The following is a 144,179-nucleotide window of genomic DNA, read 5'->3' on the forward strand; positions in this document are numbered from 1 at the left end:
TGGCACCATCGTGCCGAATGACAACAAATCTGGAAGTCGTGACATCCAAAATCATGACCAACACACTACTACAGTAACAGAAGATCCTAAGTATGCTTTGAACAAACAACTCTCTGATACCAAATTGACACGCCCGACCTTGATATTCTCTAAACACCAGGATAGGCACGTGCTGGCCGACACCCGAAGGTGACGAAGCCATATTAGGATGCATAAGAACTAGAAACAATCAACCAACATAACCAAAACTTGTAAATTTAATTATAATGAATAAGCAATTAAGGAACATGTTCAGAGCATATAACTAATCCGAGACACTAAAAAGGAATAATATAAAATCGAATGAACAAAGAGATGGGTCCTACACTGAGAGGACTTGAAGATGCTGATGCGGGAGTGCCTTGACGATGGGATTGTACGCCTCGAATCTAAGTCCTGAGGGGGCACAAAACAAAACATGAGTGGACCAACTTGATCTATATAAGTAATACTAAAACAGTTAATCTTTAATGTACTAACCCCTAGGTTTAGAAAACTTGTATAGCATAATAAGTAATAGATTTTTCCAAAAACGCTAACATGCCGTAAAACCTTTCATAAAACATATATCATATATAGGTTGCTTAGTAGTAGTAGCACATGGCATATATATATATATATAAACATATATCTTCATTCGCTTGAAGGCACAACATCTCCCGACAGTAGCCAATATAAATATCTTCTGGCCGAAGCCATCTACAAACGCCCCGCCGAAGCCAATATAAATATCTTCTGCTTGTAGGCACCAACCAAATGCCCGACTGAATCTTCCGCCTGCAGGCACCAACCAAACTCTCGACCGAAGCCAATCTTATATTTCCCTCCCATAGGCACCAAACAAACCCCTGACCAAAGCCAATATAAATATCAATAGACCTATAGGCCCATACATCACCCGACCAAAGCCATATAAAGATATCATTCGACCCTTAGGCCCCGACATCACCTGACCGAAGCCATATAAAGATATCATTCTTCCGTAGGCAGTATTGTTCGAATAACTACTAAATAAGTACATAAACATAAACATAATATTTCTAATATATATATGTCTCAATCCTAGCTTAGTAACTAAAACGTCATATCATAAAACCACGTTCATAATAGTCATCAATCATATATACCACGAAGAACGTTCGATAAGCATGATAATTCATAAACCGTGAAACTAATTTACTCATAAACATTTCATAAAACTGTGGCCATTAAATCATGCATTTCATGTATGCATTTCTAATAGTAAAATATGCATTTTAGAAGTGGTCCACTCACCTTACACCGTTGGCGAAGAGGCAAACAATGGTGGATGGAAATGTCATTAACAAATGCACCTAAGCACATAAAGGGCCCATTTAATCAAACTCTAACATAACGATCCAGTGGAGGTGCATGTGCTCCATGAGCCGGCCAGGTAAACGCCCACGCGTAGGTCCACGCTCAAACCCACGCGCCGACTCGGTTCTAGGTTTGGGCGGGTTCTGTCTAGGTTTTGGGCCTGAGGTAGTTGGGCTAGGTTCTAGGTTGTGTTAGGCAGTTGCAGGGATGAGGAGGAGGATATGTTTTCTTTCAAATTTTCTTTTTTGAAATAGAAAGATGAACGGTTTTGATTGTTGATATCACGTTTCGACATTTACGATTAACTGAAATATGAGTATATGTTATATAGTTTCTAGAGACTTTATAAACTCCGAGAAATATTTTCACTAACCATCAAAATATGAATGTGATATCAACAATCCGAACCATTCATTTTTCTGCATCTGATATAGATCATGTTTTCAAAAAGGAAAATCTGAAGAAAAAAAAAGAAGAAAGAAATATGGTGAGAAGAATGGAGCGTAAATGTGAACGACAATCATAGTCAAATATTAATCTAGGATTTATGGATTATGGTATTGAATTTCTTAGTTGACCCCTTCATGAAAGTTGTAGAGCTTGTGACACACCCTGATCGATCGAGGCATGTTGGCTGACACCCGAAGGTGACATAGGCTAAAGAAAAGTGATATATAAAAATATGGATAAATTTAAACCAAAGCTAGAATTTATTTAAGCTAATAAAAAGAATGCGCAGTAGTTGGAAGAACCCATAAAATATAAGTAGTCACAGCATAGATGACATTATGACATAATTAGAATAGTCGAATCTAGTTAAGTTACTTATTACACCAGAAATAAGCTCATACATTTGTTTGGGAGAATGTTAGAATTGCCAAAGTTCCCTCGTACGCCACAGAGGATTCAACTAACTAAGTCCTGGAAGGGCAAAAAATAGAAGGTGTGAGTGGGCAAAAACAAAGGTTTATGAAAAACATTTATTTTCTGAACATACTAACCCTTCGCTGTAAAACATGTATAGTTTCCAGAAAATCATACTACGTATAATTATGAAATCAAAGGTAATTCAACAATAATCCAAGAAACACACAAATGATAATATCTCAACCGTGGCATCAGAAAATCAGGTGCTCATCATTCTATGCTAACACACAAGTTCATGTAGAGAGGTTCTGACACCAACAGGACTGGGTGTAATCATAATATATGCTCTAGTACTACAATCACGTGAAAATTGGCGCTAGGCACATCACATACGAGTCCTAGTTTCCTATTGCAGCCTAGAACATGACTGGCACCTACAATGGATCCAAGGTAAGTGTGCAATGCAATGTGAACATACACGTAAGCCTGGCCCTGGCCCGTACTACATCGGTGCAAGCATGCATGACAAGCAGATAAAATGTATATGAACATGCCATGACAATTTATAAATCTCAATAATATAATATCACTTTTAAAATGAAATAAAACATCGCATGATAAGTAGACCTGGCATTTTGGACCCGACCCGTTAACCCAACCTGACCCGACCCGACCCATTAATATTAGTATTTGGGTGGATGCTTAACGGGTTGGCTCGTTAACATGTGAACTCGTTAACAACCTGTTAAATAACGGGTCACTTTGGGTCAACCCGTTAGGCCTGTTAGCACCCATTATAAATTATATTGGAATGCTTCCTCGAGCCTCTTTGGGTCATCCGCTCATTCCACCATCTCTCCTAAGAAATCTCATCCCTAGAGCCGTTCAAGTTCTTTATGTGCCGCACCTCCCGCTTCGTGATCCGCATGTGTTTCTCTTCTTCATCGTCGTCTTGTCCCACTCTGCCATCCTCTACTTCCAGGAGCTCTACATCTTGCTCTAGAGGATCTAGACCCTTCTCGAAGACTCCTCCAACGACAACCGGATGTGGCTTTTCCTCCAAACCGAGTCTCTAGCGAACAGCTTCCATGAGCTCACCCTCGACCTCTCCACCTTACTCGACATCTTCCCTGTCAAGGAGCTATAATTAAACGATGACATAAAAGAACTCGTCTCATTTCTCCGCACCCAGTGCTCCTGCAGCACCACGAAGTCGTTGATCCAAGAGACGACGGTTTTTGCCTAGAGGTATGCTCCATACTCGACTGCCTCATGAGTGAGATCGTCCCCGACCACTCCAAGCTCTCTGATATTTTCACGCAAATAGGGATTCGCGATGCTTCAAATTGCAGAGATGAGCTCGAGAGCCTCCACGAAGAGTTCCAAAACCAGACAGAGGGAAATGCAAGTCGCAGTTCCTTGTCTGTTTACTATATACCCAATTAAATTGGAATGCAAAAAAACAAAAAAAAAAAAATGTTAACGGGTGAAATGGGTGACCTATTAAATTAATGGGTTGAGTTTGGGTGACCCATTAGCTTAATGAGTCGGGTTCGAGTGACCCGTTAGCTTAACAGGTCGGATTGAACCTGACCTATTTACAGATCTAATGATAAGCATAGTATTAATTAAAAGCATTTGTGGAAACTATAAAACTTGATATATATATATATATATATATATAAACAAAAGCCCATTCATTGATATGTAGTTTGATCGTAGCCTCCTAGCCTTGCTTGACCTCGTATCTCCTCAGGATAATTATCTCTTATATGTGAAACAACTATAGTAATTAATTAATTAGGACATACATGAAAAGGCTAGGAAAATCCCCCACAGTTTCCTCAAACGGAGGGTTTCAATATACGAAAACATTCTACGCAATGTCATGGACCTGTACACGTCAACCACACGCCGCCATGAAGCAACACGTGCCTTCACGCACCCCTACGCGCCACCAGCTTGAGACCACATATGCGGCCACGCGCAGGTCACGCGCCTCCATGCACTGGCAAATCCCAGTGGAATATTTCGTTAGATTTGACGGGTACAAAATATTCCATTAAGTCTAACAAAGTTACCTTAACGGCGTCAATAATGGTGTCAAAATATTTTGTCAACTTTTGCGGAATATTATCCTTCTTCTCCAATTTTCAGGTCACCGTCGCCGTGGTTCCCCGCCGTCGTCTAGTTCGTCGAAATTTGGAAAAGTTGGCCAGATTTTTGTAAAAACTTTAAAACTTTACATCTTCCTCATTTCTCAACCATTTTCGACATACTTTATTTGGAAATGAAGCTTGGAAAAAGAAGAGCGAGTTTGTACCTTTTAAAAGTCCAAAAAGTGAACGGAAATGGACTGAAAATGCCTCAAAGATCTCAACCCTAATTCTAATGTCCCATGTCTACACTGTGACTTGACTTCAAACTTAGGCTAGGGACTCTGAGGAGTTGTGTAGTTACTTCTAAACCTTCCAAAACCTTGCAACTCGAACGAAAAGTCGACGGAGAATCTACACCCAAGTCGGAGGTCCGAGTTGGAAGCTTAAAACTAGGTCATTTTAGAATCAGCTCGTATGGATGGACTTGTGAGGATGAGAGGAGTACGATGATGGTGATTTAAAGTTCGATCTATGCTGTTTGATGATGGTTCTTAGTTGTTGCAGAGAAAAAAGATTCACGACATGAGAGAGAAAATGAGAAGAAGAAAGAGAGAGGGGGAGAGTTTCTGATTGGACAAAAGAGATAAGGTTTCTAATTGGGTGAGAAAGTAAGTGAAGAAAACTGATTGTTGGTGAGAAAAGGTCACGGGACTGGTCTTTAAAGTGGGAAGAATTTAGATTTTGTACAATTTAAAAGTACACAAATTTTGGCTCACATTATCAAAAACAGTGTTCCCAACACTAAATAATTAGCACACACGTGTACAATTTTACCCGTTGTTAACGTACTTTAACTAATCGTAACTTCTTCGTTACAAATCCGATTCGGGTCTAACTCGAACTCACGCATTCATCACAACGAGTACTATTTAATTACTATAATAAGAAGAATACATTAAAAGACGAATAACAACATCCACGTTAGGTTCCACTTTGCCAACAAGGGCATAAACATCATTTTACACATTCGGGAAGGAAATTACATGGAAAATTAGGAACGGGTAGTCACAGCTTGTCCTTATGAGCGTTTGTATATTCTTTTACATTTTTTCACACTTGTACATAAATTTTTATTAAGTATATTAATTTGTACTAAAATAAAAAAGATTATCCATGAAGGTATAAAGGGTTTTAAAAATCCAAACGATGATATAACAATCTCCAAGCGTAAAGGATGCAACTACAAGTGTTTGTATTTTTTTTTGTTTCCACATTTTTCACACTTGTACATTAACTATTATGTATTTTTATTTATTTTGAATCCCTTAGACATTGTTCACAAGGGTTTCGTGGGTTTTAAAAATTCAAAAGGAGGATGTACTTGTCATCAAAGTGTAGAGTAGCTGTCATGAGCATTTGCATATCTTTTCATATTTTTCACTCTTGTAAATTAATTATTATGAATTTTTAATGTGCTTTGATATTTTGTAGCAAAATGTGTTTTGAGGTGGAGTTGAGAATGTGTAATAATTCATAATAATTAATTTACAAGTAAAAAAATGTGAAAAAATTATGTCAGCATTCATGATAACATTCTCTAAACTTTGATGATGGTTACATCGTCGTTTGGATTTTTAGGGTTTAGTGTTTAGGGTTAAAGTTTAGGGTATGTAGATACTAATTTAGTGACAACATGGTATGTAGATACTAATTTAGTATGACTTTTTTCATTTGATTATTTATTGAAGTTAAATTTCTTTTCATTAACGGGTAACAGGTCGGGTCATAGTACCCGTTAATTTTAACAGGTTGAGTTCGGGCTGAGTCATATTACTCGTTCATTTTAATGGGTTTGACACGATGTGATCCATTAAGATATAGGGTATGTTAGAAAAACGATACAAAAACTACACGATCGCCAGGTCTAACCATCGTAGATGGTTGAGTTGTGCGAGATCAACCACCTACAAACAAGAGCAAATAAATATAGTTAATGTAAGGTACCGGTATGATATCGGCCAAATGCTCTCCGGCAATCAAGTCAATATAAATATTATAAGTCAAGTGGTGGGCAAGGGAGCAAAGTATGCGTTATCATAGATGAGCCCTAGAATGGTGTATTTGTACTAGTCGAGATAGAATCCTTTTAGGGTATGAAATTCGTATTTAAACTGGTAAAATCCTAGAGGATATATAATATAAGATATTGCTTCCTTTTAGAATTGTGATTACTTACAATGCACGCCAATCCTCATATCAATTGTAAAAATCTCCAAGAATATAAAAGGTCAATATGACCCCATTCGGATCAAGTTTCCATGTCTTGCGGAGCAAACATGGTCAATTTCTGCAAGGCTTGAGAGTGTTGCCTACCATTCTAGAGTCCAACATGGATTGGTGGCACAGTTAGTCCATTTAGGTGGCTTAGTCCAATTCGAAGCTGTTAAGTCAACGACCGGACTCCTACAAATGCCTTTTACTATGCTTTGGAAATGGCATTCCCTTTGAGGATGGATAGTTGCCATAAGATCATGTCTTTTGAAGTTTCCAAAAAAAAAAAAAAGATCATGTCTTTCGAAGTAGATCGGAATAGTTTGCCACTCAAATTCTTTGACACATGTCAATCCGGTTTCGCTATCAATGTTAGATAATGAAGACATTCTGGATTTAGTCCTGTGACCTTGAAAGTTGTGCCATTAAGGCACCAATGATATTAGGCCATCACATTACGTGTGCATGAAGCCCGAGTGGCAGAAGATTTCGAGAGGTTTCGACTGTCGAATTCGTAAAGCTTAAGGCGATCGAGTTATTTCGAGTTCAACGGCTGCACGATTTTGAAGAATTTTCTAAAAATATCCCCTTTATTCCTTCTCATTTTCTTCATTGCCTTCAAATCTTCCAAGTTTTCTTATGCAAAATTTTGAAAGCCTTCAACCCCTCCTTAAAACTCTATGACTTACTTTTTTTCATCTTTGCCGACGAGAAAAAATGGCTTCTTCATGTGTGCAACCAGTCTAGCTGCAAATTACCATACATTTATCAAGCTGCTGATGATCAGAGTTCGCTGTCAGGAGGACTGTGGCACCTTTATTGAGCAACTTTGGGAATTGCTATGACAGACCCCAGATCTCAAACCCTAACTCAACCTTAACCATTGCACATAGAAGAAAGGAAATGAGGCATCATCCCCTGGATTTGTGGTGGCAATTTTAATGAATTTTTGTGGGACCATGAGGAAGTTGGTTGAGCTGATGTCAAATACAACCGACCATGTTACCTGGAGGATTTTATGAGTAAGTTGGAGCTTATGGACTTGGATTTCAATGGTCCTGCATATACATGGAGAAGATCGAGGAATGGTCAGTTGATGGATGCCCGACTAGATAATGTACTTGTTAATGATAAATGGCAGGTGCTATGGCCTAACTTGATGGTCACACATGGTGCAGTCCTAGGGTTAGACCATTGTCCACTCTTATTGTAAGGGGAGCCGAAACTGGTGAAAGGGAAAAAATTATTTAGGTTTGAGGCCTACTGGGTAAAGAAGCCAGTTGCAGAGATTTAGTGAATAAAGTGTGGGCAACTCCTAGGGTTGGCAATCATATGGAGTGTTGGAATCTAAAAATAAATGACTGGCGTAATAAATTGAGGAAGTGGAGTAAAGAGAAGTTTCAGGAACGTGGTTGGCAAATTCAAAATATGTTGAGTGAACTACAAGATTTTTAAGGGATTGCCGGGTCAACTGTCAGAAAATTGACGAGCTCTAAAAGAAATGGATCAGTTGTGGTGACAAGAGGAAAGTTATTGGCACCAGCGTTCCAGGGTAAGGTGGCTCATCGAGGGGGTTGCAAATACTAAATTCTTCCACCAAACGACTCTACAACGACGAAGGCGGAATCAAGTAGTATCATTAAAGAATAACTATGGATAATGGGTGGACAACCCAAGACAGGTTCGGCAGATGATAGATGCTCATTTTGTTGATCTTTTTACATTACAGGGGAATCATGATTGGAGAGATATCCTAAATTGTGTCATTCCAAAAGTCATGGAGGAAATGAATGCAGCACTCACTATTGAGGTTTCCGTGGAAGAAGTTAAACATGTTGCAACATAAATAGGGCGCCTTAAAGCTCCAGGTTCGGATGGCTTTTAAGGTATTTTTTACCACTCTTATTGGGATATTATTGCGAATGATGTGAATCAGCTGGTTTGGGATATCATGAAACAGTTTCATAGTTCAGACCCATTAGTTTATGCAATTACTCATACAAGGTGTTCTCCATGGTGCTGGCAAACTAGCTTAGAGTGCTCTTGCCGGACTTGATCTCCTCGACACATAATGTGTTTGTAGCTGGTCGACAAATACAAGAAAACAAAGGTATTGCTCACGAGCTATTCCATTTTCTCAAACTTAGAAAGGCTAGACATAAGTTCGAGCTTGGGATTAAATTGGATATGCATAAGGCGTACGATAGGGTGGAATATGATTTCTTATTGGTAGTGATGGAAAAGATGGGATTTAATTTACGTTGGAGAAATTTGATTTTGAGATGTCTCACTTCAGTTAGCTTTGGAATTCTCCTTAATGGGCAACCAAGATCAAAATTTGCTCCCTCCAGAGGACTGCATCAGGGAGATCCCTTATCGCCATATTTATTTCTTTTACTTAGTGAAGTCTTTTCCCTTATGCTTCAACATGCCAATGATTGACAGTGGTTACAAGGAGTGCAAATGAATGTTGCTGGACCGGTTATATCCCACATATTCTTAGCTGATATACTCTTATTTTGTTAATGGCAACTAAAGAAAATTGCCGACGTCTAATTCAATTAATCGATCACTATTGTTTCGTTTCTAGACAACATGTAAACAAACAGAAATCAAGTGTTTTCTTTGGCAGAAATGTTTCGGACGGAGTCTCGAATGAATTGACCGACATTTTGGGTGTTGTGAAAGTTGGAAAGCCAAGGTCCTATTTGGGGGTACTAGCTATATGGGGTAGGTCAAAGAAATGTAGCTTGGCCTATGTCAAAGGACGAATTTTAGGGAAACTGTAAGGTTGGAAACAATCAACTCTATCACAAGCGGGGCGGAAGGTCTTGATCAAGGTCGTTGCATAAGCAATCCCAGCATACCCGATGAACTTGTTTGAATTCCCTAAGACATTATGTAATGAATTTGATGCCATGATTTCTAAATTTTGGTGAGGGCAATGGAGTGGAGAAAACCGCATCCATTGGGTCTCCAAGGTGATGTGAAAATTATGTTGACACACAAATTAAACCCTATTTGTGACAATTGTAGTAATGATGTAAGTAGGGATCGTTCTAACCGGGGATTAACTAGGGGTGCTAATCTAATATAAATTGATTTAAAAACACAAAAAACTAAACTTAAAGACTCTAACAAGACTACTATACTCAAAACAGATTTGAAACACTCAAAACTGCCTAAAACAATCAAATTGACTCAAAAAGAAACTAGAACTTGATTTGGACGAATTTGAAAGTGTTTATGACTCCAAATGCTTAAAAACACAAAATAAAACAGATTTGAATGACTAAGACTCAACAAAATATGGGGGGATTGTGTTTGGACGAAATTAAATTAAATGGGCAGATTGTAAAGAAAACAGATTGTAAGACAAAATTGTGATGAATCAATGGATGATGGAATAGCTAAGGGGTTCTTCTTCACACATGAAATATATGCAACGTAAATCAATTTCCAGTTATCAATTTAATAAGTTATGAACCTCGACACTCCAAGTTAATTAGGTCCGCTTAAATTAACCTTCAGATTTCCCTAGAATCATTGAATTGGATGAATATGCATTGCAACCAAATTATTCCTAACAAGTTCTCTATATGAATAACATGATAAAGACACAAGTTAGAATCATTACGTTCTTTGGAAATCATAAGCATCGACAAGGCATTTGTAACTATGAAAAGCATGATACTCTTGCCAGGAATCTACTTAACACGATCATGACTAGCGACCTTCACTACTTGCGACTATAAATTCATAATGATTAGGTGAAACAAACTTATATCCTAGCACCAAATTCAAGCATGCAAATTAAGCGTGCACTCTCAATCAACATACAAGAATAAGTTCTAAATCAAACGGTTAAGCAAATTGTATTCACGACTTATGCAACGATAACTGGAAGTAATCAACTTATTTCACATATATAATCATGGTTTTGAATACACCCTTAGCCAAAACGAATTTAGCCAATCATACTTAAAGCAAAACAAAGATTACATGAATTAGACATTGAAATATAAGATAGAATACACCTAAAATTGTTCAACAACTCATAATGAAGAGCCAAACAATTGAGTGAATCTGTCCCTTTTCCTTGCTTGCGGCAGATTGGGTGTTGATGGTTTCTGGGCTGTTTTGATGATGTAGACTGGATTTTGGGTGTAGAGGCATGGCAAGGGGTGTAGGGTGAGTGTGGAAGAGTGTTTGATGGTTGGAAGATGGTGGAGAACTCGGCAAAGAGGGTGGAAGAAGGTGGAGCGGTTGCTTGTATTTTCTGGGCGCTAAAATGGTGTTTTTGGGGTGTTTTGCTGCCTAGGGTGTGTATGGACGAATTTCTATGATGAATGATGAATGGCTGCTTAGGTTATGTGTCAGTGGGGTGCGGCAACTTAAGATCCATATATATATAGCATGGTTAAAACCCTAGGAATCAGAATTATGGTTAAACCTAGCAGATACAAGTGATTAGGGCCCTTAGGGCTTGCGTCAAAGGTTGGGAACTTAAGTCCTAGCCCAATTGGTTTTAGATATGGACTTAAACAATCCAAATCCAAGAGAAAAAGGGCCAAATAAAATCAGAACCCAATTAGAAATAGGTTTAAGAATTTTCGTCCAAAATTGGGCCTTCTAGAAACTAAGTGTCTTATGGCTGATTTTGGGTATTCTAGAAGGCATAAAAGGGGGGGAAGGTGTGGCACCCTTTTAGGGTCAGATAGGGCCTCTAGAAATTAGGTTTTTAGGTCCACTTATAGCTAGGATTAAGGTGGAACAAGATTAGGTTAGGATAAGATAGGATAATGTTTGGATAAGATAAGGTTGGATAAGGTTTTGGATAATGTTTCCTCTTTTCTTGCACTTTCCTTATCTTCTTTGTCATGAACTTTCCTTTTCTGATTTGTAGCATGTTTCTAACCTCTTTTGACTCCAAATTCGTCCATCCACCTTGCTCCATATACAAGCTATCCATAATAAGCCCAAAACTGCTCTAAAAGGCTCCAAAATGCATCATTTCGCCAAATACGTCTTATGAACCTGAAAACACACAAAAGAAGCTTAAAGAACTAAAATAACTAAGAACTAATAACATAAAAGCATAAAAACAAGCAACTAAGTCGCATAAATATGCTCCTATCACAAGGCAAGGTTATGTAGCACTAAGGCTAAAAGTGGACTTGGTTTTCTGAATTTTGAATCTTTTAATGACGCTCTACTGGCAAAAAAATGTTGGAGACTGATATAGGAGCCACATACGTTGTGGGCACAAGTTCTTAAAGCTCGATATTTTCCCAATTGTTCTTTCCCTGAAGCTAAGCAGGGAGGACAAGCTTCCTGGGCTTGGTTTAGTTTATTGGCGGGACGAGATATATTGTTGAGGGGCGCTCATTGGAAAATTATGAATGGTCGAAAGGTTCAGGTTTGGAAAGATCGATGGCTCTCACACATCCCACTGGGTAGACCGGAACCAATGAGTATGGTGCCTGTCACCAGAACATTGATGGTGAGCTATTTGATTAATTCGGCCACTAGGCGATGGGATATTGAATTCTTGAAATCTTTTGTGTTGCAGCAAGACTATGAGGCGATCTTGGACACACCCATTGGTGACCCGTTGTGTCATGATCGATTAGTGTAGCCTTTTGAGAAACATGGCACCTGTACAGTTTGCTCAGGTTACCATTGGGCTCTTGCCCGCTAGGGACCACCAAGGATTATGAATGCATCGACTTCGGCTACTATTCCAAAGTCTATTTGGAAATGGGTGTGGAGTATGGAGGCTTTACCCAAAATCAAGTGCTTTTTGTGGAAGACTCTTAATACGGCTATTCCTACTATGGCAAATTATTTCTTAAATGATCTTCTTCATGTCCTATGTGTCCTATTTGCAATGCTCAGGAAGAATCAATTGTGCATCTTCTCTTACTTTGTCCGTGGGTGGAATTGGTGTGGTTTGGGGGAGATTTGGTTATAAGGATATAGCGGTGTGAAGTCACAACATGGCCAACTTGGCTAATTTCTTGCCTTGAGACAATTCTTAGGTAGAAGTTTGATAAGCAACGGGTTTTTTCTTATATTGGTTTTACATGTTGGTACATTTGGAAGACACAGTGCAACTTTCTTTTCAACCATCAACCAATTAATCCTAGGCGGGTACTCCTAACAATTTCCACTTCCACAGGGGCTTTCTTGGTAGCTACCTAGTCATTCAACACTCGTATAATACCTGGTTCTCGAGCACCGGTGACTCTTGTGACTTGGATTCCTCCAAACCTGGAGGTCATCAAGATTAATGTGGATACTAGTTGGGATGCAAATTTGGGCTCGGGATTTGCTGGGGTGGTTGCACGGGACCATGTGGGGCATTTTTTGGGTGTAGGTAGGTATCCCATGAAGGCTGGGAGTGTGGTTATGGCAGATGCGTTGGCTATTAAGTATGGCTGTGAGTTGGGTCAATAGTTGGGTTGCAATTCGGTGATAATTGAATTTGATTCCTCTGATGCAATCTCATGTTTGCGAGATTTGCTGTCAAATGGCAGGTGGGACGCTTTCCCTATACTTTCACAGTGTGCTAGATTGGGAAAGACTTTCCATTACTGTCCCTGGTCTTGGATTCCAAGATCAGCCAACAAAGCTGCGCATCTCTTGGCATCGCGGCGAAGTAGGGAAATGTGCAGTGTGGTTTGGATGGACAGACCTCCATCTTCCCTAGTTCATGTTCTCTGTAATGATGGACTTCCTTGTCCACACTAGGTTTGTTTGTGGGTAGTGTGAAGAGTGACGTTTTGCATTAGGTGCGGTGTTAGTCTCCATGTAACTTCTTCCTCTACCTATTTTCTGTTGCTATGTTTGGTTGTTTACCTCTCTGTATGCCTTCTTGTTTACCTTTGGCATCTTTGCCCGGATTAATATAATCTTGTGTTACAAAAAAAAAATAAAAGAAAAAAAAAAGAAAAGGAAGGAGGAAGATAGAAGGAATAGAGCTCCAATATTTTTGTATTGATTTCTTTTTTAAAATTCTGATCTGATTTGTTTTCTAGGAGTTGGGCTCTTTTATACGGAAAAGGATCCTTTCCGCTTAATCCACCTAGTCCGAGATCTGGACCGTTGAAATTTGATCCAACAGCTACAAACATGACCCCTTTAAAAGTGATAACAACTGTAGCCATTAGATCAAATTTCTATGGCCCGGATCCTGAATTAGTTGGATTAGGTAGAAAGGGATCCTTTTATACAGACTCCACCCCTTAAAATGCCAATTGGCATATTTAACAGTCCTTAATAATAAAAATTAAAGCATAAAACCTTCAATTAACTCTCTAAATCACCGATTAAGACAATCACAATTGAGACCTATTTTGGGTTCATAACATGCTAATTAAACCGCTGCAATGCTAATTAAACTATTTTGCTAACAATATTTGAATAATCCTCAGGCTCGGGGAACTTGATAACCGTCCTCACGAAGTTCTTGAGTGCTAGATTAGAAGAGTTATCTTATTGGAACATTTAAATTGTTTCATTTCATATCACTCATTCATCATGTGTGCGAAGATTCATGTTTTAATTAGAGCAAATTATCTTTCGTATTTTGTATTATTTGTCCTGATGTCATTGACATAAATGTGCTTCAAGCAAACCCATAAACATATAGAAGATTCATCTCAACACCTGATAAGAATATCACAGTTTGTGTGTATATATATATATATATATATCGGCTAAATAGCCAAAATGGTCCCTGAGATTTGCATAATCAATAGAAATGGTCCCTAAGATTGAAAATCAATATAAATAGTCCTTGAAATTATCTACCATCCATGATTTTGGTCCTTGCATTAAAAACTCTTTGGGTATTTTTCAAAGCTTCGTAACGCAATTGTTTCCTAACCAAATTCGACCCATAATATATCAAAATGAAGATTGAAAAGTGTATAACAAGATTATACCTATTTGGAAGCCCAATGGTTGCCAAAGATGGCCGGAAAATAGCCTGAAAGGTGATTGGTCCATGGGAAAATTGGAAAACTTGCCGGAAACTGAGTAAACTTTAAACGTTCATAACTTATTCAATACTCTACGAAATTGAGTGATTCAAAAATGAAAATCATACTTCTCGATGAGACAAAGATAATGGTACCTTTCTCGATGGGTAACTTGCTGTGGTTTGGCTGGAAAACGGCTCGAAAGTGGCTAACCATTTTCGAGTTAGCTACTTTCAAGCCGTTTTTCGGCCAAACCATGGAGAGTTAGCCGTCAATAAAGGTACCATTCTCTTCGTATCCTCAAGAAGTATGATTTTCATTTTTCAATTACTCGATTTCATTAAGTATTGAAGAAGTTATGAACATTTAAAGTTTACCCAGTTTTCCCTCGGACCAGTCACTTTCAGGCTATTTTTTGGCCATCTCTAACAACCACTGGGCTTCTAAATAGGTATAATCTTGTTCTACACTTTCCTATCTTCATTTTGATATATTATGGGTCGAATTTGGTTAAGAATCGATTGAGTTACGACACTTTGAAAATTGCCCAAAGAGTTTTTAACGGAAGGACCAAAATCATGGATGGTGGACAATCTCTGGGACCATTTCTATTGATTATGCAAATCTCAGGGATCATTTTGGCTATTTAGCCATATATATATATATATATATATATATATATATATATATATATATATATATATAGGGATAGGATCAAGGGACAAATATTTTAACAAACATTTTTACACTTCTTTGTAGCCTTTAGATTTTATAACATCCAAGGGTTCTTATTTATTCATTAAGGGCACGTTTGTTTGACAGGATTAGCAAGGCTTGGACTGGACAGGACTATAGTCCTGTGTTTGGTGTGCAACCGGATTAGCTTTAATGAGCTTAAGCCGGACTCGGTCGGACTAAAGACCTCCTTAGGTGGTCTTCGCGAGCAACCCCAAAACCCAGCGGATTCGTAAGCCAGAGCAAACCGAGAGAGTTTCTGCCTTCCCTTCGTCCCTTCGTCCCTTCCTCCTGTCTTCCCTCGTCCTCATCTCTACGTTCCCTCTCATTTTCGTTGCCGTGCTCTCTCATCTTCTTCCTCCTCACCCTCCTCTGAGCGCCTTCCTGTCTCTGCATCTGCTCGCCTCATCTGAGTTGTACGGTAAACTTCGATTCTTCTATTAATTGCATGTATTTGTGTTGTAGAAGGTAATTTTACTGAGTTTTATGTGATTTGATTGTTTTGGGTTTGATAATTTTTGAATCATAGAGATCTGCACTTGAATAAATTAGGGTTTTGATATTTAGGTGAAATTGAAATTAGGATTTGGGCTTTTCATAAGATGAGATGGAACTTGGGAATTTAGGATGTCAATGTTGTAAAACTTGGAAGTCCTACCCACATGTTGTTTTCGATTTTTAAAAATTGGGGTTTCAACAATGGGAGTACTTTGTGCTTGTGTGTGTGTGTCTGCGTGTGTGTGTGTCTCTGTGTGTGTGTAGTGTATGTAGTGTGTGTATGTATGTACTGTGTTTGCAGTGTGTATATATGCAAGGTGTATGCAGTGTGTGTGTACTTGCAGGGTGTGTGTGTAGTGTATACAGTGTGTGTGTGTAGTGTATGTAGTGTAGTGTGTGTGTGTATGTATGTACTGTGTGTATATGTGTAGTGTTTGCAGTGTGTATGTATGCAGTGTGTGTGTGTAGTGTGTTTGCAGTGTGTATGTATGCAGTGTGTGTGTGTAGTGTGTTTGCAGTGTGTATGTATGCAGGGTGTATGCAGTGTGTGTGTACTTGCAGGGTGTGTGTGTAGTGTATGCAGTGTGTGTGTGTAGTGTATGTAGTGTGTGTGTGTAGTGTATGTAGTGTGTGTATGTATGTACTGTGTTTGCAGTGTGTATGTATGCAGTGTGTGTGTGTAGTGTATGTAGTGTGTGTATATGTGTAGTGTTTGCAGTGTGTATGTATGCATAATGTGTGTGTAGTGTGTTTGCAGTGTGTATGTATGCAGGGTGTATGCAGTGTGTGTGTACTTGCAGGGTGTGTGTGTAGTGTATGCAGTGTGTGTGTGTAGTGTATGTAGTGTGTGTATGTATGTACTGTGTTTGCAGTGTGTATGTATGCAGTGTGTGTGTGTAGTGTATGTAGTGTGTGTATGTATGTACTGTGTTTGCAGTGTGTATGTATGCAGTGTGTGTGTGTAGTGTATGTAGTGTGTGTGTAGTGTATGTAGTGTGTGTATATGTGTAGTGTTTGCAGTGTGTATGTATGCAGTGTGTGTGTGTAGTGTGTTTGCAGTGTGTATGTATGCAGGGTGTATGCAGTGTGTGTGTACTTGCAGGGTGTGTGTGTAGTGTATGCAGTGTGTGTGTGTAGTGTATGTAGTGTGTGTGTGTAGTGTATGTAGTGTGTGTATGTATGTACTGTGTTTGCAGTGTGTATGTATGCAGTGTGTGTATGTGTAGTGTATGTAGTGTGTGTGTAGTGTATGTAGTGTGTGTATATGTGTAGTGTTTGCAGTGTGTATGTATGCAGTGTGTGTGTGTAGTGTGTTTGTAGTGTGTATGTATGCAGGGTGTATGCAGTGTGTGTGTACTTGCAAGGTGTGTGTGTAGTGTATGCAGTGTGTGTGTGTAGTGTATGTAGTGTGTGTATGTATGTACTGTGTTTGCAGTGTGTATGTATGCAGTGTGTGTGTGTAGTGTATGTAGTGTGTGTATGTATGTACTGTGTTTGCAGTGTGTATGTATATGCAGTGTGTGTGTGTATGCACTGTGTGTGTGCAGTGTGTGTGTGTATGCAGTGTGTGTGTATGTGCAGTGTGTGTGTGTGTATGTATGCAGTATGTATGCAGTGTGTGTATGTATGCAGTGTGCAGTGTGTGTGCAGTGTGTGTGTGAGTGTGTATGCAGTGTGTGTGTGTGTATGTATGCGGTATGTATGCAGTGTGTGTGTGTGTGCAGTGTGTGTGTGTGTGCAGTGTGTGTATGAGTATGTATGTAGTGTATGTATGCAGTGTGTGTGTGTGTGCAGTGTGTGTATAGGTATGAGTATGTATGTATGCAGTGTGTGCAGTGTGTGTATGAGTATGAGTATGTATGCAGTGTGTGTGTGAGTGTGTATGCAGTGTGTGTGTGTGTATGTATGCGGTATGTATGCAGTGTGTGTGTGTGTGCAGTGTGTGTATGAGTATGTATGCAGTGTGTGTGTGTAGTGTATGTATGCAGTGTGTGTGTGTGTGCAGTGTGTGTATGAGTATGAGTATGTATGTATGCAGTGTGTGCAGTGTGTGTATGAGTATGAGTATGTATGCAGTGTGTGTGTGTATGCAGTGTGTGTGTATGTATGTATGCAGTGTGTGTGTGTGTGCAGTGTGTGTGTGTGTGTGTGTGTATGTATGCAGTATGTATGCAGTGTGCAGTGTGTGTGCAGTGTGTGTGTATGCAGTGTGTGTGTGTGTGTGTGTGTGTGCGTGTGTGTGTGTGAGTATAAAAACAGAGTGTGTGTGTGAGGGTAAGAGTGTGTTGCACTCTGTCCCCGTGTGTGTGTGTGTGTGACTGTGCAGTGTGTGAGTGTGAGTGTAAGTGTGAGTGTGAGTGTGAGTGTGTGTGAGTGTGAGTGTAAGTGTGAGTGTGAGTGTGTGTGCAGTGTGTGTGTGTATGCAGTGTGTGTGTGTGCAGTGTGTGTGTATGTATGTATGCAGTGTGTGTGTGTGTGCAGTATGTGTGTGTGTGTATGTATGCAGTATGTATGCAGTGTGCAGTGTGTGTGCAATGTGTGTGTATGTCCGTGTGTGTGTGTTAGTGTGAGTGTGAGTGTGAGTATGTATGTGTATTTTGCACATTTGTCCATGAGTGTGTGTGTATGTACTTGGTTTATAACCATGATAATTTTGTGTCTTCAATGAACCAACAAAGCCAACAAAGCACCCCATCTGAAAATAGCCAAAGAAAGAGGAAAAGAGCTGTGGGAAGTTCAAGTGATGGAACCGAGGCAATTATCAGTGGACTGAAAGATTTTTATGTTGAAAGTGGGAAGAGGATGCAAATGGTAACTGAAGCTTTAGTTCAAGGTACTGCAGATCATACTGACATAGCTAATGAACTTGAAGCAATGGGTCTCTCTCCTATGGATCAAATTGATGCATTGTCTCTTATTTTGGATAAACCAAAAAATGTGGGAGTGTTCAGGGCAATCAAACCGGAACTCAAGAAAGTGTTCGTCCAAAGGCTTTTAAGCGACAACGCAAGCGGATGAGGATTTTGGCTAATGTTAACATGGATGTATTTTATTAACGTGAACATGGATGTATTTTATTAATCATACAATCTTATGTTATGACTTATAACTTAGCTTTGCACTAGTATTTTGGCTTATGTTAACTAGCCATTTTGTAAATTATGGAGATCTATTTTGGCTAATGTTAACTAATGTTAACTAGGATTTTCTAAATTATGGAGATCTTATGTACTTGTATTTGTTGAAGTTGCATGTATTGGCCACTATTATTTTTCTTCTGTTGGGTGATAGAGTTTAAATCAAGCTACATTTGCAAATTAAACCCAATTCTATTAGCAGGTAATAGAAACAAAACAATTGTCAATTTTTTTTAAGATTCATAATATACATGGTAAAAATATTCTCCAATTAACCCATATCATGAGATTTGTAGCTTTACTCTATTACACAATGGCAAAAATTTGTAGTCCTAGTCTAAGCAAACACAAATCTGGTGAACAGTACTGTTTTTCTTATCCTGCTTCTTAGTCCGAGACTGCACCAAACGCTTCACTAAGTTAGTCCAGCTTAGTCCAGTCTAAGCCAGTCCAGCTTAGTCCAGTCTAAGCCAGTCCAGCTTAGTCCCGGCAGCTAGTCCAGTCCGAGACAGTCTGGCGCAACAAACGCACCCTAAATGACTTGGAAATTTATTAGATTTTATAAGGAAAAAACTGTCAATGGACTTTGGTTTTCTCTCCTTAGTGATAGCTTTTCTGAGCTAGTCTTAGCCTTCTTCTCTATCACTTCCTTATTATCGATCCGTCCTCTCGCCGCCTTAGCCCTCCCCAGGTTTTTCTATCCTCCCCATGTCATTTATCTCCAGAAACAAACCTGTTATACCAACCCAAATTAACTCCCATAGGATTCTCCAAATCTATAGCTTTCAAGTGATCTATACTTTGTAAAGATCCTTTTTATCTATTTCTAGTTCAGAACCGTCGGTCAAACATCAATCTAGGAAGCAACCAAAACCTATCAAGCATTTACTTACCATATCCATCAATCCCACTAGAGACTTGATAGCTAGAGATCTTGCTCTCGAATCCTGTATCTGGTACTATACCAGCAAGCACTTCTTAAAGCTATATAACCATCCAATCTTAGAACCATTATGTCTCTTTTTATCCCACTACTTCAACCCACCACCAATCTGGAAAATCCATCAGATCTTTTGGTCCTGGACTTATTTCCCAGCTTCGATTATGGAAATCGATACCCTAGATCCGAATAATATTCTCCTTAAGCTCCAAAATAACATTGACCTTGTTGATGCTAATGGAGGTGTTTGTATGGTAGCCTTCATATTTGCAGATAAGCCACCGAATCGTGGAGCCTCTGTCGGTCTCCTAAAGAAGGCGTGGGCACATTTGGGAGAAGTCCGAATCTCAACAAAATCAGATACTGCATTTGCCATTACCGCACCGGATCAAGTTACCGCTAACAAGATCTTACAAGGGGGCCCATGGAATGTGGCGGGTTTTTGCTGTACTGCCTAGTTATGGTCGAATGATCTAGCTTTTGAAGAGATCCCTTCACATCGTGTAATGTACTGGGTTCAGCTTCAAGGAGTACCTCTGGGACAATATTCTTGCATTGGGGAGGCTTATGAGGAGGTGTTGCAGGTGAAAGATCCATTTAAATGCCCCGATGGTGTTCGGGGATTCCTCCGCATCCGTCTGTAACTAGACGCCAGGAAGGCCATCCCATCAGGATGTTGGCTGGCCAGAGAAGAAAGGAAGCCGTCCAGGGTTGAGTTCTACTATGAAACCCAAAGATTTCATATCCTCTGTTTTAATTGTGGAAGGCTAGGGCATATTAATTATGGATGTAAGTTCGCCCCTAATCCTCATCCAGAGACGGGAAACCGATACGGTGGTTGGACCTTCCTACATCCCATTCGTCAGCCCCATGCTCTGATAACGAATGAACCCCGGTCGTCGATCAACATTGATGAGGGATACAGAAAATGGACAACTGGAGCTAGGGGAGTCACTATCTTTGACACCTTTTTCAAGTAGACCAGATAGGACTTTTGGAACCACTCAAAGTGGCGGTGAGAAAGTCACATCAATTCAAACCAAGACTACCATTCTGACAGAATGTGCATCTTCCTCCAACCTATCTGCTTTGGAGGCCAGAAATGTCCCCTCCTCCATGGTTAATGCAGCTATTGAGACACCAAACACCGAGTTGACCCTCCAAATGTCCCTTTCCCACTCTCTGCAACAAAACTTTCTCTTTCTAAGCCATCATACACATTATTTCCTATGTGAGAATCCTTTCAACACCACCAGTCACCCATGGCCCACCAATTAACCAAAAAACACCCCAATATCTATCTTGTTAGACCCACTCATCGAGCCCACCTTTGAAAGCCCAGCATCTAACACCAGTACTGTTTCTAAAACCAAAGATGGGATGTTTTTCCCTGGGAGAAAACCTCTCAAACTACAGTATAGCCGAGTGGGGGGAATAATGCTAAATCCTCAGGATCTTGATTTATCTAATACTACTCTGGGGAAACAAAAAAGGGTAACTTTAACTGATTCTGAGGTATCAATGCAACCACAAAAAAAATCAAAGACTACTTGTGCACCATCCTAAGTTACAGAAGGGGGAATTCAAGGTTCGGGAGATAAAGCTTCCAATAGTACTCAGCCCAAGGCTAGTGGGCACAGGCAAAGAAACACAGGAAACTATGACAGCTATGCAGCTCGTCGAATGGTCACACACTCCCAGCAGGGAGATCAACGGGTGGAAGTGCAAATTAACATGGCGGAAGAGATCACCTTTGGCAAGGAAACTTCAGAGAATATTGTCCTTGAAGATGAAATTGGGGATCCTACCCCAATTGAAGTGGAGGAAATTAAGGACAATGATGCGGAGGATTCTGATAATCTTCCAGGCGGTGGTGGCTGGCCTATAATAGTCACAGGTCATCTATGATCTTCCTAGCTTGGAACTATCGAGGAATTGGGCAGGACTTGACAGTTGACACTCTGCGGGAACAAATCCGCTTAAAAAAGCCCTCCATTGTCTTCATTTCGAAAACGAAAGCGAGAGGTAATGGAATCGAAACTATCCAGAGAACAATGGGATATCAACATGTGTTTTTTGTGGAAGCCATCGGCCAATCTGGGGGCCTCTGCCTCTGATGGAAAGATACCTTAGAGGTTCAGATACTCTTCTCCTCAGTTAATGCCATTGACACTTGTGTTCAAGATTTTGTTTCAGAATCTGTGGTTCATATTACCTGGATGTATGGACCTCCCCAAGCGGAAAATAAAGGAACCTTTTTGGAAAAGCGCACTAGATCGTTTGCAGTTGATGGTCTTCATTGGTTATGTGTGGGGGACTTCAATGAATTAGTTTGGCCCCATGAAAAATGAGGAGGCAGATCGTGAGAGGTGGGATGTAAGAGATTCCTAAGAGAATTTATGCAACGGAAGGAGCTGATTGACCTGGGGTTTTTGGGTCCTCCTTTCACTTAGGAACGCGATTGGGAGGATTGGGGTTTTATCGAAGAAAGACTTGACAGGGCCCTGGTTAACAACCTCTGGATGGAGCACTGGCCGAATACCTGTGTTTCCCACGGGCCCCTTTTAAGTTCCGATCATCGACCCTTTATCATCAATACTTGCCCTCAATTTGTATCATCCCCAAAACCTTTCAAATTTGAAGCCTATTGGACTACTGATTCTGAATGTGCTTCTGTAATTTCAAATGCTTGGAATGAAAATTGTCATGGTTCTTTTTCTTCGCGGTGGTTGTTTAAACTTACTTGTTGTAGAAGTGCACTAACTAAGTGGAGCGAATCCAAGTTTAAAAATAACCGTAAAGAAATAAACAAGCATCTGGCAGCTCTTGAAAAGATCAATGATATCCAGGATCAGGCCTATCGAATTTCAAAAAAAAGAAAAGAATAGAGAGTCAGCTGGGTGAACTCTGGAAGAAGGATGAGAGTTATTGGTTGCAACGATCCAGAATTACGTGGCTAAAAGACGGGGATTCAAATACATCTTTTTTTCATCGTACTACAATTCAAAGAAGATAGTATAATAAAGTTATTAAGATTAAGAGGGATGATGATACTTGGATTGAGAATGAGGTGGATATCCGAAATCAGTTTGAAAGACATTTTATATCTCTTTTCACTTCGGATGGTCCTAAGGATTCGTGGGAGGCTTGGAATGGCATCCAAAAGGTAGTAACGGCAGAAATGAACTCCTCTCTTTCCAAACCCATTTCCATGGATGAAGTCAAAGATGCTTGTATGCAGATGGGGGGATTAAAAGCTCCGGGGCCGGACGGGTTTCAAGGGATGTTCTATCATAATTACTGGCAATCAATCAATGAAGTTATCAATAAAGCTGCTTCGGAATTCTTTCAACATGGTCTCCTCTCCCCTGTGATGAACCACACAAACATTATGCTTATCCCAAAAATCCCCAACCCAGAGTCTGTATCCTAGTTCCGTCCTATTAGCCTATGTACTATTCTTATAAGATCCTTTCCAAAATCCTAGCCAATCGTATAAAACCTATTCTCTCATCTATTATATCTCACCATCAGGGTGGTTTTGTGCTGAACCGACAAATCCAGGATAATATTCTTATAGCCCATGAAACTTGTCATTATCTGAAGAACAAGAAATCAAAGAGGAATTATGAGGTGGGGCTTAAGGTTGACATGAATAAGGCTTATGATAGAGTTGAGTAGGATTTCCTAGAAGAAGTGATGATCAGGATGGGTTTCCATAGTCGGTTGATTTTCCTCATCATGTCCTGTGTTTGGTCAGTATCGTTCTCGATTTCTCTCAACGGGAGGGTTGGTGATAGATTCAAGCCTTCTAGGGGCATCAGACAAGGGGATCCCCTTTCCCCCTATCTTTTCCTCTTTGTTACTGAGGCTTTGTCTACCCGGATATCAGCAGCTTGCAATGAGAATATCATCCAGAGTGTAACTTTATCCAGATAATGGCCTATTATTTCCCACCTATTATTTGTTGATGACTCCCTATTTTTCCTGAAGGCAACTTCTCAAAATTGCAGTGTTTTTATCCACATCCTCAATACCTATTGTGAAGCTTCTGGACAAAAGATCAACTATGATAAATCCACCATGTTCTTCTCTGCAAACACTCCTTAATCTACTAGAGAGGAGATTGGCACAATTTTAAATATGTCGGACTCCCTGAACCCCAGGAAATATCTTGGTTTGCCTAAAATATTGGGTAAGTCGAAGACCGAAGCTCTGGCCTATGTCAAAAGCCGGATTCAACAAAAAATTCAATCGTGGAAGATAAATTCTCTATCTCAAGCAGGTCGTGAAGTTCTCATTAAAGCAGTGGTATATGCGGTTCCTACGTACCTAATGAACTGTTTTTTATTTCCACTAACATTATGCAGGGAACTGGATGCTTTCATCGCGAACTTCTGGTGGGGTAAAAAAGAGGATGAAAGTCGGATCCATTGGAAGAGCTGGGAAACCATTTGCCTCCCAAAAACAGTTGGTGGACTTGGTTTTAGTAGCTTTTCTGATTTCAATAAGGCTCTGCTTGCAAAACAGTTTTGGCGTCTTATCCAGGAACCGGAATCGTTTTGGGCTAAAGTTTTAAAGGGTGGATATTTTCCGAATGTGGATGCTTTATCTGCAACAAATGGATCCCGTGCTTCATAGGCTTGGAGTAGCCTTCTTGAGGGTCAAGCTATCATTATTCAGGGTGCTCGATGGCAGATTGGGAATGGAGATGCTGTAAGTATTTGGAAAGATAAATGGATCATAGATGTGGATGATGGATTGCTTCACCCCACTTCCTTGGTCCCTGAGTCTACCCCTTTATTGGTGAAAGATATCATACACCCAGTTTCTCGTACGTGGGATACTAGCCAAATCAACCGTTTTCTTCCTCCTAAGGATATCCGGAGCATTGTAGTAACCTGTATTGGGGATGGGAATGATCCTAATCGACTAATCTGGCCTCATACGAGAAATGGTGATTATTCGGTGAAATCTGGTTATAACTTTTTTCACATTCCCAAGGCGAGGGAGCTAGTTTTATGTAGGGGCAAATCTCAGAGTTCTCACCAACCTGGGGATGATTACTGGAAGATGATGTGGAGAATTAAAACCTTGCCCAAGATTAAATTATTTCTTTGGCGTTTGTCTACTAACTGTTTACCTACAATGCTAGCCCTATTCAATTGAAGGGCTGCCCAAAATCCTTTGTGCCCTTTGTGTAAAGAATTCCCTGAGTCGACAGAGCATGTCCTTTTTCTCTGCCCATGGACGATTGGTGTTTGGTTTGTTAGCTCCCTTAATTACCGATTAGACCGGTCTAGCATCACTACTTTTGATACGTGGTTTTCAGCCCTTAAGAGGGTTGTGGGCATTATTACTGATTCACAATCTTGGGTTTATACCATGGCAACCTTCATTTGTTGGGAGAATTGGAAAGCTAGGTGCAATTGTACTTTCATGGTTCAGTTCCTTCTCCAGAGTACACGGCCGAGAAAGCTTCTCGGGCTGCAGCAGAGTTTATCAAGGTAAATGCATATCAAGAGGGAGCCAGAACTCCTTTGCCGAGTTTGGTAGTATCTCATCCCCAACTTTGGGAGCCCCCTATTGGAATTATCAAGGTAAATTTTGATGGTGCTTGGTCAAGCAATACTCTTCAGTCTGGATTGGGAGTTGTCTTTCGCTCAGCCAATGGGGCTATTCTTAATGGAGTTTCCACCCCTTGCCTTTCTTCCTCTGCTCTGCAAATTGAGGCTAAGGCAGCCTTTCTTGCCGTCCGTTCAGAGAAGGACAACTACTTTCGTGATATGGTTTTTGAATCCGACTCGTTGGAGCTTATTAGAAGCTTCAAAAGTGATTTCAAGAAAGCCAATTGGACCATTTTTCCTTTGCTTATCCAAATTCGGAACCTATCTTCTCAGTTTCACTCGATCGGCTGGAGGTGGGTTCCTCGTCAAGCGAATAGTGCAGCCGATTGGGTTGCGTCGCATTGTAAAAGAAGGATGTGTTCTGATGTTTAGGTCATACGACCCCCATCCTCTCTAGTTCATATTTTATCCAAAGATGGTCTCCCCTGCCCCCCTTAATTCTTATGGAGTTGAGACTGCGGAGAAGTACAGATTGGACCTTAGCCCCGCTTTTGTGTCGTGCTCTGTCTCATTCTAGTCTTAACTCTAGGGTGAGTCCTTTGTTGACTCTCTTCTCTTTTTCGTTGTTTGGTTCCTGTTGTATTTTTTTCTTCTCCCTGTATTGTGGTTTGGCTGCTGTGCTTTGCCTTTATGAATGGTTCCTCTTTGTCAAAAAAAAAAAAACAACATCCAAGGGTTCTTATTTACTCATTAAATGTCATGAATGTTTATGTAGATTTTAACTAATATTAAAAATAAAAATAAAACTTAAAAAAACATAAAATTTGGAAAAAAAAAATAAAAAGGAAGAAACCCTTAAGGGGGTCTGCAACCTCCATCCCCCGGTCTGCAACCTCGTATCTCCCCAGGTATGCAACCTCCATGCTTGAATCTCATTAGGTAAGTAAACAAAAACCTAAATTCGATATTATTGTTCGTATATGTATGATGATTAAATTCGGATTTGGAAAAAAAAAAAATTAGTTTTGTCTGTTTATGTCTTTGAAGATTTTTCTACTCTTTTAGTTTTTCACATCAAACAAACAACTATCTCAATGCGCTGTCTTATGTTTCAAATCTCGATTGAACTGGAAAGGGTGACTAATGTAACGTTCCTGTAGGGTTTTTGATGTCGGTACCTATGAGAATGTATGCTTTTGGTTCTAAATTGTAACTTAGCTATTGAGTTTCTTGCCTCGCTTCGTTTCCATGTTTCAACAATTTTTCAATCGAAACACATGGACCGCATATATATTGAGATAGTTGTTTGTTAGTTTTGAAAAAACTCGTCAAATACATGAATTGACTAAACTAAAAAAAAAAAAATCCAAAACCTAATTAAATCATCCTACTTATATGAACAATAATATAGAATTTAGGGTTTTGTTTTGCTTACATAATGAATATTCGAGTATGGAAGTTGTAGACCTGGGGGACAGGGAGGTTGCAAGCCACATTCCTCATTTTCACGATTACTACAAAGATTTCTTATTTTATTTTATTTTATTTTTTATTTTGAGCTTTAATATTAGTTAAAATCCACGTAAGCATTCATAACATTTAATGAATTAATAAGAACCCTTAGATGTTAGAAAATCTAAAGGCTTAGAAGTGTAAAAATATTTGTCCCTTGATCCTATCCCATATATATATTAGGATTTCTTCTCAACGCATGACAGGAATATTTTGGATAATATCACTTTAACTAACTTTTGAATTTTGTGGTGGATAAAATTTCTGAAAACATGTGAGTGTGATTATGATGAGAATGAAAGATTGCTCAAGGCGCGTATAAATGTTACCATTCAAACTTTATTTGCCCCCACATCGAGAGTGCAAAAGAGATGTGCGAATATGTCATGTAAATTTAATGAAGTTTGACCTTACGCATATTGTTTTACAAAGTTTTGCACACTCCTAAAGCAAATCCCGAACACACAAAAAATAATAAGAAACACTCAAGTTTATACTAAGAAGAGAATTTACAGAAAATTGGTCTTTACTGCTTTGGTTTCTCAATAAAAAAAGGTAGAGGTAATAAGTATGTTTTGTATACAGCATTTGTAAGTATTTGTAGGAATGTTAATCGTGTTTCCTTCCAAATTCATCTCTATCTATAGAGGTTTAAGTGTTCCATTCTAGAATGGTTAAACAACCATTCAAAACCTCACATCTCTTGATTTGCACCATTTGATTAAGAGGCACGACTTCAAGAAAGATATATCTACCCATTTGAATTCAATCTCAAACTTCCAAAACATGTTTTCGGTGTGATTTTGACACTATATATGGACTATCAAGCTTTAGACCGAATAGACATGACTCCACCTCCAAAGAAATGCGAGAGAGCTTTTGTAGACTAGCCCGACCGGTATGATCTTGGCAGAAAGTACTACTACGTGCTTTAAAGCCCAACCGGCGGGTTGGCTGTGTCAGCTTCCTAAGCATATGGGGACTAGGCCTTAATAAGAGAAAAAAAAAACTTGACATTTATTACTGATGCTCAAATGTATGTGTGCATATAATTAAAACATGCTAGAGTACTAACCTGGATCTTCGAGTTTCAAGGACATCTTCTATTTGTTGTTTAGTTTTTCCATGAATACTAGCAATAGTTCTTCTATTGGTTTCTACTCATTTTGTGCATTGTACCTACCACCAGCATAGAACCTCACATAGAATATATAACCCTAATAGAAACGCTCATCATAAACCTATTACAAAATCCTATGCATTTACGTTTCCGTAAATTAAGTCCAAATAAAATAAAATAGAGACCTCTTTAGTCCATATTCATTTTCTCACTAAAACTGATCTAGTGTGGACACATGATATGTTAAGTTATGCATGGAGTTGTCATTGGTAAGGAGACAAGTTTTGACAAACCATGATGATGTGGTGTGTGTGAGCCTGCTACTTTAAAGTCTTTCTTTTGTTTCTTGATGATACTTTGTTCTCTAGTATTTGTTCTAGTGATGAGCAAAATTATTTAGATAACATTGTATACGTGCGGTGATCCGACCAATAAAACTGCCAGCCTAAGACACAGCTCTCTTTGTTCTGGCAATCAAGTAGAATCTCACAACATAATTCTGAAAATCCTCGAATTATACAAACTGATCGAGAAGAAATCTCCAAACCTCAACCACTTAAACTACATGTTTAAAGGGATCGGAAATACCCATAACGTCTGAGGTTAGAGAGCCCAAACAATCTTTGTTGAGCTAAACTCTAAACCCTAAACACTAACACTCAACAACTCCTTGTAGAAGCTTCAATTTTTTGCAGCTTTAACTACACCTTTGGATGCTGAACTTGACATCAACTCCAATAGTTTGAAAAACTTGCAGCATCTACTTGGCATCAAGTTTCCAAAGGTAATTAATTTTTCCGACACTAGCTCATCCCATATGATTATACTTACTTTCGATTCTTTGCTCACTTCAACTTTATCAAAATAAAATTTGGATTTTTCATTTTTCTTTTTCCCCAAGGATCTAATTTTAACCAAACTTTTCTATCATACCTTATATTTCAAATCAGGTCATACGATAAACAGCTAGCTTTTGATCTAGTAGTATTTTTTTTTGGTCTCAAGTCTTGAACCTTCTCCTATCATATATAATTTGTGGTTAATTTTTCTTCTTATTTACATATCTTAGGTAACTCCGCCGTGTAAGTTTATCTTACATTGCCGGTCCCAAGCCCGGATAAAGGAGGAGGGGGAGGGCGTCAGGTAGTCGACAGCCGGCACTCCATGATCACGTCGAATCCTTATGAAAATGAATCCAGAACGAAATCGCGCTAAAGCTAGGGCGTCACCCGTAAGTGGCGCGCTGTGTGGCCTGAGCACAGTGATAAGTGAGCAAGGGTCGCTGTATCTCCATCGGCACCCGGATGCAGTGTTAAATGAGCAAGGGGGCTATAGAAACTTCTTTTCGAACGACTCCACTCAAAGTTGTTTGGGAGCATATGCTCCTATCAACTTTACACGGGACACACAAAAGAAGTACTTTGATCCTATTAGACGGGGAAGGGTGAAGAAGCTAGGACAGAAGGGTAGAGTTCAAGAGAGTAAAATGCGTTTAGGAACGTGGAATATAGGAACCTTGACGGGAAAATCTATGGAAGTAGTAGAAGTTATGGTGAGGATGTACATATCAAAAGAGTGAGAAAAAAGAACAAGACTTGGAAGTGCCCAAGGACTAGATGGTGGAATCTAAAAGAAGAAAAACAAGCCATTTTCAAAGAGAAAGTAATCACCCAGTGTGTGTGGGATAGAGAGGGGGAAGCTAACCAAATGTGGGATTCCATGGCTAGTTGTATCCGAAAAGTAGCAAAAGAGGTATTAGGAGAGTCCAAGGGCTTTGCCCCACACCAAAAGGAATCTTGGTGGTGGAATGAGGAGGTACAAGCAAAGGTGAAGGCTAAGAAGGAATGTTGTAAAGCCTTATACAAGGATAGGACCGATGAAAATGGTGAAAGGTATAGAAAAGCGAAGTTAGCGGCTTATGACGATATGTATAAGCGACTAGATACCAAAGAAGGAGAGTTGGATATCTATAAACTAGCTAGAGCAAGGGACAAGAAGACAAGGGACCTAAACCAAGTGAGGTGCATCAAGGATGAGGATGGAAATGTTCTTGCTACAGAGAACGCGGTTAAAGACAGATGGAAAGGTTATTTTCATAATCTTTTCAATGAAGGACATGAAAGGAGTGCTTCTTTAGGGGAGTTGAGTAACTCAGAAGAGTGTAGAAACTACTCTTTTTATCGTAGAATCCGGAAGGAAGAAGTGTGTGTAGCTTTGAAGAAGATGAAGCATAGAAAAGCAGTAGGCCCAGACGATATACCAATCGAAGTGTGGAAAGTTTTGGGAGAGACAGGTATAACATGGCTCACTAACCTTTTCAATAGGATTTTGAAAACGAAGAAGATGCCGAATGAGTGGCGAATGAGCACTTTGGTGCCTATCTACAAGAATAAGGGCGATGTACAAAATTGCATGAACTATAGGGGTATTAAGCTAATGAGTCATACAATGAAGCTCTGGGAGAGAGTCATTGAGCATAGATTGAGGCAAGATACACGGGTTTCGGACAACCAATTCGGGTTCATGCCAGGGCGCTCAACCATGGAGTCAATCTATCTCTTACGAAGATTGATGGAAAGATATAGAGATGGGAAAAAGGATTTACACATGGTCTTTATAGATTTGGAAAAAGCGTATGATAGGGTCCCAAGAGACATTCTTTGGAGGATTTTAGAGAAGAAAGGAGTACGAGTAGCATATATCCAAGCTATACAGGATATGTATGAAGGAGCAAAGACTGCCGTAAGAACTCATGAAGGACAAACCGAAAGCTTTCCCATAACTGTAAGATTACATCAAGGCTCATCCTTAAGTCCTTACCTTTTTGCGTTGGTAATGGATGAGTTAACAGGACATATTCAAGGTGATATTCCTTGGTGTATGCTTTTCGCAGACGATATAGTGTTGATAGATGAAACTCAGGAAGGGGTAAATGCAAAGCTTAACCTTTGGAGAGAAGTGTTGGAATCTAAAGGTCTTCGCCTAAGCCGATCAAAGACAGAATATATGGAGTGCAAGTTCAGTGCAAATGGAGGCCAAAACGAGTTAGGGGTGAGGATCGGAGATCAAGAAATACCAAAGAGCGACCGTTTTCGTTACCTAGGATCTATCTTGCAAAAGAACGGAGAATTAGATGGAGATCTCAACCATAGAATACAAGCTGGATGGATGAAGTGGAAGAGTGCATCCGGCGTGTTGTGTGACCGCCGTATGCCACTGAAGCTCAAGGGAAAATTTTATAGGACGGCAATAAGGCCGGCGATGCTGTATGGCACAGAATGTTGGGCGGTGAAGCATCAACACGTACACAAATGGGTGTAGCGGAGATGAGGATGCTTCGTTGGATGTGTGGGCACACGAGAAAGGATAAGATTAGGAATGAGGATATCCGGGGTAAAGTAGGAGTAGCCGAAATTGAAGGAAATATGAGAGAAAATCGGTTACGGTGGTTTGGACATGTGCAAAGAAGGCCTACTGATGCTCCGATTAGAAGATGCGACTATGGGACAGAGGTTCAGGGCCGAAGGGGCAGAGGAAGACCTAGGAAAACTTTGGAAGAGACCCTAAGAAAAGACTTAGAGTACTTGGATCTAACGGAGGACATGACACAGGACATAACACAATGGCGTTCTAAGATTCATATAGCCGATCCCACTCAGTGACTTGGATTTTCCAAGTCTCCAACCAAGAAGTTTTCCTCACTCGGGAAATTAAGGGAACACTACCTCAACCTATATGCTCCACTCACAAAGCTTCAACATACAAACTTCAACAAAAGAAAATTCAAAGAACTTAGCGAAGAAGGCTTTGGTGTATTTAACACAATACGTTGAAATGAAGGAAAGCTTATTTATTGATATCCCCGATAAGTTACAAATATGTACATATACTTGAGTCAAAATAAACAAACAAGAGGGAGCCTTCACAAAGGTTGCTTAGGAGAAGTCTCAGCAGGCGGTAGAGCCCCAGAAAGAGAAGGCACCGGAGGAGGATCATTCGGAGCCTCAGTACTGGACAAAACCCTAGAAGGAGGAGGCATCAGAGGTTGATCATTTGGAGCTTCATTACGCGGTACAGCCCCAGAAGACGAAGGCAATAAATGCCTTTGGAACAAACCCACAAATCTCTGATGATCAAGTAAAACCTGACCATCAGATTCCTTCATCTGGTCAAGCTTCCTCTTCATGTTTGTAGCATAGTCATGTGCGAGCCGGTGCAACTGTTTATTCTCATGCTTGAGCCCTCTAATCTCCTGTTTGAGACTCATCACTTCAGCCGCCAATGATTCAACTTGGCGGGTTCGAGCAAATAGGCGTTCGGCCATATTAGACACAGAACCTGCACACTGAACATTGAGAGCCAGAGAATCCTTAACAGCCAACTCATTAGACCGTTTGGAAAGTAGTCTGTTATCTTTGGGAGTGAGAAGGTTCCTGGCCACTACCGCAGCGGTCATATCATTCTTCATCACGGAATCCCCAACGGTAAGAGGATCAGTAGGAGAGACGAAGGATGGGCGCCATATGTTGTCTGGAGAAAGCGGGGCTGCCTCTTCAACAAGGTTCAAGTCAAAACGACGGTCGGAGGGGCCAGACATTTTCAAAGGTGTTGAAGAGAGAAGAGGTCGGACAAATCAAGATCTTAGAAGTGCAAGAATGGAGCTTCTACTGGTGGATATTCAAGTGTGCTTTGGAACTTAATGTCAGCCCCTATAAAAATCTGCACTCGACGAAGCTTCAGAAATCGAAGAGGCGCCTGCTCAGAAATCGAAGAGGCGTTTGCTTTCTCAAAAGCTGGGCTGCTCAGAGGCCACGAGGGTCGATCTCAGAAATCGAAGAGGCGTTTGCTTTCTCAAAAGCTGGGCTGCTCAAAGACCACGAAGGCCGATCTCAGAAATCGAAGAGGCACCTACTTTTCCAGCCTTGTCAGCACCTGTCACACGCACACTCAGCTTTGCGGAAATTATGGGCATTCTGTCGAAGATTTCTGACGAAGTAGAAAGCACATGAATCGTACTGTTCAATCACCCACTTCCCACACGCAACAGTAGCTCATGGGTACCACAGATAACTTTGCCAAAGTTCTCTGACAAAGTTGAGAGACGTGAAGCTTGCAGCTCCCACTACATCGCTCTGACCAAGAAAGGTAAAAGAATTGCAAAGAAACAACACTAACAAAGTTTAAACACGTAAATTTTGAAGGTCTAGCTTCCATATTATTACCCACAAGGGTAAAGGAACAGTACCACTGCTGGATAATTGGAAAGTCCCGGTGTGTCAACCTCTGTGCTTCGTGGCAAGGTAGACTAGCAAACATGCCCAACCTGTACTCACATTCGAGAAAACACTCCCAACAAGATTGCTTGCTCCAAAATCGAAGAGACACCGCCTTCCGAATCTCGAGAGCCAGACTCCCAACATGATTACTTTCTCAAAAATCGAAGAGAGGGTAAAGGAACAGTACCACTGCTGGATAATTGGAAAGTCCCTGTGTGTCAACCTCTGTGTTTCGTGGCAAGGTAGACTAACAAACACGTCCAACCTTTACTCACATTCGAGAAAACACTCCCAACAAGATTGCTTGCTCCAAAATCGAAGAGGCACCGCCCTTCGAATCTCGAGAGCCAGACTCCCAACATGATTACTTTCTCAAAAATCGAAGAGACACCGCTCTCCGAATCTCGAGAGCCAGACCCCCAGTAGGATTGCTTTCTCAAAAATCGAAGAGGCATCGTTCTTCGAATCTCGAGAGCCAGATCCCCGACAGGATTGCTTGTTCGAAAATCGAAGAGGCACCATTTTCCCAACTTCAAGAGCTGGATCTCCTTGGATAAAGCTTGTCTGTAATCTTCACACGCAACATCAGCTTTCCAGATACCACAGACCACTTTTTCAAAGTGCTCTGACAGAGTTAAAACATGTGAAGCTGGCAGCTCCCACTACCGTGCTATAACCAAGCAGGGTAAAGGAATAGCATTATTACTTGATGTTAGGGAGACTCCTATATATGTCGACCTCCATCCCTAACGGACAGGCAGACCTGCAAAAATGCTCAACCCTTTCTCTTATCTGAGAGGGCACTCCCAACGAAGCCTTTCGAAATATTCAGCTTTCTTTCCCCCCGATAATACCTCTGTAAACAAGCTATACTAGAGCAAGAATATCTCATATCATCAGGGTTAAAAGCAAGAGTATCCCATATCATGCTTTTTCCCTGTCTTTTCCTTTGGCCTTGTTCTTACCTGCAAGACAAGGAGAAAGAGAGCAATCAGTCAGCACTTGGAATCAAGCTTCCAGCTAGGAACTGACTGCCTGGAACCCCTTACCTGATTACTTACCTGGCATTGCTCTCGAGTACTCATCTTCAACATCTTATGCTTCCAGGGAAGATACCGCATCTGCCTGAGGAACAAATAGGGCAAGTGAGAAGGATACAAGGAAACATGTGGAGACAAGCGTAACAGCACACGTGCTGATACATCCACTACTCTGTCAAAAGCAAAAGTATCCCATATCAGCAGGGTCGAACGTACTCTAGATTTGATGGACTTGTTTTGACCCTCAAATTCTTCAGTCGGCCTTATACTCTGGAGGAAACCAGAAAACCCTCCAGCCCAGTTCAAGAATAAGCCTGTGGAAAGTTACTTCTTCAAAAGCAAAAGTATCCCATATCATCTCTCCTCATTTTTCTTCCCTTTATCCTTCATGCTGCCTGCAAGATAGGGAGAATGTGAACAATCAGCCGGAGCTCTGATTGCTTACCTTGTCTGTCACCTCTTTCAGCAGATCCCCTAGCTCGGCGACTTGGGGGACTCCTACTACATGGTTTGTATCGCGCTTGACCAAGCATGAAACTACAAGTAAGCTTCAAGTGAAATTGATACATTACCTTGTGCATCTCCACCAGTTACAGATACCACCTCTGGATGGAGGAAGAGTACTTCCAGAGAAGATGCCACATCTACCTATGAGACAGATAAGGCAAGTCAAGACGATATCACACTCCGGTACTTAGAAGTTTCGTGGCTACGAGATCATTCTCCCACAATATTTCCTAATGTCATTTGTACTAAATCATTCACTTGTACTCACTAAAGGAGAGCTTGAACCTATGTACTTGTGTAAACCCTTCACAATTAATGAGAACTCCTCTATTCTGTGGACGTAGCCAATCTGGGTGAACCACGTACATCTTGTGTTTGCTTTTGTGTAAACCCTTCACAATTAATGAGAACTCCTCTATTCCGTGGACGTAGCCAATCTGGGTGAACCACGTACATCTTGTGTTTGCTTTCCTATCTCTATCCATTTATATACTTATCCACACTAATGACCGGAGCAATCTAGCGAAGATCACAAAAAGTGACCGTTTTCGCTACCTAGGATCTATCTTGCAAGAGAACGGAGAATTAGATGGAGATCTCAACCATAGAATACAAGCTGGATGGATGAAGTGTAAGAGTGCATCCGGCGTGTTGTGTGACCGTCGTAGGCCACTGAAGTTCAAGGGAAAATTTTATAGGACGGCAATAAGGCCAGCGATGTTGTATGGCACAGAATGTTGGGCAGTGAAGCATCAACGTACACAAAATGGGTGTAGCGGAGATGAGGATGCTTCGTGGGATGTATGGGCACACGAGAAAGGATAAGATTGGGAATGAGGTTATCCGAGGTAAAGTAGGAGTAGCCAAAATTGAAGGAAATATGAGAGAAAATCGGTTCCGGTGGTTTGGACATGTGCAAAGAAGGCCTACTGACGCTCCGGTTCGAAAATGTGACTACGGGACAGAGGTTCAGGGCCGAAGGGGTAGAGGAAGACCTAGGAAAACTTTGGAAGAGACCCTAAGAAAAGACTTGAGTACTTGGATCTAACGGAGGACATGACACAAAACCGAGCGCAATGGCGTTCTAGGATTCATATAGCCGACCCCACTTAGTGGGAAAAGGCTTTGTTGTTGTTGTTGTTGTATTTACATATCTTAGGTATGTGTTGTGCATTACCTTGAGCAAGGAGGGAAATATAATGTCAGAAAAAGAAAAACTGAGTACTACACTTGAAGAGACCTCCTCCTCAACCCAAGAAAATTTAGAAGAGAAATCTGCATCAGAATTGCATGAAACATATGTAAGCTTTGGGGACTACAGTACTGATGAAGCATCAGACATTGATCCCTCAACTCCTCCGTCATTATCACCACGCCTTTTAAAACCACAAATATCAATTAGATTGGGATTGTACACTAAAGTCAAATCCCACACATGGGATCGATACAGTACAATGACTACACTAATTACTAAGGATGAACCCAACTTGCCTCGAAGCTCCAAATCTATTAGTTTCTCACGCTTGAAATCTTTGTTTCACCCTGATAAGGCGGCGTCATCATCCACGTCAACAACCACATCTGATCATGATCACGATCATGATGAGATGTTTGACTTACGCGAGAGGATTGCTGCTGGAGAGACTCTTGTGGAAACGCAGCGACATGAGATTGCAACTCTTCGTGAGGAGGTTGCAGAAACACAAAATATGTTGCAAGAGTTAAAGGCTCAGATGGAGCAATTTGCAGAAACACGAATTATGTTGCAGGAGTTAAGGGCTCAGATGGAGCAATTTGTTGAGTCACAAGCACCGGTTCCACCACACGTCGCGGCTTCTTGCGACCTTGTTGATTTATTGTCATTTTGATTTGGGAATTGTCTGACTAAATGATGTCATTTCTTAGTATAACGATTAATATAATTATATTGCTAATTTGCTCAGATTTGATGAGAAAATTATTCAAACCTACTCATTATACTCAAACTTCACATGCAAGAGATATTTGTTTTTTCGGATAGCTAAGAGTTTAATCCTTACGTAAGATCCATTTTTCATCAAAACCTAATGTAAGATTAAATATTGAATTTGGTCCTTTCACTTTAAATACAACTTAGCAATTTTTCTTATATTGCACAATTTTCCTTGTTTTATAGATAAAACAACCTCTTTTTCCGATCCTTCTCTCTTTCCCTATGGCTTCCTCATCTTCTTCATCCTCTTCCAACCTCCGGCCTATATCTTAAATTGGATCGCTCCAATTACCCCACATGCCTTGCTTAATTACATCCTTAAGGCGTAAGAGGTACAAATTAACCACAGAGGACGTTGGAGAGAAGATAGATGAAACATATGGACTGATGTGGCTTGTGAAAATGATTTTGCACAACCAAAAAATTGGTTGCAGCCGGTGTTCAAAAATAAGGTAATGCTAGGGAAACTAAATTTGTAAACTAAATGAAATAGAAGTTGATGATTGAATTATTACTTAAGTATTGATTAACGTGCTTATTTCTTATTGGTTACCCATCATTTAGTTTGCAAATTTAGTCTCCCTAACATTACCCTCAAAATTATTTAAGGTTTTAGTACAAAATCAGAATAATCTCACAATGCTCGTGTACTTTATTCTTCTTCATAGATAGATATTTGCAGGAGAACAAGATACAACGCTTACTCAAAACAGTAAATCAATAGTACGTAATTGTACAAGCAACCACAGAATTACATGGACAAGAAAACCTAGATCTTATTACAATATCATTTGGATCTTCTTATTACAATATAATTTGGACCTCATTTATTAGCAAATATAATTAACAAGACGTCGATCATTTTATATAGTATGCATACTGTACAGATAATGCTCTTAAGTACTGACAATGGGATACAGTTCAAATCGAACATTACAGCTCCCACCTACAACACGCCCACCTCGTTTTGCATTGCAGCAGTTTGGGAGTTCGCCTATTGCACTATCAAGACACTTCTTACAATCAACGCCAGAGAGGTCCCTTGTGCATTGAACAAGACCATATAATGTTGTGAACGTATCAAGTTGTACCTCACCAGTAGCGTAGAACTTTTGATTATCTTCAGAAGCTTCATTAGATAACCCACTTAACAATTCCTTGACTTTCCCATTGAATACTGTTCCATTCTCTACTTCTTGGACGTTATACAAATAGAACCTGTTGTTCGTATCAATTTGCCCAAAAAAGCCCACATCTGAGTACTTTAAAAGGCAGTGATCATACCAAATTATGGCTCCTTTACGAGAAGGGCAGAGCTCGCGTAAATCTTTGCTCGCATCAACCACGCAAGTATTGCAATCTTTGCTTGAGACGTCACCGCGACAAAGGGCCAAGCCATTCACTTGGTTTTTGGCATGGCCAGTTGAACCAAGGCCAAAGCCCGTAGGAGGAACTTTGGTGTATAAAAGATTGAACAATAAGTTCAAGTTGGCACCATATGGACTACTAGCAGGGTAGTTTTGTTGGCTGAAACAAATATGGTAAAGGGGGGAGGCACCAATTGCAGAATGGTGGAAAAGGCAAAGCACTAAGAGACCCAGAGGGATTGATTTGAAGAAGAACATGTTGAATTTATGAGATATATCCAAGAACACACTCAGTATATATACATATATAAGAAGTTGGTGAAGTCGAAGTTGTGGACATTTTTTATTTCAACGTAGTCAAAAGTCTTACCAGCCCAATATAATAAACCTTGACATTACTTGTGGGATATACCGTTTGGTACGTGGGACGGGACGGGACGGAACGGAACGAGCCGTTCTGTCCCACGTTTGGTGCGCCTAAAAACTGTGGAACGGGTTGTCCCATGGGACGAAATTTGGCTGATTTTTCGTTCCACCTCTTCCCTCTAGAACGACCCGTTCCACATCCGTGGAACACAAATTTATAACATTTTATGACAAAACTTCTCCTTATCTTTTTCAATATTTACATCATCCGTTCCGTCCTGTCCCGTCCCATCCCGTCCCGTCCCGTCCCGTCTGCGTACCAAACGGTACCTAGTGACCTAGTTCCGGAGAAAATGAACTTCCACGAATGATGTTGAAAGACAAATTCAAGCTAGCTACAGGAAAAAGTCAAATGTCAAAAACATTATACATTTTCAAAGCATTCTACTGGTCGCACTTTGAAAATTACCAATGGATTATGAATTTTTAGGTCCTGGTGCTACTTTTCAGTGGAAGATTAGGTCACATTGTGCTCTATAATCTATATGATATAGTCATAAACCTTGGGATCAAGCTCACAATTAGACTTAATGGGACTTAGGAGTTCTAGATTAACTACCTCCATATTCTTACCCCTGTTCTTTTTTGTTTTGGTCAGTGATCTTTATTTAAAGATTATATATAAAGAGTTGACTGTCGATTTGGTTAAATTCATAATTTTTTTTTTAAATATGACTTCTTATATTTTTCGTTGTTTTCCTTTTTTATTTCTAGAATATGAGGATCTTCTACGACATGGGGCTTTATCGTTTATTTTTGCTATAATATAATATGATTTCTACTAAGATCTACTCCAACTTAAATTTTAGGTTCTAAACTTATCTCAACTTTTTTTAACACTTGGGACAAATATGAGTTTTAACCCAAAACTCATTTCTAGGGCCAATTTAGCCTAGAATTCTACCTAGGTTAGTGGAGTTGGCCCACCATATATGTAAAAAAAATTAGTTTTATATTTATAAATTCATTGAATCCAACATCTAAAATCTAATATGATCAAATCTAACAGTAAAAAAAATAAAAAATGTAACGGTCCAAATTTAAATCTAACGGCTGAAGTAATTAAATTCTTTCATAATGTTCCACGAGTTTTATGGTGTCGGTTTAGAGATTTTCCAATATTTATCGGAATCTAAATATTTTTAGGTTAAAAATGTTCATAAAATTAAATTAGGATAGTCTACATAATTTTTTTTTAAAAGTTCCTTTAAGGAAAAAAATTATCCTAAATTCATTTTTTAATATTCTCGAACTAGAAATTTAACCCATACGGGTTGAGGGAGAAAAACTGTTTCTAGATTAAAACCTAAATTTTATGGGTTAAAAATTTTAGTTTTAACCTAAGAGTTGGAACAATTAATGAACCCTACAAATTTAATTTTTTAGGATTCCACTATTCTATATGAAGTCTTTGTGCGATCAATATTGCACATCAAGTTCCTCAAATTATGTTGTGGTATAAATAAATAAATATTGCGACATGAGTAAATTGATAACATGAAAAATGCTACGGAGACACTGTTAAAATGAAACTTTTATGGACTCTGTCATTCCACAATTTAACATTAATTCTCATATCAACATTATAAAATATTGTGTCAAAAATATAAAATGGTAAAGAGTTCCACTTCCAGAGAGTTTCATTAGCATTTAGCTTAATAATGAAACATGCAGCCTTGCAGTATTAGAGTCAAACAGGGCTGAAATAATTATTGTGGGGGGATGTGTATGCTGGAATTAATTATTGTCTCAAATGGAAATATTATCTTAATGCTCCTTGGACAATTGGTTTATATAAATCCTTCATGGTTGACGATAAATTACCACTTGTTCATTTGAAGAGAAGTATCCTTCAAAGACGTAATTGATTTTCCTTGACATCTAACATAATACTCAAAAGGATCTTTGAAGAACATAGGATGGCGGTTGGAAAATCATTAAAGAATACTTCTTCTACTTTTATCGGATATTTTTTAGAAAATAATAAGCACACATCTTTTTTAGCTTCTTGTACATTCTTATTTAATTTTGGTAGTTGGTTCTGTTTGATATATTTAATTCAATGGCTAGAAATAAAGAGGGATGTGTGAAAAACTACAACGGAATGCGAGAATGACTTTCCTTTTTTCCATAGAAATGTATTGGCTCAAAAGAAATACCAAAAGAGTTTAATCGAAAATGCGAAGATTGATTACAAAGAAAAAGTAAAATGGATTTGTACAAGTAGAAGACAACCTTTCATCCTTGATTGCCAATTAAATCTAGTCATTAAGCTAGTGTTATCCAGAAATTGCTAACGCGCATATTTGAGTTTTAGTTAAAATAAATTCACCATTTATATCCAAATATACACTATACATGGATGATGCATCAATAATTTCTGCAAAGTGATTGTACAGAAACAAAAAATTTATTTGAGTTGCCACTATCAACTCAAGAATTTTGCAGAAATTTTATATTTCTTAGGATGAGATGGCAAAACAATAAGGCAACTGAGACAAGGGGTAAATACATATTGAAAAGTTAGCAATTTGATGTACTTCATGTTAGAGTATTTTTAGTATTTTACTAGTAATTGTGCCCATGCGTTGCTGTGAGTTTTAAAAGTGTATAAAATTTGTAAAAAGTTGTACATATATGTATATGTATTCATCATATTTATAACAAGGAACAAACATATAGCCATAACAGATGGTTGGGGAATTCATACATATTGAAAAAACCTTACTCACATCGAGACGGAGATCTTTTGGAAGCCGGACAAAGCAGTCATGTGGAAGATCAAAGCTGTTTTGTAAAGGAAATAACAAAAACTGAAAAAAAAATCAGAACTTTAAATTACAACTAAATTAAGCAATGTCAATTATTAAAGGTTAAAATTTTGATCTAAGGGATCAAAATTTGAAATGGATATGGACGCTTACGTGTAATTGTAGTAGGAACGATAGAAAATTTGGACCATTGGGTTGTATGTAAATTCCTTTGCACAAAGTTTAAAAAATATGGCAGCGTACACTCCTGACTTAGCCCTCGAGTCAGCGTATGTTCACGGTTGTATCCACACTTCGACGAGCATTATAGACATTCCAGGTGAAGTGTCCACTCACGGCTAGGCACGCAAGGAGTTCCTCTTATTAAGCATTGGAGCAGGCAGCATGACATATAAAAGGAAACACGAGAGCAGTCCGGCTCAAGTTCATCTAGCAAACCAAGACACACACGATAGTGAGCAGCATCGCTTACTAGCAAGAAACGTATCACGTGTAACGCCACCGCGACATAGACGAGCAAGACAAGCAGAAGAGCAGTAAAAACCATCAAGTTAATGTCGGGGGCATTCAAAGGTTCTGCTGGCCCAGCAAAGGCAGATCCAGAATGAAGTACAAAGGTTCCTAACTGAGTAGCCATGCAAATTTAGGTGCATCAAAACCACTGATAAAGCACTATGAAAAAGACGCAACTCGTATGAGTAGTTCACCTTTTATTAACAAGATCGAGCAAACAGAACCAACCCGCATACACTAGTGAATGCAAAGATTACTTATGCTCCAACGAACACAGTAACTCAACCTAATGGCCCATAGGGGGCAAACAAGTACCAAAAGAACGCACCAGCCCAACTTGCAAGACAATCTCTCTAACCATCAAGAACCAGGAGTAAGTCTTGTTCTCATCACACCAGACAATTTAAAACTTGGGGAGAACATTGCTAGTGGCAGAGCATCGCGAAGCTAGTGCCTCAACTCATCCCGCTGCTCATAACCTGGCCTAAGCCAGTCCCCCTTTCATAGCTCACAGCTAAGCCTACTTGCTCTGCAGCTGCCGGCTGTCCTTGATCTTGCACCACTATTCCCAATTATGCCGATTTTGCCCCACAGCTCCCAGTCATGCCAACCTATGCTAAGTGACTCTCAGCCCTGCCGATCAGGCCCGCGATACTAAGCTTCAAAAGCATTTAACAATGAAGCAAAACACGAGGCTTTAACCAATAGTTCTTTGCTAACGAAAGATTTATCCGTGAAGAAGCTTGCAATTCATTTAGATTCTCAATTAATCACAAACCAAGCCTCAGGAAAGCACACGGCGAAACATCTAATAAGTGCAGAATACTTGAAGAATGTCTGAGAACAGCTCAATGTGCTCCCTACTTACACCCTTATGCGGGTTCCACAAGTAGTTCGAAGTCTCAAGTAGATTGCCAAACAAGACCTTATAGGCTGAGGATTATTTTAGTTGTCCAACAGTCCAGCTTTCCTCACCTGCACTCATAACGACTTTCATGTTCTCCAGTGTGAAAGGGTAAACCATGTTGGGTTTTTTCCAGCCCATGATTAGTTGTCCTAAGTTTATTGGGAATTAATAGTCTTAGAGGATTAAATTGTTTTCCCAATTGGAGTTATTTTCCCAATTGGAGTTGTTTACCCAATTGGAGTTAGTTTCTCAATTGGAGTAGGATTCATAACTAGATTCCAATTAGGATTAATAATCCCTATTGAAGAAGACCTTTATTATGTCTATATAAAGGAGCTATTGTACTAGTTTTGAGGAGGGAGCAAAACAATAAATTGTTTACCACTCAAGGGATTAGAGTGAGAGAATATTTTAAAGTGTGTGTGAGAGAAAAAGAAAAGAGATAGTGTATTTCTTGTTCTTATTCTTTCAGGTTTTTTGTCAAGTCCTAGTTCTAGAGATTTGGCAAGATTATTGGTTGTACTCATTATTGATATAGTGAAAGATTGTTGTTGCTGTCCCGTGGACGTAGGCACATATTGTTGAACCACGTAAATTCTTGGTGTTATTTATCTTGGTTATTTATTTTTCGATTTCCGGAGTTTGTTCTTGTTTTTCCCATTCTTAAACGCTATATTCTCAACAAGTGGTATCAAAGCCTGGTTCAGCTGATATCCGTTTAGAATGTAGTGTTCAATTATGATAAAACTCACCCGCTCCAACTGGGTTACGTGGAAATCAAGAATGGAGGACATGCTTTATTGTAAAGATCTCCATGAGCCAATTGAAGGTGTTAAGAGCAAGCCAAAAAATATGTCTGATGCCAATTGGACCAAGATGAATCGTAAAACTATTGGTACGATTAGACAATGGGTGGATGAGAGCATTTATCACCATGTGTCTAAAGAAACTGATGCGCAAGCTTTTTGGAAGAAGTTAGAATCCCTCTTTGAGAAAAATATCGCTGCCAAGAAAGCATTCCTTATTAAAGAGCTTGTCAACATGAAGTATGCGAAAGATGTTAGTGTAACCGAGCACTTGAACAACTTTCAGAACATGATCAATCAGGTAGCCACTATGGGTTTGAATATTGAAGAAGAGCTGCTAGCACTTTTATTGCTAGGATCATTGCCAAATAGTTGGGAAACCTTTGTCGTAACTGTAAGCAATTCGGGTTCTAATGGCGTACTATCTATGGATGCTGTTAAGGATCGCATGTTTAATGAAGAAACAAGGAGAAAAGCTTCAGGTGCAGGTGCTAGACAACTCTTTGTCATAGAGAAAAGAAGCAAGAATTCTGGTAAGATGAGATTCAATGGCGACTGCCACTATTGTAGGAAAAATGGTCACATGAAGAAACATTGTTGTAAATGGAAAAAGGAACAAAAGGATGGGAACAATACTGCAAGTGTTGTGACTTACAATGAAGAGCTTCTTTAATGCAAATGATTGATGGTTTTCTGGCAAAGAAGTCTATAATTGCATTTGCCAATGACGATGGATGTTGCGATCAAGGGGAGCCTGGTCAAGAGAAATCTAATCAAGATGGTCTTGGTTAATGAGTAGTTTGATCAAGGGGAGCTTGGGTATGGGTAATTCGATCAGGAGGAGTCTGGTCATGAAAAGTTTGATCAATGGGACTTCGGTTAAGAGGAGTAATTCTATTATGGTATACCTTCCTCATGGCCTGGAGGGGGAGATTGTTGGGTTTTTTCTAGCCCATGATTAGTTGTCCTAAGTCTATTGGGAATTAATAATCTTAGAGGATTAAATTGTTTTCCCAATTGGAGTTGTTTACCCAATTGGAGTTAGTTTCTCAATTGGAATAGGATTCATAACTAGATTCCAATTAGGATTAATAATCCCTATTGAAGAAGACCTTTATTATGTCTATATAAAGGGGCTATTGTACTAGTTTTAAGGAGGGAGCAAAACAATAAATTGTATACCACTCAAGGGATTAAAGTGAAAGAATATTGTAAAGTGTGTGAAAGAGAAAAAAAAATAGATAGTGTATTTCTTGTTCTTGTTCTTTCAGGTTTTTCGTCAAGTCCTAGTTCTAAATATTTGGCAAGATGATTGGTTGTACTCATTATTGATATAGTGAAAGATTGTTGTTGCTGTCCCGTAGACGTAGGCACATATTGCCGAACCACATAAATTCTTGGTGTTATTTATCTTGGTTATTTGTTTTTCGATTTCCAGAGTTTGTTCTTGTTTTTCCCATTCTTAAACGCGATATTCTCAACAAACCAAGCCCCCGATACCTATCTGGTTATGTTATCTAGTGCGAGAGGGTAAACCAATCCCTTAACACCCATCTAGGTTTGCTCTTCAATGCGAGAGTGTAAACTAAGTCCCCGACACCTATCTGGTATGTTCCCAATGCGAGATAATAAACTAATTCCCCGACACCCACTTGGGTCTGCTTTCTAACGCATGAATATAAACTAATTCTCGACATCTATATGGGTCTGCTCTCTAGTGTGAGAGGATAAACTAATTCCCCCACACCCATCTGCGTTTACTCTCCAACGCGAGAAGATAAACTAATTCCCCAACACTTATTTGGGTCTGTTCTCTAGCGCGAGAAGGTAAACTAATTTCTCGACACCCATCTGGTCTACTCTCTAGTGCGAGATGATAAGCTAACCCTCGAACACCCATTTGGGTTTGTTCTTCAGTGTGATAGGGTAAACTAATTCTCTAACACCCATCTGGGTCTGCTTTCCAATGCGAAAGGGTATACTAATTCTCCGACACCTATCTGGGTTTGCCCTCCAGTGCGAGAGTGTAAAATTCCTCGACATCCATGAATATTTACACAGCTAAACACTTTTCATGTGATTAGTTAACGATTTTAATGTCCCACAAATTTTTATCATGTTGTGATGCAGGCCACTCAGCTCAAAGGAACGAAGATTCAAAGACAGATTAAGCAACACGGCAATGGGCAGTAGCTCACGACATGCTCAACAGCTCAACACCCCAAGAAGCCAAAAGTTATAGCCATATTGACTACGTGGAATCGTCTGTTTTTTCAAAGCAGTGTGCCCAACCGATAGCCCTATGGCTAAAAGTTTTGTAAAACGCTTCAAGCAAGCAAAGTTTAAAGAAAAACAGTGATGGAGTAAAACAAAGAAAGCAGTCTATTAAATTTCTAGCAAGTCGATAAACTTGCACAAAGGTCGCCAAAATCTGACATAAGCTACACAAAGCAGATTGCTCATTAACAACTTGGATGATCTTTGGTTTTCCAGTAGCTATCATGCCTTCAGCAGCCACTTTGCACTCAATAGTTTGCTCATCCAACACTTCATATTCAGTAAGTCCAATCTTGGCAGCTTTATCCTCAACTGTTCCACCGTTAGTAGCTAAGAAATCAAACTCAAGCAATTCCATTATTTTTGGCAACCAGCACAAACGTGGCAGCAATAGAAGGAGCGGGCTTTGACGCCTCTTTAACGGCCGAATCCACGTTTCCAAGTGACAAACTTTCTCCCCACTTCTTGTAATGGCTAGCCATTCAAAAGCCGATCCAAACTTAGCTAAAGCTTCTAAATTTGGACGTTGGAAACATCTTGATGTCAAGCTTTCCAGAAGTAGCAAAATCTCACAAATGGCAGAAAAACTTCTTCCTAACTAAAGGTTCAACAAGAAGGCTAACTTGAAAGTGAAGCCCTACACCTTTTTTGCAGCCTTGGCCGCGCCAGCTTAAGCTCCGCGCCCTACCATGCCATTTTCCTAAGCCAAAGCCGAGCCGAGTTCCTGGTCCACGCCAGCCAGCCGCGCCACATAATCTGCAATAGCTCCTTGTGCTGCCTACTTGCACAACAATCCCGTGGCTTCCGCCGACACCATCCTTGGCCCTCTTGAGCCATTTCATCGAGCCTCATGGCTAAAAAAAATCAATAAAGAAGAAAATTTAATTTTTCTTACCTTGGTGCGACACAGAGAATAAAAACAATGACGATGATCAACTTTTCACAGGGACAAGAAAAGAAGAAAACAAGGGGAGATGTTTACTATATCCTCTAACCTTTTCTCTCTTTTTTATAGGGATGCATTTTTCTCTCTTTCTTGTAGGGATAAATAAGTCTTGGTGGCTATTGGCTTCCCTTTTCCATGAAGACTCTGTTTCCAAAACGAAGTGGAAAATCTACATTAAATTGGGAAACAACTTTACGCATGCCTAAGCAGCTTGGAAGCTTTACACCTACTACCCTTTTCTGCTTGTAGTCCAGCAGGTGTGTGTGCATTTGTCGAGCTAGAAATAATTCCAAAAATCTAGAAGACGACACGTGGACTTTTCCTTGAGAAAGACAAGATTGCCTTCACTAAATAGGCATGCTTCTCAGATACTCCCATGCGTAGCTCAGCATCATTGAAGGTCCAAACAGTTGACGGCTCGTGGCATGAAAAAGTCAAAGGTATTAAAGATAAAGTTAATTACTAAATCATATCTTTAATACATTCTCAATTGAAGGTCAATTCAATAAAGTAAGGAATCTCTATCACAATCAATTAAGGATACTCTCACCATTATCCCAAGATATTTTCTCCTAATTAATATCTTGGGGAATATTCTTTACTCATCATCCAACAGATGACACACCTTGACCAATAGGATGCTGTCATGTGTACGATGACACTCTAACCCGATGGCCAGCCACCTCTTCCTACAAATACTGTATCTTCACCAAATTTTGGTAAGGTTTTTGTTACGCATACAAGCTTTAAACACTCACTCTTCTAAGAGAAACTAACTTAGGCATCAGAGATCCATTGGCCAACCCCTTTCTCTCTCCCCCACCCCACTCCTCTTAAGCGTATCAGGCTTTAGGATTTGATCAAAGGTGTTGATTGTTTTGTAGTTACATTTTCGTCAAAATCGAAGACGGTGGAAATTAGCTACCACAACAATCACCATCTCAACGATCAAATGATGATCATGTTTTTTTTTTTGAACAAACGATGTTGATAGGTGCATTATGTATCATATTTTCATGTTAATTATTGCTAATTTTTGTTAAGGAATTGATTATAAAAGAGCCTTATTACTTTCCTTTCCTTAATTTTAGCCAATCTGCACACTTAAAACGTTTTTTGTGATAATTCGACTTTCTGAAGGAGTTTTGGTGCAATGCCAATTGGAGAAGGAAGCTAAAAGGATGAAGCTCATTGTGTCCGAATTTCATAATTTTCCATGAAAACATTCATTCCAATTTTAAAAATCAATCCCGCAGAAGTTGTTTTTTCCGTTAGAAATGCGCAGCTGTAGGAGAATGATGATTTGAAGGCTTTCCCGATTTTTCCTAGTGGAGTGCGATATACACTTGGAAAGATAAGAGACAAAGCTACGTTTCTTATATTTTTTTAAAAAAAATCCAGAAGATAAATTGACTCTAAATTTGGCACGCAAGACAGATGACGTATTCCCAAGCCAAGAAAGATTCTTTCCTAGTTAGTGTCATTAATTGTTTAGGAGTTTGTTTTATTTAGGAGAGTTTCTCCCAGTCGTTTTAGGGTTTTTTTTAGTATAAATAAGGTGTCCTAAGGTCTCTCTAGAACATCCTCTCGACATCACCCCCCATCCATACTACCATTCACCATCTCCGTAATTTGTGAAGAAGAGCTTAGGGACGCGCTTTGTCATGGACTCCTGGTTCTATCTTTCTTTTATTTTTATTTCTATGTGTAACTAAGTTATTTTCTAAGGTTTATGATGAAGCCATGACATGAATAGTTGCGAAGTACTTTGTTAATTATTATCCGATTATATGCCATGTTATATTCTTAATCTTTGTGTGTAATTTATTCTAGATTCGGATTTCTAATGACTGATCATCTTTAGGAATTTTGCATCTAGATATTTAGATAAATCTATGTGGATGACCAATCAATTAGGTTTATTGGAATTAAGATTAAGACGAGTAGACAAACTAGTGAGGATGACCAGTATCAAGCTAGTCCTACTTGGTTGACATGATTCTTCTATGCGTAATGGGTTTTTATGTGTTTAATTGTATGCTTAACCAATAGGATATGATTATCAGGTAGAGATACACAAGTTGTTGTCTGGCCACGGATTGATTCATACCTTAAAAAGAACAACCTTTAAGATTGACATGGTAATTGGATGGTTTTCTTATTCTTGTTAAGTATAGTCTTGCTCAATTATTCAATTCAATTTATCATTTGTTTGTTTAATAAAGTCTAGCGTGATAAATCGGTTAAATTGGTATTAAAGCAGTCCTTTGGGATCGACCTCGTATATGCATTTATTATTACAATTGATTTGTGTGCTTGCGAGTTTAATTTGGTTTAAATTAATCTATTATTTAGGTCAGTTTAAATACACATCATATGTTATCTACATTTAGGGAGCTAGCAATAATGTGATTCAAATTCGCCTTTAGCGAGAATCAAATCTAAATTCTCTTACTTACAAACAAAGAGAATTACTATCATACCCAGTCCTAAAGGGCAAAATGGCAAATGATGATCATGTTAATTACATATATTTTATTTAAATTCTAAAAAGTTAATTCATTCCTATTTTTGTCATTTGGATTCCATCTATGTAAACAAAACATTCAAATTATTAAAAGGGAATTGTTATTAGCATTCCAAAATTCTCATACTAAACTCCTCATAAGTGTATTTTTCTTTCTAATTATAAAATGTTTGAAGTGTCCAAATAAAATTTTTGAAATGCTAATTACAATTTCCTATTGAAAAACTAAAATATAAAACAAATCTGAGTTCAAATAGGTGAAATGTCTGCACGCACACGACCAAAAGCTCAAACAGCTCCATCAAAGCAAAAGTCCCTACCATTTTATTTGGAACCCAAGCCTGCCTGCTTTCATCTCTCTCTCTTACAAATTCTGTTGGTGGAGACCCTAAACACTCGGCAGATTTGGCCCTTAGTTTTGAATGGAAGCTATCAGAAAGCAAGCCACCCGGCTTCGCGAACAGGTCGCCAGGCAGCAACAGGTACCCTCAACCCACAATCCTAATTCCCACCAGATCCAATTTTATTTCAATCTCTAACTCTCTGTCCTGAATCCATATTTGATGTTTCATTTGTTACCAAATTTTAATTCCCCGCTGAGTTAGCCCGATTTTTCATTTTTTCCAAGTCTTTTCTTTTGTCTTTTTCTTTTTTTCTTGGTGAAATTTGCAATCTTGTTCTGCTGGCAATGCTTTTATCTCAGTTGGGTTTGAGATTCTTGATTCACTTCGCATGGTGTGATGCAACGCAATGCATTTGCTTTTCAAAGTCTTAATCTTTTATGAATTTTGTTGATTGAGATTCGATAGGCAACCGAAATTTAGTGTAATGTGTAATGAGGATACGCGATGCATTGCTCCGATGACCTTCTTGGAATCTGATGGTTTATTTTGGGATTTTCATTTGGTGAATTAAGAAATGATGTGAGGCGGATTGCAAAAAGAAGATATGGCTAGAACAATTTGCTGCAGTTCTTGGTCCATACCCCTTACAAAATTATAGCCTAGAGTTTGTGTTATGGGATGCAGGTCAAGCTTGTTCATCCAATGAAACGTAATGTTGTATGTTTTACGCCTCAATGTATTGCTCCAATAACATCTTTGGAATCTGATGGTTGATCTTGGAAGCTTCATTGGTGAACTGAGAAATGTGTCTGTGAAGGATTGCAAGCAGAAGATTTCGGTAGAACGTTTTAATACGTTTATTGTTCCATATCTTGGATAATTGTAGCCTAGAAGTGTGTTTTATGGGATGCAGGTCATGATAAGTAAATGTGTTCCTCTTATGTTTTACATGGCAATGTGCCCTTAAAGAAATTGGGTGGCAATGTGTTTTGATCATGGGCACATTACAGATGGTCATGGCTGCACACTGATTACCTTGGTGTCTAAAGTGCAGCTGAAACACTATTAACCATTTAAGAAAGTTGTGCTAACAATGTGTTAAGGGATTTCCGTTTCTGTTGTAATTTTATTTTTCATGTCACGTTTTCTGTTCATGTGGTCATATTCCTACACATGCACCAAAAAAGTATATGGTGTATCTTCAACGACTATCTATCAATTAGAAGTTCCCGTATATTTCCATCCTTCTCTGTTATTAACGATGTTTTTTAGGTGAACAAATAACATGGCTAAACTTGAGCGTATGTTTGTTGTGACAAAGGTTTACTTACATTTCATTTTCATTTAAGTGTAACAGACAATCTGATTACTTTTCGTTTTATTTTAGGCTGTCCTCAAGCAGTTTGGAGCTGGAGGATACGGAGGTTCAGATAATTTAGTAACTGATGAGGCAGAACTCGTGCAGCATCAGAAACTTGAAAAGCTTTACATATCAACACGTGCCGGCAAGGTGGCCTACTTCCTTTCTTGCCTCCTCTAATTTCAGTTAATGTTTTTACCTCTACTTATAGAAATTTTAATTCATGTTGTAGCATTATCAAAGGGATATTGTTCGTGGTGTGGAGGGATATATTGTCACCGGGTCCAAACAAGTTGAAATAGGTGAGTTCGTAACTTATATGTCATTTGTCAAGCTTGAAGCTAATTTCACAAGGCCTAATATTCATATTAAAAACCCTAACCTTAATTATTGGATAGGAACGAAGTTGTCAGAAGATAGTAGGAAATATGGTGCCGAAAATACGTGTACTAGTGGAAGTACATTATCAAGAGCTTCATTAAGCTATGGGCGAGCTCGTGCTCAAATGGAGAAGGAGAGGGGGAATCTGTTGAAAGCTCTTGGTACACAGGTGTGACAAAATTTTCTTCACTTAGATGCATAATTCTATAGATACGACTTTTGCATATGTTTGTGAAATGGTGGAATGAGTAATACATTTTCATACTGATTTTATAATTTATTTGATTGATAATTGTAATGCAATCTTTCTTTTTGGCCGTAGGGGGTTGGACTATACAGTTGCTCAGAAAATTTTAAATTTAATTATCCCAGGTTTAATGTTAGAATCCGTTTATTAGACAAGTGAAGAGGGTGTGGATTCAGATACAAAATTCTACCTCTTCTTCTGTATGCCACTTTGTGACAATAGTGAACCCAAGTTGTTGCATCAAGAGCTTCCCAAACATTATGCATAAACTTATGCAGAATGAAGGACTCAAATTGGCAGCTCTGTTATGTTTAGTTGTTTACTTTAGTTACACTAGATATGACAAACCAAGTTATTTTTCTCTTCTGAGATATTTTCTGACTAAATATGCCAAGGAAATTCTTATAGCAACTAAGATTTTGTAGATTTATAGAACCAACAGTCTGCATCATTCTTTGTACAGGGATACTGCATTAATAAATTGTTGCATTCCACCATGTTCCTGCCATTCACAATATTTCTGGTAGTATTTTCTTTTGGTTGTTGTGTTCCAATTTCTTTAACCTCAAAGCCATACCTTACTGGTGGGTAGAACAGAGGATGTTATTGACATCGATATCCTGTTTAGATTCTGTTCTCCTAGTTTAATCTTTACCGCATTCCCCCTCCAAAATTAAATTTCCGAAAGGCATCATCCAAGCTCATTTTGCACATCCAACATCGATTATATGCTTAAACTACATTTTGTTCTTCTTGACATTTTATTTCAGTCATCCTTTACTTGGTAAATACCATTGTATGATTTAATTTGAAATCGTTAATTCCTTCTTACTGCTATCAGAGGTTAAGTTTGTGACACGGTGTTTAAAAATACTATTAGGTGGCAGAGCCATTAAGAGCAATGGTAATGGGGGCTCCATTGGAGGATGCTCGGCATCTTGCTCAACGTTATGATAGAATGCGACAAGAAGCTGAAGCTCAGGTATCTTTAATCTGTGTTTACCAGAGACTTTCTGAGTGTTTTCTTCCCACAACAATATTTTATACTGGAATCAGTGTGGGTCAACTGATGTACCTTCTATTCATGCAAATTGGTGAAAGCTAATTCACCTGGTGGATTGCTTGTACAAGTATGTCATTGTGCATTCTTTTGAACCTAGACAGGCTATTGAAGTTTCCAAACGCCAAGCAAAAGTGAGGGAAACACCAGGAAATTCAGAAAATGTTATGAAACTGGAAGCTGCAGAGTCGAAGATGCAAGATCTGAAGTCAAATATGGCAATATTAGGGAAGGAAGCTGCTGCAGCAATGGCAGCTGTTGAGGCTCAACAACAGAGGTTGACACTCCAGCGACTCATTGCCATGGTAGTACAAGTTTTGTGAATATATACTTCGAGTTAAATACGTTAAGCCTAAGTAAATGTTTACGTGTTATTTATTGGGAATTAGTGTTTAAACTTTCTTCCTGTTCTTATCAAAATGTCTTTCTTCTTGTCAATTTTGTTCTGGAATGAAGGTCGAGGCAGAGCATACTTATCATCAGAGGATCCTTAAGATACTTGATCAACTTGAAGGAGAGGTATGCACCCCCCCCCCCTCTCTCTCTCTCTCCCAAATATACTAATTTTCTCAACTATGCAAAATCCCATTTTTTTTTTCTGTGTCAATTGATGATTTTGGGTAATGTTTTTTTCTGATATTGATAGATGGTATCAGAACGACAACGGATTGAAGCACCTCCTAGCCCTACTATTGAAACCACCATGCCTCCACCTCCATCTTATGAAGAAGTTAACGGCATATATGCTTCTCAAACACATAATGGATCGTCAGACAGCATGGATTACTTCTTAGGGGAGGTTAGTAATCAATGAAATTTCTGAATTCTTTTTGCTTGTATGATGCAACTGCTGCACTTGAAGGCTGTTCATTTGTGTTGTTTATTTGTCAATTTATTGCAGGTTATGTTTACGTATCAAGCTGTGTCTGACATAGAGCTCAGTTTGTCAGTTGGCGATTATGTTGTTGTGCGAAAGGTTTACAACTTACTTGGATGTTATACTTCAACTACCTTGATACTTAAATTCTGAATTCGGGTTGGCCCTGGGCTTGGATTTGGACCAACCTAAGATCTAATCTAAATGGAAAAATGAGCACGATCTATTGTTTTAATTGTGATAACTAATACATACCAACTGGATCCACTTTAGGTTGGGTTGAGAACAATTTAACCTTGCAACAATAAGGCATGATCCGGTTGGTTTTTGCAGATTTCAGATGCCTGTCATCTGAGGCAAGTCAGTGAATCCAGGTTGAAGATTGCAGTTCTTGTTTCTTTATTTGCACATGTGTCTGCTGCTTGTGTTGAATAAATAAAACAATCAAACGAGAAGGCGAATGCCTAAATTTTTGTAGTGCATTATTGTTGATGCGAGTTTCTAGGTTGATTATCTTTTGTTCTTTCTACAGGTGACAAACAACGGTTGGGCAGAAGGCGAATGCAAAGGCAGAGCAGGTTGGTTCCCGTTTGGATACATCGAAAGAAGGGAACGAGTTCTCGCAAGCAAGGTGGCCGAAGTGTTCTAGCGTTTGTGCATGGGACAGAGCGTTTTTCGATTCTTTTTTGTTTCCTCTAAATGTGTATTTTTGTTATTTAATGTACTTAATGATGGAGAATACGTTGGTTCAAATAGAATAACAGTGTATCGTATTGATTGATACAAGTATCGTTTCTTCACTGATTTCATATCTGCCTTGCAACAGTATGAACAACTTGGTACATTTGTATTTTTCCTTACTTTTGTCTGTTTCATATCCAACAGCTAGATTTCTCAGTTATCTTACATATTTTCTCTCCTGCGCAACGAATCCTGTGCGCATGGGTTGCGCATGACCTGGTTGGGTTTAATCATGTCATAGCGACACTCCAACAACAACCATGTACAATGCCACAACGATGCTAATGATACTTCAACAATCCAACGACATTGTTACGACAACGCCATTGGTTGTGCATGGGCGGATTTTGACCTGTTTTTGTTGTTGTTGGAGTGTCGTCATGGTGACATTAGACTCAATTGGGTCATGTGCAAGCCATAGGCACAAAATCCGTATGCAGGAGAGAAAATCTGCATAGTTATATTGACGTAGATTTGGTATTATTCTTGGTTTGAGGTTTTACTATGCAGCTTTTACTGAGCAAGATTTTAACGATGCCACATATACGGAACCCCATCATCGTTATCATCTTTTTTGTCAATGAAAGAAGGTGCGGCTCTAAGAAGAGGGTGGAGGGTTTGAACTCGAGATGTAGTGGGTTGAAGAAGAAGGCACTAACCACCATGGGTGCCAAAACAACAATTTTGCAATGCAGCTTATTCCTCGACAAAAAGAAATGAGTAGTTATTTGTTAATTTTTAGGCTTTTTATCCAAAATTATCATTGAGATTTGCATAACTCCTCACTTTGGTCCCTAAGATTTGAAATCAATAGAATTGGTCCTTGAGTTTGTCTATCATCAATCATTTTGGTCATTCCTTGAAAAATCTCCATTAAATAAGAATAGAATGATCAAAATGCCCTTAATTTTTATCAAATCATTTTGGTTCATTGTTTATTCAGGGTATATTTGTCATTTTGATCCTTATTTAACATAATTTTGCATTGAATTACCAAAATGATTGATGATGGACAACCACTTATATGGATTTCAAATCTCAGAAATTAAGTGATGTATTATGCAAATCTTAGAGATCATTTTGGCTAAAAAGCCTAATTTTTATTTTAACTGTGTTAGTTTTGCTAATCATAGAATTTGGTGAACAAATACAAATACAAATGGTACTTTACTGTGGTGACAGAATGCAATCATGCCTATTCACTTTGGTACAAGTTCGATCACCACGAATGCTGTCGTCTGTCCCCCCAAAAAAATACAAATGAATAGAAATGAGGTAAATTTTTACGAATATTTCTTGTTGATACTTATCCCCTTCAACGAAGACGGAAGGAGCCCGAATAACCTCACAAGTCCAAAAGCCCTAGGTAAGGTAAGAGAGAAACAAGTCCAATTACGCTAGCCCGCAAGGCAGCCCAAATATTTGTGGCACTAGGCCATAAAGACCTTTCTAATGTACATTTAGGTCGCACATTTGAACAAATATCGTTACTTTAAATTGTTTGATTTAATGAAATGAAAGTTGAATAGGCCTTACTCAGATGTGTAATTTAAATGTACATTATGTGTGTTAGAAAAATTCACTTGGCCACGAACCCCAATCAAAAGACCTATACGAGCATTAATCAAACAAAGAGTTTGCATATGATTTCCACATTCCACAAGTATCGGATACTCCCAATTTTTTTAACCGTTAGATCTTTACTAAAAACACAAAAATCAAGATCTAATAGTTAAAAAGTTAAAAATATCTTACACTCCAAAGCAATATATATTTTTTGTTCCGAAATAGGGTAAAAGCGTATAACATAAGTGTTCAAAAGTACCTTCTTCTCTTGAAGGTGGAGGGTTTCAAGTCTTTATTATGGTGTTTGTGTTCATGATTGCATGTTGGTTATTTACGAAACGTTATAAAATGATCAAAAGCGTTTTTAGATAAAATAATTTTGGATTCTAAAAACACTTAAAGTATCTTTTGCAAGATTCCAAAAATATTTCATCAAAACTATTTTAAGTCATTTTAAAAGCACGAGGGCACTTTCTCCTCTAGTATATAATTATTATTTATCTTTATAATGGCTATTTTTGTAATTTTCAGCAGTAGCAGGCCCTTTTTCATTGTTTATAATGGCCACTGAGAATTTAGGGTTTTAGAAAGGGCTTTTCCTGAAAATCTCCGGTTGATATTCTGGTACAGGATGCAGCGGACGATCACAATATTGCGTGGTCCTCTGGGCAGAGGCCGAGGGTTTTCCTCCAGCTCATCGTCTTCCTCCGACAAAATCGTTGCGTCCGTGCTCTTCGAGAGGCTGCCCGTTGTTATTCCCAAAATCGACCCCGTCGTTTATGCGTATCAGGAATTCGCGTAAGTCTGCTTCTTAATCTCTCTCTTTATGTTTTTCTTGTTTATTTTCTGTTTGGTTGCTCAGAAAATGCGAGAAAGTTAACTAGATAAAGAGGGTTGGTAGGGCTTAGTTGCACAGAAAGTTGTGGAAAGGACTGAAAATGTTGATTAATTTACTGTACAAAATAGGTGGCCTTGCTGAATTGAGCTGGATTGAGCTCAGCTTTACATTTTCATAATATTGGGGACAATACATTCTTGTGTATGCATGTAAATCAGATTGAGTTTGCTTTTTGTCCTGAATTGCTCTGTTTGGGCGATTTTTACTTTTCTTAGCCGCGACAGTGGGTTCTGGGCAAGTGACTGAAGGCTTCAATATTGGTTTTTTGGGTGATGAATGTGATATGGTGATAGATATTGACTAGAGTACCTAAATTTGTAAAAATGTGGTTTATTCTGTTGATTATATATGTAAATTTGTGTTATGAGTGGCTCATGTTGGGTTTTTTAGGTTCCGGTGGCGACAGCAATATCGGCGCATATATCCCGATGAGCTTTTAGACAAGTCTAATGCTAGGTAAGGTTTGTTTCAAAGGCTAACGTTGTTCTCGTTTAATCGCAATATTGGCACATATATCTAGGTTTATGTTGTTATATACTCATTTAATCGCAACTACATCACATGTTCTCATTTAGAGAAATAACTTCATTTCGTATAAATGTCGGTGCTTCTTTTTCTTGTACTGTCTGTAGCAAACACATCATGGATGTTCATTATTGTTCTAATCACTAAGCTCTAAACATTAGAACTTCTTAATTGAACTAATTATCCAAATATTAGGTCTGTTTGACTGGAATTTCTTTAGTCTTTCAAAAGGTTATTATTGGTTGAAAGTTCCTTGAAATGACGATACATTCTGTAGTGGATTCTGTTTCATGGGTCTCAAAGTTATGAAAAGGGATAATGTTGATATTAGTACAAGGAAATGTGTTTTGCATCACCATCCAATTCATTTATTCTGTTCTAATTATGGGTAGAACTGGAAGTATAGTTTATAAGCAACTTTTTGGTTTGTTGTGTAAGCATTACTCACACTTGATGTCCACAAGACATGCAAATACAAGTTTTCACTCAAACAAACATGACACTTACTGTGAACAGGGGAAAAGGTGACTACCAGATAGATTATGAACCTGCTCTGCGGATCACTGAAGCTGACAAAAAGAATGATAAAAAGTATGCAGTACAATTTTGATGATGTTTTTTAAGAATTTGTTTTTCTTGCTCTTTTTTAAAATTTATATTTTTCAGTTTTTGTTTGAAGTTAAGGAGCTCATAAAAAGTTCTTATTGCTTGTAATGTTGCAAGATCTTCATATTCTTTGTAAAACCTTTTCTACAACCTTGTTGGGAGCTAGAAGACATACAATTGTCCTTTACTGCCAGCTGTGGGACATTTCAGTGATTTTTATTGGTAGTTAGGCCTTGAATGTTAAAAGTTGATTCTTGTTCTTTAGGTCATTGCAGAGAGCCCTTGACAGAAGACTATATCTTCTTCTCTACGGAACCACTGATGGATCTGCTGGAAAATCAGTCTGGCATTTTCCAGAAAAAGTTTACCAGTCTGAAGAGACACTGCGGAAGGTGATGGTTGCTATAAGATGCCATATACTTATCATCTTCTTATCCTCCTAAAATCCCATGTAGTTTCTTTGTTTTTATTTCTCGGTTACATACATTCGGTTTATTTTCAGTGCGCAGAATCTGCATTAAAATCAGTTTTGGGAGATCTGTCACACACATACTTTGTTGGAAATGCTCCCATGGGCCATATGGAACAGACAGCAGAGAATATTAAGGTTTGTTGTTGTAAATTATGTCCGTTCTTACGTGGGATTGGCTTTGGCCAATAAATGTTAAAGTACATATTGGTGCTGCTGTCAATCCTGTATATTAATCAGAATTTCATTTTCCCCGATTCAGCAATTCTTTTTCAAGTCTCAAGTGATTGCAACGAACAGGTTGAACGTTGGGAAGTGCGAGGATTTTGTCTGGGTGACCAAGGATGAATTGATGGAGTACTTTCCTGAGAAAGCTGATTTCCTTAGCAAGATGATCATTAGCTGAATTCCAACTCGTGTGTTCTGTTCTTGCATAAGGTTTTTGCAATTCAGTTGAAAAATGAGCATGGGCTCTTGGCGGAAGATTAAAGCTGACACGGAATTGTAGGCTACAATGCCGAAATTGAAATTTGCCCGTGTCCATGCTTTTAGTAGCTGAAGCTAGCTCAGCACTTGAATTTTTGAATAGTTTCTTTTGAGTTATGTTGTTGAATCGGAGCTGTTCCGTGTGGCCTTCTCATTTGGATCAGTGCTGTTTGTCAATGTAATTTTCCCACTTTCTTCTAATAATTTGTTGCAGCAATTCATGCCGTTGAGTTGTTGATTCACAACTAGTTTTCTTAGCAAGGGTTCGTATGCGGATATATACTATCAGTACTGTACCTTGAGGCCTTTGGATGTTCAAGTAGTTTTCATCATTTTTACGGATATTTTTTGTTAGTATCCTGAGCCTCAAGATCCTAGAATGATGGCCGTTCAATCGAATCGTGCGGCTAGGAACGTGTAATCTTTCCCTCTTTCCTCCTCCCTCTTCTCCCTTTAGAGCAACTCCACCCATGGAGCCTTTCCCCCTGGCAATCCACTATTGAATCCACCCTTTTGAACAGTAACTGCCTTTAATGAATAGTAACTGCCATTAATGAACAGTAATTGCCATTTGCATCTCCACCCTTGGAGCCCTCCTCCCTGGCAATATGCAATAAAATATTAGTTTTTTTTGTTTGTTTAAATAATACAAAATAAAATTATTTGTAATTTCGGATAAGATTTTTTAAATCGTTCTCGTTGCGCCACGTGTCTTTTTATAAAAAAAACAATTATTTAGCGATGGATTTCGATAAGATTTTTATCCAATGTCATCGTGCCACGTGTTGTTATCTTTTGAGAATCTTTGACGATAGATTTTGATCAGATTTTAACTCGTTCAAAATTGCGCCACGTGTCATTATCCGAAAATATAATTATTGGAGATCGATTTCGATAAGATTTTTATCCAATACGATCGTGCCACGTGTCATTATCTTTTCAGAATCTTTGAGGATAGATTTCGATCAGATTTTTAACGAATGACGGCATGCCACGTGGCCTTATCTACAATCCAATCCTTTCTGAATCGTCCATATAATCCACCATCCATCCTCACAAATCTCACACCAATTTTCTCAACATCTCTATCTCATTATTCATAGTTTCTGCTTCTTCTTCACCATCCATCATTACAATGTCTTCTTCTTCATCAAGGATGATGTGGGAAATCGATCAACAAGAGGAAGAATTGTTTAACCAATCTGAAGGAATGTTCAACCTTCAGATAGCCGAAAATGAGATGGAAGAGGATGAGGAACGTAGAAGGAAAGATGACGAAACAAGAATGGCCAGAGCCTCACATTCCCGTCGAGTCATCCAGACTGTTGCTCAGATATGCAGGCCCAACCGTTCAAGAAACCTTGATAGAAGCAGGCAACGACGAGGTGAAGAGCTGTTGGACGATTACTTTGTCCATAACAGTGCATTTCTTGATACGTACTTCAGACGCCGTTTTAGAATGGAACGACATTTGTTCAACAGAATCATGACTGATGTTTGCAACCATGATTCTTACTTTGTGCAAAAGCAGGATGCTTGTGGTGTTATGGGTCTCCTGCCTGAGCAAAAAATCACTGCTGCGTTGCGGATGCTTGCGTATGGAGCATCTGCAGACCAAGTGGATGAGATAACGAGGATGGGGAAATCAACCATTCTTGAGGCCCTGATGAGGTTTTGCGGAGCAGTCGAATCTTTGTACACCGCAGAGTACCTTCGAAAACCTACTCGCTGGGACTTGCAAAGGCTTCTGAAGAAGGGCGAGATGCGAGGTTTTCCTGGGATGATAGGAAGCATCGATTGTATGCACTGGACGTGGAAAAACTGTCCAAGTGCATGGCAAGGCGCATATGGGGACAGAAAATGATCAAAATCTATCATTTTGGAGGCAGTGGCATCTTTTGATACATGGATATGGCACGCCTTTTTCGGGGTTCCGGGGGCTCAAAATGATCTCAACGTCCTTGCCCAATCCCCAGTGTTCAACGACGTCCTGCAAGGAAAGGCACCAAAAGTCACGTACGTCGTCAACGGACGTAGGTACGAAGGGGCATACTACCTAGCTGACGGCATTTACCCACGGTGGGAAACATTTGTCAAAACAGTGCCTCGTCCGCGAAGTGCAAAGGAAAAACACTTTGCAAGCTGTCAAGAGGGGTGCAGGAAGGATGTGGAGCGTTGTTTTGGTATCCTTCAAGCTCGTTGGGCGATCGTCAGGGGTGCTGCCAGAATGTTCGATGTAGAGTCACTTTGATCCATCATGATGACGTGCGTCATTCTTCACAACATGATTGTGGAAGATGAGTTCGATTATGATGCGGTTGATGAATATGAGCCAGAGGCAGACACGATGAACAATTCAAGAACACGGATATATTGTGCGCATGATGCCACCGAAGAACCCGTGCAACACGATCCATTAGAAAGGGATGGACGTTACAATGAAAGGGTCCTTCAACGATATACTGCACTTCAAAGGTCATCTATGCACATTGATCGGCAAATTGACTTGATAGAGCACCAGTGGGCATTGAAACAAGCTGAAGATACTTAAGTTTATTTAGTATGTTTGTTTGTATTTGGTGTGTTTATGTAATTTTATTTGGTGTGTTTTTTGTAGTGAGTTTTTTATTATTTTGTATGTTTATGTAATTTTATTTGGTGTGTTTTTTGTAGTGAGTTTTTTATTATTTCGTATGTTTATGTAATTTTATTTGGTGTGAATTATTTGGTATGTTTATGTAATTTTATTTGGTGTGTTTTTTGTAGTGAGTTTTTTATTATTTCGTATGTTTATGTAATTTTATTTGGTGTGAATTATTTGGTATGTTTATGTAATTTTATTTGGTGTGTTTTTTGTAGTGAGTTTTTTATTATTTGGATAAATATATTACGAAATTAAATACATGTACTCTCACTTTTAATAAAGTACTAACTTCAATAAAATGGAAACAACATAAATAATAAATTACATAAGTACCCTATTCCGATTACATGGAAACAACATAAATAATAAATTACAACCCAAAGTGATTGGAAAACTATGGGCTCCGATTACAAAAGTACCCTATTCCTCACCACTTAACCACTCTGTGGTGCTAGGATCATCTTGTCTTGTTGTGCTAGGACCATCTTGTCTTGATCTCGCTTCTCTTGCACGCCTCCTTTGCACCACATCCGCTTTCTCCGACTGCCAAAAATATTTAGAATTTGGAGACATCCCTTCTAAACGCGTGTTCATAATGTCACGATCTCGTTGTGCAATTCTTTCTTGTCTAAGCAACTCCCTTTCTTGCCTAAGTAGATCTCTTTCCATCTGTTCAGCTTGAAATGCTTGTTGAATAGCTGCAGCTTTTACCTCATCTCTAGCCTTGTCAGCCTCATATTTCGCCAATTCCCGCGCCAATGTCAATTCACCTTGACGAGCAAGTTCTTGCATGTACTTTCCATAATCATTCTTGGAAACACTCCCTTTCCTCTTTGAAGCCTTCTTACCTAGAGGCCTAATTGGATAACGGGTCGACCCCGACGCTTGTTCAGGAATGGGCGTTTCAGGCACTTCTTCTCCATCTTCTTCATCAACATGGGAGCCATGATTGGGTGTAGAGTGTGGAGGGGTGCTGTGTACAAAGGTGCTGTGTAGAGGGATGCTGTTCATGCATACTTCTGGACCAACAGACACAACTTTGAATTTAGGACAATCTTTAACAATATTCCAACATTCCCACCGGGTGAATGATTTGTTTCTTGATTTGATTTTGGCACCATACCATGCTTGTGCTTGAAGTTGCTACAAATAATAATATTGAGACTATTAGGTAACAAATAAATAATAATAATAATGAAATTAGGTAACAAATAAATAATACAAACAAATAATAATAATGAAATTAGGTCACAAATAAATAATACAAATAAATAATAATAATGACATTATTAGGTAACAAATAAATAATAATAATGACATTATTAGGTAACAAATAAATAATACAAACAAATAATAATAATGAAATTATTAGGTAACAAATAAATAATACAAACAAATAATAATAATGAAATTAGGTCACAAATAAATAATACAAATAAATAATAATAATGAAATTATTAGGTAACAAATAAATAATACAAACAAATAATAATAATGAAATTAGGTCACAAATAATAATAATAATGAAATTAGGTAACAAATAAATAATACAAACAAATAATCTTACCTCATCCGCATAATTTGTCCCACTTCGAACATTACTACTAGCTTGTGTCAAGGCATCTCTCCACGTACTAAAGGAATGGCAAAGTATTTTCCAACGACTGGACATCTATTCTTTGGTTCTTTTCCCACTCATTTGCTCAAGAAATTTGGTATGAATTAAACTCCACATTTCTCGCAATTGCATCTCATTACCCGTAAGGGAATTATGAGTAACTTCAACCCAGCTAGTGCACAACGCAACATCTTCAAGAAGCGATCAATTTCTGCCGTTGGATTTAAAAAAATTTGAATTCCAACACTCCAGATTATGCCACGTGTCACAACGGTAACTTTTCTTAATTTTAAAACTATTTTTTCTTTATTTATAAAGCATATTAATATCGACCGTTGATCTCAAATCGAACGGTTGATATTAAATCATATTTTTTTTATTTTTTTTAACCTTGAGATCCAACGGTCCAAATGAAGGAGCCGTTGAGATCGAACGGACCGTGGGAAGCCACGTGGCTTCCCAACGGTAACTGACAGCTGCTGCAAGTGGCCTGATAGAAAAAAAATAAAAAAAGGGTTGGAGCTCGGGCTGCTGGGCTGTCACAAATTGACAGGCCCCTTGCTCGGGCCTTCTTCAAGAGCTCGGGCTCTTCATGGGTGGAGCAAGTTGACAGGCCCTCAGGCCTTTGGAAGTCCCCTGTCCCTTGGCCTATTCACAAGGCTGGAACTGCTCTTAGCTGATGACACACCACCCAAATCCAAACCCCCGGACTAAGGTCTCTCTCTCCTTTCATCTTTTCCCTTTAATTGACAACTGGAGACGATCGACTACGGTGAGTTTCTGGCGGCGACGGTGCACTGGAACAAGCTGGAGAGGGAGGAAAATCTGTTGTCGCCGTTCTCGCCGTTCTCGTTATTCGACAAGGACGGAAGCAGGTTCATCACCATTTACGAGCTGAGGCAAGCCTGCAGAGAGTTTGGATTGGCGAAGCTGCATATGAGAAAAAATTATGCCCAAGGAATTTTATGTTGGAAATTGAAAGATTGAGTCTCGACCGTTCGATCTTTAGTGAACGGCTAGGATCAGTTGATCTTTAGGGTCCTCACATAAAGAATCCGGAGAGGATCATTGATCAACATAATCGGAAAAGGAAATTACAGGAAAGGGAAATGCAAGAGAAGTAGAAGAAATTAGAGTAAATTCATATCATTTCATTCATAGTCTCTTTACATCATAAAAGAGGTTTAAATACATCTAAGGATAGTTAGGGTTTAAAATGTAGATGAGTCTTATGAGATTACCTTTACATGGACCTAATGGATAGCAATAACAATAGGTAGTCCAATTGGTCATAACTGAAGCTCAATAGCCTAGAGTCGCATCAGTCTAGCTTGAATATTACGAGATAGGGCAAGAGCAGCGTTTTCCATCAATGTTGTGAAATTGATAAGAATATTTGTGAAGCTGTAACATTATATAGTTTTTATGTTCATGCGTGACTCTAGCCATATAAAATATATGATAAGTTGACCATCAAAACAATGTATTTAGACTCAAGATGAGCAATTTTGGAATTTTCGGAGCAGCTATATATTAAGAAACTGGCTACAATTGAAACAAAGATAAATGTTTCAAAAATTTGCAATTATAAGAAGTTAGATATTGGAGGAAACTAATACTTTATTTGCCTTTTGCTTCTTTTCTTTGTCATCTTAAGGAGCTTTTTGGCTAATCCTACTAACGTTTCTCACAATGACAAAGCCATCATTATTAATGAGGAATGGGTTCGAAAAACCAAACACCGAACCAATGTCCAATAAAACAAATCTGAATCAAGCAAACCGAACCAATCCGGTTGATTCAATGCTTCGGTTTCAATTGCAAGGGTTCAGACACCGAACAGAACCGAATTGATTCCAAAACCAATTAAAAGGATGTCGGTTTATGTCCCTTATCAACCCTAATTCTATTAAGCATTGTGGTGTGAACTTTGCTACATCGCTGTTCTCAGTCTCTATGACATGGTTTCCTTTTTCTTTGTTTCTTTGTCTGCTGAATTAGGTTAGATTATATTTCATAATTAAATTACAGCACCTTAGGTTTGTTATGAACCCAATTTGTAATTGAGGTTTATGCTTAAAGTAAAGAGTCAAATTAGTTGTAATTTATGGTTTTTACTAGTTATTAGGGGAATTTGATAGAAATGCCAGCTGGCAGTCACACTTCATGTATAAGAGCACCTGCTCTTTGTTTTGAAACGGAACAGAATTTAACAAAACAAATCAATACAAAAATATTGGAGCTCTGCTCCTTCTATCTTCCTCCTTCCTTCCCTTCTATGTGCAATAGTTAAGGTTTGAGTTAGGGTTTGAGATTTGGGTTCTAACAATGGTATCACCCATATCAATTCCTGGATTCCCTTCTGTGCACACCCGCCAATCCGCTGCTACTTGCGACGCTGCCTTGGAATCCCGTCTTGCTTCCTTGGAGGCTTGCGTCGCTGCTTTACCTTCCCTCATCACCGCTGCGATCGACTAGGCCTTCGCCGACGCTCTTACACAATTTCGTCGCGACATGTTCTTTCGAGGTGCCGGGGAAGGTTTCTCCGCCCCTTTTGCAAGCGATCATCATGGTTCTCCTGCAATTGCTCTGATTCAACTAACTCGGAGCCCAATCTGTGCTGAAGGAGCCCAATCGCAGCTTAGTCCATCGACAGTCCAAGCTCTACCGCTGCTTTCATCTTCACCGTTGTTGCAAGCACTTGCAACTTCGGCCGTCAAGCCACACTCGAAGGACTCCGCTGCAGCTACAGTTTTGCGTCCGGAATCGAAAGCAGCGATTCATGCTTCAACGATGACCTCTGCTCCGCGGCTACTCCATGAGCACTCATTCTCCAATACTACGAAAAATAGACCTGAGGTAGTTCTTAATTTGAGTATCATTTCAGCAACTTCGGAGGCTAAATTCCCTTCTCTTTTGACTGATAACTATGGTGCATACCTGAAAGATAAATTTGGATGGGTTCATTGGTATCTTGTGGGAAAATTTGTGAAGAAGAATTTCTGTGCATTGAAACTGTTTGATGAAATGTCTAAGAGACAGAATGACAATATGTTCATTCAGCCACTGGTTCACAATATTGAAGTTCTCCATCTTGACTGTCTTGCCATCCAGCTCCATTATTTTTACTTAAATTGCTACCTTGGTTTTGAATATGGAAGTACAATTGTTTTAGGTAGAGCTTTTGCTTGTTCATCTGGTTTTAGTCAAAAGCCTATGTTTGGAGCATTTGGGTCCAATCTTGCTCAACCAAGTCCTTTTAAAGGTCCAACTCAAACATCACAGGCAGCATTTGGGGGCAGTATAATTGGTTCCTCCACACCAATTGGTGACATATGCTACTGTAATGGCATTTGGGATAAGGGTGGAGGCTCTAAATTCAACAAAATGCAATTGAAGATGGCCGTGGCTCGAATAAAGCTGCTGAGGAACAAGGTGCAGGTGGTAGTGAAGCAAATGAGGCGTGCCATTGCCTTGCTCCTACAATCTGGTAAAAACGCTATTGCTCAAATTCGGGTTGAACATGTGATTAGAGAACATAACACTTTGGCTGCCAATGAGTTCATTAAGCTCTTCTGTGAATTAGTAGTATCTAGACTTTCTATCATCGCAGAGCCAAATGAGTGTCAGCCTGGTCTCAAAGAAGGAATTGCTAGTTTAATCTTGGCCTTTTCTAGGTGTTCTGAGATTTTGAAACTAATCTCACTAAGGCATATTTTTTAGGAAAAGTATGGTAAAGATTTTGTATCTGCGGCTGTTGATGTACATCCCTGCTGTGGTGCGAATCACATGTTGTGGTGTGAATGATGACATATGCAGTTTGTAGACTCAGCTTCAAAATCTGCCAGTTATGCAATGGCTGCTGCACAAGTTGCTGCATATTTGGCCAACACGGACTGCAATCAGGACATTAATATTGTATCTCTCAAGAAAATAAAAGAAGCTTCCCCGTTGAGTTTGATAGTTTCCTTACGATCGATATGTGAGGGCAGATTTCAATCTCTTGACCAGTTTCTGTCTCGTGAATATTGTATATCTCTTGTTGACAATATAGAAAGTAAAGTCAAGGTGAGGGAGAAAGGTTATTCTCAACTCTTTTCTGAAGTGCATAAATTTGCTGATGTGATTTCCGAATTCAACAATATGGTTTCTGCAATTCCAGCGATGGTTACACAGTCTGATGAGCTTAAGCTTAAGTTCGATAAAGGGTCCACAATGAGCAAGCTTTGGATTGTGAATGTGGGTGGCAGTGAGAGTCTAGTAAAAACTGAAGTTCTAGGGGAAAGCCTTAAGGAAGCTCAAAACGTCAATAAATCTCTTTCAACTCTTGGGGATGTGATCTCAACTTTGTCAAGAATTAAGGCTTTGAACCGGGTGGGACATGTGGATGAAGACAATGCCAAGGCCATATCCTTGTTTGAGAATGTAGTGGACCTTAGTGATGCTATTAAAGATGAAGTCAAGTGGGTAAAGAATCTGATTAGAGGAATAGTTGCTGGAAATATATTTGATCTTGGTTATGCACAGCTTGCAGAAGTTCTCTCAAAGAAGGGTATGTCCTTTTTAGTTACTTGTCAAAACCTTATCCCTCAACCTTGGGTTATCGATGACTTAGACGTGGCAATGGTTGTGTGTGTAAGATCTGCGTGCAGGCATTCGGGTGCATTAGACCATGGAATAATGGTGTACTCTGCCTGCTCTATAAATTCACTTGGAAATGAAGATGTGGTTGCTGAGATTTTGCGGAGAGGTGGGGGGCTCTTCACGGTATCAAATTACAAGGAATATCAATGTCCATTGAAGATAAGAGCAAGAAAAAGAACCCTCTTGTCTTCTTAGATATATCAATTGATAGGGACCCTGTGGAACAAAGCAAGAAGAAGAACCCTCATGTCTTCTTAGATATATCAATTGATAGGGACCCTGTGGAACAACTTGTTATTGAGTTTTTTGTTGATGTTGTTCATCAGACAACAGGGAATTTCAGGGCTCTCTGTACAGGTGATAAGGGATCAACATGTCATCGAGCAATAAATGGTGTTGAAAACAACATCAAATGTTTGGTCAAAATTTATCCAATGCTTGAAATGGCAAACATTGATGATGTGCAGGACTTGAGTTTTATTATGGAATTTGGGAATAAAAGTGATATAGTGCTGAATATTTTGTAGCCTAGCCATAATGTTGTGAGAAAGGACGTTATGGACCAAGAAGGTAAAGGAACAAATGGAGTTGAGCCTCATGACTTACGACCCATTATATTTGAGTTACCTCTCCTTGATCCTGAGGAAGTCAACAATGGTGTGCTTGAGGTCGTCGTACCCAGTGCACAAGGCTCCCACTTTACGCAGGGTCTGGGAGAGGTGAATGTCGGCTAGCCTTACCCCCATTTATGGAGAGGCTGCTCCCAAGTCTCGAACCCGAGACCTACCGCTCATGGGCGAAGGCACTTGCCATCGCACCAAGTGCGACCTCTATAATGGTGTGCTTGAGGTGTCTGAACTAAATGATATGGCTGAGAAGGTAATTGCAGTGCGGAATAAACAAGTAGCTATTGATGGTGAGGTTGTTGCTATGACTGTTGATGGAGTGAATGATGCACCTACTTTGAAACTTGCTGATATTGGGATTGCAATGGACATTTTTGGAACTGAAGGAGAGTGCTGCTGCGTTCAAACAAGTTTCCACAGTTTCTTTTTTAAGCCTTGAGGACAGGGCTAATTTTCAAGGGGGAAATATTGTTATGAACCCAATTTGTAATTGAGGTTTATGCTTAAAGTAAAGAGTCAAATTAGTTGTAATTGATGGTTTTTACTGGTTATTAGGGGAATTTGATAGAAATTCCAGCTGGCAGTCACACTTCATGTATAAGAGCACCTGCTCTTTGGTTTGAAACGGAACAGAATTTAACAAAACAAATCAATACAAAAATATTGGAGCTCTGCTCCTTCTATCTTCCTCCTTCCTTCTCTTCTATGTGCAATAGTTAAGGTTTGAGTTAGGGTTTGAGATTTGGGTTCTAACAGGGTTTTGAGCTGTAAAAAAAATGGTTGGTTTGATCACGTTAGCATCTTATTTAATCTCAGTTTTCTTTTCTAGTTTAACTTTGATTTTTTGTTTTTTTTTATAATGTTTTCTTGAAGGAAAAATACAATGGCAGTGTTTAATCAGTATTGGAATTTTTTGGTGATAAAATCCAAATTTGTCAAACCCTGAAACTCACTTCAATTGGATTTTCCGACGCCGGAGTCGCCAGTCAGCACCATATTGAACAGATAATCGTAGTCATCGTCAACCTTGTATGCCATAGCTGCCCTCCTCCCTCACAAATTACAAATTTGACTCGGTGGTTGGGTTGGTTCTGGTTTTCCAGGTCGAATCCGAAATGGGTTGCCGATTTATTCAATTGGAAGAGCGACTCGGACTCGGAGACATGGAACAAAGGGAGGAGGGACTATGTGAAAAGGGAAAGGACAACGACTTTATGAGTTTTCTGCTGGCGGTGATAAAATGATGGGCTAAACTGCCTTTTCAGCCTGAATTATATTTTTTTTTTCGAAATAATGCTAGAGAAATTAAAATTTTAAATTAAATTTGCAAGGGAGTTTAGGTGTGATTGAAATAAAGGTGGTACATTATGTGTCATTATACTAATGGTGTGAAATATATATGCTAAAAAGTTAATAGCTTAAAAAATAAAATTTCCCACCACTTATATAAAAACACGTGGTGTACTACCTATGTTCCCGTCACAATGAAAATTTTCTCCAAATTTGCAAACCAAATAATGTGTGACTTATAAAAAACAAGCACGTTAATCGGCATTTAATTAATAATCCAATCATCTATAACCACAACATTTAGTTAGCAAATTTGGTTTAAAAATTTTGGACTCTCTTGCATTACCTTTTTCTTTCATATGGTGCATAAATTTCTCTCTAACAATTAACAATTTAACTCGCTATTAACGTTCGTAAAAAAAGAAGAAAAAAAAACCTATCCTGTGATAAATTAAGGATCTAAACGTTTCGAAATTGGCCTATTGACCCCTGGCGTCTGATTCCACCTATACTTCTTTTAAAGTTATAAGCATGGAAGAAAATGCCGATAATATCGGCGAAATATCGCCGATATTATCGGTTTTTCGGGAAGTGGATATTTTAATTGATATCCGAATGGTTTTCGGCCAAATATAGCGACATTTTTTGGAACTGTGCAATCGGACTCCGAGAAGAACGCCGGAGAAGAACGCCGGAGATGGTGTGCCTATTCCCGAGCCGATTTCGTCCCAAAAACCTTGCAAAAACACGATTTTTAACATCAATTTCACATATAAACTTCAGATTTCACGCATGCAAGAGGTAATCAACATAGGGTTTAGTCGGATCTCACCTGAAAACTTGGGTGTGCCTGGGTGTGGGTGCGATCGGGGAAGCCGAGCTTCCTCTGCGCGTCGCCGTGCTTCCCAGAGACGGAGGAGAGGGAGGGAGAGGGAGGGAGGGTGGTGGAGATGCTGCGCTGGCATCGGGGTGGACGGATTTGGGTGTGCCTGGGTGTGGGTGCGATCGGGGAAGCCGAGCTTCCTCTGCGCGTCGTCGTGCTTCCCAGAGACGGAGGAGAGGGAAGGAGAGTTCAGGAGGGTGAGAGTTCAGGAGGAGATGGAGGGAGAGTTCAGGGGAGGGAGAGTTCGAGAGAGAGATAGAGTTGAGAACTCTGAGAGAGTGAGGGGTCCGAGAGGGACTCGGGAAAAGAGAGAGAGATAGGGTGAGGGTTAGTGGGCTGCCACGTGGCAGCGTGACAGAGAGTGAGAATCAAGATGAAGGGTCCAAATTAGATTAGGATAAATGACTCAATTGCACAATTTATATAATTTCAGAAAAAGAGTGAAAATATAAATTAATCTGGGGGTCTAGATTTGATTAGGATAAAGGACTCAATTTCAGGGAAAAAGTGAAAATATATAATTTCAGGGAAATAGTAGAAGTTGTATTTATTGGTTAGGCATATGGAAATGCAAAAAATTGTTTTTCTAATGATTCTAATCAATTTCAAGAAAAATAATGAATTTATAAGGGTAAGATGAGTCTATAAAAGTGATATAATGAGTCTATAAGAGTGTCGGTCAGTTAGACAATTTAGATTTTTTTAATCATTTTTGCCAATTGGCTTGTTATCGCCTTTTTTTATTATCAAATTGGATTATTATTCATTAAATTGGATTATTATCAAATTGGATTATTATTCATCACCATGTTTTATATTAGGATTATTTTTTTATGAAATTGGATTATTATTCATTAAATTGGATTATTATGAAATTGGATTATTATTCATTAAATTGGATAACTACTCTTCACAATACACTCACTATACACATAGAGATGATGAAGATAGTGAAAATTTTGAACCTCATACGAACTCTATGTGGTACTAAGTCACTTATGTATCTTACCATGCAATGTATAAAGTGTAAAATATTGTACTAATTCATTATATATAATGATTATGGTGTGTTTAGACTTCTTTCATTAATTACTACATATTTTCTACACTCACAATGTTTGTCAGCTCGCTATATAATCAACTTGATAATGTTAAATCCATCATGCAATGCATTTCTTTCCAATTTTTTGTGATAAACTAATAGATAATTGACTAAATAAACATCCTACAAAGTTTCAATAAAAATTTCCAAGTTTTTCTTACAATTTCCGTGGTTTCCATGTAATTTTTATCGATATCGATATTTTACCGATATTTCCGTGTTTTCGGACTACCGATATTTCCGATATTACCGATATTTTCTTCCTTGGTTATAAGCAAATTAGTCTTTTCATCATTCTTTCAACATATCAGCAACACTACTAATAAAAAGGAATTGGATCCTCTCAGCCTGCTGACTAATGCACGTGGACTATTGAATTTTGATCCAAATGTTACAATTATTATAACTTTTAGAGGGATCTCCTGTTTGTAGTCGTTGGATCAAAATTCAATAGCCCACGTACACTAGTCAGCAGGCTCCTGAGCTTGTGCTCAGAAGAGGATTCAATTCCTAATAAAAACATACCGAATGAAAAATAAAAACTAAATAGAAATAAATAAAATTAAAATAAATAAAAAAACACCCGAAAATCACCAATTTTTTTGGTGGATCTTTTGTTGAAATGCTTTCAATGTTCACCGAAGTTCTTACGGTGGTTGTTGAAGTGGTTCCTTAAGGTGGTTAATTAATGTCGAAAATGGTTTGGCATGAGAGCTTGAAGTGTAGAAACTAAAGATCCACAAGTTTATCAAATGAGACAATACTTGGTGTTGACCAGGCTTAAGTTTAGCATGAAGGTTTCTAAGAGATTTTAACGATGGATGAGTTTGGCCATGGTGGTTGACTTTTATGTATAGGAAAATGGGGAAAGATTTGTTTGTTTGTTTTTTTTTTTTTTTTTTTTTTTTACCGTAGATGGAAAGGAAAGAATTGGAAAAAGGTAAGATGAGTTGCAACATGAATAGGTACACGGGAAATGTGTCTTGGTGCAAGAAAGGAGAATATATGTCTCTTGGGTCGATAGGTTGTTATAGAATTAGGTTATTGTCATGGACAATGCACTAATGGGTTTGGACTTTGGTGCTCCCAAGCACGCCAAGTCTACATTATTGAAGAGTTTTCATGAGCCTTGTGGAACTATGCAACCTTTCACACCTCAACCCCTCTAGCAAATCCCTGTAAAACCACGTGTCTTGACGACTCTTGGGTCATGTGAGCTTAGTAAGTGTCGAGTTTAAATGAATGTGCCGTACGTGGTGCGATATATTTTCTTGTTTGATATGGCATGATAATTAATTAAAACTTGTGTAAAACCTTGCTTCACTATTAATTTTTCCGATACTAAAACACAAGTATTGAAATTATTCCTATTTTCGATTCCTGACTTCCAATGTTTATTGATGCACATGGAAATTAAAGAAAAAGGTGAATTCCACATTAAAGTTTATGCTCAAAGACCTAAAAAATCATAAATTAATCGATCCAGTAACCGTATCTCCCTCCCCTGATTTATGACTTCTCCCATTCCAAGTAAACATGTCACTAGCGTAAAAATTGAGCTTCATGACCTTTTCAGGCACAACGAGGAGATTCAATGCACTTTTCGATTTCACTAATATAAATAAATAAATGAAAGAATGATCATCTTAGTCCTACAGATGATAGATCTTGATTTTGATTGCTTGAGACGCAAGGAAACAAAAGAGTTGCAAAATATGATCAGGCTTTGTCTCCATAAACTCATCTACTTCTCTGTTCAAAGTTTGATTGTATTCTAACTGAATTTTGAATGTTGGTCTGCAAAAACATGAGCAAATCCCACTCATTTTCTTTCTCTAAACAGGCATAAGCATCCACAAAGTACGAAAACTCTGACCCGTACATATGCACCGCGCATGCTGCTTTGTAAGTTAAGAGCTGCAACTCACCCGTTGCTATCTCCGAGGTTAGCATCTGGTGGCTGAAATGACGTGTACGCCACCATCTGCAGCGAAATCTCCAACTCTCTCCAGATTTTCCCTCTATAAACATTTTGGGGGTCCTATTGAAACAAACGGAGTAGCGCTCTTTATGTTCACCCTCATTTCCATTCAGACACACGGACATTCGGTCCTCGTCATACTGAGAAAGCTTCAGGAAACATAAAGCAAATTCTCTCCAGGTGTTGTAGTCTGCATAGGTTGCATCTAAATGCAAAGCTATCATTTCCAGTAGACTCTCGGGACTATATTCATCTGCAAAATATCAGAAGAAAGAAATAAGAAACCGTTAATAATTTATAAAAATCAAAATTTCAGTTCAAATTCTTGTTATCAAGGACTTCCAAATTTTAGCTGCTTCTACAACTATCCAAGTTTTGAAAATATTAAGATTTGAAACAATAGTTTCTCTTAAATTATAAAAAATTCATATAAAATATTTTGTTCACGAGTGTCAAAATAAAGTTAATCAATACAATGAAGTATAGTGTCTTTTCAAAAGAAAGAGATAAACTACATAAACAAGAAGAGGTGTATTAATTCCTAAAAATATATAGCCCAAAAAGACCAAAGACAGAGAGAGACAAAGGATTTCCAGGATTTTTGGAAATAGGACCAAGTTTATTGTTAGTCACAAATACCGATTTTGTAAGTCGATGAGACATTTAAAACCTTGAAAACTTAGAAAATGAGGAAGACTATTAAGTTCCGCAGCAAAATGATCAGGGATTTGAGAAAATTAAAAAAATAGAAATTATCTGTATAATGGAGAAGTTGGCACCTAGGGAATTCTGGTCATATACTTACAAGAAACTTGGTTTCAATTCCAAACCATGTGAAGTTCAAAACGACTAGTGGGATTAGACAGGTTCAAAGGGATTTTAACAATTGGAACAGCAACAAATAAATTATTTGTTCCACAAAAACCTTTTACTAGTAAAAAGAAAAAGTTCTAGCTAAGGAGATGTAGTCATGTCAATCCTCAAAGTAACTTCAAAAATTTCTAAATGCCCGATAAGGGGTTTTGCATCTTGAGAGATTTTATTCTTTAGGTTTATTTCTTTAAGAGAATTGTCTGACTTAAGAGAATGGAAGAATTCTTGATATGCTCCGTTAACTGAGCTAGAGAGAACCCATGAATTTATTAGCTCGCTCCTCATATGATATATCTTTTCTAATTACGTGAATGTGGAATATATAGTAATTACATGATCAGCACGTAATGTTAGTGTTCTGTCTATTTGCAAGAATAATCAGCATATATGAACACGCTGAGAACAATCACGTACCATTTTGATGCAGTTGAACAAGTTTTGCCAATGAATCGTAACAGGTTGGATCGTTCTTTAAAACATCCTCAAAACAAGTAGAAAGAAGGGCGCTGTTGTAACGATCAAATTGCTCCAAAAGAGTAGCCCTTAATCTGCCCAATGTGAACACATTAAATCTTTATTGTCGTGTGATTGGTGACAAGACCATAGAACAATAACTAGCATTAGAAAATAAATCCATATCTCACAAACAGAACTAAAGCAACAAAAAGTTAAGCAAATATTTATAAATGAGGTAGTATTTGAATTATTGGAATGAACCTTGGAATAGAATGTGCATCCATATTCCACAAGAATACTCCAGGTTTGGTTGACCAAAACCAAAACCACAAATGAGCATTCCTATACAATGTCACTCCATCAAAAGGATGGCAGATACCGATGTCTTTCTTGTAATTGTGATTCCATCCATTCAAAGTTCAGTTCAACAACCATACACTACCTTAAGTCATTAGTTATTGACAAAAAGAGATCCAACTTCACCAATGATGGTCCAATATAGGAATTTTCACATGCAGAACTATCAAAATGTTGAATGGTAAAAATTGTACACAAAAAAAATAATAAATCAAAAGTCCTGAAAGTTCAGACTCTAATACATGGTCATTTGTTTTACAACTGCTGTCCGCAGACAGCATATTTTGTTTCAACTAATCTATCCAAAATTCAAGCTAAGTTATAATGCTCAAGAACGAGATTACCTAAATGATAACATGTTAATACAGTGTCTCATAGCAAGGAAGGAAAAAACGCATCACCAGAATAGCCATCACTTAAACAACACAACTGTTAGTAATTGTCAGACTTTTGAAGAAGGAATTCCTAGGATCTACTTTCTACCAAAGCTGCTGTAGTGAAGCTAATGTTGACCTTTTAGCGCTGTTCAGAAAACCAGACCTACCCGACTTGTCTGACCAGACTAACTCTGAACCAGCTTGCCGCCAGTGTCTTAACTTAGAAAACCATTACCCAACTAATCGACAAAGACCAGGAAACCAGTCTGGAGTCGAATAAGTATGCTTACTCTGTTTTTCTTCTTTGAAGAAAACATTATTTTGAGAATGTAAATGCTGTTTTCCAAATAAAGTGTGCCTTATTCCTAGACAAGGAGACATTTCTGCCCTTGATTTTTGTAAAGCTCCTTGATTTTATTTTCAATTTCTTGCAATCATTCTCTTCTGGTGCTGTCATTGTTATTTCATTCAACTTCATCATCCCAGTGAAGTTGGCACCAATTACTCATTTATCAACGTATTACTAGTATCACCACCTCCAACTTCACTACTATGACCAACCGCCACTGCAGCAATCATTACAGTCAAATCCTATACAGTAAAATATCATTTCACCTTTTATCCCATGTTTTGTAGAATCAATCTAGTAGAATTTCCTATTAATTTCCATTCATCTGGTGCGCTTTCTAACTTATATATTCAATTCACATTCACAATCAGAGATAAAACGAAATTTGCCAAAGAAATCAGTACCGAAGTGGCAGTGCAGTATTTGGACTACAGCAGTTGTCAATCTCATTTAGGGCTTCTTTTACTTGACCTCCAATCAGCAACAGCTGCCACGAAGAGTACTTGAGTTTTGGCAGGGTACCATAAGCTACAACTATATCACTTGGTACTTAAGAAAAGTAATAAAAAATTATAATAGGGTTGCCATAACATTAGCTACTACAATTTTATAAAATCATATTAAGATAAATGCTCTTACTTCACTAGAACAAATTTTTACCTGTACCAAAGGAAGCAAGGCCTGCAATACTGGGGGCGTGGAGTGAAGAGCACGCCTTAAATATTTCACTGCATTCCTAAAACTGTCAGTAAAAATTGTTGTCTGTGAATTCATGAAATCTTCCCTATCTGTAGATTCTGGCAATCGTATGGGAAGTAACAGAGATTCCAAGCCCTCTGAAATAATGAATGATAAATCAGGTATATATCACAATAACGAATAGAACAAAAATATACTTAGGAAGTTAATAAACACCTAAGAAAATACAGAGTGAATGGAAACAGTGATTTGTTAATTGTTAGTAAAAGTAACAGATGTGTACTACAAACGTGCACACACAATATGTTGAGTAATCGACGCATTCTGGTTACAACCAGTATCTGGTAATTGTAGTCAAGACTAACAGACTAAACAATGCATGTACTATTTTGAACTGTGCCAATTTAAATCAGCTGGAACTAGATTTTACTTATACCTTCCCCCTTTATAGCAACTGCATTTACAGAAACTCTTCATCATCATGAATATGGATGAGAAAAGGGGCAATGTTTATATTTCCTTATACAAAGAAAGAAATTCAATGATTGAAAGCCTAACACATAACATCAATTGAGAGAATGCAAGAAACTAGTTACTCACCAAGGGCATCAAAAATGGGAGCATACTGCATTTCGCCATCATTTTCATTTTCTGTATCTTCATCAGGGTCCGCATAAAAACTTTGGGCCCCAAAGTTTGGTTGAGAATTTTCTATCTCCATGTCGTCGACCCCCATAGATATATCTCTATGTATGCCACCGTCGGCACCAATATATGATACTTTATCATTCATTACAGAGGTCTCTGAACCACATTGAATGTCAGTACCAGCCTCGTGAGTATTACCAGCATAATGCCCCTCCGAGTGTGGAAGTAGTTCATTTGATTCCCTAGCAGTGTAAAACTGGTCGGACTCCCTCCATTTCATTTCATTTGGAAGATTGGAATACCAGAGTTGCTGGTATGCCAATCCTACAATCATAATTAACAGTGGTTCATTTCCAAACTCCTTTAATTGTGTGAGACTGGAAAAAAACAAACATGATTGATTAGGTGATGTCTTGCATATGGTATCTCTTAAAAGCCGCCATATTTGCAGCCTAAATCAGATAAAAAAAAAGGAAAAGGTAATTCAAAACTAATACAGAAAATTGAAGACTCATTTCTGCTATCCAACAAGCCAATTTTGTCTTTCATTTGTTAAAGTCTGTACCAAATAAAAGTGGCAGAGAAAGTCCACGTATAACAAATATCAAGGATATAAAAACTACATGAAAATGAATTACAGATGTGAGATGCAAAGAGACACAACACAGACATAGGAAAATAGAATTCTAGAAATGCATGACATAGCGGGGACACAAAAAAAAGTTTACATTTCCCTACTTACAGTTCAAATACAATTCAAAAAAGGGAGAAAATTTAGATATCAGAAAATTCTTTCTTAAAGTAGCAAAGTCAACATGTAACTTTAAAAAATTTGGGCACACACAACACGTTGTCAAAAGGAAACAAGAGAATCATAAGTCAAAGGGATGGATGATACCCTGAGTCATAAAAATGCAAAGCAAATGTCAGCATTACTCAAATATATAACACATGGGTTTCCTGATTCAATGTTGTGAATGATGAACTAGCAAAAACAGCATTGAATAGGATAATAGTACAGAAATTGCTACCATATGCAGAAAGCTGCCAAGCAGCGAAAATATAAGAATCATACATACATCACGGTAGAGTGATGCGCATGCTCATCGTAATTTCCCTCAGTAATCAACAAAGTAATACGCTCCAGTTGAAGCGCATACCGGTACTGCTCAACAAAAAGAAAGTATGAGTAATCAGTATAACATATACTGAAATTAAATGCATAAGCCAGGTAAAATCATAGCGAATATAATACAACCTCCGGCGAGTAACCTGCCATCGCATTCCTGCCCTCCCAAACAGCATAAGCTTCCATAACCTTATAAGCATTGGAATCCAAATGCTCAAGCATTTCCATCAAAACCTAAAACACATTACCAAAAACCAACAATAAAATTATCACTGGTTATTCTCAAAACAATCAAATTATTCAAAGGGCTATTTCGCCCACGATAAAAACATGACAAGTGGATACATGACGGATTTCTTCTTCTTCTTTTTTCTAATTGCGTTTTCAAAGTATTTTTCGATAAAACTTATAATTATCTGAGTGTTTCTTCTAATTTACTACTATTCAATTTCAAACACCAATTAAAGCCCAGAAATTTTCAAACTTTAATCTCATTACCCAATACTTGAACCGGTTGTTCGCCGGCGACCTTTCTTTCTGGCTGCCTTCCAACAACACGCTCAAGACTCCGCTGGCTTCGACCCAGTTGCGCTGCTTGACGAGCTTCCGCATGAGCTTGGTGAGCCGGGCGCGGTGCTCGGCTCGGGGTCTCGTGGAGCCAACACCGAGTAGATAGGAGGGCTTGCTCAGGGACAAAACAATTCGTTTGAGGAGTTTTTGAACGTGGGGAGGCACTGTGGGGTGAGCTTTGCCGTCGTCGGTGGACTTTCTTTTGCGGCTGTTCGGTTTGCTTGGACTGTTTGGAGTGTTTTGGTGCAGTTGTGGTGAGTAGAGTTCGGGTTCCGGTGCGAGAGCGTCGGCCATGGCGGCGGCGCCCCAGAGTGAGAGATCCAAGTCGCCCAAAGAAAAAAAAAAGGATTTAAGTCGGTAGGGTTTTGGGTTTTCAGAATTGGGCTGCTTGGAGTTTTGTTGGGCTCTTTTGAATAATTAATGCACTACTTCACATGCCACTTTGTGGCACCATTGATCTTGAGATTTGGTATTTCACGGAGAATGAGAACCACCTCAAAAAGAATTTTAAATATTTTTAATTTTCTCCAATTCACAACTATTTCACCAAACAATATTGCTTGGAACAAAGTTGAATAGTTAGACATCATATATTACACTTTCTTTCTAATTTTCTTGTTTCGTAATGAACAATATATCAAAAAGTCACATAATTCTTTTAGCAAAAAAACAGTTACATAATTGTTGCTTACCTCCTTACAATTCACATATCTCACATAACTGTTGCTTACCTCCATACAATTTACATGTCTTAGTTCTCAAACTCATAATGTTATAGCATACATACTCTTCTTCTTCTTTGTCATAAAATGTCAAAAGCAATCACATTTATCAATCAACAAACAACAACATGCCAACAAAAATTGACTTGAGAAAACCCCATTGTCATATGTTTTATTATTTTGTTCATGTGATGTGCTAAAAAGAAAGGTTAGATTGGCCCAAGTGTTACATTTTTCATGTATAAATTGTCAATGTTCGTGGCGGTGTCACTCTTCTTGTATGTACCAGATAAGCAAACAAAATCAACAAAAACCCAGAAAAGCAGCTCACAAATGTAATTACATGAATGCAAGAGGACTCGGCATCTTACTTGATAATATCAAACTCGTGTCTATGATCATGATGAAGTCTTTGCGATACAAAAAAGAAAAATCACTCTTTTTTCTTTATATACAACTCAGGCCAGGAAACACTAAAACACAACCCCTAAATCCAACAGAATCAGATGTAAAACAAATTCACATATAATTTCCTAAATTCAGATTAAAAAGAATCTATTTGTTTGGAGCAGATGAAATTGCAATCCCCAGGCGAAATTTCTAATCGTTAAATTGGATTAGACAAAATCATGAAAAAATTTCTAAAGCCCAATTATATTAAACCACAAATTTGAAGCAGATTTTGACATGCAATAAATCAATAAGGTAGGAATTGTTTCAAACTAACCTTGACGGCGGGAGTCGGAGGAATCGTCCAATTACCGTTGAAAAGCTTGAATCCGAACAAGGCTCCTAGGTTATAGGGAGATGATATTGATGTGAAATTCAACATGCAAAGGTTGAAGGAGAGGAATTTCAATTTGAAAGATTTGAAGCAAAGTGGCTGCTTGGTGAGGAGGAGTCGCAGAAGATTTTTAATTGGAAAAGAAGAGGACGACTAGGCAGGAAGATATCAGGAGGAAGGAATGTAATAATGCAAACTTATAACTAAGGGTGTGTTTACGAAACCGGAACGGAATGGCAAGAAACGGACTTGTATTCTTTTCCAGGCATTCAAGCCAACATTTCTAGAATAAAAAACAAGATGGGGTCCACTTAAAATTAGGAGTTGGATCCCTAAATCTGCCGGAATCGGATCTCCTAGATGGAGGTGGTATTTGGATTCCCTCTTCCAGGAATCCAACTTTTATACCCAAACTACCCCCCGGTATCTTCTACCTCCCATTTCGTATCTGTGACTCTCTTTGCCCAGTCTGCTAACTCCCTTGCATGTTCACCAACTCAATCATGGTTCTGGATTATTTTGTGCCAAGATGGGCTTCGAAGACTGAGTTGGTGGAATGGGTTGTCGTTGGCGAAGAACGGATTTGAAATTCGTTCAGTGCCGCATCTGCTAATTGACACTCAACACTTGGAATTGAAGCTGCAGTGGTGGTGGTTCCACTGCTATAATGGTTGTGGGGTGTATTCCAGTGGCTGTGTGGTTGGAGAGAGATGGAGGGAGATGACAAGTGGATGGAAAAATAAGAAGGGGAAGTTGAAGATATAGCACTTACACATATGTTGGTCCGCCACAAGTCTTTCTTTCGCATGTCAAAGTTTTGGGATCATATATTTATATTTACACACACACACACACATAAATATATATAAGGAATTATTATTAGCACTCCAAAAATCTCAGTCTACATTCCAAACTTTTTATATTAGGAAATAAAAATACACTTGTGGGGAGTGTAGAATGTAGAATGAGATTTTTGATGTGTTAATCATGCTTCCCCATATATATATATGATAGGATCAAAGGATAAAGATTTTGACAAACAGTTTTACACTCCTTTGTAGCCTTTGGATCCTATAACATTCAACGGTCTAAATCAAGAATGATGTGGAGATTGTTAAACATTAAATGACTTGGATGATTTTGTGGATTATAACTAATAAGGAAAACACAAATTTAAATTAAATAAAATTATCTAATACAATAAAATTGAAAAAATAATCAAAATTTGAACTGATAAAAAAAGAATGTAAAACCCATAGTGAAGAATACCCAAAAAGGTGAGGAGACAAACCAATGGTGATAAATAAGATGGTGAGCATACACCACACTAAATAGTAGTGAGCAAAAATACTCCTAATCAGATATTTGGGTTAAGGGACCAATCAGTTAGAAGAGGAAGGGGACCAATCAGATTTTAGAGAGGTTAGGCAGCAGCCAATCAGAAAGGGGGAAGAAAGAAAAAAAAGGGAAAAAGAGGAAAGGGGGATTTTTTTTCCCCCTTCCATTTCGTCAACCCCGTGCACCTACAAACCCGACTTCAACCTGGACAAATTTCGGGCCAATCTCCACCATTTTTAGGCCATTCTCACCCTTCCACCACCTGCAACTTATTCCACAACCTCTCATCTACCATATTTTCTCAAATTCAAGGGTTTTTAAGGCCAATTTCAAGTAGAACCGTACCGGAGAACTCAGAGGTTTTCAATAGCGATTCGACACTCCGGTGAGTCTCACCACCCACCACCACCCTTAATCAACTCCCCTTGGACCCAGAATAAGACCTAATCAGTTCTAGGGGCGTTGGAAGATGGAGGAAGTCGAATCGAAGAACACCCATCTTAGGGTTTTCGGCGGGTTTGAGTGAAATTGGAGCTTTTCCCGGCCAAATTGGACTTGTCCACCTGTATGAAACTTGCTCCACTCACTGAGATCTACTTGCCTGTAAAATTTGGTAATTTTTGGAAATAGTTGAATTTTCCAACGAGTTGGGACGGCAAACCGCCACCCGCGACGGCTTGTGCAGCGGCGCGTGACCTATGAAATCCCATTCTTGGATTTCAGTGTTATAATCTACGAAATTATATTATTGAGACTTAACATTATTTTACGAGAAATTATATTAATTTATTTCAATTTAGATTTCAATTAAACTAGGTACGAAGAGTGAAGTTTGGAAAATTATTATTTACTCGTTGACCTTTCGAGGTCACAAATAACGTTTTCGAACATATCTCGAAACTACGAACGTATAGGCGAAAGCTGTTTGTGAGTCCAGATTATTACGATACAGTTACAGACATTTGAAATCGTTTTACTAAACTATAGATTATAAATTAGTTAAACCCCCATCATGTGGGAAGAGTAACTAATTAGATAAAAGAGTGAGGGACCAAAAAGAAAAAGGGAGAGAACTCTAGAGGCTGCCTGATGTCAGCAGGGGAGAGGATTTTCAGCAGGGAGGACTATTCTTGCTATGCCAGAGAATGTAATTTGTTTGGTCCCAGATGTTGGGTTTTCACGTATGGTGGCATAGAGTCCAGGAGGAAGATCTGTAGGATTTCAACACCATCAGATGCATTGTATGTGGGTCTTGAGACCCATTTTGTCCCATCTCAAAACTTAACTATTTGTGCCAAAGAATCAAGATGGAGAGGTGGAGAGCTTCAAGTTGATTCGGTGATGCATGTTGCAAGCATCATATGGAGGACACAATGTTTCAATCCCAACACGGGAACAGGAGAGACGGGTCAGAAAAGAAAAAAAAACAGGGGGAGATGGCGTTGGCCAAGAAGGGGATTACGAGGAATCCCACTGCCCCGAAACTATGAACCGGAATAAGGAAGTGTAGAAGACGATGTCTGAAGAAGCAAAGAGAATCATAACGAAGGTATGATTCCTTTTGTCGACCTGCAACATTGGTAAAAACTCCTAGCTCTCTTGGTTCTTTCCATAAATGCTTTGTATCAATCTTCTTATTACTTTCAATTTTATACATTGGGTGTGTTGATCAAATTATCATGTTTTAGGGTTTGGGTAAAAAGGCCAATTCTTGTTTATTGTTGACATAATTGAAATCAAAGTTATAAATATGATTGAAGTATATAGAAGTATTCTGAAGTTATGTTTTGGATTAGAAGAGTTTGGGTTCTAAGTTGCAGGAACTTATGTGCTTGCAGAGAAAAGCTATGTTTCCAGTAGTTTACTTTGGCTCCTGATTACTATGTCCTTGTGGATTCCTTTTGATCCATTATTATGTGTTTTGAAACTAGACATGTCAATGATCAAAGCCCATCTGATTTCACATAATTCTGTTGAGTTTTGATTTGTCAAAACCATGTATAATTTTGAGTCACGAAGCTGCCAGAAAGCAGCAAATACTGGATTCCAGTTTCGGGGTTCTATTTTGTATCTTGCATAACTTTCAAATCGGAACCCCGTTTCCTACAAATCTTATATGTTTTTAATGCACTCAAAACAAGCTTTGAATCTCATGTAAGTTTGCATCATTTGGTATAGTTATGGGTGTTCAAAATCGGGCTTAATCTAGGTTGACTAAGACTGTTTTTCTGCAGCTTTTGTGGAGTTGAGGCTGTTGCCTTTGTAATATCATTTTTTTCTTACAACTTTAATTCTAATTTACTTATCTATTTTGAGTTTGTGCTTAAACCACTTGATAAGGTTACGTATTTGGTTCCAAAAGAACCACTTTCTTAGCCAATGTATTTATGTATTCTTTACCTATTCAGGTTGTGTATACACATATTTGTATATTCATGCATAAGCATGCAAATTCTTGAACTACACCAAAATAGCCTTTACGTTCGCAATTCTTTTTCATATGCTACTATGGTTGTTGGGTAGTTCCAACTTTATCGATCAAAGCATTTCTTTAAAGTCAGCAACAATGAATATTATATAGTTGTGCATTATATGATTCCATCCCTTGGCTTATAAGATAAATTTGAGTAAAGCTGTGATATGATTATAAGCTCAATTATTTTATTGTGTTGGTGCATTTTTATACCTACTGAAACACATCATTACTAATGATCTATAATTATTCCTTCATGTGTATTTACAACGATTGTTTTAGATCAACCAAAAAGGGCATTGAATTTGGATACTGTTACATTAGTAATCCAAAGTACTTTAATTAGGATTAAAATTCAAGTCATGCATTTAGTAGTATCTTACATTTGTGAAACAGAATTTGGCCACGATGGTGCATCCTTGTGTTAGTAACTAAAAGCAATGCTTAGGAATCTAGGTAAGGGAAATACGACAGACCTTTATGGAGATGATGAGGTTTAGATATACCTAGTACATTTGGTAGGTACCATATGCTTGCTTGAATTTCGTTGAGTGATGGTCCAGAATCCCTTATATTCTGCGATTCCATTGAGTGATGGTCCGGAATCATATGCTTGTTTGGATTTTGTTGAGTGATGTTCCAGAATCGTATCTAACTTGGGTTTCACTTAGTGGTGGTTATGCATTGTGCTCCGCAATTTCGTTGAGTGATGGTCCAGAATTGTATCCACTTGGATTCTGTTAAGAGATGGTTCGGAATCCCTCATACTTCGCGATTCCGTTGAAAGATAGTCCGGGATCATTTTCACCTTGGATTTGATTGAGTTTGGATCGAGACAGCTTTAGAGATGTAGGCTTCGGCCAAACTGTGTTGCTCTAGCCCTGCATTTCGGTCTATGATGTGTTATATTGATTGATGTGATTGTGGAATGATGTTGGTTGTGATTGTTGTCACTATGATTAGACTTGTTAACCAATGTGGTTAGAGAATGACTTTGTGCTTCGTCGACTGTATTTGAGATGTTGCATACTATAAATTGCGGTATTGTTTGAAACATAGTGATTTATATGATGTATGAATTGGAAAGCATATGTATGAGAATGGCTTACCTTCATGCATGATAAGGTGATAATGATATTTTTGGCGTAAGGTTGGTGTAAAGTGTGATGCTGTATGATTTTTGCTAGAAGTATTTTACGAAAAGCTTAAGGTTCAACGAAAGATGAACTACGAATGGCTTGATCCCTAATAAGGGTACGTAGGCAGTCTAACGAGGAGGTTAGATGTAGTCATAAAGTATACAAAAAATTACTATGCGAGTCGATTCTCGAGTTGTGATTTGCCTTATTCTGGAGGCGAGGTATGTTAGAGATACGGGTATTCGGTGACGTCACGTGTCGATTCTGGACGTATGTCGAGATCAGGGTGTGACATGGTCAGTGGACCGACGATGTCTTTCTAAGTCCAATTAGATGCTCTGAATTCATAATTGAAATCCGCATGAAGTGGTTTGATTGTTTGAACTTAGTTTCATGATGATACATCACTTAATCAAAATTTGAATCAACGATTTGACCGTTGGATCGCTATCAAAATTTAATGCATTATAGAACATAATATTTGAGGACAGCTGGAATTGACGAATCGAAAATCCGATATACGGATCTTCCCGAATTGGATTTCTAAGTTAGTAAAATTAATTGTTGACCGCCTCTTGATTTGGCAATTGGCGGAGATCCATCCGTTGGATGATAATGAAATTTTAGTATGTGGTTCTAGAAGTGTAATGTGTATTTTGGGAAGTTATGGATCATAAATACGATAGGCGGATCTTCCGATTTTGATTTATAGGGTTGTGGACCCTACTATCAACCTTGATCGACGATTGGCTCTTTAGTCAACTAGATCGAGTTCTTCTAGTGTGTCAGCTATCGTAGAGTGTGGTTGAGATTTCATGGAACTTGATGGGCTCATTGTGGTGACGTGTCCTTCTCGTTTGACGCATGTCTCGAATTGTTTATAAAGTTAAAATTAGTATTAATAGAGGCTTAGTGAGGCTTTACGGCTTATCTCAGTGAGTGATTTTAATTTATGTGATATTGATGATTACCTTGCTTTCGTAATTGTTATCCTGTGTGGATATGGCTTGGTTTTATAAATATGTTTTCTATTGAATTGTTATTTTTAATGCTTAGCCATTGATTTAAGTTTATGAAATGAGATTTGACATGTATATATTGAAATATGGTTTGATTTGTTTGATTGGCATGTTGTGATGAAATGTGAGGGCTAATGGTGGATCGTTAAACCATTGGGATCGGGGCGTGACAATATATATATGTATATATATAAACAAAACTGAAATCAAACCAAACCGTCAAAACATAACCAAAACAAAGCGAAAGAAAAACCGAATTGAACTGAATAGTAACTTTGGTTTGGCTTTTGATTTCGGTAAAAAAACGAACCGAAAGGAACTGAACCCATCCTACATTAATGGGACATAAATGTTTGATAAAGAATTCAATAGTGGGTGGATTGGAAATTTGGAAGCAATTAGAGCAACTCCACCCCAAGCACATAGGCTTGTCCAAAGTTGGATAAATAGGTTGGCACCCCTTAAAAACCCTCCAGCCCATCCAAATAGGCTGTCACCCAACCCAAGCCAGTCCATAGGCCGTGCCAAAACATGCTAAGCAAGAGACCGGCCCACATGATGCTAGGTTGACGTCAACCACCTGAAATCCTTTTTTTTTTGCGCCAGGCGCGTGGAAAACATGCACGCATGGTTGCGAGCGGCCTATAGCGTCGCAGAGGTGGGGCCCACTATGCAAGCACAATATGGGGCTCTGGCATGGGGATACGTGGCGCCTCTGTGTCCGTTGGATTTCCAACGGTAAAAAAAAATTAAAAATTAAAATTAATGGCTACTGACGTGGCACAATTAGGACCGTTCGAATTTCAGATCAACGGTCCAGATTTTTCGACCAAAAAACTTTAAAAAAATTAATAAAATGTCAGAAATTAATAATATTTTTTATAAAGTCAGAAATTAAAAATAAAATTATTATTATTTTATTTTATAATAAAAATTAATAATATTTTAATAAAATTGACTAGGCTATTTAGTTTTAGGAGTGGAGATGCATTTGGTTAATTACTATTCAATAAGGTTTATCACTGTTCATTGAGTGGATTAAATAGGCTTTATAACAGCGTATTGTTTAGAGGTGAAGTTGATCTTAGGACTTGTGTCTTTTAAAGAGTGCATGAATGCCTGCGGGTGCATGAATGCCTCACATTTGCGGTAAATATTCTTTTAGCCATTACGTTCTCCATAAAGACCTTTATAACCTCAAAAGTAGAAATTTTTTTAGGCGTCCTGTAACTGGTTGGTTGCAAGTTTCACTTTTTACATTGTTCCTTCATGTTTCTTTTGCTACTAATTTGAGCTATATTTATTGTCTTGCTAATGTGAATTTGGTTAGTAACTTAGATTAATGCTTTCTTGTTTTTCCGTATAGTCCTCAAATTCAAATAAAAAGTGCATATTGCTTGATTGGATGGGTTCTGGAGAATTAATTGATGAAGGTTGGTGGTCATAAGTGGTCCGAACGTTCTTGTTCGTTTTGTGCCAATTACACCCACATAAAATACATGCGGTCAGTTGTGTTTATAATCCTTTTTACCCACTATTGAATTTACTGCTCTCTCTCTCTCTCTCTCTCTCTTTTGTTTCAGTTTATATTGTGAAATTGAATGTTGCATGCATATGAGATATATCTATATAGATGGATAAAGGTTGGATACATATTAATAGGTAATGAGATATACATGCCTTTTCGGAAAGGGATTTCCATTTTATTCAAAACATGGGGATTAGTTGTGGGATTCACTTCACACTAAATTTTAACGATCCAAACTGTCTATTTTGTAAGTCTTGATTCATAAATCATCCTTGCAAAAATTCAATTTAATCCGAAATCATTTGTCTATTTAATTACCACGATGAAATTTCAATGTTTTCTTATAATAAAGTGCTCGTCGATTTCTTTAAACTCAATTAGATACCTCAAATATTTCTGATTTGGCAAATATTTTGCAAGGGTGATATACGAGGTGCAACTTAAAAAATAGATGATTTAGATCGTTAAAATTCAATGTGGTGTGGGCTTTAAAGGCCTCCATGAGATATATATCTAAGGTTGCTTCTACATCATGTATTAACCTGGTTATAAGCTATAATGATTAGGATTTTATGAAATGTTGCTAGGAATAATGACTATCTCTCCATTGAAATTATTAGATTTTATCATATCTGCTTGCAAGGATTTGCTCATGTTTTCCTCTTTTGACCAAAAAAATATCATCTTTTCCTCTAGTTGATTCCTTTTTTTATTTATTTATTTATTTTTTTTAAGTTTCCGTTAAGTGAAAAATAGTCTGCCTATACTAATTATATGTGTGGTCTATTTTGAGGGATTTTCATCATTGAGTGACTTTGATTTCTATTATTTTCAGTGAGTGAGGGATGAAAGTGGAGCTGCATGCAGTGGTTAAAGGGGCAGAGAAGAGAGTATGTGAGGCTTTTCATTGATATTTTCTCGTTCTTGGTCTCTAATCCTTTGTATTTGCTTAGTTCAATTTTCTTTGTATAAAAAATTGAAAAATTATATAGTTGTAAATGATTGATTAGTGACATGACATTGAAGATTTGGAGTAAAATTTGTGTTTTTGGTTGAATTTGCGTTGCCGAAGTGATATGTGATTGTATGACGATTCAAAAACTGATATAGATGCTTCCTCCTGCCAAGTGCTATAGTTGGTGGGTTGGAAGCGATTGAGACCTGTATCTTTTTTAGAGTGCTTGAATCATTTCGCTGTTACATTTCTCATAGCACACCCCCCCTTTTTACTTGTCACACACCCTTTGTTAATTTATATCCGTTGATCTTCTTTAATTCATCCGATCCGACAACCAAAAACTAAAAAAGTGTGGGAGAAGTAAAAAGAGGTGTGTGGATATCACACCCCTTCTCAAAATAGTTGAATATGAAGGACTCATGCACTTGATGGAGGAAATCTTAATTGAATAGACAACCTACCAGTTTGTAAGATTCGAACCACAAATGATGTCGACAAAGTGATGCTCCAAAACATGTTATTTTGTGTCGTTTCATGTCAAGTTAACAAGTCGTGCAAGAAATTACCAAGTATATATCTATGGATTTAATTTTGGACAAATCAGACATAATACCATATAAGCATTGCCATTATTGTATGCACGCATAAAATACCACATTACTTTCATATAAACAAGGTACTCTTTTCTTAAGTAGAACAATCACATATGAACTCCAGAGAAGAAAAAACACAGGCTCAATTGGTTGGCAACGGTAACTATGCTTAAACGGCGTCAAAAGCTACGGCAATAATTTAGGGCAACTTCATACTGAGTATCCAACGGCGGCAGCAGCAGCAGTGCCGTTATTGCATACAAATACAAGAAACTAATGTAGTCAACGAGGCATGTACTTTTGTAACCAGCCATTTATGTTGAAGAATATATAAGAAATGCAAACCCTGCACAAGAAGAAGAAAATTGGTGCAAGGGATTAGAGGTAGTGGTTTTGCTTTCTAAAAGAAATTAAGACTATGAAATCAGTTCTCGATTGTTCAGCTCGACGACACTTACATTAGATTCTTGGGCTAGCAGAGAGATAAGCGTAAATGATCGCCAATATAATAAACAATGCCACAATCTGCATTCAGAATGTAGACTGATCAGTATGTAAATTCTACAATGATTCTAGTTGAGTTTTTCTTTTAATCTAAGATTAAACTCACCAGAGTTGAATTTTGTTCGTTGTTGATGATGTAAGATTTCCTGGTGTGGTCCATAGATACTTGTCAGATAATCAGTAAATAACTAAATATGAATGTTCAATAATCAGGAAGAAGAACTAGAAACTATGAAATGCATACCTTTTGCTCAGAGCTCCAGAGTCTCTACATAATTTCTGTACCGCTTCCACTCTGCTCAATGTTTTTGTTGCATGAGGATCATTCTTGTCAACCTGCAGCCAATATTAAATCTTTAATGTTTTGAATAATCTGATTGGTTTAGAAAACCATAGATAAATCCATACTGGGAAAACTAGACAAACTGGCGCATCCAAAGGAGTTTATTCTAAAAGTGCAAATAGTCAGGGTTGGGCGGGCTAGAAGTCAAATCATATTTACCCAATTTATAGAGTTGATAGGAATACACACACACACAAACTACGGGTAATGTTCCCCTGCCAGACTTCTATTGCTAGAGAGAGCTTATATTGTCAGACTCTGATATAAACAAGACATTCAGCCAACCAGATCAATGGTCCAGATTCATAGTCTATACAAGATAGTCTGACAAGAGAACATTTTCCTATAAAATACATTCATATCATAATTCCTAGGCCTGCTTGGGTTAAAAATTATTTACCGTGTTTGCTTAACTTTTAATTCAGGTTAAAGATGAGTGCTGCCATTGGCACTCCAAAAAACTCATTGGGCAGTCCTCATACTTGTATTTTTCTTTCTAAATAAAGAAAGCTTGGAGTGCACAACGACATTTTTGGAGTGCCAATAACAGTACCCCTAAAGATATATGTATAAATATGTTTACTCAACTTATCAAATTCCCAGGTTGCCCACAACTCGTCAAATCTGGGTTGGTTGGGTTCATCAAACCCAACTCTCACCACAGTTTAGTATGCAGTAAAGCTATCTTGCTACGAGATAATACATATCTAGTTTCTTGAAGCATCTTACCTTGGACTTTATAACGGAAGCAAAATCAAAGAAAGCACCATAGACATCATCAATTGATTTTGTTCGGTCAATAACTTTTGATGTAAGACCTAGGAAAAACAGCAAAGAATTGAATACTTTCAGTAAAGAGTTATGACAAATCATGTGACCAAAACTACACAACATGACAAGTATTCTATCCAAACCATCGCAAACCCCAATAGAATGAGAGAGGAATTCAAATAATTCACCAGTAGTGCATGAAGGGCTCAGAGGTGGAAGGCATAATCAACCAGTAGTCGCAGTACTTTCATTTTTCTAACAAATCATTTTTATCATGACGTGATTTCATAGAGCATTTCCCTAGTAAATATATAAAAATACTTGTAGTTACTATAACATGCTAGTCTATAGAGTAGTCTCCAACAGCGTAAGCTTCCAAAATCTCCGATAAAATCACTATACTAAGAAAACAATCTTGCTAGGATTTGTGGAATTCCTATAGATGTATCTACCAAATGACCATCCCATGGCACATGCATACCACCGTTTTTGACAAAGCTATTCTTTATTAAATACAAGATGCGATTATTTTTGTTTTGATTATATCAAAATGTGTCGGTTATAACTGAAAGGAATACCGTGTTCATAGATTAAAATCTTACCTCGCCTCATTTTGACTACACCTCTGAAGACCTCAATGTTGTTGTAGCACAATGCTAGGGTGCCAATTGCCATGATCTAGTAAAGGCAGCACAAATCAAATGAGATTACTTGAAAATGATCTTGATTGAATAATTAAACAGCAGACTATGAAGTCACAAAACGTTATGTTGAATTTTGCTGAAAGGGAAAGATAAACGCAATCTGAAGAGTTCCTGATCAAATGAAGAGTTCCAATGGGAATTCCAAAGGATTGAAAATAAAAACAATCCAGATCTAGACCATCAAGGAGGAAACAAAAGCACATCCAGAAATACTGTTGAGCCAAGATATTTTGGAAGCACTTGGATCAATTTCATTCCACTGGTCCAACTTCCAATCAAGTTAAAAGTCAATAGGATCTCTTATGACTTGTACATGGGACAAGAGGGTCATTTTGGAAGCAACTAATCAATCCTGATGGTCTAACAGTGTAAACTTCTCTTATGGGCAGCCAACAATGAATATCAAGATTACACCATAGTACATTCGAAAATACTGTTAAAATCACTCAATTCATCCTAACAATGTTTGTATTTGTTCTATAAATCCATAAAATACACATGTCAGATTATGACACACACCACAAAAGACTAACTTTTGTGATAAAGTTGAGGAATAATCTACCTGAGGGATGGCACAAAATTTGAATATAGCAGGATCTCTCAATGCAGCCATGTACTTCAAGCAATCTTCCATATGTATCAAAGCATTAGTTACCATGTCGTTCAAGCATTGCACTGCCTTCTCTGAGTTTTCCTCATATTTCAAGTCCTGTGTTGCAATATCAAAAAAATTTATTCAGACAAAATTCCAACTGCGTGGTGATGCATAAATCCTTACATCACCACCCCACTACCATAGGTCTCCACTAGACTAGAAAGAAAATAAGTGACTAAGAAGGTGAACTGGTAGGAATAGCATAGGAAGCTGTTACAATTATACAAGTAAAGAAGAAACACCTCAAGTTTATTGACATATTTACTCCAGATTTGACGTGGCCAAAACATGCGTGACTTTGGTATCTCATTAATATCCTCCAAATAATCCCGAATGATGTTTGTTTTCTGTTGTTTATCAGATCCAGACATTGTAGAATCAGAATCACGCCATGAATCACATTTGATACTGAGAACAGATAGCATTTCTAGCCTTAATATTATTGTTATACCTGAAGAAATAAGCCCATTGAATTTGAGAGAGAGTCTGAGGCCAAATCTTCCTTTCCAGCAGCATGGAAGAGCTTGGACAAACCTAAACCAACGAGTCCTGCCACATAGTGGCAGTATTCATCATAGTCATCAATGGTTTCTACCTGCAAGATGAGGCAAAATACATCCAAGTCGCATAAGAAATACGTCTCTCCTTTCTGCACATAGTGCAAAACGCACACTGATAATAAGACTTGGAATATTGTAAATGGAAATCATCCAATGAAGAATAATTCAAATTTTATTTATGCTTAACAACTTCGTTGCAGAATCTGATTTCCCATAGTGTAAAAACATTAAGTAAGCTAATGTGCCTGCTTATATGCACAAATTATGGTCCATACACTTATAAATTGTGGAAACTAGTTGACTGCAGAACACCTTTTTTTCTTTAGTTTTAAGCTTTTAACTCTTAAATTACTTAAGAAAATCCTAGTTTAAAACAGATGCTAAAATTCTTTCTATGGTTGATCTACTTTTAATCTTTATTTTCTTTCAATTAGCATTCAAAATAACTACACATCCACAAACATCCATAATAGCATTTACAAATACAGATCAAAATGATTATATACATATTTGTGAATATGTGAAAAAATTGGAATATATTTCACAACTATCATAAATATATGTCAATAAACAATGCAAACAATGTCAGAAAGGTTTTGAAAGGAGTTTATTTTAATTGAAGCATGAGAAACATGAAACAATAGAGCATATCCACTCTTTCTTCCTACAACATATATCATGCATCACATACCTCCTTCAAGATAAATTTTGCCATTCCTGCACCCATTCTTTTGGTAATATCCTCAATTGCCTCCTGATAACTGCAAGATTAAACCAATCGCTTATCTAAATATTGTACAATGAAACTTCCAATCATATATGAATATTCCATAAAAGAAACGAAGTTATGCAGAGAGTCGTTACAACATGAAGATGAAGAATGTTTTTAAAGAAACAATTCCATCAAGCAATAAGTATTGCTAAGTCCAACAAGCCAACCGCAAAGCATGCACTCATTGAAAAGAACAAGAATTAACATAATTTTCCAAAGGCAAAACTTACACCGAGAACCTGGATTATCCAACACAGTCAGTTGGGTTGGACATCACCACTCATTTTAGGTGTTTTAATTAAAAAAAATATATATGAAGCACCAGAATTACCCAGTTATCAATCATCATGTACCACATGATCGACATATTAGAAAAAGACACTGCCCTAAATGATCAGATGTCTTATGCTAAGTAATTTGGTCAAAGTTTTCATGCATATAGCCAAAATGTTGGGAAAATTTTTGTCCCATGCACTTTCTCTTATAATCACCAAGAACACTAAGCGCGGACCAGCATTACTTAGTTGCATTTCTTGGGAAACTCTCCAGACATCATAAAGGAAGGACAAGGATATTGTGCTGGAACATGCAAGAGAATTCAGTCAATATCAACGTCATGAAATCCATAGAGAGTTGAACACATTTCAAGAATCCTATGTAAGAATCTTCAATAGAATGGGAAAATTGATGCTTATATCCGTTGAAGGTGTTTAAAGCTCGACGTCTAAAATCAGTTTTTTACATTCACTAGATAAATATAATTCATGACTTGGATTTGTATGTGTGTGTGGGGTAAGTCTCTGCATATGTTCCTGCGTGTGTGTTAGCACTTAGCAGTAACTGGTATGAACCATCAAATTCATCAACCATGCTTATCACCCATGAATTGTTTATAAGCTACATGTAATAACTAAATGGCGTTCCTTTTGGATGAACCCTCATAACAGTAACAAGTATGAAATGACTAAGAGAAAGAACCAAAAACTAGATTTCCAATCAGTCCATTGATAGAGAAGCTGCACCATAAATTATTATGAATGAACAGAAAAGATCTTTCAAATAATTGAGCAACGAAATATACAAGGATAAGAAATTACCCATTCCCAAGTTCCAAAAAAGCAGTTGAAACATGATGGAACTCGTCCATGAGAACTTTGTAGTTATTTGTACCACCTAAAGACAAGGACGAAGGTAATTGAGCAAGCAGACAAGTCTCATCAACATAGTAACATGAGAGTGTGCATGTACTATACCTACCAAGGATCAACAACAAACATACTCTTTCCCTATGTTCATCTATATTATATATATATATATATATATGAATCTTTTTTTATAACAAGAAGATGAGACATTTTTTATAATGCATTGAATGTCAACTGGCAACGACAACATAGAAAGAATAGCCTTTCATAAGAGGCAAGGAAAGAAATTAGTCTGATTTTTTCTGGTTACTGTTCGAACTATTGCCATAAAGTCAAGCAGATCACAAATTTTATAAGGTTCACAATACTATGATGAGGGTGTAGACTAATATGAGTGTGAGCATCTCCAAGAGAAGCTGTAAACAATCAAGATGTTGTAAAACAACCAAAACTCTGTTTTAAAAAGCCAAACTCAAAAAATTCATCCCCAAGAGATGCTGTAAAAGAGTCTATTATAGGAAAATGAACAGTCACACTTTAAATTTAGAGAGCAACTATTCACTCGCTAAATATTAAAAATAATAAAACTCAAGGGTGGACCCTTGAGCAAGGAGAAAAGGAAGAGAGAGAAGGTTGTTTTAGAAAATGGGTGGGTTGGGTTTGAAACGTTAACAATAAAATATTCAAAGTTTGTTACTAGAGAGTGTTGTTGGAGTTGAAAAGTTAAACTGAATAGCTAAAATAGTTTTTTGACACTGTTCACTTGCTAGTTTAAAAAAAATAAAATTAGAGTTTCTCTTGGAGATGTTACAAGTTACTAAGAATTTCTCGATGGCATATCTATATGCATCTGTGCTCCTATATTCATTTCTACATATATAAGTATAAGCTAATAAACTCTTATTACAACCCCATTCTTGGCTGTTACTTATTATATCAAATATGGGTATTTTAGTGCAATAATTTGTATTTTATTAGGACCCCTGTGCATGTTAACCCTCCAAATGATCAAAGGGCTGAATATCAAGTCCTTGATAAGATAAAATTACATAAATGCGCTATGTTATATATAGATAATTAAATATATACATGTATATGTGCTCTGTGTGTGTGTGTGTGTGTATAGAATTTATTAAAACAGGATATTGGCAGCACAATAAGTTATATATCTTAATCTCTTCCGTAGGATACAGGACAACAGCAAACATTCAGAATGTAGTTTTGGAATGCTAAACCACTCACATGCAAAATGCCACTCGGGATCATATATGTGCTGATGAAATGCTAACAAGATAGGGACTTTGACGTCTGTTGCAATGCTTGTATCATCCTCTGTACATGTCCACCAGAACAAATTATATCAATGAAACGGTGAGTTAATAAATTAGCATTATATCAATGAAACGGTGAGTTAAGAAATTAGCATCACAAGTGCCACACTGAAGAAAAAGTTAGATTACAATACAGTGTCACTTGTAACAATCACGTAGGTAATCCACAGGAACAAGAGGCATGTACAATTGATGGGAAAGTAACTAGGAAGACAAGAACTAAAGATAATAGAAACATACCGACAGTGTCTAGAGCTCTAAGAACCAGATAAAATATACAGACCTGCAAAACCGCAAAAAGTCAAACATTAGATAATCTCAACAAAACGAACAAAAGATGGAAAGTCAACAACATAAATGAAATGCAGCAATCTGTAAGGATCTTAAGAATAAGTAATCAAAGTAAAAAACAGTCTATTCCGCAAGAGAATTAAGGCCGGAACTGAAAGTTACTCTATGTCTAGCCTCCGCTTCAACTCAAATCCCAGAAAATACAGAGAAGGACAAAAAAATAAGCAGAGAAGTGACAATCTACCCACAGAAGTAGATAATCCAATACCAAACAAAACACCCACAGAAAATACTATCAAACATTTTTTGAAACAACTAAAAAAGGGCCTCCCTTTTTTTCTTGTAAGCAATAAAACTCCTATATACATGCATATATGTGTATATATATTATATTAACTTACAGCGTTGCGGAGCTCTGTATCGAGCTGTTGAATAACAAGAGCGAAACTACGAGAGACCTTCTGGAGCATGGTGTAGCAGAAAGCCCAATGGGGCTCTGACGGGATCTGCTTCTCGACATGCCTCGATGCAATTTTGAGCTTCAGAAGCGGGTAAATGTCGTCGGGGTGTTTGATCATGGTCGACAAAGCACCCATTTTTCGATCTGGACCCGAGATCAAAACCCAAATCACAGAATTTGGAATCCGACGAAGAGAGGTTGGATTTGGAAGGTGGGAATTTTGATTCGATGATATTTTTGGAAGTGTGTTTATGTAGTTGTAAAGGTCTGGTGACGGGAGGCTTGGTCCAAAGCTGGTGTCCAATTTGGAGCCAAAAAAAAGGTCGGTCACTCGTCGGCCACTCGTCGGCCACTCCGTGTGTTACCGTGTTATTCTTTTTCTTGTTTGTTTCTACTTGCATTATTTATTGTTTTTCTTTAGAAATTGGTGCTGTAAAAACAAAGAGACAACTTTCTACCCTGAAAATTTTGCATTCTCTCAAAATATTTCTTAAAAATATCACTTGAAAATATTTTTCTTTAAAACTTAAAAATTTGTTTGGTATAAATTTTAAAATTTAAACTGAAAATAAAATTCTTAGAGACGTGGTTGTAGAAGGGTGATAAAGAGGAGAGAGGAGAAAAGAAACACTGAAAGAGAGAATCGGAAGAGAGATGAGAGAAGAGAAAGAAGAAAAGAAAAGAAAATAAGAGAGCGAGAGGGGAAGAGATGAAAAAAAAAAGGACTTTAAGTTTAAAAATTCTTAAAACTTACTTACGATATTTTAGAAAATGTATTTTCTAAGTTAGTTTTGAGTTCAGTTTTTTTTTTAAATAGTCTTATCAAACAAGTTTTTAAAATCTAAAACTTAAAAATTATTTTTAAGTTAAAAAAGTTGGATTCAAGTAAAGTAACAAACAGGCTGTTATTTTCTCAACAAAAAAAAACTGCCTGTTTTGCAGAGAATTTATCCTTTTCAAAAAATTTCTTAAGACTATTTCTTGAGAACAACTTTTAATAAGATTCAAAAACTTATTTCATATAAAATTGTAAAATTATCTTTTTAAGTATTCACAATTAAAAATTAAAATCAACTCCTGGTAAAAAGGATGGTGGATGGGAGAGAGAAGAGAAAGGAGACAGCAGAGCGGGAGATGGGAGACAGGAGAGTAGGGAGAGAGATAAAAAAGAGATGAGGGATAGGATAAGAGAGAAAAAAGTGGAGATTGAATTGATTTGAAAATTCTAAAAATTGACATTTTGTGTTTTTAATTTATAAGTTATTTTTTTTCAAGTTGGTTTGAGTTTAATTTTTGAAAATAATCTTATTAAACAAGAATTTTTAGCTTGAAATTCAAAAATTATTTTTGAGTTAAAAAATTGAATTCAAATTCAATACTAAATATACCTTAATTTTCCATACATTTTTCTTACTTTTTCCACACATCTCTTAATTTTTTTATCATTGAATCGAATGAACTGAAGATTATTAAAGAACAAAACTTGATAGAAAGTGTGTTGAAGGTAAAAAAAATATGTGTAAAAAGTATTATTCTTATTTTTTTATGGAATTTAGGTATAGAAGGTGAGGTCATTTCAAAAAGAAAATTAATGAAAAAGATTTGAAAACTTTGAATTTTAACGATGAGGACAAAATAAGGGGTGAAGTGAATAGTACTAGGATTGAATTTTTAATGTAAAAATGTGGTTTTTTTTGTTAAAGTGAACAGTACCATGAGCTTTTCGTTAAAATTCACCATTTCAAACATGTCAAACACCAAACGCAGGTTATTATTTAGGGCTCACCCGTTTCACTAGGTATTTTATTTTCTAATTCCTTAAGTCACTTTCCATGCAACCATCAAATTTGATGGGTTTATATTTTTAGGTTCGGTTGTGTCGGAGGCAGATTGTCTGCCCTCTTTTTTCCATGTCCTTCTCATCATTTCCTATTTGTGCGGTCACGGTTAAGCCACGTTAAAATGTCTTATTATCTCTATAAAAAAATAATATAAAATGTTGACGTAGTTTAACCGTAACCGCACAATATTAGAGGGAATGGGAAGGACATGGTAATACGATGGCAGACAATCTGCCTCCTGTTGTGTCAATCAATGTTCAGTCATATTTGTACAACTCTTATCATATTTTTTTAGCAAATAAAGGATTGTTTATTTGTCAGTGGCTTAATTGTTTCGTCTTTGACTTTAAAAAGAAAAAACAAACGATATTATTTAATAGATGGCTGAATAATACTTGTATTTCTCTTCGAGGAAATGAGCTCATACTTGAAAAGAGGAATGTAAGTATTATTTTTTAGTGATTCCATTTGGTGCATGTGTTCATTTCGCGATTGTTCAATTGTCTACAGTTAAAAAAGCTTTTCTATATTTAATGAAGTAACGCATACTGAGGTTAGACAACAAGCACGAACACTTGAAATGATTAACCTTTTGTATTTTACCCTTTCTTCCTCATATTACGCAAATTGTTATCATTGATACCTTAAGAAATTATTGAGTATGTGGAAATACGGTAAAATATTAAAAACAAAATAAATTTTGTAAGTCACACATAGAGCGTGTGATTAAAAACAAAACTGATAGAGAGACCAAATATTTAAACTATTTTTTGTAGACTACATGATGTGCCGGTTAATGATTGAACTTTTTTTTAATGATTTGAAAAACGAGTCTAATCATCAACACTACATAAAATTGTCTACAAACAATGATTTAGAGATTTAGAATCTCTATCATCACTCGACAAAAACTGTATCTGACATACTAGTATAAAAGAAAGTGAAAATAATAATTTGGAGAGCAATTTTGTGAGGATCACTCGACAAAAACTGTATCTTACGTACTAGTATAAAAGAAAGTGAAAATAATAATTTGGAGAGCAATTTTGTGAGGATCTTGGAGATTCTCCAATCATATATGTTCATCGTACATCGTACGGTTAGTTTTCGTCAGATTCTGTTTATATTCAATTTTAAATAAAAAAATTTACAATGATATCTGATCGCACGATATACGATGAACGAATGTGATTGTAGAATCTCCGGAATCTTCACAAAGAGGTCCGGCAAGAATCCTCTCTCCGATGAAAGGGACTAAAGGGTGAGTTTTAATTGGTGGGATTTAATTCTTTTTACAATATTCATTCGGCAATAAACAATTATATATATATATTTTTTTTGGGGGAGCCTAGGGCCGCATTTGTTTGACTAGGAGAGTGGATATGCCAAATGCGAACTACCAAAGTGTGGACTTCCAAATAATTTGAACACTTATGTTGAAAATTTTTTAATGTCAACTTTAACGGGTTGCTTGGGTTAGGTATATATCATGCTAAGTGTGAAATCGCATTAGTTTTAGTGAAGAGTTTGGTTGTCACTTAGTACTATAGTTTAATGATATTCATTTTCATTTGTAAGTGAAAGATCTAGTTCGTTTCTCATCAAAGGTAAATTTGAACCAAATTATTATAACACTCACTCCCAGCCGTTAGTGTAGATAATATGATATGTATTAAAAATAAATAAAAAATGAGGAAATTTTCGGTTGATAATTATTTTATTTTTAACTTTTTGAAATTTAAAAGTATATAAAAATTTAAAAACAAGATAGTTGTTAAACAGACTCTTAATTTATTTCCTTTTTTTTAATAATCATTTCAACCTTGAACTTGGCCATTACAATTTAGCCATCCCCTTCTCCCTAGGGTAAAAAATTTTAATGCAAAAGAACTCAGAGAGCAATTCTAATGACCTTGGCATCAAGGACTTGAAAATCAGAGTACATGTGAATGAACAAATGGACATCAGTTCGCGAATAATACTTTATTAATTGAAACAGAATAAAACTCTACAAATTTGTCAAGACAATTACATAACCTAGAAGACTACATTGCTACTAACTTACTTCTAATAAAGTTACTCTATTTACAGAGACTAACCATAAACCTAAATAGACAAAAAAATCTAAAACTTAACGGGTAAAGGATCCTAATTCTTGGCCCAGAAGAAAACAAATAAAATAACAAAACTTATTTTCCAACAAAAGGATCTCAATGGCATCTCATTTATTTTAATTTTGTTTGCCAATAGCATCTCTTTTATTAAGCAATGCTTTGTTTAATTTTGTTAACAAGTACTACATAGCCACATGCTTACTTGACCCAGGTCAGAAAACTTGCGAAGTTTAGGTTTAATTTAATTTTCTAAAGGCAAGAAATCATTGTATTTAAGAAGTTGTTCTCATGTTATGTCATTGAGAATTGACAATTGATATTTTCAGACAAATATCTTAAACGTCTGTTATCAAATACTAACGTGTCAGTCTATCTTTTATATTATAAGGCAACAAATTGCAAATCCTTTCTAATTGCTTGATGTGACCGTTGAATTGCAAAAGTCTTTTAAAACCTAAAATATTTTGACTAATTAAGATCTTAGGTTTAATTCTCGTCAAATACGAATTAAAACAATATTATTGCTAGTTCATTATAAGGCTAAGCGAGCTCCCTCTCATTTAGTGTAGATAATATCGTTTGTTCAAAAAAAAATAATTGGTGTTTGAATCTGCTCTCCTTTAGTTTCCTTTTACTAAAATAAGTAGTCTAAAGTTCATAATATTTTAGAAACATTAAGGAGTGAATTAAGTCGCCGTTTAGTACTACGATCTAGTGATATTCTTCTTCACTTGTATATGAGAGGTTTGAATCACATTATTGCTAGTCTATTTTGAGCGCTGAGGTAGGTTTTATTGCCAAACTCAATCGAAATCTAGATTTTATTGCCCAAATATATCATTTGGTTTGCATTTTATTACCACAAAAATATTGATCTAAGTTCAGTAGGCCTTGACCATTAAGTATTAAGGTCTAGTAGTATTCATCTTCACTCGTAAGTGAGATGTTTGAATCACATTATAGCTAGTCTATTATGAGCCCTAAGCCCACCCCCTCCCTCTAGATAATATCGTTTGTTCAAAAAAGTTGAGTAGAACTTGAAAATGCCTCCACTCCAACCCCCAGCTGTTTATTTGCAACTTCAGTAGGCCTTGAACACTGAAATCATAATTTCCTTGGCTCCTAAACCGGGTTTGATCTGTCATTATTGTTCCAATGCAAAGAGCTTAATACAATTAGTGAAACGAATTAGACTACGCGCCAACACATCCAACCTCTAATCAAATTAATTAATGTTGATGCCCCAAAAGGACAGTTATCAGATTTTTTTTTCTTCTGCTAATGCCAATAAAATTCTAGGATAAATTTCAAAGTTGTAAGCATTGGTGTGCTATGCGTGCCATTATTAACTCATGCCAACATATACTTACATAGATAAGTATTGCTTGCACCACAAGTTATCTTACTTGTAATCAGAAAATTGTGACATGAGTGGGGTATTGAACAGTCTTTATGCCTTGTAAGCTATGAGCGTAGTAGATTTCTTAGTGAACTACGAATAATCCAAATATTAATTGAATAAATAAACTGGTTTCAAGCGATTCATTCTTGTTTATATTCATAGAGATTGAAAGAAATCTGCAAATGAACTTAATTAGATTGCTTAAACTTGTAAATAACATGTAAACCACATTAACATTATGAAGTGATCGAAACAATTAAGTCTTTAAACCGCGCTCAAAACATACGAACTCTAATTGCCAGAAAACCCTAATACTCGTGAAGGTATCAACACTTACTTGCAAGAGTGGACTCTCCTATTAATCCCTTCTCTTCTTTTAGATTGTTTTGTGTTTTTGCTTTCAATAGGACAAGCGCCAGGAATGAACGATAATAATCCTTCGCAATCTCTCCACTTTCCGGAAGAAGAATTGTGCGAATCATTTTCCAAGTATCCCTTCCCATAACCAGTATGTCACAATACCGGTCCTCCACGTCTTGTCTTAGATGGAAAACCAGAGTACCTGACGAACGAAAAATCAAAACATAATATCACACTTGAAATTTTATTAATTGAAACAAAATAGAACACTACTAATTCATCAAGATGGCTACATAACCTATAAAACTACATTGTGACTAACTTAGTTCTAATTGAGTTACAAAGCACTTTATTTATAGAAAATTAACCACAAACCCAAATAGACAAGAAATTTAAAACTCAACCGACAAGGCGTCTTAATTCTTAACCCACAAGAAAATAAATAAAATTTATTCCAACAAAAGGATCTCAACAGTATCTCTTGTATATATATATATATATATATTTTTTTTTTCCAGCAACATCTCTTTTATTTTTTATTTTTTAGAGCATAAGTACGATATTCATTAAAGATTGAAAACATGTACAAATCGAGGATAGGATGCTTACAGTGGGCCTCAATAAAAGCATTGTCGGGGCTTTCAACCCGATCGAAGGGAAAAAAAAGTGTCCCGCACCAAAATTAACTACTTGTACTATCATCTAATAATAAATCAGAAATTACATCAGGAGGCACCTCAAACCAAGAAACTGGGCGATCAACAGTTAGACTAAACCTCGCAAGGTGATGAGCCACCTTATTCACCTCTCTTCGACCAAATGTGATTTTCCATTGCTTGAAATCTTGTAGGAGCCGCCTTGTATCATTGAACATATGTCCGTAGTGACCACTATACGCTACACCTCTATTTTGAATTGTAGAAATCACCAATAATGCATCCCCTTCCACCTGGACTTGGTTCGTGACTCATCTACGCAAGAACAACGTTGATGCTCTTGCAGCAGCTACCTCTGCATGTAATGCCGATCTGACAACATCTTCTCTACAGTCTGTGCCGCCTGAAAACCTCCCTTTGAGTCTCTCACTACAAGCCCACAACCTCCAATCGATCCCCTCTCATCCCATGCTGCATCAAAATTACATTTTATCCATCCAAAACTGCCATTTATATATTTTTGCCGAGGAGTTTGGCGGTGTCGCATCATTCCATTTCTTAAATTCCGCCAGCCAAGTTTGTGCTTTGATTTGGGTATCCAACGGAGAAACATCAACACCATTCCAAATAAACTCATTACGTACCTTCCAAATACTCCAAACAAGGACAAGTAGCAGCTCAAAGCTATCCTTAGACACATGTTGCGCCATATACTCCAACCAACTTCCAAATCCCTCCTCACTTCGATGAAACAAATGGATTCCCAAGGAACTTCTAAACCACACCGCAGCCGCTCTAGGACACATTAGTAAAGCATGTTCTACTGTCTCAGCATCTTTATCACAAAAACCACAAGTATGCTCCGTAAGTAGCCGTATGTTCTTCAAATTCACTTTGGAAGGCAACGCATTCATATACCCACGCCATATACAAATTTTCAGTTTCCCGGAACTTTGGCTCACCACAAGGCTTTCCAAAGGAACTTTGTGTCAACATTAATCACCGATCCCGTAGGCTCATCACCTTTAACTCCCTAGCAAGGTCTTGCCACAAAGTATGCACTCTTAGTTGTAAACAAACCCTTACGTTCTTTTACCCAAATCATAGAATCTGCAGGTAAAACAAACTCAAGGGTATGCTCAAAATCAAATCCACTTCCTCCTCCAAGAACCAACTACGAACTAAATTGGAATTCCAACGGATCCCGTCATCCTCCACCATTAATGATCTCATCGTAAGCTTTAAGTGCAACCACATCGGTCTTGGGTTGAGAACTTTATAGAAATGATCCCGTGGTAGCCAACTATCCCCCCAAATGTGAATTCGTAAACCATCCCCCACCTCGAAAAATAATTGTCCGAGATGCCGCCATACTGTGCCAACAATAAGCGGAATTAGGTTTAAATGGAGCCTGCAAGAACTCAGTGGTAAGATAGTATCGGTGTGAAATCTCGTTCCTGAATTTAGATTTTAATTAAACTAGTTACGAAGTTTGAAGTTTTGGAAATTAATTATTTAAAATTCGTAGACTTTTTGAGGTCACAATTTATATTTTTGGATAGAGCTCAACCGTACGACCGCGGAGACGAAAGCCGTTTGCGAATCGGATTTGAAATGAAGAAATTAGAGATGTTTTAGTTGTTAAAAAAATAAAAATAAAAGTGGAGAACCTACCATATGGCAGCGGGGGAGAGGAAGGAAAGGAGAGTGCGGGAGAGAAAATGAGGGGGAGAGCCAATTAAAAGGGAGAACAAGGAGGGAAATGAGAGAGAAAAAAAAGGGGGAAACAGGTGTTCCTTCCGACTGGACGGAAACAAGGGTTTCCGATGCCTTTATCGGTCAAATTCTGGTGAATTCAACCTCCCATCTTACATTTTCATCAAAAATCTGATACCAATTTGGTCTCATTTCGCGAGAATTGAAGCCGAGGGCTTCGTGGGGTGAACGGCGGTGATCCGCCGTTTCCAAAACGTGTTTTGATGTGACCTAGGAGCAAACCCCAAACAATTATGGGTGTGGTGGAGTTGAGAATGTGGTGAATCAAGAACACTTAAAATAACAAACAAGCTGAGAGGAGAGAGGAGGAAAGAGGAGGAAAGAGGAGAGAGGAGGAAAGAAACACTGAAAGAGAGAATCGGAAGAGAGATGAGAGGAGAGAAAGAAGAAAAGAAAAGAAAACAAGAGAGCGAGAGGGGAAGAGATGAAAAAAAAATGGACTTTAAGTTTAAAAATTCTTAAAACTTACTTACGATATTTTAGAAAATGTATTTTCTAAGTTAGTTTTGAGTTCAGTTTTTTTTTTAAATAGTCTTATCAAACAAGTTTTTAGAATCTAAAACTTAAAAATTATTTTTAAGTTAAAAAAGTTGGATTCGAGTAAAGTAACAAACAAGTTGTTATTTTGTCAAAAAAAAAAAACTGCCTGTTTTGTAGAGAATTTATCCTTTTCAAAAAATTTCTTAAGACTATTTCTTGAGAACAACTTTTAATAAGATTCAAAAACTTATTTCATATAAAATTGTAAAATTATCTTTTTAAGTATTCACAATTAAAAATTAAAATCAACTCCTGGTAAAAAGGATGGTGGATGGGAGAGAGAAGAGAAAGGAGACAGCAGAGCGGGAGATGGGAGACAGGAGAGTAGGGAGAGAGATAAAAAAGAGATGAGGGATAGGATAAGAGAGAAAAAAGTGGAGATTGAATTGATTTGAAAATTCTAAAAATTGACATTTTGTGTTTTTAATTTATAAGTTATTTTTTTCAAGTTGGTTTGAGTTTAATTTTTGAAAATAATCTTATTAAACAAGAATTTTTAGATTGAAATTCAAAAATTATTTTTGAGTTAAAAAATTGAATTCAAATTCAATACTAAATATACCTTAATTTTCCATACATTTTTCTTACTTTTTCCACACATCTCTTAATTTTTTATCATTGAATCGAATGAACTGAAGATTATTAAAGAACAAAACTTGATAGAAAGTGTGTTGAAGGTAAAAAAAAAATGTGTAAAAAGTATTATTCTTAATTTTTTATGGAATTTAGGTATAAAAGGTGAGGTCATTTCAAAAAGAAAATTAATGAAAAAGATTTGAAAACTTTGAATTTTAACGATGAGAACAAAATACAGGGGTGAAGTGAATAGTACTATGATTGACTTTTTAGTGTAAAAATGTGGTTTTTTTTGTTAAAGTGAACAGTACCATGAGCTTTTCGTTAAAATTCCCCATTTCAAACATGTCAAACACCAAACGCAGGTTATTATTTAGGGCTCACCCGTTTCACTAGGTATTTTATTTTCTAATTCCTTAAGTCACTTTCCATGCAACCATCAAATTTGATGGGTTTATATTTTTAGGTTCGATTGTGTCGGAGGCAGATTGTCTGCCCTCTTTTTTCCATGTCCTTCTCATCATTTCCTATTTGTGCGGTCACGGTTAAGCCACGTTAAAATGTCTTATTATCTCTATAAAAAAATAATGTAAAATGTTAACGTAGTTTAACCGTAACCGCACAATATTAGAGGGGATGGGAAGGACATGGTAATACGAGGGCAGACAATCTGCCTCCGGTTGTGTCAATCAATGTTCAGTCATATTTGTACAACTCTTATCATATTTTTTTAGCAAATAAAGGATTGTTTATTTGTCAGTGGCTTAATTGTTTCGTCTTTGACTTTAAAAAGAAAAAACAAACGATATTATTTAATAGATGGTTGAATAATACTTGTATTTCTCTTCGAGGAAATGAGCTCATACTTGAAAAGAGGAATGTAAGTATTATTTTTTAGTGATTCCATTTGGTGCATGTGTTCATTTCGCGATTGTTCAATTGTCCACAGTTAAAAAAGCTTTTCTATATTTAATGAAGTAACGCATACTGAGGTTAGACAACAAGCACGAACACTTGAAATGATTAACCTTTTGTATTTTACCCTTTCTTCCTCATATTACGCAAATTGTTATCATTGATACCTTAAGAAATGATTGAGTATGTGGAAATACGGTAAAATATTAAAAATAAAATAAATTTTGTAAGTCACACATAGAGCGTGTGATTAAAAACAAAACTGATAGAGAGACCCAATATTTAAACTATTTTTTGTAGACCATATGATGTGGCGGTTGATGATTGAACTTTTTTTTAGTGATTTGAAAAACGAGTCTAATCATCAACACTACATAAAATTGTCTACAAACAATGATTTAGAGATTTAGAATCTCTATCATCACTCGACAAAAACTGTATCTTACGGTATCTTACGTACTAGTATAAAAGAAAGTGAAAATAATAATTTGGAGAGCAATTTTGTGAGGATCTTGGAGATTCTCCAATCATATATGTTCATCGTACATCGTACGGTCAGTTTTCGTCAGATTCTGTTTATATTCAATTTTAAATAAAAAAATTTACAATGATATCTGACCGCACGATATACGATGAACGAATGTGATTGTAGAATCTCCGGAATCTTCACAAAGAGGTCCGGCAAGAATCCTCTCTCCGGTGAAAGGGACTGAAGGGTGAGTTTTAATTGGTGGAATTTAATTCTTTTTACAATATTCATTCGGTAATAAACAATTATATATATATATTTTTTTTGGGGGAGCCTAGGGCCGCATTTGTTTGACTAGGAGAGTGGATATGCCAAATGCGAACTACCAAAGTGTGGACTTCCAAATAATTTGAACACTTATGTTGAAATTTTTTTAATGTCAACTTTAAGGGGTTGCTTGGGTTAGGCATATATCATGCTAAGTGTGAAGAGTTTGGTTGTTACTTAGTACTATAGTTTAATGATATTCATTTTTATTTGTAAGTGAAAGATCTAGGTTATTTTCTCGTCAAAGGTAAATTTGAACCAAATTATTATAACACTCACTCCCAGCCGTTAGTGTAGATAATATGATATGTATTAAAAATAAATAAAAAATGAGGAAATTTTCGGTTGATAATTATTTTATTTTTAATTTTTTGAAATTTAAAAGTTATAAAAATTTAAAAACAAGATAGTTGTTAAACAGACTCTTAATTTATTTCCTTTTTTTAATAATCATTTCAACCTTGAACTTGGCCATTACAATTTAGCCATCCCCTTCTCCCTAGGGTAAAAAATTTTAATGCAAAAGAACTCAGAGAGCAATTCTAATGACCTTGGCATCAAGGACTTGAAAATCAGAGTACATGCGAATGAACAAATGGACATCAGTTCGCAAATAATACTTTATTAATTGAAACAAAATAAAACTCTACAAATTTGTCAAGACAATTACATAACCTAGAAGACTACATTGCTACTAACTTACTTCTAATAAAGTTACTCTATTTACAGAGACTAACCATAAACCTAAATAGACAAAAAAAATCTAAAACTTAACGGGTAAAGGATCCTAATTCTTGGCCCAGAAGAAAACAAATAAAATAACAAAACTTATTTTCCAACAAAAGGATCTCAATGGCATCTCATTTATTTTAATTTTGTTTGCCAATAGCATCTCTTTTATTAAGCAATGCTTTGTTTAATTTTGTTAACAAGTACACATAGCCACATGCTTACTTGACCCAGGTCAGAAAACTTGCGAAGTTTAGGTTTAATTTTATTTTCTAAAGGCAAGAAATCATTGTATTTAAGAAGTTGTTCTCATGTTATGTCATTGAGAATTGACAATTGATATTTTCAGACAAATATCTTAAACGTCTGTTATCAAATACTAACGTGTCAGTCTATCTTTTATATTACAAGGCAACAAATTGCAAATCCTTTCTAATTGCTTGATGTGACCGTTGAATTGCAAAAGTCTTTTAAAACCTAAAATATTTTGACTAATTAAGATCTTAGGTTTAATTCTCGTCAAATACGAATTAAAACAATATTATTGATAGTTCATTGTAAGGTTAAGCGAACTCCCTCTCATTTAGTGTAGATAATATCGTTTGTTCAAAAAATAATAATTGGTGTTTGAATCTGCTCTCCTTTAGTTTCCTTTTACTAAAATAAGTAGTCTAAAGTTCATAATATTTTAGAAACATTAAGGAGTGAATTAAGTCACCGTTTAGTACTACGATCTAGTGATATTCTTCTTCACTTGTATATGAGATGTTTGAATCACATTATTGCTAGTCTATTTTGAGAGGTAGGTTTTATTGCCAAACTCAATCGAAATCTAGATTTTATTACCCAAATATATCATTTGGTTTGCATTTTATTACCACAAAAATATTGATCTAAGTTCAGTAGGCCTTGACCACTAAGTATTAAGGTCTAGTAGTATTCATCTTCACTCGTAAGTGAGATGTTTGAATCACATTATAGCTAGTCTATTATGAGCCCTAAGCCCACCCCCTCCCTCTAGATAATATCGTTTGTTCAAAAAAGTTGAGTAGAACTTGAAAATGCCTCCACTCCAACCCCCAACTGTTTATTTGCAACTTCAGTAGGCCTTGAACACTGAAATCATACTTTCCTTGGCTCCTAAACCGGGTTTGATCTGTCATTATTGTTCCAATGCAAAGAGCTTAATACAATTAGTGAAACGAATTAGACTACGCGCCAACACATCCAACCTCTAATCAAATTAATTAATGTTGATGCCCCAGAAGGACAGTTATCAGATTTTTGTTTTTTCTTCTGCTAATGCCAATAAAATTCTAGGATAAATTTCAAAGTTGTATGCATTGGTGTGCTACGCGTGCCATTATTAACTCATGCCAACATATACTTACATAGATAAGTATTGCTTGCACCACAAGTTATCTTACTTGTAATCAGAAAATTGTGACATGAGTGGGGTATTGAACAGTCTTTATGCCTTGTAAGCTATGAGCGTAGTAGATTTCTTAGTGAACTACCAATAATCCAAATATTAATTGAATAAATAAACTGGTTTCAAGCGATTCATTCTTGTTTATATTCATAGAGATTGAAAGAAATCTGCAAATGAACTTAATTAGATTGCTTAAACTTGTAAATAACATGTAAACCACATTAACATTATGAAGTGATCGAAACAATTAAGTCTTTAAACCGCGCTCAAAACATACGAACTCTAATTGCCAGAAAACCCTAATACTCGTGAAGGTATTGACACTTACTTGCAAGAGTGGACTCTCCTATTAATCCCTTCTCTTCTTTTAGATTGTTTTGTGTTTTTGCTTTCAATAGGACAAGCGCCAGGAATGAACGATAATAATCCTTCGCAATCTCTCCACTTTCCGGAAGAAGAATTGTGCGAATCATTTTCCAAGTATCCCTTCCCATAACCAGTATGTCACAATACCGGTCCTCCACGTCTTGTCTTAGATGGAAAACCAGAGTACCTGACGAACGAAAAATCAAAACATAAAATCACACTTGAAATTTTATTAATTGAAACAAAATAGAACACTACTAATTCATCAAGATGGCTACATAACCTGTAAAACTACATTGTGACTAACTTAGTTCTAATTGAGTTACAAAGCACTTTATTTATAGAAAATTAACCACAAACCCAAATAGACAAGAAATTTAAAACTCAACCGACAAGGCGTCTTAATTCTTAACCCACAAGAAAATAAATAAAATTTATTCCAACAAAAGGATCTCAACAGTATCTCTTGTATATATATATATATATATATATATATATATATTTTGTTTGCCAGCAGCATCTCTTTTATTTTTTATTTTTTTGAGCATAAGTACGATATTCATTAAAGATTGAAAACATGTACAAATCGAGGATAGGATGCTTACAGTGGGCCTCAATAAAAGCATTGTCGGGGCTTTCAACCCGATCGAAGGGAAAAAAAAGTGTCCCGCACCAAAATTAACTACCTGTACTATCATCTAATAATAAATCAAAAATTACATCAGGAGGCACCTCAAACCAAGAAACTGGGCGATCAACAGTTAGACTAAACCTCGCAAGGCGATGAGCCACCTTATTCACCTCTCTTCGACCAAATGTGATTTTCCATTGCTTGAAATCTTGTAGGAGCCGCCTTGTATCATTGAACATATGTCCGTAGTGACCACTATACGCTACACCTCTATTTTGAATTGTAGAAATCACCAATAATGCATCCTCTTCCACCTGGACTTGCTTCGTGACTCATCTACGCAAGAACAACGTTGATGCTCTTGCAGCAGCTGCCTCTGCATGTAATGCCGATCTGACAACATCTTCTCTACTCACCTGTGCCGCCTGAAAACCTCCATCTGAGTCTCTCACTACAAGCCCACAACCTCCAATCGATCCCCTCTCATCCCATGCTGCATCAAAATTACATTTTATCCATCCAAAACTGCCATTTATATATTTTTGCCGAGGAGTTTGGCGGTGTCGCATCATTCCATTTCTTAAATTCCGCCAGCCAAGTTTGTGCTTTGATTTGGGTATCCAACGGAGAAACATCAACACCATTCCAAATAAACTCATTACGTACCTTCCAAATACTCCAAACAAGGACAAGTAGCAGCTCAAAGCTATCCTTAGACACATGTTGCGCCATATACTCCAACCAACTTCCAAATCCCTCCTCACTTCGATGAAACAGATGGATTCCCAATGAACTTCTAAACCACACCGCAGCCGCTCTAGGACACATTAGTAAAGCATGTTCTACTGTCTCAGCATCTTTATCACAAAAACCACAAGTATGCTCCGTAAGTAGCCGTATGTTCTTCAAATTCACTTTGGAAGGCAACGCATTCATATACCCACGCCATATACAAATTTTCAGTTTCCCGGAACTTTGGCTCATCACAAGGCTTTCCAAAGGAACTTTGTGTCGACATTAATCACCGATCCCGTAGGCTCATCACCTCTAACTCCCTGGCACGGTCTTGCCTCAAAGTATGCACTCTTAGTTGTAAACAAACCCTTACGTTCTTTTACCCAAATCATAGAATCTGCAGGTAAAACAAACTCAAGGGTATGCTCAAAATCAAATCCACTTCCTCCTCCAAGAACCAACTACGAACTAAATTGGAATTCCAACGGATCCCGTCATCCTCCACCATTAATGATCTCACCGTAAGCTTTAAGTGCAACCACATCGGTCTTGGGTTGAGAACTTTATAGAAATGTTCCCGTGGTAGCCAACTATCCCCCCAAATGTGAATTCGTAAACCATCCCCCACCTCGACAAATAATTGCCTGAGATGCCGCCATACTGTGCCAACAGTAAGCGGAATTAGGTTTAACTGGAGCCTGCAAGAACTCAGTGGTAAGATAGTATCGGTGTGAAATCTCGTTCCTGAATTTAGATTTTAATTAAACTAGTTACGAAGTTTGAAGTTTGGAAATTAATTATTTAAAATTCGTAGACTTTTTGAGGTCACAATTTATATTTTTGGATAGAGCTCAACCGTACGACCGCGGAGACAAAAACCGTTTGCGAATCGGATTTGAAATGAAGAAATTAGAGATGTTTTAGTTGTTAAAAAAATAAAAATAAAAAGTGGAGAACCTACCATATGGCAGCGGGGGAGAGGAAGGAAAGGAGAGTGCGGGAGAGAAAATGAGGGGGAGAGCCAATCAAAAGGGAGAACAAGGAGGGAAAGGAGAGAGAAAAAAAGGGGGAAACGGGTGTTCCTTCCGACTGGACGGAAACAAGGGTTTCCGATGCCTTTATCGGTCAAATTCTGGTGAATTCAACCTCACCTCTTACATTTTCATCAAAAATCTGATACCAATTTGGTCTCATTTCGCGAGAATTGAAGCCGAGGGCTTCGTGGGGTGAACGGCGGTGATCCGCCGTTTCCAAAAGGTGTTTTGATGTGACCTAGGAGCAAACCCCAAACAATTATGGGTGTGGTGGAGTTGAGAATGTGGTGAATCAAGAACACTCAAAATAACAAACAAGCTGAGAGGAGAGAGGAGGAAAGAGGAGGAAATAGGAGAGAGGAGGAAAGAAACACTGAAAGAGAGAATCGGAAGAGAGATGAGAGGAGAGAAAGAAGAAAAGAAAAGAAAACAAGAGAGCGAGAGGGGAAGAGATGAAAAAAAAAAGGACTTTAAGTTTAAAAATTCTTAAAACTTACTTACGATATTTTAGAAAATGTATTTTCTAAGTTAGTTTTGAGTTTAGTTTTTTTTTTTAAATAGTCTTATCAAACAAGTTTTTAGAATCTAAAACTTAAAAATTATTTTTAAGTTAAAAAAGTTGGATTCAAGTAAAGTAACAAACAAGCTGTTATTTTGTAAAAAAAAAAAAACTGCCTGTTTTGTAGAGAATTTATCCTTTTCAAAAAATTTCTTAAGACTATTTCTTGAGAACAACTTTTAATAAGATTCAAAAACTTATTTCATATAAAATTGTAAAATTATCTTTTTAAGTATTCACAATTAAAAATTAAAATCAACTCCTGGTAAAAAGGATGGTGGATGGGAGAGAGAAGAGAAAGGAGACAGGAGAGCGGGAGATGGGAGACAGGAGAGTAGGGAGAGAGATAAAAAAGAGATGAGGGATAGGATAAGAGAGAAAAAAGTGGAGATTGAATTGATTTGAAAATTCTAAAAATTGACATTTTGTGTTTTTAATTTATAAGTTATTTTTTTCAAGTTGGTTTGAGTTTAATTTTTGAAAATAATCTTATTAAACAAGAATTTTTAGCTTGAAATTCAAAAATTATTTTTGAGTTAAAAAATTGAATTCAAATTCAATACTAAATATACCTTAATTTTCCATACATTTTTCTTACTTTTTCCACACATCTCTTAATCTTTTTATCATTGAATCGAATGAACTGAAGATTATTAAAGAACAAAACTTGATAGAAAGTGTGTTGAAGGTAAAAAAAAATGTGTAAAAAGTATTATTCTTAATTTTTTATGGAATTTAGGTATAGAAGGTGAGGTCATTTCAAAAAGAAAATTAATGAAAAAGATTTGAAAACTTTGAATTTTAACGATGAGGACAAAATAAGGGGTGAAGTGAATAGTACTAGGATTGACTTTTTAATGTAAAAATGTGGTTTTTTTTGTTAAAGTGAACAGTACCATGAGTTTTTCGTTAAAATTCACCATTTCAAACATGTCAAACACCTAACGCAGGTTATTATTTAGGGCTCACCCGTTTCACTAGGTATTTTATTTTCTAATTCCTTAAGTCACTTTCCATGCAACCATCAAATTTGATGGGTTTATATTTTTAGGTTCGGTTGTGTCGGAGGCAGATTGTCTGCCCTCTTTTTTCCATGTCCTTCTCATCCTTTTTCCTATTTGTGCGGTCACGGTTAAGCCACGTTAAAATGTCTTATTATCTCTATAAAAAAATAATATAAAATGTTGACGTAGTTTAATCGTAACCGCACAATATTAGAGGGGATGGGAAGGACATGGTAATACGATGGCAGACAATCTGCCTCCGGTTGTGTCAATCAATGTTCAGTCATATTTGTACAACTCTTATCATATTTTTTTAGCAAATAAAGGATTGTTTATTTGTCAGTGGCTTAATTGTTTCGTCTTTGACTTTAAAAAGAAAAAACAAACGATATTATTTAATAGATGGCTGAATAATACTTGTATTTCTCTTCGAGGAAATGAGCTCATACTTGAAAAGAGGAATGTAAGTATTATTTTTTAGTGATTCCATTTGGTGCATGTGTTCATTTCGCGATTGTTCAATTGTCTACAGTTAAAAAAGCTTTTCTATATTTAATGAAGTAACGCATACTGAGGTTAGACAACAAGCACGAACACTTGAAATGATTAACCTTTTGTATTTTACCCTTTCTTCCTCATATTACGCAAACTGTTATCATTGATACCTTAAGAAATTATTGAGTATGTGGAAATACGGTAAAATATTAAAAATAAAATAAATTTTGTAAGTCACACATAGAGCGTGTGATTAAAAACAAAACTGATAGAGACCAAATATTTAAACTATTTTTTGTAGACCACATGATGTGGCGGTTGATGATTGAACTTTTTTTTAATGATTTGAAAAACGAGTCTAATCATCAACACTACATAAAATTGTCTACAAACAATGATTTAGAGATTTAGAATCTCTATCATCACTCACAAAAACTGTATCTGACATACTAGTATAAAAGAAAGTGAAAATAATAATTTGGAGAGCAATTTTGTGAGGATCACTCGACAAAAACTGTATCTTACGTACTAGTATAAAAGAAAGTGAAAATAATAATTTGGAGAGCAATTTTGTGAGGATCTTGGAGATTCTCCAATCATATATTTTCATCGTACATCGTACGGTTAGTTTTCGTCAGATTCTGTTTATATTCAATTTTAAATAAAAAAATTTACAATGATATCTGATCGCACGATATACGATGAACGAATGTGATTGTAGAATCTCCGGAATCTTCACAAAGAGGTCCGGCAAGAATCCTCTCTCCGATGAAAGGGACTAAAGGGTGAGTTTTAATTGGTGGGATTTAATTCTTTTTACAATATTCATTCGGCAATAAACAATTATATATATATTTTTTTTTTGGGGGAGCCTAGGGCCGCATTTGTTTGACTAGGAGAGTGGATATGCCAAATGCGAACTACCAAAGTGTGGACTTCCAAATAATTTGAACACTTATGTTGAAATTTTTTTAATGTCAACTTTAACGGGTTGCTTGGGTTAGGTATATATCATGCTAAGTGTGAAATCGCATTAGTTTTAGTGAAGAGTTTGGTTGTCACTTAGTACTATAGTTTAATGATATTCATTTTCATTTGTAAGTGAAACATCTAGTTCGTTTCTCGTCAAAGGTAAATTTGAACCAAATTATTATAACACTCACTCCCAGCCGTTAGTGTAGATAATATGATATGTATTAAAAATAAATAAAAAATGAGGAAATTTTCGGTTGATAATTATTTTATTTTTAACTTTTTGAAATTTAAAAGTATATAAAAATTTAAAAACAAGATAGTTGTTAAACAGACTCTTAATTTATTTCCTTTTTTTTAATAATCATTTCAACCTTGAACTTGGCCATTACAATTTAGCCATCCCCTTCTCCCTGGGGTAAAAAATTTTAATGCAAAAGAACTCAGAGAACAATTCTAATGACCTTGGCATCAAGGACTTGAAAATCAGAGTACATGTGAATGAACAAATGGACATCAGTTCGCGAATAATACTTTATTAATTGAAACAGAATAAAACTCTACAAATTTGTCAAGACAATTACATAACCTAGAAGACTACATTGCTACTAACTTACTTCTAATAAAGTTACTCTATTTACAGAGACTAACCATAAACCTAAATAGACAAAAAAATCTAAAACTTAACGGGTAAAGGATCCTAATTCTTGGCCCAGAAGAAAACAAATAAAATAACAAAACTTATTTTCCAACAAAAGGATCTCAATGGCATCTCATTTATTTTAATTTTGTTTGCCAATAGCATCTCTTTTATTAAGCAATGCTTTGTTTAATTTTGTTAACAAGTACTACATAGCCACATGCTTACTTGACCCAGGTCAGAAAACTTGCGAAGTTTAGGTGTAATTTAATTTTCTAAAGGCAAGAAATCATTGTATTTAAGAAGTTGTTCTCATGTTATGTCATTGAGAATTGACAATTGATATTTTCAGACAAATATCTTAAACGTCTGTTATCAAATACTAACGTGTCAGTCTATCTTTTATATTATAAGGCAACAAATTGCAAATCCTTTCTAATTGCTTGATGTGACCGTTGAATTGCAAAAGTCTTTTAAAACCTAAAATATTTTGACTAATTAAGATCTTAGGTTTAATTCTCGTCAAATACGAATTAAAACAATATTATTGCTAGTTCATTGTAAGGCTAAGCGAGCTCCCTCTCATTTAGTGTAGATAATATCGTTTGTTCAAAAAAAAAAAATTGATGTTTGAATCTGCTCTCCTTTAGTTTCCTTTTACTAAAATAAGTAGTCTAAAGTTCATAATATTTTAGAAACATTAAGGAGTGAATTAAGTCGCCGTTTAGTACTACGATCTAGTGATATTCTTCTTCACTTGTATATGAGAGGTTTGAATCACATTATTACTAGTCTATTTTGAGCGCTGAGGTAGGTTTTATTGCCAAACTCAATCGAAATCTAGATTTTATTACCCAAATATATCATTTGGTTTGCATTTTATTACCACAAAAATATTGATCTAAGTTCAGTAGGCCTTGACCATTAAGTATTAAGGTCTAGTAGTATTCATCTTCACTCGTAAGTGAGATGTTCGAATCACATTATAGCTAGTCTATTATGAGCCCTAAGCCCACCCCCTCCCTCTAGATAATATCGTTTGTTCAAAAAAGTTGAGTAGAACTTGAAAATGCCTCCACTCCAACCCCCAGCTGTTTATTTGCAACTTCAGTAGGCCTTGAACACTGAAATCATAATTTCCTTGGCTCCTAAACCGGGTCTGATCTGTCATTATTGTTCCAATGCAAAGAGCTTAATACAATTAGTGAAACGAATTAGACTACGCGCCAACACATCCAACCTCTAATCAAATTAATTAATGTTGATGCCCCAAAAGGACAGTTATCAGATTTTTTTTTTCTTCTGCTAATGCCAATAAAATTCTAGGATAAATTTCAAAGTTGTATGCATTGGTGTGCTACGCGTGCCATTATTAACTCATGCCAACATATACTTACATAGATAAGTATTGCTTGCACCACAAGTTATCTTACTTGTAATCAGAAAATTGTGACATGAGTGGGGTATTGAACAGTCTTTATGCCTTGTAAGCTATGAGCGTAGTAGATTTCTTAGTGAACTACGAATAATCCAAATATTAATTGAATAAATAAACTGGTTTCAAGCGATTCATTCTTGTTTATATTCATAGAGATTGAAAGAAATCTGCAAATGAACTTAATTAGATTGCTTAAACTTGTAAATAACATGTAAACCACATTAACATTATGAAGTGATCGAAACAATTAAGTCTTTAAACCGCGCTCAAAACATACGAACTCTAATTGCCAGAAAACCCTAATACTCGTGAAGGTATCAACACTTACTTGCAAGAGTGGACTCTCCTATTAATCCCTTCTCTTCTTTTAGATTGTTTTGTGTTTTTGCTTTCAATAGGACAAGCGCCAGGAATGAACGATAATAATCCTTCGCAATCTCTCCACTTTCCGGAAGAAGAATTGTGCGAATCATTTTCCAAGTATCCCTTCCCATAACCAGTATGTCACAATACCGGTCCTCCACTTCTTGTCTTAGATGGAAAACCAGAGTACCTGACGAACGAAAAATCAAAACATAAAATCACACTTGAAATTTTATTAATTGAAACAAAATAGAACACTACTAATTCATCAAGATGGCTACATAACCTATAAAACTACATTGTGACTAACTTAGTTCTAATTGAGTTACAAAGCACTTTATTTATAGAAAATTAACCACAAACCCAAATAGACAAGAAATTTAAAACTCAACCGACAAGGCGTCTTAATTCTTAACCCACAAGAAAATAAATAAAATTTATTCCAACAAAAGGATCTCAACAGTATCTCTTGTATATATATATATATATATTTTTTTTTTTTGTTTTCCAGCAACATCTCTTTTATTTTTTATTTTTTAGAGCATAAGTACGATATTCATTAAAGATTGAAAACATGTACAAATCGAGGATAGGATGCTTACAGTGGGCCTCAATAAAAGCATTGTCGGGGCTTTCAACCCGATCGAAGGGAAAAAAAAGTGTCCCGCACCAAAATTAACTACTTGTACTATCATCTAATAATAAATCAGAAATTACATCAGGAGGCACCTCAAACCAAGAAACTAGGCGATCAACAGTTAGACTAAACCTCGCAAGGTGATGAGCCACCTTATTCACCTCTCTTCGACCAAATGTGATTTTCCATTGCTTGAAATCTTGTAGGAGCCGCCTTGTATCATTGAACATATGTCCGTAGTGACCACTATACGCTACACCTCTATTTTGAATTGTAGAAATCACCAATAATGCATCCCCTTCCACCTGGACTTGCTTCGTGACTCATCTACGCAAGAACAACGTTGATGCTCTTACAGCAGCTACCTCTGCATGTAATGCCGATCTGACAGCATCTTCTCTACAGCCTGTGCCGCCTGAAAACCTCCCTCTGAGTCTCTCACTACAAGCCCACAACCTCCAATCGATCCCCTCTCATCCCATGCTGCATCAAAATTACATTTTATCCATCCAAAACTGCCATTTATATATTTTTGCCGAGGAGTTTGGCGGTGTCGCATCATTCCATTTCTTAAATTCCGCCAGCCAAGTTTGTGCTTTGATTTGGGTATCCAACGGAGAAACATCAACACCATTCCAAATAAACTCATTACGTACCTTCCAAATACTCCAAACAAGGACAAGTAGCAGCTCAAAGCTATCCTTAGACACATGTTGCGCCATATACTCCAACCAACTTCCAAATCCCTCCTCACTTCGATGAAACAAATGGATTCCCAAGGAACTTCTAAACCACACCGTAGCCGCTCTAGGACACATTAGTAAAGCATGTTCTACTGTCTCAGTATCTTTATCACAAAAACCACAAGTATGCTCCGTAAGTAGCCGTATGTTCTTCAAATTCACTTTGGAAGGCAACGCATTCATATACCCACGCCATATACAAATTTTCAGTTTCCCGGAACTTTGGCTCACCACAAGGCTTTCCAAAGGAACTTTGTGTCGACATTAATCACCGATCCCGTAGGCTCATCACCTTTAACTCCCTAGCAAGGTCTTGCCACAAAGTATGCACTCTTAGTTGTAAACAAACCCTTACGTTCTTTTACCCAAATCATAGAATCTGTAGGTAAAACAAACTCAAGGGTATGCTCAAAATCAAATCCACTTCCTCCTCCAAGAACCAACTACGAACTAAATTGGAATTCCAACGGATCCCGTCATCCTCCACCATTAATGATCTCACCGTAAGCTTTAAGTGCAACCACATCGGTCTTGGGTTGAGAACTTTATAGAAATGATCCCGTGGTAGCCAACTATCCCCCCAAATGTGAATTCGTAAACCATCCCCCACCTCGACAAATAATTGTCCGAGATGCCGCCATACTGTGCCAACAATAAGCGGAATTAGGTTTAAATGGAGCCTGCAAGAACTCAGTGGTAGGATAGTATCGGTGTGAAATCTCGTTCCTGAATTTAGATTTTAATTAAACTAGTTACGAAGTTTGAAGTTTTGGAAATTAATTATTTAAAATTCGTAGACTGTTTGAGGTCACAATTTATATTTTTGGATAGAGCTCAACCGTACGACCGCGGAGACGAAAACCGTTTGCGAATCAGATTTGAAATGAAGAAATTAGAGATGTTTTAGTTGTTAAAAAAATAAAAATAAAAGTGGAGAACCTACCATATGGCAACGGGGGAGAGGAAGGAAAGGAGAGTGCGGGAGAGAAAATGAGGGGGAGAGCCAATCAAAAGGGAGAACAAGGAGGGAAATGAGAGAGAAAAAAAAGGGGGAAACATGTGTTCCTTCCGACTGGACGGAAACAAGGGTTTCCGATGCCTTTATCGGTCAAATTCTGGTGAATTCAACCTCCCCTCTTACATTTTCATCAAAAATCTGATACCAATTTGGTCTCATTTCGCGAGAATTGAAGCCGAGGGCTTCGTGGGGTGAACGGCGGTGATCCGCCGTTTCCAAAAGGTGTTTTGATGTGACCTAGGAGCAAACCCCAAACAATTATGGGTGTGGTGGAGTTGAGAATGTGGTGAATCAAGAACACTCAAAATAACAAACAAGCTGAGAGGAGAGAGGAGGAAAGAGGAGGAAAGAGGAGAGAGGAGGAAAGAAACACTGAAAGAGAGAATCGGAAGAGAGATGAGAGGAGAGAAAGAAGAAAAGAAAAGAAAAGAAAACAAGAGAGCGAGAGGGGAAGAGATGAAAAAAAAAATGGACTTTAAGTTTAAAAATTCTTAAAACTTACTTACGATATTTTAGAAAATGTATTTTCTAAGTTAGTTTTGAGTTCAGTTTTTTTTTTTTAAATAGTCTTATCAAACAAGTTTTTAGAATCTAAAACTTAAAAATTATTTTTAAGTTAAAAAAGTTGGATTCGAGTAAAGTAACAAACAAGCTGTTATTTTGTCAAAAAAAAAAAACTGCCTGTTTTGTAGAGAATTTATCCTTTTCAAAAAATTTCTTAAGACTATTTCTTGAGAACAACTTTTAATAAGATTCAAAAACTTATTTCATATAAAATTGTAAAATTATCTTTTTAAGTATTCACAATTAAAAATTAAAATCAACTCCTGGTAAAAAGGATGGTGGATGGGAGAGAGAAGAGAAAGGAGACAGCAGAGCGGGAGATGGGAGACAGGAGAGTAGGGAGAGAGATAAAAAAGAGATGAGGGATAGGATAAGAGAGAAAAAAAGTGGAGATTGAATTGATTTGAAAATTCTAAAAATTGACATTTTGTGTTTTTAATTTATAAGTTATTTTTTTCAAGTTAGTTTGAGTTTAATTTTTGAAAATAATCTTATTAAACAAGAATTTTTAGCTTGAAATTCAAAAATTATTTTTGAGTTAAAAAATTGAATTCAAATTCAATACTAAATATACCTTAATTTTCCATACATTTTTCTTACTTTTTCCACACATCTCTTAATTTTTTATCATTGAATCGAATGAACTGAAGATTATTAAAGAACAAAACTTGATAGAAAGTGTGTTGAAGGTAAAAAAAAAATGTGTAAAAAGTATTATTCTTAATTTTTTATGGAATTTAGGTATAAAAGGTGAGGTCATTTCAAAAAGAAAATTAATGAAAAAGATTTGAAAACTTTGAATTTTAACGATGAGAACAAAATACAGGGGTGAAGTGAATAGTACTAGGATTGACTTTTTAGTGTAAAAATGTGGTTTTTTTTTGTTAAAGTGAACAATACCATGAGCTTTTCGTTAAAATTCTCCATTTCAAACATGTCAAACACCAAACGCAGGTTATTATTTAGGGCTCACCCGTTTCACTAGGTATTTTATTTTCTAATTCCTTAAGTCACTTTCCATGCAACCATCAAATTTGATGGGTTTATATTTTTAGGTTCGGTTGTGTCGGAGGCAGATTGTCTGCCCTCTTTTTTCCATGTCCTTCTCATCCTTTCCTATTTGTGCGGTCACGGTTAAGCCACGTTAAAATGTCTTATTATCTCTATAAAAAAAATAATGTAAAATGTTAACGTAGTTTAACCGTAACCGCACAATATTAGAGGGGATGGGAAGGACATGGTAATACGAGGACAGACAACTTGCCTCCGGTTGTGTCAATCAATGTTCAGTCATATTTGTACAACTCTTATCATATTTTTTTACCAAATAAAGGATTGTTTATTTGTCAGTGGCTTAATTGTTTCGTCTTTGACTTTAAAAAGAAAAAACAAACGATATTATTTAATAGATGGTTGAATAATACTTGTATTTCTCTTCGAGGAAATGAGCTCATACTTGAAAAGAGGAATGTAAGTATTATTTTTTAGTGATTCCATTTGGTGCATGTGTTCATTTCGCGATTGTTCAATTGTCCACAGTTAAAAAAGCTTTTCTATATTTAATGAAGTAACGCATACTGAGGTTAGACAACAAGCACGAACACTTGAAATGATTAACCTTTTGTATTTTACCCTTTCTTCCTCATATTACGCAAATTGTTATCATTGATACCTTAAGAAATTATTGAGTATGTGGAAATACGGTAAAATATTAAAAATAAAATAAATTTTGTAAGTCACACATAGAGCGTGTGATTAAAAACAAAACTGATAGAGAGACCCAATATTTAAACTATTTTTTGTAGACCACATGATGTGGCGGTTGATGATTGAACGTTTTTTTAGTGATTTGAAAAACGAGTCTAATCATCAACACTACATAAAATTGTCTACAAACAATGATTTAGAGATTTAGAATATCTATCATCACTCGACAAAAACTGTATCTTACGGTATCTTACGTACTAGTATAAAAGAAAGTGAAAATAATAATTTGGAGAGCAATTTTGTGAGGATCTTGGAGATTCTCCAATCATATATGTTCATCGTACATCGTACGGTCAGTTTTCGTCAGATTCTGTTTATATTCAATTTTAAATAAAAAAATTTACAATGATATCTGACCGCACGATATACGATGAACGAATGTGATTGTAGAATCTCCGGAATCTTCACAAAGAGGTCCGGCAAGAATCCTCTCTCCGATGAAAGGGACTGAAGGGTGAGTTTTAATTGGTGGGATTTAATTCTTTTTACAATATTCATTCGGCAATAAAGAATTATATATATATATTTTTTTGGGGGGAGCCTAGGGCCGCATTTGTTTGAGTAGGAGAGTGGATATGCCAAATGCGAACTACCAAAGTGTGGACTTCCAAATAATTTGAACACTTATGTTGAAATTTTTTTAATGTCAACTTTAACGGGTTGCTTGGGTTAGGCATATATCATGCTAAGTGTGAAATCGCATTAGTTTTAGTGAAGAGTTTGGTTGTCACTTAGTACTATAGTTTAATGATATTCATTTTTATTTGTAAGTGAAAGATCTAGGTTCGTTTCTCGTCAAAGGTAAATTTGAACCAAATTATTATAACACTCACTCTCAGCAGTTAGTGTAGATAATATGATATGTATTAAAAATAAATAAAAAATGAGGAAATTTTCGGTTGATAATTATTTTATTTTTAACTTTTTGAAATTTAAAAGTTATAAAAATTTAAAAACAAGATAGTTGTTAAACAGACTCTTAATTTATTTCCTTTTTTTTTAATAATCATTTCAACCTTGAACTTGGCCATTACAATTTAGCCATCCCCTTCTCCCTAGCGTAAAAAATTTTAATGCAAAAGAACTCAGAGAGCAATTCTAATGACCTTGGCATCAAGGACTTGAAAATCAGAGTACATGCAAATGAACAAATGGACATCAGTTTGCGAATAATACTTTATTAATTGAAACGAAATAAAACTCTACAAATTTGTCAAGACAATTACATAACCTAGAAGACTACATTGCTACTAACTTACTTCTAATAAAGTTACTTTATTTACAGAGACTAACCATAAACCTAAATAGACAAAAAAATCTAAAACTTAACGGGGTAAAGGATCCTAATTCTTGTCCTAGAAGAAAACAAATAAAATAACAAAACTTATTTTCCAACAAAAGGATCTCAATGGCATCTCATTTATTTTAATTTTGTTTGCCAATAGCATCTCTTTTATTAAGCAATGCTTTGTTTAATTTTGATAACAAGTACTACATAGCCACATGCTTACTTGACTCAGGTCAGAAAACTTGCGAAGTTTAGGTTTAATTTAATTTTCTAAAGGCAAGAAATCATTGTATTTAAGAAGTTGTTCTCATGTTATGTCATTGAGAATTGACAATTGATATTTTCAGACAAATATCTTAAACGTCTGTAATCAAATACTAACGTGTCAGTCTATCTTTTATATTATAAGGCAACAAATTGCAAATCCTTTCTAATTGCTTGATGTGACCGTTAAATTGCAAAAGTCTTTTAAAACCTAAAATATTTTGACTAATTAAGATCTTAAGTTTAATTCTTGTCAAATACGAATTAAAACAATATTATTGCTAGTTCATTGTAAGGTTAAGTGGACTCCCTCTCATTTAGTATAGATAATATCGTTTGTTCAAAAAAAAATAATTAGTGTTTGAATCTGCTCTCCTTTAGTTTCCTTTTACTAAAATAAGTAGTCTAAAGTTCATAATATTTTAGAAACATTAAGGAGTGAATTAAGTCGCCGTTTAGTACTACGGTCTAGTGATATTCCTCTTCACTTGTATATGAGAGGTTTGAATCACATTATTGCTAGTCTATTTTGAGCGCTGAGGTAGGTTTTATTGCCAAACTCAATCGAAATCTAGATTTTATTACCCAAATATATCATTTGGTTTGCATTTTATTACCACAAAAATATTGATCTAAGTTCAGTAGGTCTTGGCCATTATGTGTTAAGGTCTAGTAGTATTCATCTTCACTCGTAAGTGAGATGTTTGAATCACATTATAGCTAGTCTATTGTGAGCCCTAAGCCCACCCCCTCCCTCTAGATAATACCGTTTGTTCAAAAAAGTTGAGTAGAACTTGAAAATGCCTCCACTCCAACCCCCCAACTGTTTATTTGCAACTTCAGTAGGCCTTGAACACTGAAATCATAATTTCCTTGGCTCCTAAACCAGGTCTGATCTGTCATTATTGTTCCAATGCAAAGAGCTTAATACAATTAGTGAAACGAATTAGACTACGCGCCAACACATCCAACCTCTAATCAAATTAATTAATGTTGATGCCCCAAAAGGACAGTTATCAGATTTTTTTTTTCTTCTGCTAATGCCAATAAAATTCTAGGATAAATTTCGAAGTTGTATGCATTGGTGTGCTACGCGTGCCATTATTAACTCATGCCAACATATACTTACATAGATAAGTATTGCTTGCACCACAAGTTATCTTACTTGTAATAAAAAAATTGTGACATGAGTGGGGTATTGAACAGTCTTTATGCCTTGTAAGCTATGAGCGTAGTAGATTTCTTAGTGAACTACGAATAATCCAAATATTAATTGAATAAATAAACTGGTTTCAAGCGATTCATTCTTGTTTATATTCATAGAGATTGAAAGAAATCTGCAAATGAACTTAATTAGATTGCTTAAACTTGTAAATAACATGTAAACCACATTAACATTATGAAGTGATCGAAACAATTAAGTCTTTAAACCGCGCTCAAAACATACGAACTCTAATTGCCAGAAAACCCTAATACTCGTGAAGATATCGACACTTACTTGCAAGAGTGGACTCTCCTATTAATCCCTTCTCTTCTTTTAGATTGTTTTGTGTTTTTGCTTTCAATAGGACAAGCGCCAGGAATGAACGATAATAATCCTTCGCAATCTCTCCACTTTCCGGAAGAAGAATTGTGCGAATCATTTTCCAAGTATCCCTTCCCATAACCAGTATGTCACAATACCGGTCCTCCACTTCTTGTCTTAGATGGAAAACCAGAGTACCTGACGAACGAAAAATCAAAACATAAAATCACACTTGAAATTTTATTAATTGAAACAAAATAGAACACTACTAATTCATCAAGATGGCTACATAACCTGTAAAACTACATTGTGACTAACTTAGTTCTAATTGAGTTACAAAGCACTTTATTTATAGAAAATTAACCACAAACCCAAATAGACAAGAAATTTAAAACTCAACCGACAAGGCGTCTTAATTCTTAACCCACAAGAAAATAAATAAAATTTATTCCAACAAAAGGATCTCAACGGCATCTCTTGTGTGTGTGTGTGTGTATATATATATATATATATATATTGTTTGCCAGCAGCATCTCTTTTATTTTTTATTTTTTTGAGCATAAGTACGATATTCATTAAAGATTGAAAACATGTACAAATCGAGGATAGTATGCTTACAGTGAGCCTTAATAAAAGCATTGTCGGGGTTTCAACCCCATCGAAGGGAAAAAAAAGTGTCCCGCACCAAAATTAACTACTAGTACTATCATCTAATAATAAATCAGAAATTACATCAGGAGGCACCTCAAACCAAGAAACTGGGCGATCAACAGTTAGACTAAACCTCGCAAGGCGATGAGCCACCTTATTCACCTCTCTTCGACCAAATATGATTTTCCATTGCTTGAAATCTTGTAGGAGCCGCCTTGTATCATTGAACATATGTCCGTAGTGACCACTATACGCTACACCTGTATTTTGAATTGTAGAAATCACAAATAATGCATCCCCTTCCACCTGGACTTGCTTCGTGACTCATCTACCCAAGAACAACGTTGATGCTCTTGCAGCAGCTGCCTCTGCATGTAATGCCGATCTGACAGCATCTTCTCTACTCACCTGTGCCACCTGAAAACCTCCCTCCGAGTCTCTCACTACAAGCCCACAACCTCCAATCGATCCCCTCTCATCCCATGCTGCATCAAAATTACATTTTATCCATCCAAAATTGCCATTTATATATTTTTGCAGAGGAGTTTGACGGTGTCGCATCATTCCATTTCTTAAATTCCGCCAGCCAAGTTTGTGCTTTGATTTGGGTATCCAACGGAGAAACACCAACACCATTCCAAATAAACTCATTACGTACCTTCCAAATACTCCAAACAAGGACAAGTAGCAGCTCAAAGCTATCATTAGACACATGTTGCGCCATATACTCCAACCAACTTCCAAATCCCTCCTCACTTCGATGAAACAAATGGATTCCCAAGGAACTTCTAAACCACACCGCAGCCGCTCTAGGACACATTAGTAAAGCATGTTCTACTGTCTCAGCATCTTTATCACAAAAACCACAAGTATGCTCCGTAAGTAGCCGTATGTTCTTCAAATTCACTTTGGAAGGCAACGCATTCATATACCCACGCTATATACAAATTTTCAGTTTCCCGGAACTTTGGCTCACCACAAGGCTTTCCAAAGGAACTTTGTGTCGACATTAATCACCGATCCCATAAGCTCATCACCTCCAACTCCCTGGCACGGTCTTGCCACAAAGTATGCACTCTTAGCTGTAAACAAACCCTTACGTTCTTTTACCCAAATCATAGAATCTGCAACTAAAACAAACTCAAGGGTATGCTCAAAATCAAATCCACTTCCTCCTCCAAGAACCAACTACGAACTAAATTGGAATTCCAACGGATCCTGTCATCCTCCACCATTAATGATCTCACCGTAAGCTTTGAGTGCAACCACATCGGTCTTGGGTTGAGAACTTTATAGAAATGATCCCGTGGTAGCCAACTATCCCCCCAAATGTGAATTCGTAAACCATCCCCCACCTCGACAAATAATTGTCCGAGATGCCACCATACTGTGCCAACAGTAAGCGGAATTAGGTTTAAATGGAGCCTGCAAGAACTCAGTGGTAGGATAGTATCGGTGTGAAATCTCGATCCTGAATTTAGATTTGAATTAAACTAGTTACAAAGTTTGAAGTTTGGAAATTAATTATTTAAAATTCGTAGACTGTTTGAGGTTATATTTTTGGATAGAGCTCAACCCTACGACCGCGGAGACGAAAACCGTTTGCGAATCGGATTTGAAACGAAGAAATTATAGATGTTTTAGTTGTTAAAAAAAAGAAAAGTGGAGAACCTACCATATGGCAGCGGGGGAGAGGAAGGAAAGGAGAGTGCGGGAGAGAAAATGAGGGGGAGAGCCAATCAAAAGGGAGAACAAGGAGGGAAATGAGAGAGAAAAAAAAAGGGGAAACGGGTGTTCCTCCCGACTCGACGGAAACAAGGGTTTCCGATGCCTTTATCGGTCAAATTCTGGTGAATTCAACCTCCCCTCTTACATTTTCATCAAAAATCTGATACCAATTTGGTCTCATTTCGCGAGAATTGAAGCCGAGGGCTTCGTGGGGTGAACGGCGGTGATCCGCCGTTTCCAAAAGGTGTTTTGATGTGACCTAGGAGCAAACCCCAAACAATTATGGGTGTGGTGGAGTTGAGAATGTGATGAATCAAGAACACTCAAAATCAAGGGTTTCAAGCGGTTCGTGGGCAATTTGAGGCTTTTCCCAACCAAATTGGTCTTGGTCACAGGCATAAAACTTGCTCCAATCATTGAGTTCTACATTTCTGTAATATTTGGTAATTTTTTAAAATAGTTGAATTTTCCAGCAAGTCGGGACGACCGACCGCCACCCATGGCGACGCATGGCCAGTGGGCCGAAGATGTCTTTCTAAGTTCAATTAGATGCCTTGATTTCATAATTGATATCCGTATGACATGGTTTGATTGTTTGAACTTAGTTTCATTACGATATATCACCTGATCAAAATTTAAATTGATGATCTGGCCGTTGGATCGTCACCAAACTTTATTGCGTTGTAGAATGTAATATTTGAGGACACTAGAAATTAACAGATTGGGAACTGACGTATGGATCTTCTTGAATTGAATTTCTAAGTTTGTAAAACTAATTGTTGACTGCCTCTTAATTTGGTGATTGACGGAGATCCAACCATTGGATCATAATGAAACTTTAGAGTATTGTTTGAGAAGCGTAATTTGGATCTTTGGAAGTTACGGATCTGAAATCCGATGTACGGATCTATCGGATTGAATTACGTAGGGTTGTGGGCCCCACCGTTGAACGAGAGTTGACTTTTGGTCAACATGTCTCTAATTGTTTATGGAAACTAAAATTAGTATTAATAGAGGCTCAGTGAGGCTATGTAGGCTTATTTCGGTGAGTGACTTTAATTTATGTGATATGATGATTACCCAACTCTTTCTATTAATATACTTTATGGATATGACTTGATTTTATAAATGTGTTTTCTATTAAAATGTGATTTTTTATAATTGGTCATCGATCTATTTTTATTAAATGTGATTTGATTCATGGATTGGAAATATTTGTGAAAAGGTGTTTTGAAGCGCATATTGAAATGTTTGTTAAATTGAAGGCTAGTAAGGACCGTTAACCTAATGTCACAAGGTTATGTGACACCGAGTCTGCACTATGTAGCAGTGGTACATGGCTAGTCATGCTTGGTTAATCCACGTTGGGGGACACTATTTATGGATCGTGCTTGGTTAATCCGTGTAAGGCGATCCTTATGGCCATTTATACTTAGGGATGATCGTGCTTAGTTAATCAGCGTTGGGGTGATCACTGCCTAACAGTTCTATAGGTGTGACTCTGCTTGGTTAATCCGCGTTGGGGGGTCACTAGTGGTCCTTCTTGGTAAATCCGCGTTGGGTAATCCTTATGGCCATGTATGCTTAGGAGTGATCATGCTTGGTTAATCCGCGTTGGGTGATCACTTCCTAACAGTTGTAGTAGTGATTTTGCTTAGTTAATCCGCATTAGGGGGGTCACTGCCTACTTGGTACTTTCTCAGGGGTGGCTCTGCTTGGTTAATCCGCTTTGGGGGGCCACTTCTTGTTTGGTTATTTATGTAGGCTTTGGCCGAACTGCGTCCCTTTAGCTCTAGTTTTTAATGTACATATGAACGATGGGTTTTGATAATCTTGTGGTTTGAATTATAAAAGTCGTTGGATGTCTGGGTGACTCCTTCGGAATTATATAGAGTTCCTTAATTAAATTTGGGAAATGATATTTTATTGCATTGATTGATTAAAGTAGTTAAATGCTAAGGTCATGCATCTTTGATTCATGAATTGATAATTGATGGGATTGTGGAATGACGTTGGATATGATTGTTACTATTATGATTATTTTAGTTGATCTATGTGGCTTGAGAATAATAATGTGCTTTGTTGGTTATTTGATATGTTACATGTTGTGGATGGAATGGAACCCTTGAATGTCATGTGGGTTTGTTAAGAAGTCCTGAACCTAGTAATTTCATGCTTGTTAAGTTCAAATGATTGCTTGAGGAATGTTATGCCTTTCGGCTTCAACGTACTGTGATAATCATCAATTTGTAGTGAATTGTGAACTACGAATGACTTGATCCCTTTCTAGGGTACATAGGCAGTCTAACGAGGAGGTTAGATGCAGCCATAAAGTATACAAAAATTATTACGCAGTTGGATCTCAAGTTGTGCTTTGCCCATATCTCGGAGACGAAATATAATAGAGATACGGGTATTTGGTGACGTCACGAGTCAATCCTGGACGTATGTTGGGATTGGGGAGAGACAACCGGGCTTTGAAAATTCTTGCAACAAGAGAATTAGGCTGATGTAGTAGTCTCCACCCTTGCTTCACAAACAAAGCAAGATTGAATGCATATAAATCTTTAAACCCCAAGCCACCTTCACTTTTTGGTTTACACAACCGTTGCCATTTTACCCAATGTATTCTCCGTTTTACTACTTCTCTCCCCCACCAAAACTGCGCCAAACGACATCTCTTTTATTAAGAAATGCTTGTTTAATTCTGTTAACAAGTAATACATAGCCACATTTATAAATAAATAAATAATTAATTAATTAAAAAAAAAGTAACACACATCCGCATGCCTACTTTATCCCTCATTGGAAAACTTGCGAAGTTTAAATTTATTTTAATTTTTTAAAGCCATTATCAGTAAAAAGGGAGTTAATTCGAATTTGAAACTTCTTTCCATAACTAAAGACTAGGGTGAGGCGAGTTTAGTCGGTAAAGGGCACTCAATCAAAATATAAATCGCGTTCATGTTATTGTCATCTTTTATTTGTTGAAACTCATGTTATTGTCATTGAGAATTGATATTTTCAGAAATGTGCTAATCGGTTGCATTTTTTTTTCACAAATCTTTTATTTTATAGAGCAACAAATTGCAATTTTGGTGACACTTGCTAATAAATTTCCTTTCTAAATTGTTTTATATGACCTTGAATTGCAAATGTCTTTGAATATCTACTTGAGTTCAACTTTTTAAGCTCAAAAATACTTTTGAGTTTTAGACTTTTAATTCTTGTTTGATAGGACTCTTTCCAAAAATTGGATTCAAAATTAGCTTAAAAACATAGATTATTTCTTAAAAACACTAAAAGTGTGTTTTTAAAGTTTTTATTGCTCTCTCCTCAATATCTTTTTATGCTCTCTCTCCCCTAACCTCTCTTTCTTCTCTACCCACGTCTTGTCTTCTCTCTCTCCTCAGCCTTTGTCTTATCTCTCTCTCTCTCTCATCACCCTCTCTTTCTTCTCACTCCTCACTTTCTCACCGTACTGTACCGTATTTTTCTGCTCTCTCCCTCACGTTCTCACCCTCCCTTGGTCTTTCTCTCTCTTCACCAACTATTTTCTCTCTTTTCTCTTTATCGATTCTCTCTCTCCTCCAATTTCTGCTCTAAGAAAACTTATTGCCACTCAATACTACAGTATGTTGGTATTCCTCTTCACTTGAAAGTGAGAGGTCTTAGGTTTGAATCTCGTGGATGACGAATTCGATACCAAATTAGGCTGCCCATTGGGTGGTTCAGCCAAACTCTTCCTCTCTTTAGTGTAAAAAATATCGATGTACTAAAAAAAAAAAACTAAGAAAATTCATTTTTTAAAATTCAACCAAAGAGGTTTTTGAAATTTTGAGATTAAAAAAAAATTGTTCTCAAGATATTTTCTTTGAAAAATGTTATAGGAACAATCAAAGTTTTTTAGTAGAATACCAAACGAGCCCTAAGATATTTTGCTTAACTTTTTACCCCAACCAAGCACGAACACTTGAAAGGATTAACCATATGTATTTTACCCTTTCTTCCTCATTTTACCTCTAATTGTTATTATTGATACCTTAAGAAATTATTGAGTTTGTGGAAATGCGTAAACATATTTAAAATAAAATAAAATTTTGTAAGTCACACATAGAGCGCGTGATTAAAAAACAAATAATAGGGAGACCACGTTTAAACCATTTTTTGTAGACTACATCATGTGACTGTTGATGACTGGACTCCTTTTTCATGATATGAAAATTTGGTCTTTCTAGCATCACCCAATTAAAAAGTGTATCTCACGTACTAGTATAAAAGAAAGTGATGAAATGATATTTTGGAGAGCAATGAAAGGGGACTTGAGGGTGAGGTTTTTTTATTTTACTTTATTTTATTTATGAACAAATGATATTTTATATACTAAGGGGGAGGGGTGAACTTGGGCCATCTCTAAGCAACCCGGTCAAAGCGCCATATGTCAAAATATAGTCCGTTTTGACACGAAAACCGTTCCAACTATGGGCTAGGCCAAAAGGCTTGCAAGCCCCGCTGGGCCATAAACCAGCCAACATGCAAGTGGTTTGGCTAAAAGAAGCCAACCAGCTAGCCCGATCTGGGCAGCCCACTCCAAGCCCAACGGTAACCTGCTAGCTGACGTCAAGTTATCGTTGAAATTTGAATTTATTTATGGGTTTTTATCACAAATGGTCCCTGAAATTGACCATCACCATCAAGATGGTCCCTGAAATTGAAAATCAATCAATGTAATCCCTGAAAATAGGTGTCACAAATCAAAGTGATCATTCCGTTACAATTCTATTAAAAATTATGTTAAGTGCTGATGTGGCACATAAATGTGACACCTATTTTCAGGGATTATATTTATTGATTTTCAATTTCAAGGACCATCTTGATGGTGAGGCTCAATTTTTGGAACCATTTGCGACATCTATTTTTTATTAGACGAGATTTTAAAAAAAATTCTAATTTTTTTTTCCTATAAATCCCTAAGCCATTTCTACATCATTTCTCACATCCTTTTCACCATTCCATAATATCTTACCTCATTTTATTTCAATTCTTTACGTGGCACGTAGATAAGAATCATATGTAAAATTTGTATAACCAATTGCATCTCGACATGTGGCATTTGAAATCATATCCGAAAAAATTATTAAAATTACATAAATCTGATGTATGGGGTCTTTCTCCCACTCTTTCATGTGCTAGATACATATACAGTTAGCTTTATCCTATGTTCTATATATCTGATGTATAAAAAGCTAATCCTATGATTACAAGAGCAAAAACAGGAATTCACAAACCTAAGGTTTTCACTGCAACAAAACACCAACTTCTAGCTATTATTGATTCTCTCACAAGTCTTCCTCCTACACCAACTACATTTTTACAAGCTTTAAGAATCCCAAATGGATGGTAGACATGAAGGATGAATTTCAAGCTTTACAAACTACCAAGAGAATTTCAAGCTTTACAAACTACCAAGACTTAGGATCTTGTTCCTTTCAATCCCTGTTACAACTTAGTAGGTTACAAGTGGGTCTTTAAGATCAAACACAAACCAGACGGTTTAATTGAAAAGTATAAGGCTCGGCTAGTAGCTGAGGGGTTTCATCAACAAAAAGGAATTGGTTGTTATGAGACATTCAGTCCTGTTGCAAAACCTACAACTATAAGTATTCTATTATCCATAGCTGTCAATTATGACTTATTTGTTCATCAACTAGATATGAGTAATGCTTTCTTGCATGGTACATTGAAAGAAGCTGTCTATATGGTCTAGCCACCTAGCTTTGTGGATTTCGCTTAGCCAAATCATGTCTGTAAACTTAGAAGTCACTATATGGCCTTAAACAAGCACCCATGGCCTGGTATAATGCTTTCTACACTGCTATTTTATCATTGGGTTTCTTTCCATCCTTATTTGTTACTAGCCTATTCATCAAGAGGGATTCATCCATTACTTTCATCTTGGTTTATGTGGATGACAAAATAATAACTGGCAACTCTAGTTCAATTTGTCAATCTCTCATTTCTCAATTGTAGATTATGTTTCCTGTCAAAGATTTAGGTGACATTCATCATTTTCTAGGCATAGAAGTTTATAGGTTTGCCAAACGATTGTTTCTGAATCAATCCAAGTATGCATTGCATCTTCTTACCAAAACTGATATGGTTGGTGTTAAACCATGTTTTACACAAGTTATGTCACATCTTCTTACCAAAACTGATATAAGGCATAACTCAAGATCCAACTGCATAATAATTTTTCTTAAGCTTTATGGTTGCATCTAACATCCTCGTTAGACTGCCTACGTACCCTAAACAAGATCAAGTCATTCGTAGTTCATCATTCACTACCCATCTACATTTACCACAATACGTTCAAGCCGAAAGATATAACATTCCTCAATCAATCATTAGAACTTGACAAGTATGGAAGTACTAGATTCAGGGCTACATAACGATGCAATATGACAAACAATATTTCCACTTCCTCCATCATATAAATCACTATGACTTCAATAGGAAACCTTAATCCACCACATGTAACATATCCAAGAACCAACAAGGCACAATATTATTCTCAAGCCACTTTGAGCAACGAGACTAATCATAATAATAATAATCATATCCCACATCATTCCGCAATCATTCTACTTAATCAATCCTAAAAATCAAAGATGCATGATATCTACAATTACTATGTTATTCAATCAATAAGGTCCCATATCAATTCACAAATTTTAATAAAGGATCCTTACATAATTCCCCACCTAGATTCCAAGTACTAACATGATAAGTCTAATTTATACACAATGTCTACTGTGAACAATTCATATTCACTTTACTCTAAGGTCAGACTACCTTTATGGAAATGAGCAAGCATACGGATTCTAGACCACTCAACAAAATCCAACCAAAATACCAAGCGACCTCTTGTAATCTCTTCAAACCTGACATCTGTACAATCAGTGCCTACACCATGGGAATGATGCATTGGCATCAAGAATTCAGATAATCTGCAAAGCTTGGGTGAGTGACAATAATAAAAGGATGTGATAATAATGATAAAGCCAACCATTAATCACAGTTTACATCTCTTGAATATAAATCTTTCATAAGGAATCAATACCAAACCTTTGTAACTCCGAATGAGTCACCCAGACATACAACGGTTCATTTGAAACAAATCACAACATTTCACAATCATAATCTCATACAACATAATGAAAAGTAGGGTTAGAGTGACACAATTCGGTCGAAGTCTACATCTTTGAAGCTATCTCAATCCAAATTCAATAAACCCCAAGGTGAACACGATTCTGGATCATCTCTCAACGGAATCGCGAAGTATGAGGGATTCCGGACCCTCTTAACAGGATCCAAGTGGGTATGATTCCGAACCATCTCTCAACGGAATCGCGGAGTACAATGCATAATCACCACTAAATGAAACCCAAGTTAGATACGATTCCGGAACATCACTCAACGGAATTGCGAAGTAGAAAGGATTCCAGACCATCTCTCAACGGAATCCGAGTAGATACGATTCCGGACCATTACTTAACGGAATCGCATAGTAGAAGGGATTCCGGACCATCACTCAACGGAATCTAGACCAAGATACGATTCCGAACCATCATTCAATGGAATTGCGAAGTAGAATGTGTAACACCAATAAATGAAACAAGACATGGATCAAGTTCTTCAAGGTACAAAGACTCAACAAAACGAGAATGACATAATGACATGAGGGTTAAAACATGTTTCGAAGTAACAAACCCTATAACAATGGGTTAATGGTCCAGTACTAGCCCTCGCATTTCATCACATCAATCCAATCATACAATACAAACCATATTTCCAATATGCACGTCAAATCATACCATAAAACTACATCAATGGCTAAATATAAAAATTAACAATTTTATAGGAAACATAATTATAAAACCATCTCATATCCACACAAGATAGTAGTTGTGAAAATAAGATAATCATCAATATCACATATTAATCATTCACATTTCTCCACATCACACCAACAATTGAATTTCGGGAAACCAAGCTAGACATAGGTTCACAAGGTCATTAGAAGGTATTTGGTACTTAGACAACACTCGTGGACGGTCCCACGTATAGAAACTGAACTTTCCTCTTTCATTCAATATCACAAATAATTACAACAATGTTAATATATATACTTGTGTACTTTCTAACAGATTACACTAATGCCCTTAACCAATCTAACAATATACAAAACTATTTAACAACAAACTTAATGACTAAACTTTAGCTTCTTTACACCCCCTCAAGCTGAACTTGGAAGCATCAAAGGGACCAAGAGAAAGCTTGGACTGTAGGTATAAGAACCGATGCCTGGACAAAGACTTGGTGTGAATGTCGGCCAACTGATCTTGACTACAAACATACTGAATTTTGATAAGACGAGCAAGAACAAGTTCACGAATGTAATGATAGTCAATTTCAATGTGTTTAGTCCAGGCATGAAAAACAGGATTAGAAGCTAAAGAGATGGCAGAAATATTATCACACTGGAGATGAGGAATATGTGGTAGGGAAAAGCCAATGTCCCTGAACACTTTACATATCCGTGTAATTTCTGCCGATGTATGAGCTAAGGACCGATACTCGGCCTCAGTAGAGGATCGGGCAATCGTAGACTGTTTCTTAGCACTCCAACTAATCAAGTTAGAACCAAGAAATATACAATAACCACCAGTGGATCGCCGGTCAAAAGTACACCCTGCCCAATCAGCATCGGAATAGGCAGTAAGATTAAAATTCCCGGGTTTAAACAAAAGGCCATGTGTGAGAGTACCTTTTAAGAACCGAAGAATCCTTTTGGCAGCTTGAAGATGAGAATCCCGTGGAGCATGCATAAATTGACAAACTTGATTGACCGCAAACGAGATGTTGGGTCTTGTCCAAGAGAGATACTGCAAGCCACCAACAAGAGATCTGTACTCTGTAAGATTAGACAAAAGGGCACTAGTATGATCAAGCTTGGCTGTGCCTAAAGGAGTGGAATAGGGTTTAGCACCCTCCATCTTGGTTTTCTGTAGAAGATCAAGCAAATATTTGCCTTGATGTAGAAAAATACCATCAGAAGACCGGTGCACCTCGAGACCCAAAAAATAATGCAGGGAACCAAGATCCTTGACTGGAAAAATAGTGCTCAGCTTCTGAATATAATGTTGACAAAGAGTAACATTAGGACTCGTGGCCAAAATATCATCCACATAGACAAGAATGATAACCAAGGTTGGAGCTTTTTTTAACAAAGAGAGAAGCATCTGAAGAAGACTGCTGAAAACCAAAAGACCGCAACACTTGAAATAATTTGTCAAACCAAGCCCGTAGAGCCTGTTTAAGACCATAGAGGGACTTTTTAAGGTGACACACATGATTGGGAAAAGATGGATCACTAAACCCCAGAGGCTGCTGCATAAAGACATCCTCTTGCAAATCCCCATGCAAGAAAGCATTACTGATGTCTAATTGGTTTAAAAACCAATTGAACTGAGCTGCAAGAGACAATAGAAGACGAATGGTGACAGGTTTGGCAACAGGGCTGAATGTCTCTTGATAGTCAAGGCCGGCTTGTTGATGAAAACCTTTGGCAACAAGGCGAGCCTTGTAGCGATCGATGGAACCATTAGGATGTTTCTTGATACGAAACACCCACTTACAACCAACAACATTAGAAGTAGAAGAAGGGGGAACAAGAACCCAAGTTCCAATAGATTGCAAAGCATTAAATTCATCTTGCATGGCTTTTCTCCAGTGAGCATACTTTGAAGTTTGCAGATAAGTGGTGGGAACAAAATCTATAGAAGAATGAAGAGGATGCTTGGTTGCTGAAAAGGCTTTCGGCTTGAATATCCCTGCTTTGGAACGTGTGAGCATAGGGTGAATGTTGGATGTAGAGGAAGGAATACTAGGTGCAGCAGGAGAAGGGAGAGTGACGACAATAGCATGATCAACAAGTTCTGCATAAAAAGTGGATTTCGGGACACTAGGAATAGGGGACAGTGAGTGAGAAGCACTAAAAGAAGGCACATGTTGAGTAACAGCCTGAACAGTAGGGAATCCACAAGAGCTGGAAGCATGAGGAACAGTGAAGAGCAAATCAACGGAAGAAGCAGGTGAATCAGGTGCAGTTGACAGAGAGGTACCACTTGTGGGAGATAGCTGAGAACGATGAAAAGGAAATGTTGATTCATCAAAAACCACATGTCGAGATATATATACCCTCTGAGTCAATGGATCCAAGCACCGATACCCCTTGTGTTGAATACTATAGCCCAAGAACACACATGACTTACTCTTGCTGTCCAATTTGGAAAAAGTATAAGGCTTAAGCCAAGGAAAACAGCTGCAACCAAATACCTTCAGTCGACTGTAACCAGGTGAAGTATGAAACAGTAATTCCCATGGAGAATGTAATTTTCCAGATATAGGGAGGCGGTTGATCAAGTACATAGCAGTGGAGAATGCCTCTACCCAGAAAACATGAGGAACATTAGAAGCAACCATGAGTGTGCGAGCAGTCTCGACAAGATGACGATGTTTCCTTTCGGCACAACTGTTCTGCTTAGGTGTGTGTGGACAGCTATATTGATGAACAATACCATGAGTTTTGAGAAAAGACTGTAAAGCAGTGCTAGTAAATTCACCCCCTGAATCGGAGCGAACAATTTTGATTTTATTGCCCAGAAGATTTTCTACATAAGTCTTGAACTCAACAAAAACAGAATACACCTCAGATTTGGACTATAAAGGAAAGAACCAACTGTATTTACTATAGTCATCAACAAGCAACAGATAGTACCTAGAACCACTCACAGACTGAACAGGAGCTGGTCCCCAAAGATCACAATGTAAAAGTTCTAAACAAGAAGAAAAACTAGAACGAATAGTACTAAAGGGTTGTTTGTGACTCTTGGCAAGTGCACAGTTGGAACAAAAAAAGTCCACAGAAGGGCGTCCTTGAAGAGCAAGTTGTTGCTTGGAGATAACACGTCTGAAGATAGAGGAAGAAGGATGACCAAGTCTACTGTGCCACACTTGAACTGGTGCTTTGACACTTATTAGAGCAATAGGGGAGGAGGCAGAACATGGAGATGCCGTAGAAGAACATTGCAGAGGATAAAACCCATCCTTAACCGATCCCCGCAAAAGCGTCTTCCCCATAGAACGATCCTTGACAAAGGATCCATCAGAATTAAGTGTCAAAGAACAGTAATTATCCTTGAGGAATTGATATGCAGAGAGTAAATTATGCTGCATGTGTGGTACATGAAGAACATTCTGCAGTTTAAATGTAGCAGAAGGAGTATGTAAACGGGAATAACCAATATTAGTAATTGTCAAACCTTTACCATCACCAATGTAGACTTTGTCTTCACCCCAATAAGGAGTAGGAGAGGAAATGGTAGAGATATCGTTGGTGATGTGTGAAGTCGCACCCAAATCAATTAGCCAAGAAAGATAGGGCTTGGATGAGAAATGAACACATATAGATGCTAGTTTCGCATGAGGAACTTTGCCAAAGATGTCCGGATTCATTTGATCAAAACAGTCAATGGCCTTATAACTGGTTGAGCCACAGATTTGACAAAGAGTGCCGCGAGAACCAGAATTAGGACCACGAGAACCTTGATAGTTACCTCGAAAGTGGTTACCTCTGTAGTGACCACGAGGTCCACGAGCAGAACCTCTGTAATTACCACGATGATTGCCTCTGTAAGTACTCCGAGAAGGTTGTGATTGAACAACAAAAGCTTGATGCGGCGGTGGAGTAGGCAACAAAGGAGGTTGTGAGTGAGCAGCAAAGGCATGAAAAAGCTCAATTGAGCTGGAGGGAACATGCTTATTCCGCCGAGACATTGACAATTCTTTGGTGATCAGTAAACCATGCAATTTATCCAAAGTTATGGTAGAGATGCGAAAAAGAATTGAATCAGTGAAGGATTCAAACTCATCAGGTAAACCAGCCAATGTAGCAGCAATTAGGTCACGATCGGTGACAGGTGCACCAGCTGCCATTAAAGCATCAGAAATCTCCTTGATTTGTTGAAGATAATCAGAAATTGACTGTGATCCTTTCTGAATTGACTGGAGACGAGATCGTAACTGATGAATGTGAGCATCGGAAACTCCTCCAAAACGGTGCTCAAGCTTGAGCCATAGATCCCGAGACGACGATACACCGATGGTAAACATAATCACTTCTTCAGACAGAGTGGAATTCAACCAGATTAGGAGATTATGATCTTTCTCATACCAAATCTCAAAGGCAGGATTGAGAGATTGATCAGGAAGAAGAGGCGGCGGACAGATGTCGGTGCCATTAACGACGCCAAGAAGCTTATATCGGCGCAAAATTGAAGCAAATAAAGCACGCAATGGAAGATAATTGGAGCGTTTAAGTTTGATAGGCACCATACTTCCAATGTTTTGAATCGTAAGAGAGGCATACGAATTTGAAGAAAATGAAGAATTTGAGGGATTAGGGTTTGGAACCTGCACCGACGCACTAAGGGAAGACGAACCAGACGGAGACGCCATGACAAATCACAGTAAGAGAGACCAAATTAACAACACAAAGGGTGCGATTGAGGAAGAACGACGAAGAATTTGAGGAAAATTGAAGAAGAAATCAGAGATTGGGAGCAAGAGCGAAAAGCATTGAGAGGGGGGAGCCGGGAGGCAAGAAGGGCGTGATACCATATAGAAACTGAACTTTCCTCTTTCATTCAATATCACAAATAATTACAACAATGTTAATATATATACTTGTGTCCTTTCTAAAAGATTACACTAATGCCCTTAACCAATCTAACAATATACAAAACTATTTAACAACAAACTTAATGACTAAACTTTAGCTTCTTTACCACGCACCGCCACACGCAATGGTAGCCATGGTGAAGGGTTTGAAAACCCAAATTTTCAACCTTAACCCAAGAGGCTCAAATTCACGTGGCAACTAGAGCTCAACAAGGGAGACATTATTCACAACTAGACCAACGACAAATTTTAACCGGAATCATCCAAATTCTTTAGGAAACCGGGTTTCTAGGGTTCTAAACACCCAACTCTAAAACGAATACGAAAGCACGAACCAAGCATACCAACTTGAAGATTATGAAGATTAGATGAACTTTCATATCTCACTTGAGGGAAATGGTTGCCGAAATCACTAGAAAAATGACAAAACCGCTGGAAAACCCACAGGACTATGCTGCCTCGAACTGGAAAAATGGATAAGAAAATGGAAAATCTAACATTACAGAGTTGTAGGGCTCGTCAAGAGCTTTCCATGAACACCAAAATCACCCAAAACGGAGATCGGATGAAGGAGATATGAGCAAGTCAAGTTGGCGGGTTAACGGGTTGAAATCTCCCCAAAAACGGGTCAAAAATCAGACCCCCTCCCCCCCCCCCTTTTTTTTAATTCACTCCTGTCTAATCCCTTAACCCAAATATATGTTTTTTTTTTGGGCCTTCTACTCACAAGCGGAAGTTAAATAATTCCTACAAACTATAGTATCACAATTTCAAACGTCTGTAACTATACCATTATAATTCGGACTCGCAAACGACTTTTGCCTATGCGCTCGTAGTTTCAAGATCTATTCGAATACGTTACTTGTGACCTCGAAAGGTCAACGAATTTTAGATAAATACTTTCCAAACTTCAAACTTTGTAACAAATTTAATTAAAATCTAATCCAAATAAATTAATATAAGTTCTCGAAAAATAATACAAAATCTTAATAATACAAATACGTAGATTATAACAGTGAAATCCAAAAACGGGATTTCACAAGTTAGTGAAGGAAGATTTTGTGAAAACATGTTCATTTGAGCAACATCTTTAGCATGCTATTAACAATTAAAAGGCGGAATCATGCTTGCATGCACTTAAAAACAAAACATTAACCATGAAATTCAAAGCCTAGTAGATTAGTGAACCAAGACTCAACTCAAATCAAAGTGAGTTGAGAAATATATACCTTTGTAGATTCCTCTTTGCTTAAGCAAAGGCTAATCACCCAAAGAGAGGGCCTTCATTCCTTGCATCTAAAATATATGGATTTGGATGGATGAAATGGTTCTCCAAGTTCCCAAAATTGAGAACCTCTAAGTCTCCACACCAAGGTTAGATTGGAGAAGAAATGAGTGACCTTGGAGTAGTGGGATTGCTAGATGCACCCTCCAAGGAGGCCGGCCACTTTAGAGAGAAAGGAGAGCTTGTGTTCTCATCCTTTTCCCCAAAAGAAAACCCTAAAAGAATTTTGGCTATAAAGTCATATTTATACCTTAATTCATTGGAGTGGCAAACTTGTAAATAAGTCCTAAAACCCACTCCAAAACCAAATGGCCGGCCATGGGATATTATTGGCCTAATTGGGCCTTTGTGAATCATTATTCATTAAGTTGTCATACAACTTAAGTCAATGGACTTGACGTTCGAAGTCCATTGGGCCTTAAGGTCCAAAACTATCCCGATGTCTTTAACGAACTTTATTCGTTTGATTAATTAACATATTAATTAATTCTTGCCATAAATAATTAAACCATTTAATTATTCTTACTCATCTCCATTGTTTCTTCAATCTCCACCTTACACGGTGTACGATCCATTAGGTTCATTTTAGCGAGGCAGTGGGCGATTAAAACCATTTCACATCGATTGTGAATTAAAACTTACTTTCAATTCTCCCTTTAGTGATTACACACGTTTAGGGCTTCCACAAACCATGAGTGACACCTAGCAGCATATCATGGTTACCCAAGCTAATCAGAAGAGGTGGAGAACCTATTCAGTTTAGGATTACAAATGCAATACGGTTTTTCTCTAATACAATACTCTTGACCACATTGTTTGGTTTGATAGTTTATTTATTCATGTCTACTATCCAATGTGATTCGTGTGCTTATATGATTACCTTGAATGTGATTTGGAAAGCTTTCCTAAATCTCATTCATACTCTGATCAGAGGTTCTAAATCATATCATAGAGTATTCTCCCTCAAACGGTTTGAAGGTTAGAGATCCCTTGTTGCGCATTCACTTGTCTCCATGACTAAGTGGCTTAACCCCAATGATGCCGTGGACACCCTCCAAATGGAGTGACTTTGACATAATCAAAGATCAAGAACTTAACCACAAGACAACTGTGATGCCTCAGGTCAAATGACTACTTTGCATTATCCCAACCATGAGTTCTCATGTGACATGAATATGAGAACTCTTCGTTGATC

The 144,179-nt window shown here is 37.2% G+C and overlaps 6 protein-coding genes and 1 long non-coding RNA gene across 12 annotated transcripts; 3 read left to right on the forward strand and 4 right to left on the reverse strand.

The window, feature by feature from the left end:
* Positions 1 to 37,532: 37,532 nt before the first annotated feature.
* Positions 37,533 to 38,528, reverse strand: LOC126584973 (cysteine-rich repeat secretory protein 38-like). The gene has a single exon (XM_050249352.1). The coding sequence runs from the start codon at positions 38,526 to 38,528 to the stop codon at positions 37,800 to 37,802; it is 729 nt and encodes a 242-aa protein (XP_050105309.1). The 3' UTR covers positions 37,533 to 37,799.
* Positions 38,529 to 49,712: 11,184 nt separating this feature from the next.
* Positions 49,713 to 54,521, forward strand: LOC126584974 (SH3 domain-containing protein 2-like). 5 transcript variants are annotated; one of them, XR_007610214.1, is made up of 11 exons: positions 49,713 to 49,925; positions 51,175 to 51,297; positions 51,380 to 51,449; positions 51,546 to 51,697; positions 52,656 to 52,757; positions 52,940 to 53,140; positions 53,292 to 53,354; positions 53,482 to 53,634; positions 53,737 to 53,811; positions 53,986 to 54,068; positions 54,245 to 54,367. XR_007610214.1 is itself a non-coding variant. In XM_050249354.1 (11 exons), the coding sequence occupies exons 1-11, from the start codon at positions 49,866 to 49,868 to the stop codon at positions 54,246 to 54,248; spliced, it is 1,044 nt and encodes a 347-aa protein (XP_050105311.1). In that variant the 5' UTR covers positions 49,713 to 49,865; the 3' UTR covers positions 54,249 to 54,521. The 5 variants fall into 5 exon arrangements, 3 of the variants coding, with proteins under 3 accessions (XP_050105311.1, XP_050105312.1, XP_050105310.1); XR_007610213.1 differs by having other exon boundaries at positions 53,986 to 54,086; positions 54,245 to 54,350; XM_050249354.1 differs by having other exon boundaries at positions 54,046 to 54,086; positions 54,245 to 54,521.
* A 2,073-nt stretch (positions 54,522 to 56,594) lies between these two features.
* On the forward strand, positions 56,595 to 59,251 carry LOC126584976 (uncharacterized). Its single transcript, XM_050249356.1, has 6 exons — positions 56,595 to 56,817; positions 57,308 to 57,373; positions 57,959 to 58,033; positions 58,314 to 58,440; positions 58,551 to 58,655; positions 58,780 to 59,251. The coding sequence occupies exons 1-6, from the start codon at positions 56,651 to 56,653 to the stop codon at positions 58,921 to 58,923; spliced, it is 684 nt and encodes a 227-aa protein (XP_050105313.1). The 5' UTR covers positions 56,595 to 56,650; the 3' UTR covers positions 58,924 to 59,251.
* Positions 59,252 to 61,918: 2,667 nt separating this feature from the next.
* LOC126584977 (uncharacterized) lies at positions 61,919 to 63,298 on the reverse strand. The gene is made up of 2 exons (XM_050249358.1): positions 63,215 to 63,298; positions 61,919 to 62,790 (listed from the first exon to the last, which is right to left on the reverse strand). The coding sequence occupies exon 2, from the start codon at positions 62,656 to 62,658 to the stop codon at positions 62,068 to 62,070; it is 591 nt and encodes a 196-aa protein (XP_050105315.1). The 5' UTR covers positions 62,659 to 62,790; positions 63,215 to 63,298; the 3' UTR covers positions 61,919 to 62,067.
* Positions 63,299 to 73,397: 10,099 nt separating this feature from the next.
* On the reverse strand, positions 73,398 to 81,523 carry LOC126584978 (uncharacterized). Of its 2 annotated transcripts, none has more exons than XM_050249360.1 (8): positions 79,178 to 81,523; positions 78,809 to 78,913; positions 78,630 to 78,715; positions 77,503 to 77,792; positions 76,864 to 77,039; positions 76,608 to 76,690; positions 75,079 to 75,212; positions 73,398 to 74,044 (listed from the first exon to the last, which is right to left on the reverse strand). In XM_050249360.1, exons 1-8 carry the CDS (start codon positions 79,541 to 79,543, stop codon positions 73,551 to 73,553), a joined length of 1,734 nt encoding a protein of 577 aa, XP_050105317.1. In that variant the 5' UTR covers positions 79,544 to 81,523; the 3' UTR covers positions 73,398 to 73,550. The 2 variants fall into 2 exon arrangements, with proteins under 2 accessions (XP_050105317.1, XP_050105316.1); XM_050249359.1 differs by having other exon boundaries at positions 77,503 to 77,927.
* Positions 81,524 to 83,121: 1,598 nt separating this feature from the next.
* Positions 83,122 to 89,309, forward strand: LOC126584980 (uncharacterized). The gene is made up of 3 exons (XR_007610215.1): positions 83,122 to 83,642; positions 88,091 to 88,228; positions 89,088 to 89,309. It is a non-coding gene; the product is annotated as an uncharacterized LOC126584980 (long non-coding RNA).
* Positions 89,310 to 89,817: 508 nt separating this feature from the next.
* On the reverse strand, positions 89,818 to 97,622 carry LOC126584979 (squalene synthase 2-like). The gene is made up of 14 exons (XM_050249361.1): positions 97,281 to 97,622; positions 96,829 to 96,871; positions 96,500 to 96,589; positions 95,210 to 95,285; positions 94,032 to 94,101; positions 93,232 to 93,375; positions 93,023 to 93,127; positions 92,688 to 92,834; positions 92,024 to 92,099; positions 91,380 to 91,468; positions 90,552 to 90,643; positions 90,414 to 90,453; positions 90,262 to 90,328; positions 89,818 to 90,149 (listed from the first exon to the last, which is right to left on the reverse strand). The coding sequence occupies exons 1-13, from the start codon at positions 97,473 to 97,475 to the stop codon at positions 90,263 to 90,265; spliced, it is 1,233 nt and encodes a 410-aa protein (XP_050105318.1). The 5' UTR covers positions 97,476 to 97,622; the 3' UTR covers positions 89,818 to 90,149; position 90,262.
* Positions 97,623 to 144,179: the final 46,557 nt, after the last annotated feature.

This window comes from Malus sylvestris, chromosome 10, assembly GCF_916048215.2.
Source record: "Malus sylvestris chromosome 10, drMalSylv7.2, whole genome shotgun sequence".
Taxonomy (NCBI): domain Eukaryota; kingdom Viridiplantae; phylum Streptophyta; class Magnoliopsida; order Rosales; family Rosaceae; genus Malus; species Malus sylvestris.

What these genes read in the sequence shown, in the direction of transcription:
- LOC126584977 (XM_050249358.1), bottom strand. Translation starts at nt 62,658, where the DNA reads ATGAACAGCATCCCTCTACACAGCACCTTTGTACACAGCACCCCTCCA.
- LOC126584976 (XM_050249356.1), top strand. Translation starts at nt 56,651, where the DNA reads ATGCAGCGGACGATCACAATATTGCGTGGTCCTCTGGGCAGAGGCCGA. An exon ending in GACAAAAAGAATGATAAAAA is followed by an intron (nt 58,034 to 58,313) that starts GTATGCAGTACA and finishes CTTGTTCTTTAG; the next exon opens with GTCATTGCAGAGAGCCCTTG. An exon ending in AGACAGCAGAGAATATTAAG is followed by an intron (nt 58,656 to 58,779) that starts GTTTGTTGTTGT and finishes TCCCCGATTCAG; the next exon opens with CAATTCTTTTTCAAGTCTCA.
- LOC126584973 (XM_050249352.1), bottom strand. Translation starts at nt 38,528, where the DNA reads ATGTTCTTCTTCAAATCAATCCCTCTGGGTCTCTTAGTGCTTTGCCTT.
- LOC126584979 (XM_050249361.1), bottom strand. Translation starts at nt 97,475, where the DNA reads ATGGGTGCTTTGTCGACCATGATCAAACACCCCGACGACATTTACCCG. An exon ending in CAAAATTTATCTTGAAGGAG is followed by an intron (nt 93,376 to 94,031) that starts GTATGTGATGCA and finishes CTCATCTTGCAG; the next exon opens with GTAGAAACCATTGATGACTA. An exon ending in AATTTTGTGCCATCCCTCAG is followed by an intron (nt 92,100 to 92,687) that starts GTAGATTATTCC and finishes TGCCTTTACTAG; the next exon opens with ATCATGGCAATTGGCACCCT.
- LOC126584978 (XM_050249359.1), bottom strand. Translation starts at nt 79,543, where the DNA reads ATGGCCGACGCTCTCGCACCGGAACCCGAACTCTACTCACCACAACTG. An exon ending in ACAACCGGTTCAAGTATTGG is followed by an intron (nt 78,914 to 79,177) that starts GTAATGAGATTA and finishes AATGTGTTTTAG; the next exon opens with GTTTTGATGGAAATGCTTGA. An exon ending in AATACTGCACTGCCACTTCG is followed by an intron (nt 75,213 to 76,607) that starts GTACTGATTTCT and finishes CACATTGGGCAG; the next exon opens with ATTAAGGGCTACTCTTTTGG.
- LOC126584974 (XM_050249353.1), top strand. Translation starts at nt 49,866, where the DNA reads ATGGAAGCTATCAGAAAGCAAGCCACCCGGCTTCGCGAACAGGTCGCC. An exon ending in AGGTCGCCAGGCAGCAACAG is followed by an intron (nt 49,926 to 51,174) that starts GTACCCTCAACC and finishes GTTTTATTTTAG; the next exon opens with GCTGTCCTCAAGCAGTTTGG. An exon ending in GACAAGAAGCTGAAGCTCAG is followed by an intron (nt 52,758 to 52,939) that starts GTATCTTTAATC and finishes GAACCTAGACAG; the next exon opens with GCTATTGAAGTTTCCAAACG.